This window comes from Acomys russatus, chromosome 16, assembly GCF_903995435.1.
Source record: "Acomys russatus chromosome 16, mAcoRus1.1, whole genome shotgun sequence".
Classification (NCBI taxonomy): Eukaryota; Metazoa; Chordata; class Mammalia; order Rodentia; family Muridae; genus Acomys; species Acomys russatus.
This window is the reverse complement of record NC_067152.1, coordinates 4,719,280-4,861,316: the sequence shown is the minus strand read 5'-3', so window position 1 is coordinate 4,861,316 and position 142,037 is coordinate 4,719,280. Positions and strand designations below refer to the sequence as shown.

Here is a 142,037-nt window from a genome sequence, read left to right as displayed (position 1 = left end):
AGCCAAGAGGGGACATAGGAACAGTCCCAAGGGCCAGGGGGCATCTTTCCATTGTTTACATAGCTTCCCCCCCCCCAAAAGGGAATTCTAGTCTCTTACAGCAGAGAAGCAGGAAGCATCAAAGGGAAACTGCTCTCTGCCTTGAGGGGTAAAGATGGGAGAAGCCAAGGCAGATTCAAAAACACAGACTCCCTGAGTTTATTGCTAGAGTTCTGTGCACCAATCAGTGTTTATGCTATTGTGTGAAAGTGCCATAGGCCCTGGGGTGACCTTCTGGAGTGCTGCAGGCTTGGCATGCCTGTCCCCTGTCCACTCCATGTGTGTGGCAACCCCAGGCATCGTGAGGACGTCCACTGGCCTGAAGGGAGCACCCTTCTAGGGGACCAACGTCCTGAGTTGCAGAGGAGAAAGTTGAGCCTTGGAGTAGTGAGTCACCGGTCAGGGTCACACCAAGGTGACAGCCAGATTAGAAGCAGGACCCGACCTCCTTTTCCATGAAATAAGCAGCCACAGAGACGAAGCAATGAGGCAGACAGATGCACAAGAGGGAAGAAGGGAGACAGGGGTGAGGACTGGAGAGACTCCTGGGACCTTAAGAATGCACACTGCAGCCGGGCACGGTGGCGCAGACCTTTAATCCCAGCACTCGAGAGGCAGAGCTGTGAGTTCGAGGCCAGCCTGGTCTACAAATCCAGTCTAAGACAGCCAAGGCTACACAGAGAAACCCTGTCTCGAAAAACAAATAAAAACAAAACAAAACAAACAAAAAAGAATGCATACTGCTCTTCTGGAGGACCTGAGGTCCATTCCCAGTAACCATGTCAGGTGGTTCACAGCTGCCTGTAGTCCCAGGTCCTGGGGATCTCTGACACCTCTAGCTCTATGGGCCCTTATACTCATGAGTACACACACACACACACACACACACACACACACACACAATTTTAAAAAGAGAGAAAAAAAAAAAAAAAAGAAACGGAAAAGGAAAGGGAGGTGAAATAACACAGAGCACTCACTCCGCAAAGAAGGACCAAGCGGAAGCATAAGACACCACATTGGAGGGGAAACCTGCTACTTCCATTTGGCATTTCCAGGGTGTGGTAAAGGTCACGGCGACTTAGGATCTCTGCGGTCAAGAGCAGGATGGAGGGACAAGCAACAGTGAGTGCCAAGGAAGGACTTGGGAATGGTCTGGAAACCAGCTGGAGAATTGCCAGGGCTCCTAGGTGAAGTCTACATGGCTTTACCTGTGCTCCGAACGTTAGACCAAGCTGCAACTGCTATAGACATGGGCCCCTGACCAAGAAATAAGAGTAGGTGGCCATAAAAAAAAAATCTCTGCATCCATCTAGCCTTTTCTTTCGAAACAGGCAAACTGAGCTCTTGTTGCTGGGAATGAAGGAAAATCCAGGATTCAAGATGATCCAGGCCACTTTGTTGAGACAGGGGATTGACCACGAGTATCTTTCACCAGTGGATTTAAAGCAACGTTTTCCAAACATCCAGTTCACCATGGGAGAAGTGGGGCTTTTGGACAAGACTGGAGGTGTTCTCTACGCGGACAAGGCCCTCAGAGCCCTCCAGGTGAGACTGTGCAGCCCCGGGGCAACGCAACACCTTCTCTGAGCATCCGGGCCTCTAGTCAGGCAGCCCTGGGACCGTGTCGGTATGAAAGTCTTTGCATTGTTCACTTGGGTCCCATTTTGTTGTTGTTGTTTTGTTTTGTTTTGTTTGTCCATTTCTTTTTATCACACCTGCTGGCCTCTTTATTAACCTGGAAGAGAAGACCTAGATTCTGTACTCTTGTCTGGCCTAAGGGAGGGGCTCTTGGTCTCCCGGGGTGAACCATATATACCAACTAATTCATGTTTCCCGGCCCTGCCCTTTCAGCATGTAATCTGTCAGCTGGGAGGCACGGTGTGCGATGGAGAGAAAGTAGTGGAGATAAGACCTGGCTTACCTGTCACAGTAAAAACCACCTCGAAGACCTACCAAGCCAACAGCCTGGTCATCACTGCTGGCCCCTGGACCAGCCGGATTCTCCACCCCCTGGGAATTGAGTTGCCTCTCCAGGTAGGGAAAGCTGGAGGCCTGAGAGTCAGTAGTTAAGCAAAGAAACGGTGGGCTGGAGAGATGGCTCCCACGGTTAAGAGCACTGTCTGCTCTTCCAAAGGACCCAGGTTCAATTCCCAGCAACCATATGGTAGCTCACCAACTGTCTGTAACTCCAGTTTCAAGGGATCTGACACTCTTATAACAATGCACATAAAATAAAATTTAAAAAAGAAAGAGAAAAAAAAAATGGTAGAGCCAGCCAGACTTGACTGTGAGCCTTAATCTGTCACTCTCTAGGGGTCAACATTGGCCAAATCATTAAAGCGTCAGTTTTACCAGTATGGGAAATAAAGGCCATCTCAAAAGGCTACTGGTGAACTGAATTATTGGCTGGTATACACCAGAGCCTCCAGGAGATAGCCAGGCTTAGAGTAGGCACTGCATGAATAAGGAGTGTATCGAGGGGGTTGGAGAGATGGCTCAGTGGTTAAGAGCGCCGCCTGCTTTTCTAAAGGTCCTGAGTTCAATTCCCAGCAACCACATGGTGCCATCTGTAATGTGATATGGCGCCCTCTTCTGGCTTGCAGGAGTACATGCAAGCAGAGCACTGTATACATAATAATAAATAAATAAATCTTAAAAAAAAGAAAGAAAGAAAGAAAGAAATGTATCGATAGTTAAGGTGGGCTGGGTGCTGCTACGAGAGAAAACTAAGGTCTGGGGACCTTTGTGCAACATAATGCATACTATAAGTTCAAGAACTAGGTTAAGCAGGTTGGATGTGAAAGGGCCGCAGGACCCTACTAGAACCCGCTGTCCTTGTCTAGAGATTCCCCTGGCTTCCCCCTTTATCTGCTACCTTCCTCCTGCATCAAGACTCTTAGGATCAATGTGTGTTACTGGCGAGAGAAGCTCCCTGGGAGCTATAGCGCATCACAGGCTTTCCCCTGCATCCTGAGTCTGGATGCGGCCCCCCACCACATCTACGGACTGCCAGCATCCGAGTACCCAGGGCTGATGAAGGTAAGCAAAAGAGGCTAAGAAGACCGCTGTACTGCTAGGGGTCCATGCAGTTCCGTAGGACCCGCCTGGAATCTGCTTCCCTGCTGCCCATGTGTGGCAGAAGTTCTTAAACACAGAGTCGGGTTGCATATGAGCCCTGGACAACTTCAGGTGCCAAAGATAGCATGTGCCAGGATCCGGATTGGGCTGATGGGTGGAGACATCCTGTGTCCAACCGCCCCTCCCCCCCCACCCCCCGCTGATGTGCTCAAGGCCAGCTTTACAAGCCCATGCTCTTCCATGGGGGGGGCGGGGCTAGATCTGCTATCACCATGGTGACAACGTGGACCCAGAGGAGCGGGACTGCCCCACGGCCTTCTCAGAAGTTCAAGACGTTCAGATTCTATGCAACTTTGTCAGAGATCATTTACCAGGCCTGCGGCCGGAGCCAGATATCATGGAACGCTGCATGTACACGGTGAGCAGGCCTATCCAAGCCACAAAACAGGGGAGGAAATAGACCGACCCCATGGGTGGCCGGGCCTGACTTCATGTGACCTCCGACCCCTGTGTGACTTGCAACTAGCCAGCTAATCCCTACGGATTGGTTCACCTCCATAAGAGGGGGCCCTGTTAAAGATTATTCATATTCCTTTTTTATTGGGCGGCGAGGCTTTTTTGCTTGGCAGTCTTTCTCCCTGTATTTCCCAGAAGAGCTCTAAAACGGTTCTTGGCAAGATGCTCCCAGTTGAGCGGGCCTTGGGGACAAAGAGAAGAGACAGATGCCACCGGGCCCGAGGCATCTTGGCTAAAGTTAGCGCGCAAAGATGGCTACCTACTGTGTCCGTGGCACAGCAGAATGACAGCTACTCAGTGAGAATAGTGTGTCTAGAGGGGACTGGGCAAGTGCAGAGCAGACCTCAGCCCTATCCAGTTCTCTCTTGAACTCGTCCCAGGCCTGTCCCTTCCTGCCAGAACCCATAGTTCCTACCTGTCTTCAGAGGACACAGATGCGACTTTCTTTCGTTCTATCTAGAACACTCCGGATGGGCACTTTATTCTTGATTGTCACCCAAAGTATGACAACATTGTTATCGGTGCTGGATTCTCTGGTGAGCAGCATGAGGGTGGGGGAGGTGAGGTGGCCTGTAAGCCACCAGACCAAAGGGGCGTTCCGAGAGTTTACCCTGAAGCCTGGACCCCAGGGTGTGGAGGGAGGGTTGGCCGTCATCAAGGGGGTACTTATGGCAGAGGCAAATTCTGGCTTTGACATGAGACCAAAAGGAGAGGTAGCCCTGTCTGGCTAAGGAGGGGACTTCTGGGCTTGAAGGTGATGTGACATGTTGGTCTCTTCCCAGGACACGGTTTTAAGCTGGCCCCTGTTGTGGGGAAACTCCTCTGTGAGCTGAGCATGAAGTTCCCGCCGTCCTATGACTTGACACCGTTTCGAATAAGCCGGTTCTCCTCAACAAGCAAAGCCCAACTTTGACCCCAGCTGACACTGTCCTGGGGAAGGCTTCTAGGAGAAGGAAGTGGCCTTCCTTGATTTGTTTCTTTTCCTCCTGCTTCTATGGAATCTCCAGTCAACGCCGAATGATTGACCTTCTTTCCCCAATCAGCCTCCCAAGTCCATCTCTTTTCTCATCCCCAGTCACTGTCACGTAACAAGGAGATTTAAGACAGATGTCTCAATGGGGGAGGGGATCCAGATGGCTCAGTAGACTAAAGGCCTCCTTACATTTCTCTTTGCTAGCACATTGGATGAATCTGAGATTGCTTTGACTAAATTCGCCCAAGGGAATGTTAAAAAAAAAAAAAGATGATTTTAGCAGGGTGGTGGTGGCGCACACCTTTAATCCCAGCACTCGGGAGGCAGAGACAGGTGAATCGCTATGAGTTTGAGGCCAGCCTGGTCTACAAAGAGAGTCCAGGACAGCCAAGGCTAACACAGAGAACCCCTGTCTCAGAAAAAACAAAAACAAAAAACAAAAAGATGATCTTTGATAAACCACTAGTGCCTTTTTTTTTTTTTTGCCAAAATGAGCCAGCACCATTACCAACTCTGATGATGAAATCTTACCTCTAATAAATATTTGCCAGAAAAAAAAATCGCTGAAAAAAAAAAAAGCAAACAAAAAACTGCCTTGCATAATGTCTGTGGAGGCCTTTATTTTTCTGTATAACTCTATTTCTTATCAGTTCCAATTATCTAAATTAGTACCACAGAGTCTGTTACCCCCCAGGAATCCACGGAGCCTCCAACCCAGCGATGCACTGTGTCCTTCTCGCCTGCTGCTGTGTCTCATCCTCATCTTCTCTCTGGATCTGTAAAGATGCTTCGCTCCCCACTCTCTCATTAAGGTGTATTGTCAGGTCCTTATGAAGACAGAACTGTTATACCAGAAAGAAAGCGAGAGACACACTCGCTTAGAAACTCCGTTCAATGTTTGAATGTTAAATGTGCCATTTTATTATCATTAGGATTGCTCCCACTTAATGAAACAGCATTAGCACCGAGTCGGCTGGCCTCCTTGCACTAATTGCTTTGGAAGAGAATGGGGCTTGTAACTACCCCTGGGTAGGTGGAGGGGTGAGGGGTGTGAACAGGGACTCAGGCGAGGTTGATGTGCTTAGATCATGCTGCGACCCTTTAATACAGTTCCTCAGCTTGTGGTGACCACCCCCCGCCCCAACCATAAAACTATATTTGTTGCAACTTCACAACTGTAATTTTATTACTGTCAGGAATCCTAATGTCAGACATCTGATATGCAGGATATCTGACATGTGGTGACCCCTGTGAAAGGGTCGTGACCCACAGGTTGAGAACCACTGGCTTAGATCATACCCAAAAGCCAGGGGGTGGATGACCTCCAGATAGGGCCAGATCCATCCTAGAGAAAAGGATCTTACGTGTTCTGGGAGAGAGAGAAGCTGGGACAATGTGGGGTGGATATGACAGGGAACGTAACAATAGGAATGAAATAGTCACACATCTATACACCCACCCACACACAAATACACCACAAAGAAAATTACTTAACCTTAGACCCTTAAAGGCCCAGACTTTTGTGTTTTGATTTCTATAGTGAGTTCCAAAAGCCAGCTGACCCTGTCAGCCCCATGCAAAGTCTGCTTTTGGGGCAATTTCAGTTGGTTCTCTCAGAAAGTCAGTCTCTCCAAAATGATACTAATAATACTGACCGCCTATACAGAGGTGTGTAAGGATGAAATATTGTCACTTACTCATTCAATACATAGATAATGATTTAGTTTCTACCATATGTCAGGCACTGTGTAAATGTATCGGTGTGCTGGTTAGTTTTAACTGTCAACTAGAAACAACCTAGAATCATCTGGAAAGAGAATTTTAATGTGGAATTCCCTAGACTGGCCTGTGGGTGTGTCTGTGAGGGATTGTCTTGATTGCTAACTGACATGGGAAGACCCAGCCCCCTGTGGGCACTATCATTCCCTAAGCAGGGACCCCACACTCTGTAAGAGAAAGGAAAGCTAGCTGAGTATTAGGCAGGCACCCTGAAATCCTACAATAACAGGCTCTAACCTGGAATTGTATATGCCAATAAACTCCTTTCTTCCCTAAGTTGCTTTTTTTTTCTAGGATATTTGTCACAGCAATAGAAAAGAAACTAAGACAATCAGTAAACACACAGATGGAAATCTCTGGTCTAAAACAGCAGAGTGGGCCTGTCTTGGTTAATTAGGGTTTCTAATGATGTGTTAGCCCACGACTGTAAACAACCTGGGGAGGAAAGGGTTTATTTCAGCTTACAACTATTAAGTCACACTCTTGCTGAAGGAAGTCAGGGCAAGAACTCAAATAAGGAAAGAACCAGGAGTTCCGCGCTGACCTGGAGGTTGCGGAGAAGAGCTGCTTACTGGTTTGCTTAGCTTCCTTTCTTATAGCATCCAAAACCACCAGCCCTGGGGTGGCACTACTCACAGTGCGCTGGGCCCTCCCACATCAATCACTAATTAAGAAATTGCCCTGCAGGCTTCCCTACAGCCTGATCTTATGGAGGCTTTTATTTTCCCCCCAGTTGAGAGTTCTTCTTCCCAAATGAGTATAGCTTGTGTCAAGTTGACATAAAACTAGCCAGCACAATGGCCTCAAAAAAAAAAAAATTTTTTTTTTAAAAATTAAAAAAGTAGAAAAGTAGCCTATAATTCAGCAGTTCCACTTCTGAGTATATCTCCAAAAGATTAGAAACTAGGGTCTCCAAAAGATATTTATGTACCTGTGTTCATCGCATCATTATGAACAATGGCCAATAAGCAGAAATAGCCCAGATGTCCATTTACATGTCATGGGATGGTATTCAGCATTGAAAGGAAGTGAATCCCTATGTACACCGTGTCATGGCTGAAATGAGGCCATGTTAAGTAAAACAGGCAAAGAGACCGAAGGACCACGTGTGTGCATTTCCACTCATGGGAGTCCAGCGGTGAGATTCACAGAGGGACAGAGAGAAGGTGGCTTGCCAGCAGCCAAGAGGAGGAGGTAGAAAGGGTGCTTCGTTTACCAGAGCCTCAGTTTTGGAGGATAAAGAACGTTCTGGAAGTTGGATGCGCAGCAGTGTGAGTGTGTTTCATGCTAGTGAGCTAACTATGCACTTACAACAACCAAGATGATAATGTTTTGGGGTTTTTTTTTTTTTTTTTTTTTTGGTTTTTCGAGACAGGGTTTCTCTGTGTAGCCTTGGCTGTCCTGGACCCGCTTTGTAGACCAGGCTGGCCTTGAACTCACAGTGATCCACCTGCCTCTGCCTCCCGAGTGCTGGGATTATAGGCGTGCGCCACCATGCCTGGCTGACAAAGTTTTATATATACGAAGCTGGTGGCAGTGAGGAGACGTAAGGAGTGCACACATGTGAACTATAACACATGAGGAGGTGGCTAGTGCTTTGGAGGACATCAGGCTAAGGACAGGAGACGCTGGGAGAAGCTGAACCTTCCTATGAGTGGTCAGAGGCAATCTTTTTGTTTGTTTGTTTGTTTTTTGAGATAAGGTTTCTGTGTAGCCCTGGCTGTCCTGGACTCGCTTTGTAGACCAGGCTGGCCTCAAACTCACAGTGATCTGCCTGCCTCTGCCTCCCAAGTGCTGGGATTAAAGGCGTGTGCCACCACTACCTGGCCTGGTCAGAGGCAATCTTACTGAGGGGCAGGTCACCAAGGGAGAGCCATGCACTGGATGACTGTGAAAGGACAGTATGAAGGGCTGAGGGGGTGTGGTTCATTTGGTAGATGTCTGCCTGGCATGCTCAAAGCCCCTGGTTCAGAACTCCAGTACCCCATAGACCAAGTATGGTGCACACCTGTAATCTCAGCACTTAGAAGATGGAGGCAGGAGGACCACAAGTTCAAGGTCATGCTCCAACACATAAGGATGAACTTGAGGCCAGCTTGGTCCTGTTCAAAAAAGAAAAGGAATGAGCCACAAAGCAAGGGACTCTGTTATACTGTGGGGCGGGGCGGGGGTGGGGGTATCAGATAGAGCAGATGCTGAGAAGAGCCTGCACCCCACATGCACGTGAGCTCAGCAACTCTCATGCTGACGAAGCTGGCAAGAGCCGTCTGAGGAACATCCCTCTGCTCCGTGGCCCACCGCCTGCCTGCTGTTTCCTCTGCCTCTCCGATGCGCCATCCTCCTCCTCCCCCAGCCAGCTGCAGTTCCCCTTCCAAAATATCCAGCTTTATTCAGCTTGTCAGGGACAGCCAAAAGGGGAGACCAATGGCTTGCAGAGGCTGAGAGAGGACAAGTGGGGGAGGCTACCAAAGTTTGCCTGAGCAAGGTTTAGGCCTCTAAAAGACAGTCCCCATGTAAGCTACAACTGAGAGCTGTGGAGCAGTAGGAGTGGGGCCAAGCTGGTGTGAGGGACAAGGCTAGCACAAAACCGGCTGGGTGGGGGGAGGGGAACAGGGGTCAGGTAAGGAAAGACTGGCAACCCACAGACCCAAGAGGAAAACAGGGCCTTCTGGGGCTCAGCACCCACAAAGCCAGAGGCCAAGGCCCAGTATGTACCGGTGAGTTGTGGTTGGTGTGGTTGAGTGGGACCAGAGTAGAAGTGACCCAGGGAGAAGTCTGGGTGCACAGGGAAGCAAAAGTCCCTGCAGAAGGGGTTGGAGGACCACTCGAAGGACTCTGTAAAAGTGAAGGATTTGACCGGCACAGCATTGTCTCATTACCCTGCTTTTGCCTGGGCATGGCCAGGCGTCCCCTCGTGGGAAGTCCCTACATATCTTCAAGATGGAAGAAAATCAAAAGCAATTGGGGGGAGGCAGTAAGAGCCCTCAGGAGGGGCAGCTAGGGCCTGCACTGGCTGCGAGGGAGAGATAAGCGCCATGAAGAGAAAGAGGCCAGAGTGGTTGCCAACCAGACGAAGGAAGGAAAACAGAGGCAGGCTAAAAATAGTCTGGGGCTGTGGAGGGAGAAGAGCCAGGCCTGAAAAGGAGGGGGAGACGAGAGGATCGATGCTGCTCCCCACTCTGACCCAATTCTTCATCTCAGCAGCCTCACCAAATTGACAAATGAGGTCTTGGTGGGGAAAGGGGTGCAGAGGGAGGAGAGGCCTGGGTGATGTGAAGGCATGGTGGGGAAAAGTGAGGGTCTGCAAGTGTGGTCAGGCCTGCCTTGAGAGCTTAAGGGATGCGACTCCAAGCTAGGAGAGGCTTGCAGGTCTGGAAAGCCAACACAAGGCAACCAGATGGCCTGGCCTGGAGATGCTAGGCGTGCCCACATTTCCCACCTCAGGGGGAGCAATGGGCAGGATCTGCTTAACTCTGTGTTGGACACTCTATGCAGGAAAAGGGATTTTAGATCAGACTTCAGGATATCGGTCCCATTAGGTAGAAATGTGAGATATTTACGACAGGGACACAAGCCCTTCTCCTTGGGCTGGGAGAGGCTCACCTGAAGGCCAGGACCTGTGGCAATCCCTCTGGAAGACTGCTGGCCAGGGAGGGGGATTCTGGGAAGCTTAGTAAGTTGAACTATTGGAAATGGGCTGCTAGGTGTAGGAGGTGGGGGGCAGGGGGAGGGATGTACAAGGTGGGTTGGGTCTGTGAGCTGGGGCGGGGGTGAGGCGAGGGAGGGACAAGGGGCAGGATTCCATCTTGCAGGACTCTCAGTGGCATTTGCATAACTTTGAATAATGAATAAGCCCAGCTCTGGGGTTCCTAACTCAGCGCTGCTCATCTGCATCTTTATTAAGCTTTTATAAATGATTCCGCTCCCTACCCCTTCCCTCAGCCCTGCCCAGCCTGCCCCAAGCATCAGGGTAGCTGATTGCTCATTATTTTAGGCTAGATTTGTTTCACCAACATCCAGTGAGGCATGGAGTGGGGCGGGGGGGTGGGGGGGGGGGAGTACACAGGAGGGAGGAACGGATCCAACAAGCAAGAGGAGTGGAGTAGGACGGGGTGTGCAGAGGCAACCACCAGAGGCAGGTTCAAGGCCAGCTCTGAGCAGAAACAGAGGCAGCCACGGACGGACGAGAGCACCTTTCTTTACATCTTAAGACAGAGCCATCCCGTATACGCCCTGTAAACATGCTGGGTTCAAGTCCTGCTCAGATCACTCCCTCTTCTTACATCTGCTGCCAAGCCCTCAGCTCCAGCTCTGCACGCCGCCGCCGCCGCCGCCGCCGCCGCCGCCGCCGCCGCAGCCACCACCACCACTGGAACAGCCAAATGACTGTAGCCCCAGGGAAGTTCTCACTTCTTCCCGAGGCAGGAATTTTTGCTATTTGCACAGAAAAGGGGGGAAAAAAAGAAATCTGTTATCCTTGAAAGGCAAGAACAGGCACTGGGCATATTAGGGAGAGAGAGCGTGGGGAGCAGGAGTGCAAGGCGTGTGAATCTGGAGGGGAAGGACTGCTCTCTCTGTCCAGCACATCTCAAGTTCATGCCTGCAGCCCAGCCAGCTGCCTGCTCCGCTGCCAAGGAGATGTATTTACCAGCCTAGGTGAAAGGATCTTGCAGAAACCTCCAAGTGTTCAATAAGTAGAGTATTTCTCAAACTGGCTACACATGAAACTCACTTGGAGAGCTTTTTTTTTTTTTTTTGAGACAGGGTTTCTCTGTGTAGCCTTGACTGTACTGGACTCACTTTGTAGACCAGGCTGGCTTTGAACTCACAGTGATCTACCTGCCTCTGTCTCCCAGGCGCTGGGATTAAAGGCGTACGCCACTGCCGCCAGCTGGAGAGCTTTTAAAAATATGATGCTGGGATCACACCCAAGGCCAGCAGACTCCCCTAGAGAGAAGGCTGTGAACTGTCTTTTTATTTTTTATTTTTAAAGTCATTTAATCTGGTTTGGATCTTTTGTTTTGTTTTGTTTTGTTTTTTCGAGACAGGGTCTCTCTGTGTAGCCTTGGCTGTCCTGGACTCACTTTGTAGACCAGCCTGGCCTCGAACTCACAGCGATCCGCCTGCCTCTGCCTCCCGAGTGCTGCGATTAAAGGTGTGCACCACCGTGCCTGGCTTTGGATCTTGTTTTGAACAATGCAACCTTTTTATTTTTCAATACTGGGGATTAGCTTTAGGGTCCTATACACGCTAGTCAAATGATACCCAATTGAGCCATACTCCCACTTCTGTTTTTATGAAGTGTGCATGCATATGGACATGGGTGAATGTGGGTGCAAGCTTGCCATGTGTGGAGACCAGGAGGCCTTGGCTATCTGTCCTTCCCTTTCCCTTGTTCTTCATGGTATAGGACTCCAGGCTAGCTGGCCAGAGAGCCTTGAGGGATGTCTCTATTTTGTCAGAGCTTTCACATGGGCTCTGGGGTTCTGAACTCAGGTCCTCAAGCTCACAAAGCAAGAGATTTTTTAAGTTTGAGACACAGCCTAAGTTACCTAGGCTGACCTTGGATTTAGGATTTTCCTGCCTCAGCTTCCTGAGTACTTGGGGCTACAGGCCTGTACATCTGTTTTATATAAAACACGTATGTTAACATATGTAAAAATAAAAACTATGGAATAGCATCAGGGAGATTTAATCACTGACTGAATATTTGATAGTAAAAAACTATTGACCAGTTTTTGAAAGTGATAAAAGTATTGTGATTATGCGTTTATAAAAAAAGAACCATTTTCGGGGCTGGAAAGACAGCTCAGTGGTTAAGAACATCGCCTGTTCTTCCAGAGGTCCTGAGTTCAATTCCCAGCAACCACATGGTGGCTCACAACTATCTATAATGTAATCTGATACCCTCTTCTGCAGATAAAGTACTAATATGCAATAAATAAAATAAAGAAATCCTAAAAAAAATAAAAAAGGACCATTTTCTTTTCTTTTGGTGGGGGCGGGATCAATACGAAAGTGTTTCCTGAGCTGGGCATGGTGGCGCACACCTTTAATCCCAGCACTCAGGAGGCAGAGGTAGGTGGATCGCTGTGAGTTCGAGGCCAGCCAGGTCTACAAAGCGAGTCCAGGACAGCCAAGGCTACACAGAGAAACCCTGTCTCAAAAGACCAAAAAACAAAAAAGTGTTTTCTGATCACTGTCCAGATGTGCCGTTAGCTGGCAGGGGAAGTGGGCGGGGCCCAGCTCACTGCTGATCTCCGCTGAGGCTGGAAGGGTAAAACAAGTTCACTTTATTACTCTTTACATTTTGTTCACAAACAGAAATGTTGGCAGCAGAGCCTAAACTGAGGGCAGCAGGGACCCAGGACACCTCTGAAGACAGAACCAGCTTCTAGAAGGGTTTTGCCTGATCCTACATAGCAGGGGAGGGCCCTATCTTCTGACGTCTGAGGCCTCGGGCTACAGGGGCACAAAAACTTGAGCGTTTAGAGATGTAACCAGGCTGCAGGGTGCCCATCAGGCCTCTTCTTGTGCCCACCAGCCTTTACAGCCGTGGGTCTCAACCTTCCCAACGCTGTTGGCCCTTTAACACGGCTCCTCATGTTGTGGTGACCCCCAAACCATTAAAAGTTTGTTGCTACCTCATAACTGCAACTTTGCCACTATTGTGAATTGTAATGTAAAGATCTGACAAGCAGGATATCTGGTATGTGACCCCTGTGAAGTGATCATTCGACCTCCAAAGAGGGCACGACCCCCGGGCTTGAGAACCACTGCTCTAGGGCCTCAGAACCCTTGTGCTCTGTGTGCCAGAAAGCCACTGCCTAAGGCATTGCCCTCCTTCAACTAGCCCTCCAGGAAGCCTGACCCCCAACTGACAGGCAGAAACTCTTCCCTGGGCTCATCTGCCTCAGCCAGGCAGGGCATGTGAGTCCAGTGGACTTCATCAAGTTGGTAAGGGGAAGCTGAAGGCAAGAGGAGGGAGTTTTGGGAACCAGGCACCCACCAGCAGCCTGGGAAGACAGTCTGTGGCTGTTGCTGTGTGTCGACAGTCACTTCCTGGCTGAGTCCTATTTGCAAAACTGGACTCCTTTAATGCAACAAACCTCAGAATTTTAGATCTCTCCCATGCCAGTTTGGATTAAATCTCCTCAGCTTTACCAGGCCACCCATGCACCTACTATCCGCACTTTCTCCAAGGTGCCCTGAGGGACATAATTTCTCACCCAGATGGGGTGAGTCTCACCCTGACACAGAACCCAGCTCTGCCTCTCTGGCTCCATTTCCATCTCAATCATCTTCTCTGCTCCATTACTTTCCCTGATGGCCTCTAGGGGCTGGGGAGGGCTGTGAAGGGCTGTGAAGGGCGGGGGAGGGTCGGGGAGGGCGGGGGGAGGGCTGGGGAGGGCCGGGGAGAACTGGAGAGGGCGGGGGAGGGTCGGGGAGAGCTGGGAGGGTCCGCCTGAGAGAGTGTTGGAATCCGTGCCTGCGCAGCGCCCGCTGCCGTGAGTTATTTCAGCATCGATGTTTGTCTCAGACTGATTATTCTAGTTCCAGAACAGGTGGAGCAGCCTGCGGTGGCTTATTCGTCAGCCAAGGCCATCTGTTCCCAACAAGCTGAGATTTGTAGCTGATTTCTACTGGGGAGCCAGGGGTGGGGGTGGGGAGGGACGTGGAAATTGCACTGAGGCCCTTAGGGACCCGCTGTCCTTCCCAGACCTTCTGGTACGCCTGGAGTCCCCGCGGCTTCTATGCCCAAACCTTCCCATTTCTTAGGAGAAATTGTGGTCACTTGATTCAAGGACGACGGCTTTTCCCCTTTCCTTGAGAGGATAAACCTTCCCAGGTGGAAACAGACATTAGATAAACAAATCTTTTAGCCAGTACAAAGTCAGGCCAGTGAGCAATGTCATTTAGAGACAGGTAAAAAATTATATATAAAGCCGGGCGTGGTGGCGCACGCCTTTAATCCCAGCACTTGGGAGGCAGAGGCAGGCGGATTACTGTGAGTTCGAGGCCAGCCTGGTCTACCAAGCGAGTCCAGGACAGCCAAGGCTAACACAGAGAGACCCTGTCTCGAAAAAAAAAAAATTATATATACACACACATATATGTATATATATATATGACCTTCTCGATTTCACCTCCAGCCTCTTTATCAATAAGAATGTCCTTACTCAAACTCATCACCCGCAGGGCTCCAGACTGGTGGGAGAGTGAGGTTTGGATTCTTTGCCCCACCTTTCCACCCTCCAATCTGTTTCTTTTCCAGTTTCTAGTCTCAAGCCCTGCCAGCAGATGCCTTGAAGAGTGGCATTCCCTGAGCAAGGAGCTGTCTAAGCAGCTTTGCCATGTGGTTTACCCAACCCCCCATGGACCCCATACACGGCCCTGACATCTATACAGGGGGTGCTAAAAAGGAATCTGTCTGGCCCACGCGTATACTGACTTTCAAAAATCACATTCAAATTTCATGCTAACAGTATAGATTACCTTATTTGCAATCACACACACACACACACACAGAGAGAGAGAGAGAGAGAGAGAGAGAGAAGGAGAGAGCAAGAAAGGTGTGCGTGTTTGGCTATGCATCAGAATGGCCCTAGTACCTGGGATTATAGGTGCTCACCCCCTTCCAGCTCCCTCATACAGGCATTGCTGGGAACAGAACCCAAGGCCTCACACATGTGCTTTATCACTCAGAGCTATGTCCCTGCCTTCCCTTTTATTTCCTGGCCTGCGTTCTCATGTACACTTTGTTTGTTTCACAGTATGGCTCTAACTGGCCACAAACTCAATATATAGACTAGGCTAGCCTTGAACTCACGAAGATGCGTCTGCCTCTGTCTCCTGAGTGTTGGGATTAAAGGCATTCACTGCCGTGCCTAGTTGTCATGTGTACTTGTCAAGAACCCAGTAACAGCTATAAAAACCATCACTCCCCCCCCCTCCTCCCACCTTCCCTCCTCCTCCCACGATACCTCTCTCCCTCCCCTCCTCCTCTCACCTTCCCTCCTTCTCCCACGATGCCTCTCTCCACCCCTCTCCCCCTCCCACCATCCCCCTTTCCTTCCTTCATTCTGGGGATAGGACTCAGGGTATTGCACAGGTTAGAGAAATGTACCACTAAGTTACGTCCTCAGCCCCACTGTTATTTCAGCAGGTCCTGGTGAGACACACACTTCCTGTCACGAATACCTGCTTGGTGGCCCAGGGCAGGTGCACCAGGAAGAGATGCCCATGAGAGCCAGAGTCCATGGAGGCGCACCATAATACCTGTCCTTCTGGCACAAAGCCTTCCATGGAGTGCCACCCACCAGGGTTACTGTGACTTGCTCTCCACGATACAGTAGTCCCCAGGGGCCAGATTCTGCCCTCCAGCAAGGGTGCCGACCTGCAACTGCTGCCAGAGCCCAAGGTTAGACTGAGACGCTGGACCTGTTTTCATCATGTGTGATTTTTTATGTCTGGTTGCTGCGTCATCCACCTGTCTTCAAACCACCAGCTGCCAAAAGCTGGTGGTTACATCTTACAGAGAGCAGCATCTTTTTTCTTTTTTAGCTCCCTTTTTAAAAAGTTTTTTTTTTTTTTTTTTTTTTTTTTTGGTTTTTCGAGACAGGGTTTCTCTGTGTAGCCTTGGCTGTCCTGGACTCACTTTGTAGACCAGGCTGGCCTCGAACTCACAGTGATCTGCCTACCTCTGCCTCCTGAGTGCTGGGATTAAAGGCGTGCGCCACCACGCCCGGCTTTAAAAATTTTTTAAAAAAAAGATTTATCTATTTTATTTATTGCATATGAGTGCTTTATCTGAAGAAGAGGGTGTTAGATCACATTATAGATGGTTGTGAGCCACCAGGTGGTTGCTGGGATTGAACTCAGAACCTCTGGAAGAGCAGGTGGCGCTCTTAACCACTGAGCCATCTCTGCAGCCCTGAACTCCCTTTTTTATTTTATTCCCCTCTTTGAAATCCCCTAAGCGCCTTCTCTTCCCCAAATGCAGCTGCTTCTTTTCCTAATCTAGTCAGATTGTAAATGTGGAACAAAACATATAAAAATTTATTAAAATGTGGAAACTCTTTGACTCTCAAGTCACCTCAAATATAATTTGCCTGAATGGTGTCAAAACTTAATATCCTTTAAAAAAAATTTTTTTTGATAAAACTGTCATAGCTGACTTTTGATATCAAAAGCAAATTCTATCTGCACATATAAGTATTCTGCTGGGAGATTTGTGTCACTGACTTCCATCACACAGCACACAGTGTCTCTGGAATCTCCCTTACGGATATGACCCATCCTAGGAGCCTACACTGCAGAAAACTCAATTTCTCTGAAAATTCCTTCTAAACAGATCTAGCATCCTTGTTAGCTCCAAAATGGCTATTGCTTTGGATCTCTCTCTTCCCAGATCAAATCGCAAGAATGGTCTGGATTGTTCTGTCGTGCCGTCTCAAAATTAGATGAAGTGCATATCGCTTAAAATATGCATTCTGAGCCGTGTGGCACTGTTATTCATATTGTTGGCGCAGAGGGAGTGCAGTGCAAATGTGATAATGTATGGGGGTGGGCGGAGGTTCTGAAAATTGTAAAGAGCAACACAAACGTGAGGTAGGCATCTTATCCTTAAATTGCCAAAAGTGTTTTCTTCCTCAGACCAGGCCTGGTGAATACCAAACACATAGCAGCTTGAGAAGGCTACGATGCTGGTTCTTCGCTTTCCTGCCTCTATCCTTCTCTGACAAGCCTGGGATAGTTCCAGATACCCGGCCCACTGCTAGAACCAAGCAGAGGACGTTGCTTGAAAAACTGACATCACCTCTCTGAACCTCAGCTGTCTCTCAGGGGACAATAACACAACAGAATTGTGAGAGAATATGGTTGGCTAAAGCATAATAAGGGCTGGGGACCCAGCAACCTCAGTGTACAGGAGCAGCAGTTGCTATCTCCTCACCAAGCAGGCCATAGCTTGGGAGCACTCGCCCTAGTCTGCACTGCCTCGGCTCCCCTTAAGACGTCCAAGAAGCCTTAAAAGGGTGGGAAACTGCTTCCTTGGACCTTCTGGTGCTGAGCTCGTTAAAAGGGCAGGGGTGAGCCTGACAGTGTGACACAACAATCCGGACTTTGGATTGTTCTTGGAATTTGATCTGGGAAGAGACAGAACTAAAGCACTCGGGAGGCAGAGGCAGGAAGAGCTCTGTGAGTTTGAGGCCAGCCTGGTCTACACAGTGAGTTCCAAGACAGCCAGAGTTGCACAGTGAGACCCTGTCCAATAAGGAAGGAAGGAAGGAAGGAAGGAAGGAAGGCAGGAAATTCCATACATATTGCCCTGTCAACTGCTTAAGACAGAGCTAATACTGCCCCTTTTTAAAATGTGGCTTATTTAAAAAAAAAAAAGGCTGGAGAGATGGCTCAGAGGCTAGGAGCATTGATTGCTCCTCCAGAGCTCCTGAGTTCAATTCCCAGCAACCACATGGTGGCTCACAACCATCTATAATGTGATCTGATGCCCTCTTCTGGCCTGCAGTTGTAAATGCAGGCAGAGCACTGTATACATAATAAATAAATCTTTTTAAAAAAAAGTGTGAAAAAAAAAAGTGTGGCTTATGCTCAGTGGTGGCCATAGTAGTGGGGCAGCACACAGGCCTTTAATTCCTGCACTCAGAGGCAGAAGCAGATGATCACTGAGAGTTCAAAGTTTCAGGACAGCCTACACAGAGAAACCCTGTCTGGGGTCAGGGGGCGGGTGTGTGTGTGTGGGGGGGAGCTGAGGTGTGGCTTCTGGGGGCAATATGAACAGAATCTCCAGATTTTGGGGGGGCGGGGGAGGCAGAGCCAGAGGCGACTGGGCTCTAAAACCAGGGATGTGGGTTTGCAAAAAAGATCTGAATACGTGGTAGTAATGTCCAGGTTTCCCAGTGAGAGACAGGGCGCCTGCCTGGACTGACAGAGCTGGGAAGGGAGGGGAACCAGGAAATGAAAGAGGATGCTGGAAGCCAGAGGCCACTGCCTGGAAGGCACACTCAGCCAGACCACAAGCTTCCCCAGCATGCAGGCCTCCCAGGTCCATGGGTGCCCCCCAAGGGTGCTCTGCTTGCAGCAATGAGCTCTGAACTCAGGAACCAAAGGTCCTTGCCAGCAACACCACCTCACCAAAGGGCACCAAAGGCCAGAAGAGTCAGCCACTTTCCCAGGTTGCAGTGTCAGTTGCCTGTTTGATTTTGCTCTGTTCCTCCCACTGTGACTGGACTCCAACCAGGCTGCAGGGTTAAGAGGCAGCTAGCTATTCCAGAGGCAGAATGCCGTACATTACCAGGCACGCACCTTGGCTGGAGGGTTTGGAGCAGCTTAGGGGAAGAGGGAAGCAGTTGCAGCTAGCATAGTCTGGTCTGACACGTGTTGCTATATAAGAGACGATGAAGTGCTCCAAGTTCCCAAGAACCAGGCTCTTATGAAAGGAGAGCAGAAGGGATTAAGGGTAGATTTAAGATGGCCTTTTCTCCCAGGGATGATAATGTGGCCCTTATTCAGTGGCCAAGGCAGGCTGTGAACTCATCCCGTCCCTCCCACTCCTGAGGCCTTTGAGAATCCATCTTCCATTCCCACACAGCCTGCCTGGAGCGCAGGAAGCAAATGAGGTGGCTGACTTTAAAAAGTCCCCTTCGTCACCATTCAGGTAGGTGCTTCTTTTCCTGGATGGGCCTCCTGGGCTCTTTGCTGAAAGTGAGGACTGCAGTCATTCAGGCTCTGGGGGACCCCGCCCTCCCCGGGGGTGGGGAGCGGGGGGGGGGGTGGGTGCGGCGGGAGAGAACGGCAGTCATGGCATCTCTTGCAACACGCTCCCTGCCAAATTGATTCAAATTGGCTTGGATATGAACATATGATTAAAGGAGCAGCGCGATTCATTTATCAGGAGAGATTAAAGAACGGCATCTGTGCAGCCTAGCTGGGGGACAATTAAGGAGCAAATCGCTAAGTGTCTGTGCCACCAGGCACGGGGGTGGGGGATGGGGAAGGACAATTGGGATGATCTGCCGAGAGGACTCAAGGACAGAGGGAACAGTTTGGGGGGGGCGGCGGGTGTCACTGCCTGCTGCTGTGGTGTCTGGGCACTGTGGGGAGTCCCCTAAGGCTTTGGCCCCTTGCCTCTTATTCAGGAACCAAAGGAGGTCCCGGGACTGGAAATTAGCAGGAGGGTTGAAGGGGACGCAGGGTGGCTGAGATGGGCACAGGGCATGGGCCCAGCTGCTTTGTTTTGTGGAATCACAAGCACCTTAGTGATAGGAGGTACTCCAAGGTGTACCCCAAACGAAAACAGGCTTTGGTGGCCTATGGGCCCAAGGGGTGGGAACCAAGGAGCCCACAACCCTAGAGAGGTCTTTGTAGAACCTTGGAGAAGCATTGGTCATGGGTGTGGGGGGTGGGGTGGGCTGTGACCTCTGGCTTTCCCACACAGTATGTGTCATGAGCACTGTTTATCCCTGCCTAGCTCAGAACCTTTGTGTAAATTCTTTCTTCCCCGTGTATGTCCTAGCAATAACTACCCACGGAATAATTCTCCTTGAAGCCCTAGCTCCAAATACTGTTTTGAGGCCCCTTTACGGTCTCCCTCCCTTCAGAGGCATTCCCTGTAGTCCTGTTCACACCCCCCAGGACAGGCTCTGTGATTTACTCCTCTCGGGTAGGAAGCTGATACTTACCAGCAGGTGAGGCACATACTCTGCGTGTCAAATTCCTCAGTGGGATAACCCCGGTCTGAAAGAATTGTGTTCTCAGCACAGGCCACAGCAGCAGGAAAGGCAACGCCTCAAGCTGTCTCAACTGCTGAGCAGATTAAGTAAACAGCACAAGTTCTCTGACTTGAGAGAAGACTTCTCACCCAGAACTGGGTGTGACAGCCTACACCTGTAATCCCAGGGTTCGGCAGGCTAAGGAAGGAGAAGTGTGAACTGGAGATCAGCCTGGGCTACACAGTGAGACTCCAGAAACAGTTTCAACAACAAATGTAACTTTACTTTTATCGCCTTTTCTTCTTGCTGGAGGGCAGGTACCTTTGTTCTAGAAGGATCCATTTCATAGTTCTCCCCAGCATGTTTTGGTGGTGACTTTTCCTTCTCTTGATTACCAGAGCCTGCCCCAGCTACCTCCCCAGACCACTCAGCTCCTGCAGAAAATATATCTGGTCATGAATAACATTCAGAGGAGGAGGAGGGAGAGGAAGGAGAGGAGGAGGAGGGAGAGGAAGGAGAGGAGGAGGGAGAGGAAGGAGAGGAGGAGGGAGAGGAAAGAGAAGAGGAGGAGGGAGAGGAAGGAGGAGGAGGGAGAGGAAGGAGGAGGAGGGAGAGGAAGGAGGAGGAGGGAGAGGAAGGAGAGGGAGAGGAAGGAGGAGGAGGGAGAGGAGGAGGAGGACTGGACAGGTCTTTGTTTCCTCCCACATCTGCATGAGCTGCCCTATAACTTTTGAGAGGCCACAGAGCCAAAGTGGAGCTCAGGCGCGCAGGCAGAGGCTGAGCAGGCACCGAAGGCAGTATCCCTGGCTTACTCAAGTTTCCTGTGGTCAAAGAGGGCTGACAAACAGAAAATGCTGCCAGAATTCGATCAAAAAAATCAACTTTGGAGCGACTGGAGTTTTGAGAAGGGGTGGGGAGAGAGAGCGTGAAGGAGCTGCAAACTCCATTAGCCTCATTATAAACGTGGGGCTCTGCCTTTCTTAACCAGTCTGCTCCACCACCTCAAGGGACCTGCCAAGGTTCTGTGAGTGGCATTGGTCTGGCTTGAGAGTAGGCCACCACAGACCAGAGCGGCTCCTCTATATCCCCATCAGACCCCCCCGCCTGCCCTGCCCCTGCCCTGGGACCACGCGGGGTCTCCCCTGGGCCTGCAAGGAGAAGCAGGGAAACATCGTGGCCAGGAGGGAGGGGGCTTTATTTCCTTACATCAGTCAGGTCCACAGGGAGAGCACAGGCCGATGAGTACAAACCAATTGCAGAAGGGAGGGGGATGGCAAACAGGCCCAGCACCAGGTGTTGCCCTTGGGCCCCCACGTCTGGTGGAGTGGTCGGGGTGACCTTTCTGGTAGGCAAGTGGCTGGGATGTCCAGACCACTCGCTGCTGTGTCTATGGTAAGTGTGTGGAACAGGGTTACAGACAGGAGGAAGATGACAAAGGGCCAGGACTCTGGTCTGATAAACCGATCAAATTGTCTCCCTTCTGTTGTGCCTACCGCAAGGCCTCGGTGCCAGACCTCAGCTGCTGGCCACACTGTGGGCAGGAAGGCGGAGGCGCTGGAAGCCATGGCAGGTGCAGATGGATCGGATCAGCTCTTAAATAAATGCTCATTGCACTTAATACTCCAACGAGGCTTGCCTGGTCCAAGCCAGGAGCACCCTGCTGTCACCCTCCCCACCCTGCCTCTTAAGAACCAGCGGCCCAGCTCTGCTCACCAGAGTGGCAGGCTGCGCGAGGAAGGACCTCTGGAGGAGTGAAGATGCAGAGGAGATTCCCAAGGCATCCTACAGGGCCCAGCTGCGAGAGCAGCCCCGCCCACTCTCTAGGATGCAGCTGCATGGAGGTTTGGGTATTTAAATTAAACAGTAAAAAGACAGCAGGCACTGAGAAGAGAAAGCCCTCACCCAGCGAAGGGGAGGTATTGCTGCTCCCTACTGACTCTTTCCCACAGGCCCAGCAACTTGGAGTGGTCCAGCAGGTAACCTATCCACCATCCCTGAGCAGGAGGCTGAGATGGAGGTTCTGCGACAGGCTCCATGAAGTGCCAGGCCAACCTGACACATGGTCCATGGTGGCCCAGGGTAGGAGCCAAGAGCATGGCATTTCGGAGGCAAGAGTGTGGAAGTTCCTTCTGCAGAGACTCCTCTCCCCCGCCCCCCGCGCCCACCTCTTCCACGTGGAGCTATCAGACACCCACAGCCTGGAAAGGCCCCCTGACAGAGAGCCGAGGCGTTTTCCATGCAGATCGGCAGTCAAACGGGGTTGCTGGGGTGCTGGGGTGGTGGTACCCCTCTGTTTCCTGGGAGAGGCTGTGAGGTGGGAGGGCTGTGAGCCGCTCCCCCGGGCTACGCATTGGTCTCTGTCATCTTGGCCTCTGTGTCGCTGTCACTCAAATATTTGTGGGAGAATCGGGCTCTACAGGTGCTGCCCACAGGCTCGTGCTCATCGTCTGAGGGGTCGGGGGCGAGGGACTTCCAGTGGCTGGTCGGGCTGCAGGGAGAGAGGAACAAGGTCAAGGCCAGATAATGCTTCTATTCTGGGCCGAACAAGGCTCCGTTCAAGACCCAAATGTTGCTGGGTCAAAAGGAGCCAACACTTTGCACTTGGAAAGCCTTTGAGACTGTCACGACACAGAGGCTGGTGGCAGCAGGGACCAGGCTTCCGTGAGCCTAAGAACCAGCTGCACGTTCCTGGCTCTTTCCTCTGAGATGCCCGGACCAGGTGAGTCTCCAGCTCCCTTCCCTCCGATGCAGGCAGTCCACAGACCACACAGATAAAGATTTGAGGCAGCTGAGTACTTGACGACAACTTGTCTGAGCAGGAAGTTCTCAGGCAGGTTAGCCCTGACAGGATCCCAGATCTGAACTATTATTTCCCCTAGTGAGGCTTTCCCTGGGCCTGGAAGCCTTCTGTCCTTGGCCATGGCATCCTCTGCTGGAAAGGGAACGGAGACTTAGGACAGAGACTGGCAAGACTTGTTTGAGGTGAGGCCAATGGGAAATGCCCTTAACTCCTTGGAGTCTTCATGAGGGCCCTGGCTCTGGAAGGCAGTGCCTCCAAAGATAGGAAGAAACAACATCCCCTGGAGGGAGGAGGAGTGTGACACCCAACAGAGCAGACAGGATTCACACTCTTTCTCAGAGCTCCTGAGCATCCTCTTGTCCCTACTGCCTCCACCACACGCACTGTAGTCTGACATCACACTAAAGAAGATACAGCCCAATGGGGCTTCCCCTCCTACTGGTACCCTGGCCTCAGCTGCATGCCCGAAGCACCTGCGCTCGCTCTCAGAGCCCTGCCTTCAGGTCCTTGAAACATTCTATGTGGACAAAGACGGTTTCTGCAATTGCTAGGCCTACTGTATTCTGAGCTGGAAACCCGAGGATGGCGCTTTATTTACTGGTCCTTTTAAAGTAAGGGCAGGAAGCAAATAGCATTTTAGGTTCTCTTAGAAGGAGCAGAGGAGGCGCAGAGGGAAAGGTACTATCACAGAGTCCTCCCTTTAGGAGGCACTGCCCTGAGCCCCCGAGGACCAGCGGTTTTCAACCTGTGAGCGGCAACCCTTTGAGGGTCACGTGTCAGAGATCCTGGCTAATTACGACTCACGACAGCAGCAAAAGTACAGTTATGGAGTAGCAACAAAAGTAATTGTATGGAGGTGGGTCACCACACCATGAGGAACTGGATTAAAGGGTGGAAGCATCAGGAAGGTCGAGAGCCACTGTCTTGGACTGATTGTTCTTATTCTTCCCAGAAATGTATGATGGAAAAGCTGCCTGGAAGGGAAGAAGCCCCTCGGCCAAGGCCATAGCCTAAACCTAAACCTGAATGTGAGCCTCAGCCTTGGGGCACTCTGCTGCTAGATTAGACAAGAGGACAACAAGACCAAACCTGGCGTCTCGTGCTGGCTGGGGGAGGGACTCGGGTATGCAAAGACAGGTCCCCGTGCCCCTGGTGGAAAGAAAGAGCCTGGGAAAATATATGTCCAATTATGCAAAATGGCTCAGCAACGGGGCAGTCTGGTTAATAGTTATCGTATTTCTCATGAATGAATTACCATTTTTAAGGGAGTCAGAATAGCACGAAACACACTTAATACAAACTAGACTCAACATAAATGAGTCTTACTGTGATGGCTCAGGAGCACTTTAAGGCCTTGCAGCATTTCCAGGACAGAATTATCAAGCTCAATGATAACTGTGCAACACAGAAAAAATGGGGGTGGGGGGAGGGTGGGAGGGTAGAGTGTCCACTGTAGCCTTGAGGGTTGTTTGAATCCTGAATTAGTGAGAGCTGGTTGTTTTCTTTTTCAACACGGAATTTCCGTGTTACGCCCTGCGCTAAAGGTTTGCTTTACAGTTAAGGAAAGACAGTAGGGCTATTCTGTGAGTAGAGGCCGTGAGCAGAGGCCAGGGCTGGGGTCCAGAGGCACAGCCCTGTGTGGTCTGCCGTTTCCATGCTTCATCGCTTCTCACAGCCCCCATCATTCCCACTGCCCAGACACCCAGGTAAACCAGGTCAGGTTGCTCTAAAGACACCACAAAGAGGCGGAAGGCAACCGAGGATGGGGTAAACTCTGTCCCTTGCTCCTCCATGCACTGAGGAGGCACAAGATCCCTTGCTCTCTTCCTCGAACTCTCTCTGGCCAGGCCTCCGTATGTGCCTTTATCGCTACCACCAAAAGTAGGGCCACCAGCAGGCAGCTCCGTCCCCAGAGCAAGAGCCAGGGCTGGCAGTGGGAACGTTTTAACTAAATTGTTTAAAAAGCATTCCTTCCTCACGAGCCAGTGTCTCCTGCCCAGTGCTGTCACAAACAATTTGGTACACAAGCTAATCCTGCTGGGAAAGCCCAGGGTGATGCCGCATTCTATGTTTTGGAATTCTTCCCTTGGTCCTTATCCTTAGGTGGGGGTTCTGTCCCCCCCCCCCCGACTTCTGCCTTTGCACAGTATATCTAGTTCAAAGGCAGTGGGTGCCAGTGAAGTCCTCCCTACCCCCCCCCCCCACTTTGCTTCATGTTAGCTGGCTAAACTCTACTTGGAGACTCCCCTACCAACAACTGACTCCGGTCCTCATAGTGGCGCAGTACAGGGTTTCCGGACCAGTGGTCTCTTTCTGTAGACAAAAGCAACTGAGCTACAGGTGAGAGGAGGCTGCAGAAACAGGCTTTCTCTCGTTATTCACTGTGCATGTGACTGTGAGCTAGAGGGATTCAGGTACGAAATCTGTTAGTCACCAGTCACTGCTGGAGTGGCCCAGCAAGGCACAGGCACTTGCTTCCTTCTGGGAAGAGGGACAGAAAGGCCTGGCCTTCTTCGTTTCTACATAACCCCCCTACACCGCCCCCCGGCCTCCACCCACCAACTGACTCCTCGTCCCGGGGTGCAGGGCCCTCTCAGCAAGGCTGCCAAAAGGAGGCTGAAATTGTAGGCCAAATATTTTGACTCTTATCTTTTCCCCAGATGGAGCTAACAAAGACCACAGACACTCCCTGCCCTCCCTTAAGTACCCAGAAGCCATCTGCCGCATGGGAAACAGAGCGTTGCTGAGACCAACAAGTAGTCTAGCCCAGGCCAGAGCCGCCATAAGCCTGGTCTGGATTCTAGCTCCATTTCCTTACTCCCACTTCTCCATCACTTCCCCTCCTCCCCTCCCCTGTGTCCAAATAGACAATGGCAACTTCTTCTTGCTCTACTCCTTCAAGGGATCCCGAACAGACCCCATTCACCAGACGCCCCCACGGCACAAGCATGCTACAGGTGTGTTAGTTCATGCGTCTGGGAAACAAATGTGGTGTGCCCCCCAGGTGGCTGCAGCACGGGGTTGTGCCTCCTGCTTGGACAGCATGGAGCACGTCCTGTGAGGGCGCCACTGGGCTGAAGCATGCTTCACACCAGCTCACAACAGGGGTGATTCAAAATGTCACCACCCACCGGGGAAGCTGGCGACAATGGGGTGCCAACGATTCAGGCTCTGCTTCTCTGTTGAAAGTGTGGGCACGAGGGCCTGACTGTTGCTACATCTCGTCCCCACAGGGAGAAGAGCTGGGGGAGGCAAGAGAGCGGGGTGGGGGTGGGTGGGGGTGTGCTGTCACTCAGCAGCTGCTAATTTCTATTCATTAGAACTCTTTAAAGATGAGCAGAGCTGAGGCGACGCCCACGTGTGGGCTGAGTGCGGGTGGGAGGGCTGGGGGGGGGGGCGTCAGGCATCTCCGGGGTCTACTGTAGGGTGTGGTGCAGCGTGGGCTGCAGCTTAAGATCCATGCTAGGGAGGGCGGTAGCAGAGGCGAGAGCAAAGCGCCTCCTCCGAGCTTACAGCCAAGGTAGCACATTGGCTAGTATACCCTTTTCTGGGTCCACCCTGTTGGGCGAGAGCCCTAAAAATGGGTGCTGGTGACCCCTACATGTCACCCTCATGCTCTGCGTGCAGTCATACGTAGAAGCAGGTCAGGCTAAAGGCATTAAACAGCTCCCATTGGCTCCTGGCAACCTGACTTCCCAAGTTTGTGTGACCTTGGCAGGTAACTTAGCCTCTCTGAGCCCTAACTTTTTTGTAAAACAGCTGAACAGACGTTTGTTACTGAAGTTACGGTAAAGATTAGTTCCAAAACCACGGCATAGGGAGGCTCGGGGCGAGGTCGGGGTTATAGTCCGACCATCATCAGGCAAATTCAGCGGACTGGGCTCAGGGCTCAGGTAGAGTCGTAGCCAGGAGGCTCTCTGAGGCCCACGAGGATGTAGTGGGAGCCCGAGGTGGTGGTTGGAGGGGCAAGGGAGGAGATTAGTTCACAAAGGGTGGGACACGCCATGCTGCCTCCACGCCAGGCCAGGCGGCACCTACTGCGCTAGTCACTCTCTGGCCGGTACAGGTAGCGCATCATCAGGCTGTCGACTTCTTTTTTTCGCTGCTTCTCTTCCTTCTTCGACCGCCTCCGTGGAGCTTGCCCCGTTTCCTCAACATCTGCGGTTGGGCCCCTCTTCACACTGGAGCGGCTGTGGCCCGAGACTGTGGAAGCACTGGATGAGGATGAGGAGGAGGACTCGGATTCGGTCTCTGTTTTCTTTCTTCTCGATTTGGATTTCTTCTTGCTCTTCCGAGAGCGCCCTTTCCTCCGCCGCTTGCGCTCTGTGGAACCTTCTGAGCTGGAGCTGGAGCTGGCACTGGAGCTGGGGCTGGGGCTGCTCCGTTTGCTCCTATGCTTGCTCCGGCTTTTGCGGCCACTACGCGAGACGTCCATGGCAGAGGCAGAGCGCCGGATGCTGGTGCTCCTTTCTGGGTACTCCAGTTGTGCATTCCGGGCACTCTGGATGCTCTTTCGGTCATCCTCCTCAGAGTCAGGCTCCAGGCTGCTCCGCTGGAAAGGCTCAGGTTTGTAGCTCAAGACCTCGTTAATGGCAGCCTCCAGATCCGGATCCAGGTAGGAGTGGCGGCTGACAGGTCTGATGCTGGAACCCTCTGCGACAGAGGCTGAGGCTGAGGAAGAGCCCCGCGGCTGGGGTGGCACAGACAGACTCCGGGCCAGCGACGGATGGCTGAACTGTGAGTGTGCCTCAGTGAGGGCCACACTGTCTCCATCATCCCACTCATCCAGGCAGCTCTGGCCGAGGGACAGCCGGGAGTCGGGGCTCTCCCGACCCAGGCCTGAGGCCCTGTTCCAGGAAGGGCTCATAGTCCTTGACAGGCTGTCGAGCCTGGATGTGCTGCGGCGGGAGCTGGGTGAGCCTGACAGTGAGAAGCTCAGCGAGGAGCGAGCCCTATCCTCCCCAGAGCCACGTGTGGCCGAGGATGCTCGGCTGACTGGGGCAGAGACGGTCGAGGCTCTGTCAAAGTCTGAGCCCCAGCGCTTCTCCAGACCCCGGCCAGTACGGCTCCCAGCCCCTGAGAAGATGGAGCTACAGTCATCTGCCTCCTCACACCTCCTGCCCTGGGCCTGGTCAGCTTCCTCCCTGGGGCCCACACGGGCCTTCCTGGTGGGTCTCTCAGGGGAGGTGGCAAGCTCACTCAGGGTGGTGAGGAGCGTGTCCTGGTCCCCAGTGCCCCCGATGGAGTCCTTCAGGGTGAGCCTCTTGCGGTAGCTGAGAGAGCTGAGTGCAGAGGTGGGTCTCTCCTCTGGCCCCTTGCCCTCCTTAGGGAGGCCGTTGAGAGCCATCCTGAGTGGAATGGGAGGCCCAGGAGGAGATACCCAGAGTTAATTAATGACAAGAGAGAGAGAGAGAGACAGAGAGAGAGAAAGAGAGACAGAGAGAGAGAGAGAGAAACAGAGAGAGACAGAGAGAGAGACACAGAGAGAGAGAGAGAGAGACAGAGAGAAGAGAAGAAGGGAGAGAGAGCGGCATTGACAAAAATAAAGACACAGGGGGAGGGAGGGAGGAGGAGAAAACGGCACAGCCCTGGCAAGGCGGTGGCAAGAGCATCCGACGAAATGAAGCAAAATAATTTGCGTCAGTGAAAATAGCTTCATGGAGAATGTCATGTAAATTAGACTATTGTTCTATTTCATCACTTTTCCCCCTCTAAAACGTTTAGTTCAATTTATTTCATTGTCAACTACCTGGAGCCTTGTGCCACACTGTGGTGAACGGCAGTGGGGCGGGGAAGGCAGCATTATCTGCAACAGCAAAATGTTGTTTGGCCGAATAAATTAAAGCAATTACAGGGGGCCCGCTGGGTACTCGTGGTGAGGGGCTGGGCTTGGGGGAGGGGCCTGGGGGGCAGCTGGAAAAGAAGAAGAGAGCTTTACTTTTTCTATCTAGCCTGCCTACTGTCTCTGGGGAGGCCAGGAAAGCAAGAAGGACCTCTGTGTGGGAGGGGGCGCAAGGCCATGGGTCAGGGAGGGATGCGAAGTGGGATTGGCTAGCAAGTCGGGGAGCAGGTCCCCCAAGATTAGCAGGTAAGCCTGGAGGGGTGGGTGATGAGAAGGTACAGAGGAAGGAGAGAGCAAGAAGAAGAGGACAGAAGGCAGCCACCCTGAGAACTGTGCTTGGGTGCGGCGGTGGCTCTATAGTGCGCAGGGATCCAGACCTGACCAGGACAGCCCTCTGCAGGCCTCTGGGACCCAGAGCCCCTAGGGCCCCACCCAAAGGTACCAACAGTTAGATGAAGATAAACCCAAACGGGAGGCATTACCTGGCTGAGTAGCTGGCCAGAGAAGTGTACGTGCGGCCTGAGGGGTGCACCTTTGGCACCAAGTCCACCATGACGGGTGGCGGAGATAGCCTTTCCTCCCCCCTGGAGGCCAAGTGCTCACCTGGAACTCTTCAAGCTGCCGTCATCAGAAGCTGCCTTAGAAGGTCCCTTGTTCTTTGACAACCAGGACTTGACCCCGTCGACCCGGTCCTCCAGCTCGGAGTCCACATCCGAGTCCCCCTCACTGTTAGGGCGAGGAGAGCAAAAAGGTAGGCAAAGGCCAGGCAGGTGAGGATCACTAGCTGGCCAGGATGGAGAGCAAGAAGGGAGCAGGGTGCATCTTGGGTAAGGATGGAGTGCGGGCGGCATGCGCATGAGTGAGTCAGGGAGAACAAGAACGGAGAGGTTAGAGGGAGCACATCACCCCACAAGGTGCCCATCCCTTCGCTTGGTAGGCCACACTGTGTGACGTGACGGCTGCAGAGATGATCCTCAGGGGCATGGGGGCACCACCTGGTCCATCCCAGGTACGAGCAGCAAGCTACTCAGCTGGCCCGGCAGAGGAGACTAAGAGGCGGGCCATCCACTCAGCGATCCTAGCCTTATGGCTCTTGGTTAAAAAGAAGTCCTTAGGGGCCGACGGCCGCGACAGCCTGAGTTCAATCCCTGGAAGCTATAAAATGCTCTCTAACTTCCACGCGTGTGCTATATAGCATGCCCTTATCCATCCATATACATATGTTCACACACACACAAATACATGTGTGTGCGTGTGTGTGTGTGTGTGTGTGTGTGTGTGTGTGTGTGTGTGTGTGTGAGCCTCAGACCATGGCTACAGATACCACTGTTTTCTATCTTCACTGTAAGAGCCAGGCTGCTAGACAAAAGGCAAAAGACGGGATCCATCACATGACCTTGGGCTAACTTGAACCTGGAAGGTTCTTTAGCTGCTAACAAGCAACACAAACCTAAGTTATCGATATACCAGCCATATCCTAGACCAGCCCTATGGTATCCCTGGCTCTCAGAGACAGAAAGCAGGGAGCAGGGCAGGAGAACAACATGAGACGGTGACACATCAGCCTTTCCTGAAGGCCTGGAGATGCCATCTAGATCCAAACAACCACAGAAAGCCCAGAGGGTCCCGAAAGTCTCCGAGAACGGTTCTAACTCTCCAGGTGTCCCCACTCCTCCCTCAGGCAGCCTCCAGCCCCTGCTCTCCGTTGCTACTGCGGACAGGCTGGCCCTGGGACCTGTAAGAAAGCCCCCAAAGAGCCGGGCGGTGGTGGCACAGACCTTTAATCCCAGCACTCGGGAGGCAGAGGCAGGTGGATCGCTGTGAATTCAAGGTCAGCCTGGTCTACAAAGCGAGTCCAGGACAGCCAAAGCTACACAGAGAAACCTTGTCTCTAAAAACCAAAAAAACAAAGTGGAGAGAGAGAGAGAGAGAGAGAGAGAGAGAGAGAGAGAGAGAGAGAGAGAGAGAGAGAGAGAGAAGAAAAGAAAAGAAAGAAAGCCCCAAAGAGTCTAATTCTGAGGATAGAGTCATGGTGACCCCCTCATGTGGGGGCATGGAGATGTTTTTTAAGTGCAAACGCTTTACAAATTCTGCAAAATGTCTGCTCCCTAAATTCCCCTGCTATGATAGGCTGAGATTTCCCCTTGATATAAATTCCCTTTCATCTGTGTCAACAGGAGCCGCCCTGGTCCTGAATTATGCTCTTGAATAAATAGCCACACAGGCACACACATGTTATAACCCAGGCATGTGCGCGCGCCGGCACACATACACATCAGAGGAAAGCACAGTTCTGGGGACCATGAGAAAGCCAGGCACACGGGAAAGGGGAACAAAGAGGCATATTTTATGGGCTTCCATCAAACACGGAATTATAACATGAGACAAGGCCTGCCAATGCCCCGGGTAAACAGGAGTTTAGCAGGCAGCCCCCAAACCACTAATGCAAGCTCTGTGCCCGTCCGAGCTTGGCAGATTTACTGTGGTGCATGGGTCCCATGGAACGCCAATACCACCTGATTTATACACCCGTGGAAAAAACCTCCCTCTGTAGCTTCAGAGCCTATAATTTATCACCGCCGTTCATAACCATATTGATTGCCTTTAGAAAGGAGGTGCTGTGTGCATCGCAAAATCTATGTCTACATGTTAAAAGTGTTTCTGTATAAATCTCCCTTAATACTGCACTGTTTACTGCTTTCATTAAGGTTATGGCAATAACAACTGTATCTCTAAGTAAATCGAAACATTATTTTTCTGCCCGCCTTAGCATGCTCGCTCGATAACCTGGAGATGCTGAGGAAGGAGAGCCGTCCTGCCATCAGTGGGACCTGCTTAGGTTCTCATGCACCTGCCTTGAGTGCACGCTGGGGTTTGTGTGTGTGTGTGTGTGTGTGTGTGTGTGTGTGTGTGCGCGCGCGCGCGCGCGCAGTCTGTATACCCAACTACGGCTTAGAGTATGATCTTCAATGCACATTTTATCAGCCCTCAGAGTTCCTTCTGTCCAAGGATGGCAGGATAGAACACACTAGGGACAGATTGAGGCCCCAAATACGAATTTTCTTCCTTAACACTCAGAGAAGCCCAGTGGGCCGAGATGCTGGCGTGCCTGCCCTCACCTTCCTTTTAGTTGCAAGCATCCAGACAGTGTGCAAGTTCTCTTCCTTAAATAATCAAGCCCGTAAACAAACTCCAGGGGCAGGCAGGCTCAGGGGGCAGTTGAAATTTTAAATGGTCGGAATTAAACCTCGTGTCAAATGCAATTTATGTCCAGGCTCATGTGCTATTAGTTAACTGGGAGCCGAATCACGGGGGAACAAACAAACGGAGACAGAACGGCAGGGGATATTAATTGTGTGTGACAACCAGGCTCCAACGGCCCTCTATCACTGTTACACACTATTACATTTATCATTAGCTCTCCCGGAGTCCTTTGCACGGCCGCCAGCCCATCCTGGACAGGGGAGGAGGCCTGCCAGGGAGGAAATTCAGTGCTATGCTGAAAAAACAACTTCCAAAAGCAACCCTTTCGAACTTGACAGAGGATCAGCAAATCCGCCAGAAGGCCTGCCCTTCCGCACCGCCCTTCTGCACCGCGTTCCAGCTCCCCCACCAGAAAGCGGGGACAGAGAAGGGCGTATGTCCTAGGCCTCCCACCACCTGACAGACATACCAACACAGATGTGTTCTCCCCACCACTACCACCACCACCAAGACCACCAACGCTGCCTCAGGTGCCCCTCAGGGAGCAAGGTAAACACAATAGATGCCACTCACCCTTCAGCCCTCATCTGCCTAAGGAAGGCAACAGATCCAACCCTTTCAGGCAGTCTGGGTTCCGAGAGCCCAGGCATGCAGGAAGATGCAGCCTGAACACTCCATGTCCCCACCCCATCCCCCGACCCCTGAGATGCGCCCGGGTGGCCATGTTTGGTTCCCAGAGAGGGGAGGCTGGAGCTTAGCCTGACAATGAAGCCTCACATCCTGGCTTCCGGGGCTATGAGGGTCAGTCTGGCCTTCTAGGAACACACTCCGGCCCAGCCTAAGGACAATCAGCGGTGTTAGCGTTAAAGACCCAGCTAGAGAGAGTGTGAGGAGGCTGTGTCTGCATGCAGCATGCAGCAGGGGCCCCTGCAGGAAACCCTGTGTTAGGGATGGTTAGACACCCACGGAGAGAGGCAAAGAGCAGATAGCTCTGGTCCTCACAGTTTATTCTTTCTTTTCTGATACTTTGTCACCATATCCTGCAAACTGGAAACAGAAAGAAAATGGTGGGCCAAGGGGCCAGGAGGAGCAGATGGAGAAGTCAGTGGACAAACTGAGTAGGACCCGCCTCCATGGCTCTTTCTTCAGTAAGTGACATCATGGCTGGCTGAGATCGGGTAGAAGTGAGTAATAGAACCCTCAGAACCAGGCCTGACTCGCTGCAGCACTCACTGGCAAAGGAGCAAGCTTCCTGGGCTGCCCTGCCCTGCTCTGCCTATAGGAAAGGTCCTGACCCTGAGACAGGAAGTGTGTGTGTGTGGGGGGGTGCGCTCTGGGATGTACCTAAGTGCTGGCCCCACCCCCACATCCCTGGGCCACTGGATTTGCCACTTTCTCCTCCTCACCCCAGGACTACAAATCTCTCTCACGTCCTCCAAAAACCATTCCCTGGGTGGGTTTTATGTGAGAAGATCTCTAACACGGTTACAAGGCACCATGGGTCTTAAATCTCCACTCCCTCTAGAGCAGGGCAGGCTCCGCCGGAAACGCAGCTAAACACGGGAATAACTCATGGCGAGCAGGCAACACCAGAGCCAGGGCTTTGGGAAGCCCAGGGAGGCGAGACCATGCCACCCGCCTCACCCCCACACTGTCAGCCTCTCCCTCCAGGGTCTAGCTAGCACAGGGAGGGTGACTCGGTAGTGTGGCTGTGGTCACCTGGGCGTGAAATGGCACAGACTCTGCTGCGGCTCACCTGTTGATAAGGTCTTCGTTCCCGTCGCTCTCCATCTCGTCCTCAATGGCGGCTTGCAAGTCCCCAATGCGCTTGAACGCCAACTTTAGGTCAGCCTGCAGGCTCTGGTTCGCGGCTTCCAGGCTCTCAAGGTCCATCTCCTAGGAGGAGGGGTCTAGTGTACAGGAGGGCCACAGCGCCCCCTAGCATCTCTGAGGGGGCCCGCAGCAAGTCACTCCCCGCCAGGCAGGAGCTACCCTGGTGCTATTCTAGGTTGAGGGGGCTCTCTGCCTCACCTGATGGAAACTTCTGGGGCCATCCTTGACTCTCTTGCCTGTCCCCCACCAAAGCCCAGGGTGAGGCGAGTGTATACTTAGCAGGACTTGGCGGAGGGTACTGGAATGCCCCACACAGCGCGGGGTGGGGTGGGCCTCGGAGGGCCTCCAGTTTGGGACCTATGAGGAGCAGGACATTACCAGCTCATGTTTCTTGCGGCTGGCCTCGGCTTCCTTCCTGGCGAGCTCGCTCATCTCCTCCTTGGTGTCACGGAGCTGCCGCTGGAGCCTCTTGTTCTGTTCCTTCTCCCGGGTCTCCGCTGCAGTGCGCTGGTCCCGTTCCTCAGTCAGCTTCTCCAGGTTCTCCTTGAGCCGGGTAGCCAGGCTCTGAGTGAGCAGGGTGAAAGAAGACAGACCGGCGGGTGGGTTATCAGGCAGACAGGCCGACAGGCAGGGTTTGGACTAGGAAATCTGGCCAAGCTCTCGCCCTGCTACTCAGTCATGGCTAAGAGATGTGAGTGGTTCGGTCACTTTTTTTTTTTTTTTCTGGTTTTTGAGACAGGGTTTCTCTGTGTATCCTTGGCCATCCTGGACTCACTTTGTAGGTGCACATGTGTGTAGGCCAGAAGTCAACCTGCATTATTCCTTAGGCAGCATCTATCTTGTCCTTTGAGATAATGGTCTCTCATTGAGACCTTAGAGCTCACCCATCAGGCTGTCTGTCTGTCTGTCCAGCAAACCCCCGATGATCATCCTGTCTTTGCTCCCCAGGGCTGGGATTATAAGCAAGTGCAGCTACACTTGGCTTTTTTTTTCTTTTCTTTGGTTTTTCGAGACAGGGTTTCTCTGTGTAGCCTTGGCTGTCCTAGACTCACTTTGTAGACCAGGCTGGCCTCGAACTCACAGCGTCTGCCTCCTGAGTGCTGGGATTAAAGGTGTGCGCTAGCACGCCCGGCTACACTTGGCTTTTTACATACATGGTGAGCAGACTTGGTTCCTCATCTATGTATGCAAAGCACCTTGCCAACCAATCTGTCTCCCTAGCCCCTTGCTGTCTGTCAAAGGCGGGAGAGGACACCTGTATCGAGGGGCCTTTGGAGGAGGCAGTCCGGAAGAGGAAGGGCTATGGTTACCATTGTTACTGCAGAGACCTGGGCAGAGGCTGGCCTGTCATGTAAGTGTCCCCATGGCCATCAGGGGTTTTTCAGAGATGCTGAAGTGTTCAGGGGTAGCTGGCTCCACTGAGAGGACTTGATTAAAAGACTCAGGCAGAGCTATCTCTTTCGCCCCCCCCCCCCCCAATCTGTCTCCTTCAGAAACAGGGACATGTTTTCCCTGCCAGCAGTAGGATGCTAAGCAGGAAGTGATTTGGAGCAGAGGCAGAGTGTGGAGGGAGGACGGAGTCAGTGTCCAATGTGGTTCTACCACTGACTGCCACCAGTCTGTGTCTGTAAAGTGACAGGCCCAGGCTACAGGGTCACTCGAGGTCATTTGTATTTAACTCTGATGAGTCCAAACCACAACATTGCCTTTCTAAGTAGAAGGGACTCTGAGGATAGCCTGAGAGATAAGTAAGGTGACAAGTGCCGGGCGCAGAGCTAAGCTGCTCTTCTGACCCCTAACAGCAGCATAAACCCTTTCCTGTATGTGACGTGGGGACTGAAATGTGACCAACTGCCTTGGAGTCCTGAGGGCAGAGAATAAGCCTCTAAGCCCCCTCTAGCTCTCTCTGGTTTTCCATGTTGGAAGTTCTGCCCATATTTCTTTCCTGTGTCCAGGCTGGTACTGGCCTTGGCTGCTCTCTCCTACAGCCTGCTCTGCTCTGCTGACAGAGGGACTGGTGGGGGGAGGGAGAGGGGCAACAGAGAAGCTCCCCATTCACCACCATGAACATGTTCCCAAGCCTGCCTGGAAAGATGTCCATAAGCTCGGAAGGAGAAGAGCTTCAAGACAGGACTACCGGTGACCACTCAGAGACGCCGTTGTAACGCCTCTCTCTGTCACACAAGGAGGACCGGGGCATGCAGGCTACAGGAGACCGGAAGAGCAAGGGGCTGGGGTGGAGTATGAAGAAGCCATTGTGGAGACGGAGGGATCAAGGCATGATGAAAAGAGGCCAACCGAAAGGGGAAGTTCAAAGAAAGAATGAGCCGGGTGGTGGTGGCACACGCCTGTAATCCCAGCGCTGGGAGGCAGAGTCAGGCGGATCTCTTGTGAGTTCGAGGCCAGCCTGGTCTACAAAGGGAGTTCAGGACAGCCAAGGCTGGTACACAGAGAGACCCTGGAGAGGGGTGGGGGCTGGTTAAGGAGAGAAATGAAGACATTGGAAGAGAGTAAGGGAGATGGTAGGACGGTAATAGAGAGAAAAGAAAGGAGAAAAGCAGAGCTGGGAAGGGTGGCAAGAAGTGAGGGAAGAGATGTAAAAAGGAAGAGGAGAAGAGGAGCGAGCCATGAGACAAGAACAGACTTCAGCCCTTGGAGCAGTGGTGCCATCCGCTGCATATTTATGAGCCTACCAGAGAGTGAGTGAGGGGGACAGGAGGGGGAGCGCGTGGCAGAGGAAAATATGAAGACGAAGAGCTAAGCTGCTCTGGTCCCTTGGCAGAAAGCAGGAACGAATACAGAATGTAAAACAGGCAGGCTCGGTGGCAGCAGCAGCAGCAGCCGGGGCCCAGAGAGCAGGCCAGGCAGGTGGGAGGGGAGCTCCCACCCTGTCAGCTGGCCTAGCAGCTTGGCAGAGGACTCTGAGGAGTGTCCCTGGCTTGCACAGCCCCTCGGAGCATGCGTGGCTCCAGCAGAGGGACGGCGCACGAAGCTGAGCCCACCTCCAGACGCTTCGCTTGGGTCTTTTCGAACTCCAGGCGTGTCTCCAGCTCCCTGATCTTTGCTTCCTGCCTGCTGACGAGGGACTTGTCCACCATGGACTGTTCCAGGAACTCCACCTGGCTCTGCAGGGCTTGTAGCTGGGGGGAGGGGGGCGGGGGGAGGGAGGAAGAAAAGAAAGAATTGAGCCCAGAATGAGTCCAGAAAGGGAGGGCAGGGGCAAGTCTGGGGTAGGCCACATCACCATGGTGACTAGAAGGCTGAGGCAGGGAGAGATACAGAGAGGAGGGTGAGAGGAGCTCCCTGCCACACGCAGCAGAGGCACCCCCACCTGCCCCTGCACTTGGCGCTGATGTTGCCCTTCTGAAAGGACCGAGAGGGAACGAAAGCGTAAAAGCAAAGCAGCTGAAGTCAAAGCATCTACCACGGTGATGTGGCTCCAAGCCTAGCTCCTCCTGCCAGTCCACCCTGCCCTGTGGCTTCCTGTGGTAGAGAGACACACTCCCCCCACACCATACTAGGAGACCAAGGCTCCACCCCTGGCTCCCACTCCCGGGGCGAGGAACCCAGGGTACCCACCTTCTCCTGTAGCTCTTGCTTCTCCTTGTTGGATTCTTCTAACTGAGCCTGGAGGTCGTTCATCTGTGCCATGTCCCGGGAGGCCTGGGAGAGGAGGGGGAGAATGTGGAAAAGGCTTCCCCAAAACACAAATTCAGCCCCTTCCTATTGCGAGCCAGGGCATTTAGACCTCTGTCTTTCCAAAGACGTGTCTGCAGTCAGGTGTGGCGGAGCATGCCTTTAATCCCAGCACTCAGAGACAGAGACAGGCAGATCTCTGTGAGTTCGAGGCCAACCTGGTCTACATTGTAAGTCCCAGGTGGCCAGAGCTACATATTTGTTTTGTTTTGTTTTTTGTTGGTTTTTTTCAAGACAGGGTTTCTCTGTGTAAGAGCCCTGGCTGACCTGGAACTCTCTTTGTAGACCAGGCTGGCCTTAAGCTCACAGAGATCAAAGGCCTGCACCGCCACGCCCAGCTTATTTTATTTTATTGTTTTAAATGTCTAGCCGGGGATCTCTGAGGCGGCCCAGGGGCCGGTTGCTATGACATCATTCCTGGCAGGGTACCTGGGCCACGGCTGCCTTATGCTTCTTCATCAGCTCATTCATGTCCTCCTGATCCTCTTCTAGCCGGTTCTGAATCTCGTTTTTCTCACGTTGAAGTCGGCTCAGCTGCTCCTCCAGCTGGACAGAGGCAGGGGTAGATCAGAGGGCATCAGGCCTGTATCTGCAGGCCCGGGGGTGACAAGTCCAAACCTGTCCCACCCATGCCACCTCTCTCAGTGAGAGAAGGAGGTGATGGCATGTTGGAGTGGGTTCCAGAACCAGCAAAGTTGGCTGATGGGTTCTGGGCAGGGAGATGAGGGACAGCTGTTTGTGTGGGACACGCAGACCCTGGGCTTCTAGGTGCTAAATGACAGCTGCTTTCCCGCAGCTCTTTCAAGGCTAACGAGAAGGTAAAATTGTGACCATAACAAATGACCCATCATCTTGGTACATCAACCTGACTGCCATGCACTCTGCCCGCATCAGGCCTTGGGGAAAGGACATCCCCTGGCTTGGATTTTGTTCACCCTGGGGATGGTCCACTCTTGGGTCATCCAGCTCTCCCAGCCTGGCGGGGGGGGGGGGGGGTGGGGGGCGGGGAGAGACAAGCACCAGCAGCTTCAGGAAATGAATGAATCTATTAGCCTGTAATTCCAAACCAAAATGACTGCGTTGGCTCCTTCTCTGCCCAATCCATCTTCTTACTGGGCTGTGGGGAGCTGGGGAAGCCTCCGCCAAGAAATTTATTAACTCAGATTTAAATAAAATGGTAATTTTATAACAGCCTTTTTTAACACAATTAAGGCATTTGAATTACTCACCTGGAAACTGCTGAGGAGCACAAATGTCACAAGATAAATCAAGCCTGGGAGATTGGCATCTCTCAACAGCAGGGTGACTGACTAGGGGCCACGAAGCCAACAGCTTCCTCTCCTACTGACTCCCGGCCTGATGAGGTACCGGTGGCCACATCCCAGGAGTGACTACTTAGCGATGGATGGGCCGTGGGAGAGGTGGGGAATTAAAGGGGAGGCATTAAATAAAAGCCCTAATTAGCTGCCGCTTGGGCTTGTCAGTGGGCTGGGCAGTGGGAGGGAGAGGGAGCCTAGCCTAGCCATCCTGTCCTCTTCTGCTAATCTTGAGGCACCTGCTTACATCCCTCAGCCACATTAGCTGCCTTTATTTATGATTCCAGGGCCTGCGGCCAAGCTCCCAGAGGCAGGTGGTTAACAGGGAGATGTGTACCCTGGCTGGCTCCCTTCTTCTGCCAGCCCTCCCCCCTCTCAAGACTCTGCTCCGAGTGGGGGCGCAAAGCGGAGGAGGACGGGCGGGGGAGGGGAGCTGGAGGGGGAGTGTTCTATCTTGCAGAAGTCTCTGGCATGAGAGGAGCTGTGCAGGGTCGGGGGTGGGGGTGGGGGTGGAGAGGGTGAAGACAGCTCCCGACACCGCCCCACTCTCCCCTTCCCCCCCCCCCCCCCCCCCCCCCGGTGCCCAGCCCTGCCCCAGACACTCTGCCCCTCACCGCTGCCTTGGCTTTGGCAATATCGTCAATCTGCAGGTGCAGGTCCTCCATCTCCACCTCCATTGCTTTCCGTGCTTTTACAGCAGCTGCACAGGTGAACTCCGACTCTTCCAGCTGGACACAGAGCCACCCCGGCCCAGGGGAGAAACATCAGCCACACCCTGGGGCACAAGGGCTGTACAGGGCACTGGCTCACAGCGGTGGGGTGGTGGTGGTGGTGGTGGTGGTGGTGGTGGTGGAAGGGGTTCAGGCACTCTCTCCCCACCCTCCTCTGCCTCCTCCTCCCCCTCCTCCTTGCTCCTTCCTCTTTCTTCTTGAATGGCAGTCTGAGAGCCACAGCTGTGCTGTGGTGCACACATTGCTCTGTCCTCCAGCAGGCATGAGGCCCCAGTCATACCACCCGAGGGCCTGGCAGCCAAGCTGTAGAGCAGACACAGGCCCGCCCTGGGGAATCTAGCTGCTCAGAGTGGCTTGTCCTCATATTCCGGCCACCTTCCTTTCTAAGAACTTAAGAGCCGGCAAGAGGAGTGAGCGAGTAGTACAGAGCCGAGCAGATGAGCTTCCTGGGCACCCCTGGGACAGCGGATGCAACCGAGCAAGGCACCTGGTTCTTTAGCTGGGCAATCTCCCTCTTGCTGGGGGCGTTGTTCTTTAAGTGGTCCAGCATGATCTGGGCATCCGCCAGCAGCGCTTTGGTGCGCTTCAGGTCTTTCCTCAGCCGCTTCTCTGATTCGAAGTCCCGCTGGTTCACCTAGAGGGGACACCATCCAGGAAGACGCTGAGCTCCACCGTGAGATGGAGTGAGCAAGGATGCTCTGCCGGGCGGGGGGGGGGGGGGGGGGGGGGGGGCTATCGGATCATGCGGGCTAATGAGAAAGTCCTGGATGATGGACGGTGCCCCTCGTCGACCCCTGCGATGTGGTACCCGCTGCAGTGCACCACCCCATCCCTAGCTCAGTGGACCGAGGTAGCCGTAGGGGGTCCCCACGCACCTGGTCACTGAGCGTGGAGAGCTTGCTCTCTAGCTCCCGCTTTTCCCGCAGCGCCTTCTGCTTGTCTTCGTACTCTTCCTCAAGTTGCACTTCCATCTGTTTCAACTGCAGAGTGATGGGGACAGAGGCCCATTGCCCTTTTTGTGCAGGGCCAGGAGAGGCCCCTTCGCATGCTGTGCCTCATCCCAGAACCACGGGGCACGGCTGAGTGCTGGATAGGGTCAGCTGGCCACAAGCATCTACTAGAGCCACAGTAGACGCCATACAGAGTCGGGAGTGTGGCGACCTGTCCGGCTAGGCTGGCTGGCGGTGGAGCACGTGAGCGGCTGCTCCTTGACATGGCAGCTGAGGAGCCACTGTTCTTCAGGGACCCAAGCTTTTCCACAGACTGAAAGGCTAAGCCTGAGTCTAGACTCAAGCAAGACCCGAGTCCCAAGAGAGGAATTACTGGTCCAGAATTAGCAGCAGAATACAGGGGGCTAAGGTGGGGGGGGGACAAAGCCCCTCACTTTAAAGCGGCGATAAAGGGCAGGTCTATATACCGGCCTAGGAAGAGCCCAGATGCCGTACCTTCTTCTGGCATGACTGCCGGGCCTCTTCCACCTCCTCATCACGACTCTCCATCTCCTTGGAATGGGTCTGTCTCATCCTCTCCATCTCCATCTCCAGGCGCAGCTTGGCCTGTGGGTTGGGAGTCAGTCAGGACTAGGTTCCTTTCCCTACAAGGCCCTGCCCGAAGTGCACACACACCACCATCCCCGTTCTCTTTGCCCGCTCAACGTCACCAGGGAAGCTGCAGTGTGCCACCTAACTACTAAATGCCTGGCTCAGGCTCGGGAAGAGGCTGGGAGGTGGAGATGATCTTGAAGCTGCCCCTTCCTGAGCAGTCCGCCCCCCCTGCCCCGCCCCCCAACAGACTTGGCTGTTTAGTCACATGCTGGGTTGGCTCCTGGTCCTCTGGCTGCATTATCTCCTTTATTCTTTCCTTACTAGCTCCAACCCAGATCTGTGAAAAAGTTCTATGGTAGCTTCACTGTCTTTAAATGTGCTCACACAACAGTTTTTGAGGAGGTGAATGTGTGATTGAGAGAATGCATGCATGCATGAATGAATGAACGAATGTGGCCCCTGCCCTTCCCTGGCCTGTGCTAATGATGGGGACACCAAATGTGGCCCCTGCCCTTCCCTGGCCTGTGCTAATGGTGAGGGCAACAAATGTAGCCCATGCCCTTCCCTGGCCAGTGCTAATGGTGAGGGCACCAAATGTGGCCCCTGCCCTTCCCTGGCCAGTGCTAATGGTGAGGGCACCAAATGTGGCCCCTGCCCTTCCCTGGCCTGTGCTAATGATGAGGGCACCAAATGTGGCCCCTGCCCTTCCCTGGCCTGTGCTAATGATGAGGGCACCAAATGTGGCCCTTGCCCTTCCCTGGCCTGTGCTAATGATGAGGGCACCAAATGTGGCCCCTGCCCTTCCCTGGCCTGTGTTAATGGTGATGACAACAAATGTGGCCCCTGCCCTTCCCTGGCCAGTGCTAATGGTGATGGCACCAAATGTGGCCCATGCCCTTCCCTGGCCTGTGCTAATGGTGAGGGCACCAAATGTGGCCCCTGCCCTTCCCTGGTTTGTGCTATTGGTGAGGGCACCAAATGTGGCGCCTCATCCCTCCCTTGGTCGGCCCCCCTGGTACCTGCTCCAGCATCTGGATACTCCCCGCCTGCTCATCCAGCTCCTCTTCCTGATCTTTGACCTTGGCCTCCAAGTCCCGGAGCTGCTTCTTGACCTTGGCCAGAGAAGCCTCATCCTTGGACTCTTGGGAAGAGATGTCCTGAAGCTCAGCCTCCAAGGAAACGACCTTCTGGGTAAACCCTGCAATGTCCGTGTCTTTTTCCTAGAGCAAAAAGGAAGGTGAGGTTGGCACAGGCTGTCCCCGGGCCTTGGGGGAGATGGAGAAGGAAGTGTGTGGGGTGGGGTGGGGTCAGTCCTGGTACCTCCAGCTGCTGTTTCAAGCTGAAAGCCTCAGCCAGGAGCATGTCCTTCTCCCGCTGAAGTTTCTCCCTTTGCAGCTTCTCTCTCTGGGTCTCCTCGTGTGCCTGGGAAAGTTCGCTGTCAAACCTGTGCGGGAACATGGTGGCCTCGTCAGAAGGATAAAGTCTAGGTCCCGGGCACCCAGCAACTGGCAGAAAGTGGTACCATAGATAGAGACGAGACCCCAACAGGGCTGGGGTGGGTGACGGCAGCAACTCATGCGGTTATAGCCTGGGTACCTGCTGACGTGGACTTACAGACCACTGAGGCCCTGTGGAGCACTCAGTGCTTCACCAAGTGGGCCTAAGAGGGTTCCACGCACTGCTTATGGGAAAGAGGTAGGCCAAGCCTTGCCTCCGGAGACAAATCTCACTATTCTCCAACAGATCAAGGAATAAGGTGCCAGGGTGAGAGCAGAGCGGCAACAGACTGAGCAGAAATGATGTTTGGTTTGTACAACTCACTCTGTATCCGACTCAGCCACTGCAGGTACAGCTGCTGGCTTCTACCCTGCCTCTGCCATCTGCCTCTGGCTGGTGACACCCACCTCTGTGGTGACCAGAGTCACCCCCAAGGCACCCCAAGCTGAGCTGGACAGCATTCCGGCCAGACCCAGCTGGCAATGTGCTCTAAGAGGTACTCCAGGGCTGGAGAGATGGCTCAGAGGTTAAGAGCACTGGCTGCTCTTCCAGAGGTCCTAAGTTCAATTCCCAGCAACCACATGGTGGCTCACAACCATCTATAATGAGATCTGACGCCCTCTTCTGGCCTGCAGGTACGCATGAAGACAAAGCATTCATAATATAGAAAATCAATCAATCAATCAGTCTTCTCCCCCCCCCCCAAGACAAGATTTCTCTGTGCAGCCTTGGCTGTCCTGGACTCACTTTGTAGACCAGGCTGGCCTCTAGCTCACATCGATCCGCCTGCCTCTGCCTCCCGAGTGCTGGGATTAAAGGCGTGCACCACCACTTGGTCTGGAGCCACCTCCTTTACTCCTTTCCTCTCCTTCCTTCTGTTTCTCACCCAGTGACTCTAAATCAGGTGCAAATTGCTGAAATCCCTCTTACACTTTCCCTGCGTAGTGAATCAGGGCCCTGTGGAAACTCCACAGCCCACCCCGCCTCCACCCCACAGCAGAAAAAAGGTAAGAACTGCGGGCAGCCATAACCTAATAAGTTGCACGGCGGGGAGTGCAGCGAGGTGGTAACTAGGCCAAGATGGCACTGTTATTGGGGTGCTCATGAAGGAGGGGTTTCTGCGAGGTGTCAAAGGTCAGAGTGGAGTTAAAGAATGTAGGAAGTGGACTGCCTGGCTGTCCTGGGAGGGGCAGAGAAACCCTCCGAGCCCCTTGCTCTTCCCGGAGTAACAGAAAGCAGTCAGCAAGGAAGGAGACAGGGAGCTGGGGACACATGAGGTAATCCATCACTTGAAGGAGTCGGGGGTGGGGGGCTCTGTTCTGCCCCTCTCACTCCCAGGGTCGTGGGGTGAGGTTACCCTTCACAAAGGTAATTGGTACCTTTATAGGAGCTGGCAGAGGGGGAACAGGCGCTGTTCCTGCTCCCTTGGGGCACCCCACTGTTCCCAGGGTGTGTGGGCTTCCTCACGCTGCTAATAAAGGCATCCCATTCCGTCCCCAGCCAGGGAAATTAATTTAGATTGGATTTTCTCCTATGAGGGCTGCCCCCCCCCTTTGTGTCATTACCATAATGAGATGGAAGTGGCACGGTAGTTTAATGACATTAGTCAGGAGACTATGTTTGTGGAGTAGAGGCAAGTGAGAGCAACTCAGGCAGAGCGGGGCTGTGGGGCACAAGGGGCAGGGACGGGGACCCGTGGTTCTGGACTTGTCCTTTGGGACAGGTGACATGTTCACTATGAGTGGGAACCTGCCATGACCTCGTGGGAGGTCAGAAGTGAGCCAGTTCCACGTGCCGGCACCAGCGGCCACGCAGGGGAGGCTTTTGGGCGAGTGCAGGTCCTGTGGCTTGAAGGGCCCCCTAGAGGCCAGGGCAGGGCCACCCACCTCTTCTGCTTCTTCTCCAGCTCATGGTTTCGGACCTGCTGGCCCTCCAGGTGCAGCTTGGTGTCTTGCAGCTCACCTGTGAGCCGTTGGCACTTCTTCTTGAGCTGCTGTAGCGCCCGCTGACTCTCGTCACTATCTGCTTGCAGGTCCCCAAGCTAGAGGCGGAGAAAGGGTGCGTGGTTGGCTGCCACCAAGAGACCGGGGGTGCAGAGTGGGGGTTGGGGGTGGAGGACGAGATCAGGGACGTGCTCAGAGGCTACGATGGGATACCCTAACGGTAGTTGCTAGTCGTCTCTTCAGGACTGGCTAACTAATACACCACTTCCCCTGTTCCTCCCAGGGTCTGCCTGCCTCTGGCTTGTTTGCCAGTAGACGTGGCACTGAGCCTCAGCCCTCCAGGCACAGGCCTCCGTCCCCTGGCCAGCCTCACCCGCCTCTCCAGCTGCCTTCTGCTCTGCTGCTCCGCCTCCATCTTGTCTTCCAACTCCTGCTGGAGCCGCTTCTTGGTGAAGTCCACCTCCCGAACGGCTCGTTCGTACTTCAGCCGCCACTCGCCCCCTGCGGGGGAAGGGGCAGACAGATCCTGACTTGTTGAGGGTCTTCAGAAAGGGGTAGGGGACAGGAGGAGAGGGACAGGAAGGAGGAGTAAGTGGAGCCAGCCAGAGGGACTTTGGAGCATTTCTGGAGCGACGGCTAGAGGGAACCTGTGCTAGCTTCTCCCTGGAGGCCGCCGGGACCACGGCTTTGCCATTACCCTGACGGTTCAACCCACTTATGTGTCCCAGGCTGTTGTCCTTGAGTTTATTATGTAGTTGATGGTCACTTGGGATTACCAGGAGGGACTGCCATGCCTGCTTTTAGCAACTCTACTTTCTCATCTATTTGTTATACTTTAGCATTAAAACGGCTCACAGAGGGAGGAGAAGCCTGGGCAGGGTGTGCGTTTACCAGGGGATGGGCATCAGGGCTTGCGATTCAGACACCCCTCCGCCTACCTCCTCCACTTCGGACCCACCTGCATCATCGTCGTCCACGTCCCCGTTGATCTCGGCCGCCCGAATGAGCCGGGCCTCCATCACCTCCAACTCCATCACTTCCATTTGCTTCTTCAGTGCATCGTACTGGGCCTGAAGGAAAGAGCCTGTGAGCCTTGCAAGTCCTCCCTGTGAGTGTCCTAAACCACACAGGCCACACGCTTAACCCCCCGGCAGACAGAGATGTCGAGCTGGTAGAGGAGGTGCCGCGTGACCTCGGGGAAGCAGGGTGTGGTGGTCGCTAGCCTGCGGCCTTCACCCTGGCCCTGCTCTCACCTGGAGCTCTTTCATGTCCTTCTCAGCTCGGAGCCTCTCGGCCGTCTCTGCGTCCAGCAGCTGGGAGGCGGACTCTCCTGTGTTACGCTCATCAGTCAGCTCCGATGTCAGCTCTGAGATCTGGGGTTGGGGGAGAGAGAGGGGGATGTCACCAGTTGAAGTGACTGCCTCACCCAGCTCAGGACTCCTCCGGCTCGGTGAGCCAGGGCACTCTGGGCCAGTCTGCCTGGTGACTGGAGTCGCTCACCCTGGTCTCCAGCCGGTCGCTGTTGAGGCGGAGCTCATTCCGTTCTTTCTCCACCTTCTCAAGCCTGCTGCGTAGCTGCACGATCTCCTCCTGCAGGAAGCAAGGTGGCTAAGTGGGGCGCTGCAAGGGGCGAAGACCCCAGGCCCATCTCCTGAGGACACAACGGGGATACACACCCCCAACAGGAGGGCCTCCCAGAACCCCTGGACCTACACGCTTCTCCATAAGCCGGGGGTGCCTGCAGTTTTATCCCAAGAGGCTACTCAAGGCCCAGACAACACCCCAGAGGGACATCTGCTGGATGGGCATAATCCAACGACACCAGCTCTTCCAAGAGCACCGTAGCCCAGGACAAACTAGCAAGACCCTCGTACACAGGCCGCCCCTCCCGGGACCCGGCTGGCCCTGGGGGCCCACGCACGTCTTTGTTGCGGATCTGCTCTTCTGACAGCTGAACTTGGATGAGGGGCCGCACGGTGGTGAAGAGCTTCCACCAGGGCCAATCCTTCACCCCTTTGTTCTTCTTGATGTTCTTCTGCACACAGCGGATGGCCAGGTCCTGGATCTGCAGTTGGGTTTGCCACATGAAGTACTTTCCATTCCCCGGGTCAAGCCGCTTCCCACCACCCCCACCAGCACCAACCCCCTGGGTCTGCTCCCCAGCACCCCGCCGTGACCCAGAACCAGACCACATTCTCCCACCCCCTCGGAGACGGGCGGGCCCAGGAGCGGAGCACGGGGCGCTCGCATCCCACCATCATTAGGAATAATTTCATCTGCTTTATTTGCTGCCTGATTATTTCCAGCACCCTGGCCTAGCTGTGCTATAAAAGCTAATCTTGCTGAAACACAAGAGGCGGCAGTGCTGGCTGTTTTATGGACTTGCTAATAAGAAAAGGAGTCGCTGACACAGCTCCTTAATCTTCATAAAGCATCCCATGAACCCAAGCCCACCTTTGCCTGGGCCCTGCTCCCCCCCAACCCCCACTCCCGCAACACAGCCCCCCTTGCCAGGACACATGGCCACGCTGCTGGGCACTCAAGCATGGTTCCCACTCTGGTCCAGGCAAGGTGCTCCCGCCTCCTTCTCAGATGGTAACTGCCTGGCCGCCCTGGCACATAACCTGTATGCCCTCCCACGGGTCCTCTGCTGTGCCACCTAGGCTGGGGCGTCCCTAGGGCAGCACCTTTCTCTTCTTGAAGTGCTGGCGGGCGAGGTAGCCCCTGCAAGCCGCCTGGAACAGGGTCAGGTGCCTGCTGGTTTGCTCGTCTCGCTGTTCTTCCAGCCGTGCCAACGTGCCTGCCCGGAAGAAAACCTGTAGGGGGAAGCAGCCTGGTAAAAGCCAGAGAATAGGCTGGGGCAGCAAAGAGAGAGGAGATGAGGTGCCAGAGGGAAAGGCAGCTGGCGCAGGGAGCCAGCAGGCTAGGGAGTGTGGACCTGAAAATCTACTTGCCTAAGAGGGGGCCTTTAGCAGAGCTGCAGGGGACCGGCCAGTCCCAGGTGGAAGGCTTTGGGTCTGGAGGAGTAAAAGTGGGGAAGTCTAGCTTCAAAGAGGAATGACAGCAGCTCCAGGCAGAGAGGAAGAGGAAGTCCTCTCTGGCCAAACAAGGAGGGAGGGCTCTACCTGTGCTGCTGTCACTGTGGCTCGCTGCTGGGCCCAAGCACAGTGCTATCCACTGGGGTCAGGTGAAAAGTACAATGGTGTGTCTGGGTGTGAGAAGACGACCTAGGATCTGCATGTGGGGGTGGGGGTGGGGCTTCTGCCCTCCCACCCTCCTACTCAGCTTCCTTTCAGCCATCTCTTCTTTCATGTCAGTGCCCCACCTCTCCCCCCAGGTTTCACACTCTCACGAAGAAGCTGGTGAGGTGGGCGGGGAATTGGCCCCAGCAAGGGACCTGTCTTACAGGTTTGGGGGCTGGAAGACAGATGTGTAGGGAACCTGCTGGGCACCCTGCACCCAGCTGTTTCTCTCGCTCTTTGCTGCCCTCATAAGAGAAGTGGAGCAGGGTGATGAAGACTCTGGCGTCCTTGAGAAAGGTCAAGAGGCACTAGGCCCATAGCCACTCTCACCTGGTGGGGTCCGTGAGGTGGCTGAGCTGCTAAGCCTGACAATCTGAGTTTGGTCCCTAAGACCCACATGGTAGAAGGCCAGAACTGACTACCTCAAGTTATCTTGAGCACCCATGTGTACTGTGGCCTGCACACATCCATAAACAAGTCAATAAATGAACATAAATTATCTCCAAACAGGAAGACAGGCTATAGAGATGGCTCAGCAGTTAAGAGAGCTACCTGCTCTTTAGGAGGTCCTGAATTCAGTTCTGAGCACCCACATCAGGTGGCTCACAGCTATTTTAACTCCAGTTCCACAGGATTTGATGCCCTCTTCTGGCCTCTGTGAACACCTCCAAACACATGGCATACACGTACATGCCTATACGCACATGTAAGCAATACATTTAAAAAAAAGAAAGAAAGAAAGAAAGAAAAGGAAACTCCCTTTTGTGGACAGGTGGAAATCAAGGAGGACACAGGTAGTATAAAGCCCTTAGAGGGCTAGGATCCCCTTCAGGGAAACTGGGAAGAGAGCCTAACCCTGAGGAGAAGGGTGCATCCGGTGGCCTCACAGAAGCTTCACCCTCTAAGACTAAGCTTTGGAAAACAGCAGGCGACAGTCCTTGTGACATTGCCCCAAATCCTACCAGCTGGCAAAGTGAAATTTCCCATGCATCTTAAATCTGAGATTACTGGAAATTCATGCCTCACTTTCCAGTAATCTATAGAGAGCCACTAAGGGGAGGGATCAAGCAAGTCCTCTTGGTTAGCACCCAGGGAAGCAGGAGAGTGCAAGGACAGAGAGATGGGATGCCTCCTTGGAAACACCCTGAGGTGCTGCATCTGGGGTCTGAAGGCTACGAATGCAAGCCTCAAACCTCCCCCCCTGGCTCCCCCCATCTTCCCTGAGGCAGGGTTTCTCTGTGTAGCCTTAGCCATGCTGGACTCCCTCTGTAGACCAGGCTGGCCTCGAACTCACAGAGATCTGCCTGCTTCTGCCTCCCAAGTGCTGGGATTAAAGGTGTGTGCCAACCTTTTGAACAAAGGAGTCAAGGGTCCTTTGGAGGGGATCTAAGGGGATGGCTCACCCTGTTAAATGCCTGTTACAGAAGCAAAGGGTCCTGAGTTCAGGCCCCCAGTACCCACATAAAAGCCAGGTGTCCTTAACTCTGGTCCTGGGAACTGGGCAGGGGACAGAGAGAGGAGGATCTGGAGCTGGCTGGCTCTCCTGTCTAGCCAGTAAGTGAGTTCCCAGCTCAGTAAGAGAACCTGCTCAGAAAGTTAAGGTGGAGGGGGCTGATGAGGTGGCTCAGTGAGGCAAGTCCTTTGCCACCAAACCTGAGGACCTGAGTCTGGGCCACAGTACCCACGTGGCAGAAAGGAGAATGAACTTCTGCAAGTTGTCTTCTAACACAGGGTGCCACCCCACACCCCACCAACTCTCTCTTTAAATAACTAAATGTGCCGGGCGGTGGTGGCGCATGCTTTTAATCCTAGCACTAGGGAGGCAGAGGCAGGGGCATGGCTGTGAGTTCGAGGCCAGCCTGGTCTACATAGTTAGTCCAGGACAGCCAAGATAACATAGAGAAACCTTGTCTCAAAAAAGCAATAAATAAATAAATGTAACAAAATAATAAATAAGGAAGACACCAGATTCAATCCCTAGCCTCTATTTAACAGCACCCACTACAAGCACGCATGCATGAACATATTTATACACGCACAGAAAAAAAAAAAATTAGGATCCTTCTGAGTTTTAGGTGAAAGCCTATGGTTGTCTCCTTTTTCAAGTGCCCACTAATGCAGATTTAACAGCACCGGGAGGCTCTCAGTCTTGGCCCAGTGAGCTCCGTGCACTGGAGCACTGTGATGAACACCCAGCCCTTGCTCTCCAGCCAGCGCTAAGTGCAGTCTGCGAAGCTGAAGTTTCGTGTCTCAAAGCAAACACCCAACCTTGCCCCTTTCCCCGTGAGGACCCAGTAGGCCCCTGTGGCTCACCTGCTTCGCTTGGCACCTGGAGAGACTCAGGACAGCTGAGAGTCTAAGATGGAGCCAGAGGAAGAGCAACCTGTACAGGCCTGCCTCTGCTGCCTGACATGTGCCTGGGAAACTGGAACTGGCTTGGAGGAGTGCCACTCCCAGCACCAGGCAGCAGCAGTCCAGCCTGCTAGAGGGGTAGGAGGGCACAGGAAAGCCTGGGTGTGAACTAACCTGAGAGGCGCTGAGTAACTAAAGGAATGGTGTGTGTGTGTGTGTGTGTGTGTGTGTGTGTGTGTGTGTGTGTGTTGGAGGGGGACCAGAGAGAAAGAAAGGGAGCCAAATGTCATAGACAAAGGAGAGACCACAGCAGGAAAATGATACCAAAGGGGTTGGGACAAACATAGAATAAGGAGGGGAAGGGAAAACAGGGCCAGAAAGCAATAAACAGAGGGCAGAAGGGACTTTGAAGACTCAGTGGAAAAGAGAAAGCCAAGGATCACAGACTGAGATGAAAAGACACAGTGAGAGAGGGGCAGGAGAAATGGAGACCTTGACTCAACCTGCAGACTAGAGGTCATGGGCAAGAGCATCCTTTTCCTCTCTGCTGACAGAAGAGCAGCATTATCAACGACTCTGGGCCCTGTCCTTCCTCCGTGCCAGTCCCCACAGCACATTCAAGAATGCTACTTATCCAAGCTTTCTAGCCAGGGGAGCGGTGAGCAGGGCTCCCTGCCTGTAGAACGACTGTTCAGATGACCCTCTGGTGTGCACCCAAGCCAGGCATGCCTGGTGTTTTCACTACACATTCCATTCAGATGAGGAATTTGGCCTGTGGGCAGGTAGAGGTGGCCCAGGTTACCATGTTCTTGCTTGCTCTTATGGGCCCTGGTGGCATTCTGGAGCAGGCTTTCCAAGCCTCCTCTCTCCAAGTCTAGCCCCCTTCCTCCAAGACCAGCCCTTAGCTCTTCTGTTTCCCACTCCCCGACATGGGCCTCAGAGCTAGGCTCCAACCCACTCCCCTACTGCCATCACAGAGGTTTCACAGTGCTGAGCCAGCCAGCCATCTTGACAAGAAAGCAAAGTCTGTTGAAACTGGAACATCTACACCCTGGCTTCTGGCTGAAGAAGAAGTGACTCCTGAGTGACAAGTGGGGGGCTGGAGGATGAGAGTGAGAAGGGACACGGGTGGGGTAACACAGATGGAGGGAGGGTTTCAAAGTCGAGGGCCAGCCATCTGACTAGGTCCACCAGGGAGAAAACACCTGGCTGCCCACCTGTGAGAGAACACCTGGCTGCCCACCTGTGAGAGAACACCTGACTGTCCACCTGCGAGAGAACACCTGGCTGCCCACCTGCGAGAGAACACCTGGCTGCCCACCTGTGAGAGAACACCTGGCTGCCCACCTGAGGGCAACTTACCCGACTCAGGCCCATGCAGCAGCTGCTCTTTTCCAGGTCCAGGGACTCCAGAAGCTCCTCCACAGCCTGCGGAGAGAAAGGCCGTCGTCAAGGCCACACAGGCTCCCCACATCTGCATTCACTTGGGCCTCCCTTAGTCCCTCCTAGAAAGCCCCTCGGGTAGGGTCCCGTGGTGCCAGCCACTATGTCCACTCTGGGGACCAGCGGTGACTAGAAGAGGAACACATTGTGTTGCTGGGGGTGGGGTGGGGGGGCAAGAGAAGTGGAGACAAGAAAAGTGAAGTTAAAAAACATAAACAAACAAAAAACCAAAACATGGAAGTCAGTCAGAAGTCGGTGTGTAGGACTCCGGAAGAGGTTTGGCCTGAGACTCTACCTACCAGTTAGAAAGGGGCATTTTGGGATTGCCACCAAATTGAGCAAGGCCTGAGATCACAAGATGAGAGAGTGCGTGTTGCAACAGTGAGGGGGTGGGGACTAAAGTGGGTGGTAAAGAGAGGTGGGTAACAATCCGGGTGTGGGGAGCCCTGTGTGCCTGGGAACTGTGCGTGGTTCTCCCGGGAAGGGACAGAGGCAGGTCACTCACAGGGCAGGGAGTATGTGAAGAAGAACAGGTTTGGGAGGTAAGAGAGTGAGGTCTGAACGTGCTCAGTCTAGGGTAAGAGAGATCCAGGAGGTGGTGAGAGACAAGTGCACGTCTGCCTGAGGCATTGATCCGGGGGTCATCAATACATATTGTGACAATGGAAGTGATGGCTGTGAATGAAGGTGACCAGGAAGAAGCAGCAGAATAAAAATCGGGGCCACGGATAGAGCACTGCGGGGTGAGATCCTTACTACAGCGGTGAGTGGAGGCAGAAACTTCCAGAGGGAGCGAGAAAAGCAGGGACAGGGGAAACTAGGCATGGTGGCAAAGAAAGCCAGCAGGGAACATTTCGAAACAACAGAGCTGCTAGTAAAGTCACTTCAAGAACTCAAGGAACAAGCTCAAGGGACAGCCAGGCAGGTGGTGCACTTTCAATCCCAGCACTCCCAGAGGCAGGCAGATCGCTGTGAGTTCCAGGCCACCCTGGTCTACATAGTGTGTTCCAGGAAACTAAGGACTACAGAGTGAGACCCTGTCTCAAAGTAAGTAAGTAAGTAAGTAAATAAATAAATAAATAAATAGAAATGTGACTGAGGAGGTGATGGCTCAGTGGTTAAGAGCACCGCTTGCTCTCCCAGAGAACCGGGGCTCCAATCCCAGCATCAACATGGTGGCTCACAATCGTCTGTAACTCCAGCTCCAGGGGATCTGATGCCCTCTCCTGGTCTCTCAAGAAACAGAGAATAGAAAAATGCCCAGTGGCTTCGGCAACATGGAGGTAACGGGGAGGCCTGGCCCAGAATGCCAGGGCAGAGAGCTGGCAGGATAAAAATGGCGGCGGTGGCGCTCAGGAGGGAAGTATGGACGGGTCCCAGGCTGCAGAGTTGAGACAACGGGGCAGCTTGAGAGCTGGACAAAGAGCCTCTTTCAGGGGAAGGCGTACATCTATGGACCATTCTAACAGGGAAAGAGCTAGGAGAGGCTGAAGACCAAGAGAGAAATGGCTGTCTCTGACAGGGTAGAGGGAGATTTGAGGAGAAAGGCGGTGAATGGAACAGCAAGAAGGAGCTTGCTGATATACCGTACAAGGAAGGACACACAGGAGTCTTACTAGGCCAAGGACCACCTAGAGTTGAAGATCACAAACCTATAGGAATTTATTATTATTATTATTATTATTATTATTATTATTTGTTGTTGTTGTTGTTGTTGTTGTTATTAATTTTTTGGTTTTTCAAGACAGGGTTTCTCTGTGTAGCCCTGGCTATGCTGGACTCACTTGGCAGACCAGGCTGACCTCGAACTCACAGAGATCCTCCTGCCTCTGCCTCCCAGAGTGCTGGGATTACAGGTGCGAGTGCATGCGCGCACCACCACGCCTGGCAGCACCTATAGGAATTTAAGTCTACAGAATTGTGTAGCTTCTTTGCATAGCCCTTGGGAGTCTCATATGAAGACTGCAGCCACCCAAGGGCTGGCCTCAGAGTAGGGGTAAGACAGAGCTATAGAAGTCGCAGGAGAATCAAGAGGGATGAAAGCTAAGCATTTCTGGGCCACAGTGTCAAGGCTGAGCAGAAAGTCAAGTCATTTTTTGTTCGGTTGGTTTGGGTTAGGTTGGTTTATTTTTGTTTTTTAGTTTTTTCTCTGTTTCTCTATGTAGCCTTGGCTGTCCTGGAAGTCACTTTGAAGGCCAGGTTGGCGTCAAACTCAAGAGATCCATCCACCTGCCTCTGCCTCTCCCAACTGCTGGGATTAAAGGCGTGCACCACTGCTGCCCGGCTAGTAAAACTTTAACAATAGTGACGGAACAGAGAATGGGTTGGGTCTAGGCTTGAAAGGTCTCGCTGAGTCTAACAGCAGATACCCTGAGCAGGAAGACCTACAAGTAGGATGCTGTGGTCAAAGAATCTCACATAGAAATGGCTGTCTAGGAAGGACAGCATTTCCAGGGAGACAGGAACAGTCCGAGGAAAGCTAGGATTGAAGTCAGGACCAATGAGAGGGGGTAGGTGGAATGCCGACTGGCCTAAGACTACAGAAGCCTTTGAGGCTTCTGTTAGTGGGCAAGGCGTGGAACGTGCAGGGACAGAAGAGGCAACACTGTGGGCTTTCCTTCCCCAGCCTACAGAGTACGCTCCCTTCAGGGAGGCCTCCTGAGGTGCTTTCACAGTCCTGTTGGAAGCCAGTGCACAGGGAGGGAGCCTTTTGGTTGCCTGAGGAGTTATCTCTAGGGGGCAAGGTGACAGTGTAACGTGATAAAGGCACCTCTTCTGCAGCCATTAGTTCATCATCCTTGATTGCAGGAGTCTCACAGACTTACACGCTCCTGGCACGAAAGCAGACTTGCCACCTCAGCCTCCTCCCAGGAAGGATGCTCGCCCAGCCCTAGAAAGCTTCCTACTTCAGGAACCAGACCCTGCCATGAAAGCTGAGGCCAAGGGACCCAGGTGCCACCAGCAGGATACCAAAAGCACTAATCCTAGTTATCTGCTTGTGAGGCCATGGTGTGTTTACTCAGTATGACTGTCTGGCTTCCTAAAACACAGACACCCGAATCTTTGGCCTTCTGTAACAGTGGATCCTCTCCAGTTCCTGTAGTCCCTGCTCTGAGCCATCTTCACTCTTCCACAATGTTGTGTCTCTGTCTTAGCCATGGTTGGCTGGAACTCTGTAACCTTGAGCAAGAGGCACGTTGAGCTAGGCAGAGGGCTCTGAGTGAGTGAGGAGGACAGCGAAGATTCTGGCAAACCTACCCGCTTCTCATCCACCACTATGTAGTTGCGCCCGTGTTTCTTGGTCAGGTGGGGAGCCAGGACATCAAAGCGACGGCGGAACTCGGAAAACACCATGTGGTCTGGGTAACCTGGAGAGAGAACCAGAGCCAGGCCCATCGATACTTAGCTTGGTGGGGTGTGGTGGGAGGGGTGAAGGGGTGCAGAGGGTGGGGCTTGGGGACAGGGAAGACCTAGAAAGGACAGACCTTCAGAGCTCTTCTATAACAGAACAGGAAGGCTTAGCTCGGGATAGAGCATGGAATGTGGCCACAAGTTCCATTCTCAGCACCCAGTATGTGTGTGTGTGTTGTGTGTGTCTGTCTGTGTGTGTCTATGTGTGTGTGTCTGTGTGTGTGTGGGGGGGGGTGGTCAAGGTCACACAGCTATAAGGAGCTGCATCTGGATTCCCAAGCCAGCACCCACATTTTTCTTCAACTACAATCTGATGTCCTATTGTTTTTCCCGTATCAAGTCTTCAAGGCTCCAGTCTCTGTACTATCATAGAGTCCTGTACTTGGAAGGGTAGAGAGTCTCTGGGAGGTCACCCAGACCTCCCAGCCATGCCCAAATCAGCTGGCCCTGATCTTCATTTGGAGAAGGGGCTGCTCCCTCCTCGATTGTGAGCTGAAGCTGCACTCCAGGCCTGTCTTCCCTTTTAAACAGGGGCCCTGGACTCTACTCTATATGGCGGTCAGAGCATAGCTTTGCTCACTTGGTGACTACTCAGTGAAATGGGACTTCCGGTCTCCTGCCTCCTGGAGCAGGGTTGCAGCCTTCCTGCCCCACCTTGACCTTGAGTTTAAGGTAAATGGGGGGGGGGGGAAGCCTTGAAATTCTCTCTCCCTAAAGTGTCTGTGCTTGAAGTCTTCAAGGAAAGGGTTGAGATGACTTCTGGCTGGGAACAAGGTCAGAGCAGTAGCCAGCAGGAGGTGACCCCCAAATGTACTGATCTCACCAGGGCCCCTAGTGGAAGGCCAAAAGGTCCCCTCCTCCAGACTACAGAGTTTCAAGGCAGAAACGGAGCCCAAGTGGATCTGCTTCTGTTTTCGACCAAGGAAACTGAGGCCTGGAATTGGAGCCACTGGGTTGTCCAAGGTCACAAAGGCTGCGGACTGCCGGACTGCCGGCTGGAGGCAGAGGTGGACTTCACACCTGGGCCGCTGACAGCCAGCTGGGGGCTTGCTCTGGCCAGCCAGCTCTGGGAAACCCTCCAACTGGGAGATGAGGCTAATGCATGTGTCTGGTAATTGAAACAGGAGGTGGGGGGGGGGGCCGAGGGGCCGAGACAAAGTGAGCTATTGATTGTATCTGAATTGCAATTAAATTGATGGGCCAGGATAGCAGGTCTGGACGCCTGGCATCTTAATTAATCATCAGCGCTATCGATGGTGGCTGGGGGCTGGGGGGGAGGGGGAGGCTGCCGCCACTGGCCTCATCGATCCGCTTGTTTGAGTAAAGCACATTGATTTTGGTTCAGAGCGGTAACAATCTGGTTTTGAAATAATAAACACCAACTCCATATCAAGACGTGGGGACAGATCGATGATTTATTTAGGACAGGGTAGGGAGCCTGCTTCCTGGCTTTTGCTGCTGAAGAAAAGTGAGGGTGCCCATGGGGACGCCTCAAGGGACCTGTCTGCCGGTGGATGGGACCCAGCCTGCATGTCTAGGTGGGGGAGGGGGGAGGGGAAAAAAAAGAGCAGAAACCTGGCAGTTCCTAACTTCTCTGCCTGAGGGGCTGGAGGAGGCAGCCTGCCTGGCTGGAATCCACTCTTGCCACTGGGTGACCCTGGGCGCGTTGCTTAGCCTCTCTCTCAGAGCCTTGCCTCCTTACTTGGGGACACTAGTTACCACTTTATAATGCCTGCTGCAAATTAACATGGTGGCTCACGCCTTTAATCCCAGCACTTGGGAGGCAGAGGCAGGTGGATCGCTGTGAGTTCGAGGCCAGCCTGGTCTACAAAGTGAGTCCAGAACAGCCAGGGCTGCATAGAGAAACCCTGTCTCGAAAAACCAAAAAAAAAAAAAAAATGTGTGAACAAGCTGAGAATAGCACCTGGCGAGCCATAAATACTGCATAGACGGCAACTGCTACTACTGTCATCCTTGTCTGCTCCTGGAGCTGGGTCCATTAAAAGGATCTACCTGACCTTTCTTGGGAATTTTAAGTACTTCCAAGAGATTTAGCACCTGTTTTCCCCTTGGGCAGATGGTGCGAAAGGGCACTGAGTCTTCTATCTGTTGCTACGGGGCAGAGCTGACCTGCCCACGCCAGTGACGACGGGCAAGGGGAGCCATGGGATGGCGTGTGCGCGGCGCATGCGCACACATAGGACTTGAATGCCGAAAGGGAGAGGGGGAAAAGAGCAGTCCCAAGGTAGACAAGAATAAAGCAACAGATTGGGCTGGGAATAGTAAGAAGAAAGAGCCTTCAGAAGGAAGGAGGGACCTCAAGCCAGTCCCTAGACAGGACAGCAGCAGGGCAGGATGGGACCAGCTCCGGGAAAGAGCACCAGGTTTGGATGAGAGGGAAGATGCCTCACCTTGGCGGTACATGCGCATTGCATCAAGCAGGCGGGATCCCCGAAGCTGGGCACGGAGCAGGGACACATCCAGTTGGAGCAGCCCAGCCTCACAGGGGTCCCCCGGGGGCAGGTCCAGCTCACTGCTGCTGCTAACTCGGCGGGAAGAGGCAGATCGGGGCTCCCCGGGCCAGCCCTCAGCCACAGGCAGGAAACAGTGCACAAAATGCATCTTGGACCTCTTGATGGTGTCAACGAGGGCATCCTGACAAAGGGAAAGGGACCACCCTTAGTGCTCTGACCCTAGGAAACTAGCATCTCACTCACAGGAGAGCAACTGGTCCCACCTACTAGGACATTGCTAAGCCTGCACATCGCTGCCCTCCTCAGGCCTGGCTGGCCAGTCATACCAACAGCACTAAAAAAGGCAACTACCAGCCGGGTGGTAGTGGCGCACGCCTTTAATCCCAGCACTTGGGAGGCAGAGGCAGGCAGATCGCTGTGAGTTCGAGGCCAGCCTGGTCAGTCAAGGCTACACAGAGAAACCCTGCCTCGAAAAAAAAAAAAAAAAAAAAAAAAAAAAAAAAAGGCAACTACCATCCCTACCAGCCGTGGTGAAAGCAGGTGGATCTGAGTGAGCACCGAGGCTATGAGTGCCCACCTGCCAGAAAGAACAAACCTGGGACCTTGCTGGACACTCACCACTTGTAGCTTAATCTGTATGCACAGCGACTTCTTCTTGACAGCGGCCATGCCCGTGGTAAAGGTTTTCCTCATGCTAGTCGCCCGGCGCAAGGCCAGCTGGGAGCCACCTTCCAGGCCTGCAATGGATCCTGAGAGCACCGTGGCACTGCCTGCGCGGCCCAGAAACAGGTTGCTGATGATCTTCCTGCAGGAGGAGGCAAGACCAGAAAAGGAATTACAACCACAGGGCAACAGAGGCTGTGCTCCCATTTACCCCAGTTCCTTAGGTACCCTCCGCCCCAACACACAGGCAATATGGCTGTGGACAGAAACTCGGGCCATCTTTGCTGGGGCGGTATGCCCCATAGCCTACAGCAAAACTGGAAGAGAAAACCCAAGACAGACCGAGACCATGCAGGCAAGGATTGGGCAGTGGGGGCAGTCCTCTCCTCTTCCTCACCAGTGAGGGCAGAAAGAGTAGACCGTTCACTCTATAATTAATCTATGCATTTCATCTCTTATTTATTATCTCACTTCCACAAGGCAAGGGTGTGTGCTGTCTTCACTGCTAACTTCCCAGCCTCTATAAATCCCTCTCTTCAGAGGGAGTAACTAAAAATCTATGACATAAATGAATGGAGGACAAGGCTTATGTGATTTCTAGGTTTTAACTACTTTTTTTTTTTTTTTTTTTTTGAGACAAGGTTTCTCTGTGTAGCCCTGGCCGTCCAGGCTGGCCACAAACTCACAGAGATCTGCTTGCCTCTGCCTCCTGAGTGCTGGGATTAAAGGCGTGCGCCATCACTGCTCAGTGGTTTCTAGGTTTGAAAATAATTGTTTATTTATTTATTTATTTATTTTTTAGTTTTTAAATTTTTGTTGAGGGGGTCTGAAAAGGCCGCTCAGCAGCTCAGAGTGCTGACTGCTCTTGCGGAGGACTCAAGGTCAGTCCCCAGCACCTATCTCAGGTGGCTCACAGCCACCTGGTAACTCCAGCTCCAGGGTGTCTGATGCCCTCTTCTGGCCTCCAAAGGTACCTGCACTCACGTGCCCATCCCCTCACCTCACAATACACATAATTTAAAAAAATAAAATCTCGCCGGGCGTGGCGGCGCACGCCTTTAATCCCAGCACTCGGGAGGCAGAGGCAGGCGGATCGCTGTGAGTTCGAGGCCAGGCCTGGTCTACAAAGTGAGTCCAGGATGGCCAAGGCTGCACAGAGAAACCCTGTCTCAAAAAACAAAACAAAACAACAACAAAAAAAAAATCTTTTAAAAACATAGCCAAGGGTAACCTTGAACTTCTGACTCCCTTGCTACTAGTTTCTGAGTGCTGAGGTTGTAGGTGTGTGCCACCAAGTCTGCTGACTGTGTTGTTTCTGCTTTCTCTGAAGAGTGTGAGGGTGCCATTCAGACCGAGACCCTCTAACCGTACGTCTCTTGTCTCTATTTCTGCAGGCCATTCCTATGTCCAACAAGCCCACGTGGCCTTGACTGCTGTCTCTCAGGGACTGGGGGCTTATCTGCCTTGCTGGTGATGGGACTCTGGCACATACCAGAGGAAGGGAACCCAGAAAACAGTTGTGGGGACAGGGTATAAGATGGCCTTACTTCTGGGAATCCTGCAGGAGCCGGGGTGCATTCTGGGTGGCTGGGTTCTGCTTGGTGTAGTTCAGCCAGCCGGCCACATTGTACTCCACCCAGTTGGTACCGTGGCTGTGGCCCAGGAGAAAATGCCTTGGTTTGCTACTTCGTAGAACTGGACTCTGGCCTGAGGGTACGTGAAGCAAAGTTCAGAATTTCAGGGCACAGCTAGAGAGTGCCACCTGGCTTCTCCAAAGCAGAAGGGCTGTCCTCCAGGCACCACGCACCTTTTTTGTCACCTTCCTGGGGCCCATAATAGGAGAAAAGACGGTCGAGGAGGGCATCCTCAGTGGCACCTGGCACCAGTGCCTCCTCTTCCAGGAGCCACAGTAGTCCCCTTGCCTCATCAGCATGAGCCAGTGAGCGAACCTGCGGACCAGGGCAAAGATCCAGCTTAGCCGCGTGGAGCTGTGCAAAAGGAGCAGCCCCCTCCCAGCCAAGCACTGTTAACAGCTATAATCAGATTTGCTTGAATTTGAAGAGTATGCCTCTGACTGCTCACTGCTGACACCTCGTGGAAGACATGGGCATAGACAGGGGATGGACGGGAAAGAGCTGAGAAAGAATGCTAAGAACCCACCACAAAGGATTGCTGGGGCTTTGGGTCCAAAGACTGATGTGCGCCCATACTCAGAGCTTCTCCTCAATCCTCATCTCCCCAGAGAGCACTGGAGCAAGGCCAGCCCCATACTGCCCTCACTCCCCGGCAGACTCGGTGGGACGACTGATGTCTGTAAGTCTGTACGCGGCCAAAGCTCAAGGGAGGCCTTTCGCCGCTTATTTATTTTGAATTGGGGTCTAACTGTGTGGAGCAGTGTGGCCTCAAACCCACAGAGGCCGATCTGACTCTACCTCCAGAGCGTTGGGATTAAAGGCGTGTGTCACCCAAGCTTAAAAGAAGGCTCTTAATGAACGATGGCTGTGGGGTTAACATTGGCCCTCACAGGAAGAACCCAGAGAGCGCCCAGACCACTGCTGGCCAAACCCCTGAGGGGGGTGACTCTGTATGGAGGGAGTGGCTAACAGAAGCAGAGTGGGGGACAGCAGGATGTGTCCCCATCGTAAGGGAATGACTGACTGCCACTTATCCTGGAAAACCAGGCAACTAGTGAGTGTTGGCAAATATTCATTCTCATCCTCCCTGCCCCCCCCCAACCTCCCCTCACCCTCCCGCCCCTCACTCCCTCCCACCCTCCCTCCCCCTCCCCCCTCACCCCTCACCTCCCGCCCCTCACCCCCCCCCCCTCCCCGCCCCCCCCCCCCCCTCCCCTCCCTCCCTGCCCCCTCACCTCCCCTCCCCGCCCCCCTCCCCTCACCCTCCCCGCCCACCCACCCTCCCCTCTCCCTCTCATGTGTGTATACACGTGTGTACACATGCATGTGGAGGGCAGAGGCTCATGTCGGGTATCTTGCTCAGCATGTCACCACCTTATGCACTGAACTTGTATAACGTGTATAAGGTGGAGACAGATGGCTTGAATTTGCCTAGTCTGTCTAGCCAGCTCCCCTGTCTCGGCCTCCTGAGAGAGTCCTCATCCTCCTCATCCTCACCCTTACTCAGCAAGAGCTTTACCCAGCGAGCTACCCCCTGGCCTCTACGCCTCTGGCTTCTTCAAGAGAGGGCAGAATTCTGCTTCTCAATATCCCATGGAGACCAAATAAACTAGGCTGTGGCTACATCTGGCCTGGAGGTGCCTTTGCTGTGTCTCTGCATCTCCCTTGTCTTCCATAGGCAGGAAGAACTACCCACACTCCATTCTTGCTTGGCTTTTAGAGCCTGGCAGACAAGAAAAATAAGAAAAGTGCTGTTTCCCCTCTCTTTGATCTGCTGCCTATGTCTTTTCCCCAGAGAAGGGAGTCGGTATGACTCCCATCAGGCTGAGGACCAAGTGGGTGGTGACAGTAGCTGGAGATTGAAGGTAGGAAGGAGTGACATGGTAGGTGGCACTGGAGACCTGCTCCCCAGAGCCATCAAACAGAAACCTAAGAGAGAGAAGTACTGGCTTGCAGCCTAACGCATGTCTGCCCCCTGCTGCTCAGGAGATGCCAGGACAACTTCCTCCCACCTGAAGCTGGCAAAGGCTCTCCAGGGAGGCCACCACGGGAGGTCAGGTGTCAGGAGCCGAAACACCGGCTTCCCTGCAGAGCCTCCAGTACTGTAAGCCTTTGTTGCCCAAGCCTGTGCGAGCCCAGCAGGGCCCACAGCAGGGAAACAGGGAGAGCAGGCGCAGATCAAGAACTCCGCTGACCAGCAAAACCATCACTCTCCAAAAACCCTGTACAGCCTGCAAATCCCCAAGCTGAAGACGATCACCAAGCGCCAAGGACTCATTAGGGCAGCCAGTGCCACAGGCAACCAGATGTCCAAGAATCTGGTATAAAAGGTGACAGCTTGTCCCCAAGGTTGTGGGGTGAGGACTCATATCCTGTCGTTTCCCCCTAGGGGCATTTTAAAATTTGACACTGTTTTCCCTGTTTCAGGGTGCTGCTGCCTCCTCACCCAGGCCCTGGTAGACTGCATCTGTCTTCCCCTTGCAACAGGAGGAGGAAATGATTGTGTTCTCTGGATTTGGGTTCTCAGGCCCCCTCCCACACTCCCCCAACACTCCTACTCCACTCCTACCCCTACCCCCACAGCAGCAGACATCGGGGCTTGGGGCAGGTACACTGAGGGCTCAGTCAGACTCAGGACAGGGTCAGAGCCTCATGTAGCAAGAGAGGAGAGTAATTTCCTTGTTTGGCTGGGGCTCTGGATTATGGTTGCCAATGGCACTAGGCAGGAGAGTGTGCCACCTTCCCAGCCAGACTGAGTGCTGAAGGGGAGAGCGCGCCCAGTAGTTGTGTAGTGCATGCTATGAGGGCGTGACCCATCCTCAGCCCACAGTGGCAGCCCCAGCAGCAGCTCGGTTGGGAGGGCTCTATCTACCAGATGCGGAGGAGTGGGAAAGAGTCGAGGCTAGCCCAGGCTTCCCTGATATTCCATACCAGGGGCTGGTGGGAAGCCTGGTCCACAGCGGCCACGGAGTCATCTGTGGCTGGCTCCAAGTCATCAAATGCCAGTTCGATGTTCTCCTAGGAAAGAAGGTGCAACAGTAATGCCCACGGGGCTACGAAGGGTGCGCACCCACGGGAGTGGGCTAGGAAGGGGTGCACCCATGGGAGTGGGCTACAAAGGGCCTCTGGAGTCAGCAAACCCAAAGCCTCGTCTCTATGCAGGAGTCCCCTAAACTAGCTAAAAGGACAAACTGCTCATTACCTCCCAAGGTAATACTCAGTATTTCCTGACAGCTAAAATTCTCCTAATCTCTCTTTATACTAAAGCGCAGTCACACTCCGCTGCTATCCACATCCGTTGATTAGACGACACAGAATAAGCCAGCCTTCTCTCCATTTCACACAATCATCCTTAAAAATCATGAAGACAAAGTCACATCCCTCCCTCTGGGGTCCTCTCTCATCCAAGACAAATATCCTCATGTGCAGGAGGAAGAATCCCAGGACTCACATCCTAGAGACCTCTTTAAGGGAAGGGCTCAATAGCCAGCCACCATCTTAGATTCTAAAAGACCTGGGACAGGGATCTGGGAGAAAAGGCACCCAGGTCCACCTTGAGGCGGGTGCTGCACAGTGGCAATTCAAAGACTGGAAAGGGGGTGGGGCCTGGGAACGCATAAAGTGGCACCAAGGAGACCTCCCTGGGGCGCTGAATATGCCTTCAGCTTCCTGGAGTACAGACTGTCCACAAAGAAAAGACACAGCATCTAAGGACCAGGACAAAAAAAAATCTCGCTCCAAAAGAGAGAGGGAAGAAATGAGGGGGTGCGGAGAGAGCGGGCAGAGGCCCTGTCCGAAGGAGAGGTGGAGTAGGGCTCAGGTGGTGACTGCCCGCCCGCCCGGCAGCGAGAGGTGGAGTAGGGCTCAGGTGGTGACTGCCCGCCCGCCCGCCCGCCCGCCCGGCAGCGAGAGGTGGAGTAGGGCTCAGGTGGTGACTGCCCGCCCGCCCGCCCGGCAGCGAGAGGTGGAGTAGGGCTCAGGTGGTGACTGCCCGCCCGCCCGCCCGGCAGCGAGAGGTGGAGTAGGGCTCAGGTGGTGACTGCCCGCCCGCCCGGCAGCGAGAGGTGGAGTAGGGCTCAGGTGCCCGCCCGCCCGCCCGGCAGCTACCTACCTCCTTGTATCTCTCCAACTCCTGCAGGAAGGCGCGCTCGTGGAACAGCCTCTGCAGCCTGTCCTGGGCGTAGTTGTGGCACAGCTCCTCAAAGGAGGCTCCCCGGGCTGACCCGCCCCACTCAGGGTTCTGGGACCCTGGCGTATCCACAATCATCACGGAGCAGAGCGAGTGCTGGCTAGACTTGAGAGCCCTTAGCCGGGAAGAGCCTGGGGTCAGAGCTGGGCCGGGGCCCCACCACACAGTGGGCCCCACTTCTCTGCCCCACCCCTCGACTCCCGCATGTGGCCTACCCCTTTCCCTGCCCATGTACTTCTCAGGGTTCTCACCTGGCTTACAGGGACAGTGAGTCCTCTGCTGGTAGAGGACAGCCCTGACTACCACCACATAAGTAAGCATCAACCACACTGCTACTAAAGCAGAAAGTTCCGGGGGGTTGGGGGGGGGGGGGCTCTGGGTTATACTCGGCACTTACCTGTTCACCAGGGAGATGAGGAGAGTAAAGAGCTCGCTGTAGAGGCCAGATGCCATGCCCTCTAAGCACTCCAGAGCACTCAGTTTGGTGCCTGGGGGATGAGAGGAGCAGATGACCATGCTTGCTTCGCTTGCTTCGTTCGTGGGACCACCCCATCTGCCCAGGAATGCCTTCCACCCACAGTCAGCATGGAGTCCCCGGGCTGCCCTACCGGAAGCATCTGTTAACTCTGGTCATCCCCCGCCCCCTCCAGGATGGCAACAAGTCCCAGACAAGGCCTTCCAATCCCACGCCTCAGCCAAGGGGCCCCAGGGAACTGTACCCTCTCCCAGGCCGCTCTCCTCGGGGCCCTGACGGAAGGAGGTGGACCGCTGCAGGGTGCCACCTTTTAGCTGGTGCTTGAAGATAGCTGAGGAGAGTTCTTCCAAGCTGCAGCCCAGCAGGTATGCGGCCTTCTGGGCCCACTCGTGGCGGGCAAACTGCTTACGTCCAGCTGTGGGGTAGGGGAGAAAAAAAAAGACCCAGCACTTTTGGTTCTCCTGAGGACAACTGAAGACCGCTGTGACTTTTGGTGCACCCTCACCCCATAGAATGGGGGAGTTGGCATCTTCCGGAGGCCAAAGACAGCCCTCCTAACACCACTTGAGCATGGCATGGGAACAGAATAGCCAGCAGCTGCCAGCTCTTCCAGAGTCCCTTAAAGGTGGAAAGAGGCCTGTACTAAAAGAAACACTAATTCCACAGGCTACCACTAGAGGGCACACAATCAGTTGCAAAATCCCTTGTGTCCAGGGGCGTCCAGCTTGAGTTGGGTGAGGACAGGGTCAGAGGATGAGGAGGCCCAGGCAGCAGGAGGACTGGGGCCCTATGTGTCTGCAGGGGTTTTAGCAAGAGACAGCAACTGCACCCGTCCTTTCTCTGGATACATTAAGATAGCCCCACCCCCAGCCCTACCCAAAGGGAGACCATGGACACCTTAATGGCTCAACTGTGGCGAGGCAACAGAGCCGCAGGAGAAAGGGAACAGCCCACACAGACATATGCGCCTGAGCCAACATGTATCTAATCACAGCAATTAGGGAAAGCTAACAAGAAACAAGGTTTTTACCTTCAGCGGCTTCTGTAAGGCAAAGGACCAGCATGCAGCATGCAAAGAAAAACAGCGTGTTAGCAAACAGTCATCAGCTGAGCCCGCCAGGCTCTCCGTGAGGGACTGTGGGAGGTAGGGGGTTTATGAAGATGAGCAGGCAAGACAGCATGATCGTATCTGGCTCTGAGATACAGAAGTGCACAGTCTCAAAGGAATGTGTTTGTGGATGTCAGTAACTGACAGAAAGAGAGACCCACAGACGTCCTATTATACATACGGGTGCTTATGTATACTACATACACGCATGTGTGGGCACATGCGTGTGTGCACATGCACACACACACTACACATTACACACTATTTACTACACATGCACCACACACCACACACACCATACACACACACACCCCACACATACACACACACACCCCACACAGCACACACACCACCCCCCACACCACACACATCACACACACACACACACACACACACACACACACACACACACACACACACCTGTGAAATACTAGAAACTCTGAGGAGAGAATGCAGCTCCTCAACACTCCAGAGCATCCCATCTGCAGTCACAACTGAGAAGGGTCGGAGGAAACCTGGGCCTGATTCCTCGGAGTGCAAGACCTTTTCTCAGGACACAACCGCACGCCCTCACACCCTCCTCCCCAACAGTCTGAAGGTCACCTCTTCAACCCAGATACCCACTTGTTTCCTGCATGCACCCACAACCACCACCGACGGCTTCCCAACTCCTGCTAAGCAGCCCTCACGTCCTCACATCTCCAAGAAGACAGCGCAAAAGCCAGGAGTGCTGTCTGGAGCCAGCACCCCCTTTTCGCAAGGCAGGAAGGAAAGGGATGAAGAGCTGCTACAATCGTGGCCCTTCAGGGCCATACTCAAGAAAGAGAACAGGTTGCACCCCAGCCCTCACAAGCATGGATCCCGAGTGCGGAAGCCCAGTCCACCCATCACCAGGTGCCTGCTGCCCCCTAGTGGCCTCCACTCTGACATGCAGGAGAAAGAGCAGCAACTACCAGACCAGTGGGTGGGAAGATGAGGAGGAAACTGGTCTCAGGAAGCCCCAGGTTCCGGGTGCAAAATGGGAAGGAAAAAAACCTGATATTTTATGGGGGCCTCTAAGAAGTCCCACAGCCATCAAGCTCCTCTTCCACCCTCAGCTCAGGGCTTCTCCTGAGACCAGTTCTCCATGTCAGGAGTATGAGCCCAGAGCCCAGAAGCCCAGGGAAGCACCAAGACAGTCAAGCAGGTCCCTACACCCCAAGGTCAGTTACCGGCTTGTTCCTCAAGGGCCTCTATCAGGAAGGGAATAAGAAGAAGAGTCACTCGCCGCCCCGCCACCCCACGGGAGTACCCCTTCCATCCCTCAACCCCACACCCGGGCCACCCACTCACTCCTCACTGTCCTCTCTGCCTTGACAGCTAAGGCCAAGCCTCAGGCAATCGGAGCCAGAGATGTTTCTCTAGCCTGCCCTGATGCGAGACAGGGCACAAGTCCAAGTACGTGTGTGTGTGTATGTGTGCGCGCGCGCATGTGTGTGTGTGTGAGTGTGTGTGTGTGTGTGTGTGTGACTGAGGGCGGGGGCAGGGAGCGGGGGCAGGGGGTGGAGGTTGTCAGTAACAACCTTCTGAGTATGGAGGACAAGAACAAACCACACAAATGGGGAGAGACCTCCAAGGCATTCTGGGTAATGGGACAGGCTGCCCATCCATTACCTTTGGTAGCTCCAGCAGCCCCCAGGTGGTAGATGGAAGCCAGGATGAGCCAGCAGGCCTTCTGTTCCTCGGGGGAGATGGCCAACACCTTCATGGCTGTCTGTAGTTTGCTGAACTGCTGAGCAGCTTTCTGCTTCTCCTCAGGCTGGAGGGCAGACAGAGATGCCGGCTCTGATCCTCAGCCGGCTTCCCTTCCAGCATTCCCCATCCCACTGCACCTCCTAGGGGTGCAGCGCCAGGCTAGCCCCAGGCCGACCAACTCAGTCCTCACGGGACGGCTCTCACCTTGGCCAGGGGCACGATGCCAAACACGTTGTTCTCTGCCAAGTGGTTCAGGTGGAGCTCTGTCCTAGGAGGACAAATGCGGCACCGGCGTGAGGTTCGGTCTCTCTCAGGAGTGACTGTGCAGTCCATTTGCCCGTCACGACCCCCTCTCCCCCGCCCACGGCCAGAACCCGGCCACAGAGGAGCCAGGAGCCTGTCTGAAGGGCACATCTGCTGCAGGGAACGGAGCCGCCTGCTTGGCCTGGAGCAGGGAGCCAGTCTGAAGGCATTAGATGCAAGAACATGGTAGAGGCATCTGACGTGCCGCGGCGGAGGGCTAGCTGGACGGTGCTGGAGAAAGCTCGCCTTCCAGACCAGCTCAGCTTTCAGCAGCTGTGCGACTGCATGCGCGTCATCTACCACCTGCGTCCAGGTGCGCTTCTTTCCCGGACCCAGAGACCACTGAACACCGAGGGGCTAGGTGTGTCCCCTTCATACCGCATGACCCCAAGATTTAGAACCAAGTGATTCCTAAATGGCAAGACCTGAGTCTCTACCATCTCACCAACCCCAGGGCCCAGATGGAGCCAGTGTGCAGCGGGTAATGGACACAGGCATAGTAGGCCAGAAGGTGGCAAGGACCAAAACCCTAGCCACTGGCTGGGATGGAGACCAGAGCCCCATCAGCACGGCCCCCATCCCATCTCACCTGAGGGTACCATCCCCACAGGCCAGCAGGTAGTAGAAGACGTTGAAAGTGGCCTCGCCGGCTGGGCGCCGGGCCACACGCAGCTTCTCCAAAAGCATCGTCTGTGGTGCAGCAGGAAGAAGGGTCACACTCCTCCCACCCCTGACATACAAGCCCAGAGGCCCCTGGGGTATCCTATTCCCAACTGCTCAACCACCTACCACCTCACTCCAAGATCAGAAAAGTAGCAGCCAAAGCCAGGAAAAAGAAAAAATGTCCCGGCTCCTGGAATTAAGGGAGGGGTAGGCAACTACCATGCCTGGCTCCCAGGAAACACGCCCCCCTGCCTTCCCCCCCCCAGAGTGATGGATGCTTCTGGCAGAAAACTTCATTTAGGGCATGGCAAGATGGCTTAGCAGACAAAAATGCTTGCCACTGAGCCTAACAAGTTGGACTTGATCTCCAGGACCCAGATGATGGAAGAAAATAACTGATCCCAATAATAAAAAAAAAAAAAGAAAGAAAGAAAGAAAAGAAAATAACTGATCCCCACACATGTGTCATGGTGTGCCGGTGTATGTGCATACTCACAGACACACACACACACAAATGAATAAATGTAATTTAAAAAAAAAAAGAAAGAAATTCTACTGAGCGTGGGAGAAGATCAGTGTGCCTGGGCCTAACTTTATTGCCACGTGTTATAGCACTAACCTGGGAGGAAGTCCTAAGTCCCTGACGTCTCAGAAAGTGGGCAGCATGGGGTGGGGTTCCTGGCAGCAGGATGGGGAAGGGGAGGGGTGATGGGCAGTGGCCTGGAGGGCAGAGTGGGGCCAGCACAGGCCAGACCAGCCTATGATGTCATGGCCTCCATTGCATCAGGGCAGAATCCCAGGTTAATGGGACACCAGAGAGGATGACTCCCAGGGCATGAAACCAGGCCTTCAGCTTTGCTCCCTGGGCCCAGGCAATGCCCGTTACCTGAATGGAGGCCGAGGCCACCTGGCCAGCTTGGTCAAAGTCCAGGGAGAGGATCTGAGAGAAGCGGGTGGCACTGCTGTTCATGATGGTCGGGCTGTTTCCAAAGGCTTCCAGGAGGGTGGACAGGGCCTGCCACTTCTCCACTGCAGAGCACAGGCCCAGGGAACATCAGGAAAACCAGGGACAGCTTACCCCACAAGCCCCTGGCTCCAGGATGTCCCAGACAACAGCCATCCAGAGACTGGGGTTGGGGAGTTCAAGGAGTGGGGGTGGGGGAAGAGGCAGCATCTAGGGGAGCCATTCTCCTTCCCCCGTACCCCACCCAACCCCATGCCTGTTTCCCCTGCTGCCCTGACTCACCAGAAAACACCTTGCTCCCACTGGTACCAGCGATAGTAGCCAGATACTGCACCAAATGCTGAAAGCTGGTGGTCTTGCCGCTGCCGCTGCTGCCCAAAAGGACAATGGACTGGTCCTGGCGGCTCATCAACATTGCCCTATATGCAGTTTGGGCCACGGCGTAGATGTGGGGTGCCATGTCCTCCCTCCGACACCCCTTGAACATGTGTAACACCTTGAGTGGCAGAGGCACAGAGGGGAGAAGGAGGCCCTTAGAACTAAAGCCACTTAGTCCTAACCTCTAGGGCTTGCTTATCTCTGTAACGTCACTCTGCAGATGGCCAGGTATCTTGGGGGAGGGGCAAGGCCAGGCACGGAAATGCAGATGCCCGCCGCCGACTCTATTAGAGACTGCAGGATGGCCTTCTGTCCCCACCCTCTGACTCCTCTTCCCAAGGTCAACGGTGAGAGTCACCAGGAAGCCAGTGGACACCAAAGAGAAAGAGCAGAGGGGCAGAAAAAGTCAGGTGGGGCGGGCAGGCGGGTGGGTCCAGAGGGAGACACACCTTCTCTGAATACACAGCAGGGGCCCCTCGGGGGCTGAGGACCAGCAGGCTGGGGCCGGCATAGGTGTGTAGCAGGCTAGCCCCATAGCGCTGGCGTAGTGTGTGCAGGGCGCTGGACTCGTTGAGATACACCAGGGAGGCCAGGTCTTCCAGGCGGTCACAGGAGGGAGCATTCGCCTGGGGAGACAATGAAGACGTAGCAGCTCCCACCTCCATCCCGCAGGGACAGGCCTGCCCTGCCCGCGTCCTCCCTCACCAGCAGCCCCCTGCCAACCTTCTCCACGTCCTCTTCGTCCACGTCCAGGATGGCTCCATCGTGGTCTAGTTTGACACGCACCTTCCCCTCAGGTAGGCTGAGCTCCTCCGACTTGAGCTGGCTAGCTGCAGAGCAGGGATGGGTTGGACTTGGTTCTGGGAAGTTCTACTGCTCTCCTTGGACTTTCTTGGTCCTGGCTTCCTCCCCGGGTGGCTCATCAGCCACTCTTTGCTCACTGCCGGGCCTCAGCCAGGAGTAGAGGCATCCCCCCCTTTGTCAGCCCTGAGTCAAGCCCCAGTGTCTATACTCCAAAGACTCACCTAAGGAGAACCCATCCTTATGGACCAGCCACACCTTCTCGGTCTCATACCAGGCCTCCTCAGCAGCAATCTGCTCTTCCGTCCTGGCCTGTGGAGGGAAGGGAGGAATAAACGGGCATTGCTTTAAAAGACAAGGAGACAGGGACAACAGGAGTGGGGAGAAAAAAAAAACCCAAAAACAAAAACAGGGGAGGAAGGGGCTACAAGTCGAGGCGCTGGGTGCGTGGAAACTTAGGTGGGAGACATGGGACACGGGAGTGAGAGGGGTCGGGAAAGGAGGGTAGGAAGCCAGGAGTTCTGAGGACAAAGACAATGACATCAGGGATTATACCAACTTTGAGGGTCCAGGGACACAGGGAGCTTTGTTGCCAACAGAGAACCAGCTGCAGGAAAGCAAGACACCAGGCTCCAGCTGCGCTAGCGCATCCAGCCTGGGAGCCTGTGAGAGCTGCACCCTGACTCACCGGAGCCCTGAACTCCATGTCTGGGACAAGGCCTCCTCCCCTAAGCTGGAAAGAGCCATTTCCTGCACCCTAGGGGTCTGCATTATGGAGTAATAAGAGGTCCTAGGCTCTAGCCTAAAGATGTTCCGTGTGGGCGAGGGGATAGTGCCCTGCTCTTCCAAGTCACAGTCGATAGGGGCCCCTACTTGGAAGACAGTAGCTGCACAAACCTAGTGGGCATGTTAACATCACATGAGGGCACAGGGCGGCATGGGCGAGGCAACAGCACTGATATAGAAAGCACAGAAGTGGACATGAAAAGACTGGGAAGCCCCCCAAGCCCCCCCCCCGCCCGCCAGGGCAGAGGTCACCAATCAAAATAGGCATTCATAGGCACTCTAATAATAACACTTGAATTAGGAAACCGTAGCACCAGAGGCACTGGGACATGGCTACCATAGTTTTCCGGCTCCTTAGCGGCATGTGGGCAAAATGTCATCAATATCACAGCCCCCTGAGGGAGGCTGGCCACCACAGAAGCAGACGAAACCTCAGGCTGGCACTGGCTCCAACACTCTCCCCAGCTGATAACACCCCAGATTCTTACCCTAGGTGTGTCCCTTTCTCATGAAACCCTAAAGTGAGGCGGAGACACCACCCTGTGACACTGAGCCCTTAGTGAGGGACAGAAAATGGCAAGAAGAGGTAAGTAGAAATACTGGATAGTCCGCGCCACATGTCTTAGCTTTGAGAAGGAGGGAGGTCACTAGGCTGATCGGAGCAAAGCTGCTAGTGCTTTGATTTGTCTAAGTGATAAAATTTTAACATACTGGGGTTTTATCTTTTAGTATTTGAAGGGAATGTTGGTGCATGCCTTTAATCCCAGCATTCAGGAGGCAGAGGCAGGAGGATCACTGTGAGTTTCGAGGCCAACCTGGTCTATATAGTGAGGTTTAGAACAGCCAGGACTACACAGACTCTGTCTCAAAAGATAAGTCACCAGCGGTTTGTGTGTTTTTTTTTAAAGTTATTTATTTGTATTTTGTGTGCATTGGTGTTCTGCCTGCATGTATGTCTGTGTGAGGGTGTCGGATCCCCAGGAACTGGAGTTACAGAGAGTTATGAGCTGCCATGTGGGTGCTGGAAACTGAACCTGGGTCCTTTAGAAGAGCAGCCAGTGCTCTTAACAGCTGAGCCATCTCTCCAGAACATGTTTTGTGTTTTTCAAATCACATGCAGCAAGTGAAACTTTTGTCCTGGGTGAGCATGTCTTATGGTCATGTTTGAGTGACATCACAGTGTCATGGCCTATGTGAGAACAAGTGTCTCACACTGGCCAGGAGGTGGAGACAGAGGCCATCTTATCTTTAGGCTGGGGCTAAGGTGAGGAAGGAAGGTCTTTTTGGTTCTTTCCTACCCAGAATGATCAGGATAGCAATTCCTGGGCTCCCGTGGCTGAGAGGCAAAGCTGGGCCACGGTGCTCCCCGAGGGCCACAGGTGCTCCCCGGGGCCACAGGTACTCCCTGGGGGCTACGGTGCTCCCCGGGGGCCACAGGTACACCATCTCAGCTCCCCTGGCTCCCCTAACACAAAGTGGGAACCTGGAGGGAAAGAGGCCTTACACTCCAGCAGGAGGCCCGAGCACAGACGCCAACCCAGGTGCAAGGTGGGGATGCTGGGTTGTCACCGGAGAAAGCAGAGGGCTCCTGAGTGGGGCAGGAGCACCCTACCTGGCTGTGGGCAGGGAGAGACGGCCTCGGGGTCCAGCTACCAGCAGCAAGCAAAGAGAAAGAGAGAGAAAGGTGAAGACAGGTAGAGACTACTGCAGGTGCCCTCTAGAGCTCCCCAAGACCAGTGAGCCAGCACTTGCCCAGGACTGGGGTAGGCAAAGTGAGGAGAGGCTCTTGTTATCATCAGCCCTAGGGAAGGAAAGCTCTTGCGGGCCATTCCTTGTGGCACACAAACGTCTGTGGTCACTCTGTCTTCAGCCTGTCTCTCCTGATTAGACTCCCTCCTCCGTGGCCCTGGAGGGTCAGGCCACCTCACAACACCCAAGAATGGGGCCCCCCTAGGATCCTCCAGGGCACCAGCCTCCCTATGGCTACTAGACACCAAAATAATGCTGTCCTGCCTCTCTAAACAGATGCCCTGGGATGCCACTCTCCATGCCAAGGGCTACATTTCAGAGCTAGTACAAGGGAACTGACAGGCTAAGTCTAAGGCACCTTCCTCAACCCCCACTGCACCACATGGCAAGCAGAGGCGTCATTTCACCCAGTTCCAACCATCGGGCTACCTGTCACCTGCCCAACCCCTGAGTCAGCCTTGACCCCTACATTACAGTCTGGCTACTTAAAGCCCTCCAAAGCCTTTCTGGCGAAAATGAGAGCCAGGCAAGCCTTGGGCACTGCTCATTAGAAATGAGAAAGGAGCCGGGCAGTGGTGGCGCACGCCTTTAATCCCAGCACTTGCGATTCAGAGGCAGGAGGATCTCTGTGAGTTCGAGGCTAGCTTGGTCTACAAAGAGAGTTCTAAAACAGCTAGAACGGTTACACAGAGAAACCCTGTCTCGGGGAGCCCGGGGGGGGTGTAGGTTAATATCCACATGGGTCTAGACACCAGACATCAAAATCCTGCCTTGTCATACACCAGGCCCTAACACTAATGAGTGTCCTCAAAGTAGGAGACCAGGGCTAGAGAAGGGGACTAGATCTCAGCCATGAAGGGCCCCCTCCATGGACCAGGTACTAGTCTGTCTGGACTGTCAGTGAGGGCTCATGGACAGCCATAGGGTTCCCTTCCAACACACACACACTGGCATGCACCCACACACACAGTCCAGCCACCAGTCTTGGGAAGAAGAGGGCCAGGGATTGGGAACCCCACACACGAGAGGTGGCATTACAGAAGCTGTGAAGATCCTCTCAAGTCGCTGGTGTGCATCCTCTGGGGGACTCAGCTGGACCTCAGGGTCAGCTCCTGCCTAAAGGTTAAACCACTATTAGTTCTGGCCCAGGGGTCAGCCAGAGTACCACACGCCAAGCTCTCAGCCCAGGAAGCTACTGGGATCCAGTGCAGAAGTGGAGCAGGGTCAGGGAGGCAAGCCAAGCGCCAATCTGAGGTTTGAAACTATATGACACAAGAAAGGAACAGGTAGGTGCCTGTGAGGCCTGGGGCCACTTCTCACTGCTCTAACAGTCATAAATTCTAAATGACCGTTACCCACACATGTCCCAATCAACTCTGTCCCAGGATGAACAAGGGATAAAAACCAGGTCAAGACACATCTCAGCCCCCAACTCCGCCTGAGTGCAAACAGAGAGTACAGAGAGCCGGAGGGAGAAGGCAAGGGCCCAGGATAGGCGTGGGACACTCGCTGTCTCCTACAGTTCCCCCAAGAAACAGAAGTTCAGCTCGTACCCTGACCATTGGGCCAGGAAGCCCCTGCCAATTCTTCCCGAGGTGAGGAAGGGTGGCAGCTGGCTTTCCTCTACATCCTGCAATACCCAGGAAGAGTGGCTACCAAGAGGAAGTACCCAGTAAGTGCCTCAAGGCCCCTCAGGCTGGGCCCTGGCAGCCACCTCACTCCTCTCTAGCTACAGGAAACCTGAGGTAGCTCAGGAAAGCCGTGTGGGAGTTAATGCCGACCCCCCAGCACATATCTATGAGACCTCAGGAGGACTCACAGGTCGAGGAGCTTGAAAAGGACGGATTCTAATTCAAGACCAGCTAGGGAGCCATCGCCTGTGAGGATGGGGACTCACTATACCCACCTGCCACGCCAGGGAACAGGACTTCCCAGGTGTCCTGTGGCCAGACTGGATGTTCAGGCCAGGCCTGAGGAAAGCAGTGATGGCACTGAGAAATGTCATCAGCATGGCTGTCAGTCCTTACCATTGTGGGGACCTGGTGCCAGGGAACAGGCTTGGCACATAACCTGCACCAGATCTAATCAGCGTATTGCCTCTTGTTTGTAACTCAAAAATCCAAAGACTCCCCCAAACAAAGGAGTTCTCTTAATTATTTTGGCGGCAAAATCTGCTGGTCTTTTATCTTCCTGCAGGGAGCATATTCATGAGTCTGCTTTGGACATAGTCACACACGTTTGCTGCAGGCGGCTGCTTGCACGTATGCCATAAAGCACCCCAAAACAAAACAAAAAAACAAAAAGAGTCAGGCATGGTGGCACATGCCTTTAATTCCAGCACTTGGAAGGCAGATGCAGGAGGATCACTGTGAGTTCAAGGTCAGCCTGGTCTACAAAGTGAGTCCAGGACAGTCAAGGCTACACAGAGAAACACTGTCTTGAAAAACCAAAAAATAAACAAACAAAACCCCCAAAACAACAACAAGAAAAAAAGCACTAAAAAAAAAAAAAAAAATTAATTCCCAGTACTTAAGACTTCACAGAAGAGACTAATAAGGACCAAAATTAAAAACGCCACTTGCCAGACAGGCCCTTAGTGATGGACCTTACTGAAGTGTCACAGGGGTGTGGGTGTGGGTGTGGATGTGAGCCTGGGCCACCTGACTTAAGAAAACTGTTTCTACCTTGCAGTCTTCTGCCAAGACTCTGATCTTTAGCTTTAGATATGGTGGGTCAAGCTGGCTCTGTATAGCTAGAGACCAGGTCTTTTTTTTTTTTTTTTTTTTTTTAACATTTAAAAAAAGATTTATTTATTATTTATATAGTATTATGCCTGCATATGTGATGTATGCCCAGAAGAGGGCACCAGATCTCACTACAGATGGTACCATATGGTTGTGGGAATTGAACTCAGGACCTTTGGAAGAACAGCTCTTAACCTCAGAGCCATCTCTCCAGCCTCTATAGACCGGGTCTTGACTTTTATGGAAAGGCCTACAGCATGCTGGTTAGCAGTGCCCATCTCAGCAACCAAACCAGAGCCCAGGCCATCACTCGTTCTGACACAAGGTTAATGAGAGTCATGCAGCCCATGCCACGGGTGGGCACGTGACCCTGGGGCCAGCTTTGATCATGCGAGGCTCTTTCAGGCTTGAGGAAGCCACCGTGAGGGTGCTAAGCCCTCAAGTGAGGGACAGGAGAGGTTAGTGGCACACTTGGGTGGGTACCTCCTGCTGCACACCAGAGGCTGGTGGTGACTTGGCCTGCTGTTCTCCAGAGGAGTTCAATTTGGGGCCAGCCAAGTTTGGTTCAGCCAGTTCTTGTGCCGGGGCTGGGGAGCACTGTTTATTTGAGGTTTCAGGCTTGGCTGGGGATCCTGCTTTCTTTGGGGAGTCCACCATGTTTGGAGAGCCTGGTTTTCCAGAGGGGGCTGGCTCCTGGCTAGGGGCCTTCTCTCCTTTCCCAGGAGGCTGCTTGCTGCGGGATTTGTGGTCCTTGCCCCGGCCCCGAGACATCAGGCTGCGTAGGCCCACAGAGAGCTCATCTTTGGTTGCCTCTTTCTTTGCTTCAGGCTTTGATGGAGCCGGAGGTGGAGGAGGTGGCGGTGGTGGTGGTGGGGACTTGGGACCAGAGGCTGTCTTTTCTCCCTTCTTGCCTCGAGCCGGGTGCTCAGGGGACTTGGCTCCTCGGCCTGGAGGCTCCTTGGCATTCCCAGGCTCCTCACCAGGCAGCACCTTGCTCACCACCTTCCTCACTGCATTCGCCACCCGCTTCCGGGACAGACCTTGAGTCTCCTCATTTGGGCCTTCGGCTGAGGCAGCGCCTAGGCCATTCATAGTGAGCGTGGGTTCGGGGCTCTTGGCTCTCTGGGAAGTCTCTGAGGGTACCGGGCTGGTGGCAGGCTGAGGGCTCCTAGGTGGACCACTGCTGTCCTTAGAGCTGCCCTCTAGCTATAGTCACATAAATACAGGTAGACATGAGTAGCAACCCCACGTACCTACCCAAGTCATGCATGCATACAGGATGTAAGGGGGTGTGGCCTCAGGCCCCAAGACAGATCTTCCATTCACCCACCAAACAACACATAGATCCAAAAGCTCCCTTCTCCGCTCCTCTCCACCTTCTAGAGTCTAGATATCCAGACAGAACAAGTGCATCAAAAAGCTTGGCTTCTCTTTCTTACAAATCACCCCGCTGCCCACCCCTAGAAGGTGTAAAGGGAAAGTAAAGACACCAACACAAAGGGCCCCAAATCCCACGTCCCACGAGCACCCTAAAATCACTGTCATTATGTCAGGGTTGCAGCCAAGACACAATCCACCCACACCCATTCCCTCATGGCTGGGAGAGCTGGGTGGTGACAGGGGTCAAGCAGGCCTATCTCCTCCCCAGGGACTTCCTGCCCGTGTCATTCCTACTTCTTCGTTATTCCGTTCTCTAGGCAATCAGACCCACAGCCTGACCATGCCAAGAAAAGAAATCGACAAGGTACTCCTCCTGAGTCAAGCTTCTCCCCCAAGCCAGCTCCTCTGGTCTGCAGCCACTGTCTCCCCTTCACCTACACTCTCAAGAGCTGCAGAGACCCAGGGCTGACATTGTTTCTCTCCTGCAAACGGGCTTAGAGACTCCTACCTCCCAGAGGGCGAGCGTGGAATAATAGGAGGAAGGGGTGGCAACTCAGGACCACAAAGGGTTAATTAAGCACTCCAGTAGCCACATCTAGACCCCCTGGAAAGCAGGGTCCAGGCTCAGCTGGGTGGATGTCAGCCTCTGGGCACTCAGGAGTTGCCTGGTATGTGTCAGCACTTTCCATCTAGGGTACCCACTTCTTCACTGACGCTCTGCTAGGAACCACATGAGGGCCACGTTGGCTAATGGCAGGGCAGAGTTTCCTGCAAATCTAGCCACACTGCCTTGGGAGACAAGGTCAGTTTGGGAGCTGACCAGACAATGACTTTGCTAACTCGCTGAGCTGGATAGCTCAGTCCTCTATCCCCCCAGAGCAACTGTGCTTCTAGATCTCACTGTTTCAAAGGTCTGGCTGCCATGCCTGTTTACAGGCTCGCAGATGACAGACCTGCCACATGCACAGGACACCGCCCTCTGCTCTACAGGGGTTCTGTAGCAGGGGTGAAGAGGGAGGGCTGGACAGTGGTTCTCCTTCAGCTTCTCAGGCCAAGAGTGTATTCAGTGGCATGCCAGGGCACGGTGGCACTGGCCATAGCCCCAACTGCCACATCTTTCTGCCTTCTGGTTCCTGGCTTCCCTCCCATCCCCCACGGGTGAAGATGAGCACACGGTAGTAGTTGCTAACGCATGCATAGTGTTTTGCTTGCTAGACAATCTCCTAAGCACTTTACATGTTATAAGAGGGGGCGGGGGTGGGGTGGGGAACGTGGGCTACTCTGAGGCTCCTTCCTCACATATCTCAAACACATCCCTTTGAAGTCACAGGTTAGCCTTGGCCTTCCAGGATCGTTTGCAGTTCCAAGGAAGCCATATGCCTGGCTAATCAATTATCCAAGGAAGTGGGAAGCTAGGACAGCTGCCATTTGGGGTAAGGAAGCATGGTTTTGTACTCTAGTTTACCCAACCTGGCCCAACCTGGCAAACTGCATCGTCTCTTGGACACATCTCCGGAACCGCGGCTCACCCTGTAAGAGCCCAGCTTTATTCAGGGTCTCTGTCCCAAGGAGATAGGGGCTGGGGACATTGGGCAGCTGTGGGCAGCCTCCACATTGTGCACAAGGCAGCTGAGGGGTGGGGTGGGGTGGGGTGGGGTGGGGTGGGGTAGAAGCAGCAGCAGCAGCTGCCATGAGTCCCTCTGTGCCCTTGTCTTGGGCCACCCAGTGCAGGCTGAAGAACCCAACAGCTGAGCTCTCACTTGGTCGGCTCTCCCTGACCTGAGTGTTTCCCCACCCAAGCACTGCAAGCCCCAAAGGGTTCAAGAAACCAAAGCTGAAGGCAGTCAACTAAAGGGGGTTGTGGGGACCCCAAAGCACCTTGGTTCCCCCCCCCTCCCCAGTCCCCAGTTTCTACACCTAAAGTGGTGCCACACACACTGCACTTTCCACCCCATTACTGACATCCCCTCTAACTATACTGGCAACACTGAAAGGGACAGGCCAACCCACACCCATACCCATGCACACACACACACACACACACACACACACACACACACACACACACACATCTCAGGGAAGCACTTACAGCCCCTTCCTCTTTGCCCGGAGGGCCAGGTTTTGGCACACTTTTGTCCTCCTCTTTAACCTGAGGGAGCAGACAGAGAAGTCACTGGCAGGTCAAAGCTGGGAGAAAAGATCAAGGGGCCCTTCTCTCCCTGAGAAGCTGAGTGGTGCTGGAGCGGGGGTCTGAGCATGACACCTCTTTTCCTGCGGTCGAAACTGCCCAGAGACAGTGTTTTAAGAACCAAGAGTCTCTATGAAAGTAAAGATCCAAGGACGCTGGGGGGTGGGGGGTGGGGCGGGAGCCAGCCCACTGGGACTGTCAGAAGTCCGCAACATCATGATCTCAGGGTTACAAAACTGACAGCCATGCAGATGGGGGGAGGGACCCCCAAAGTAAGGTGAGATATGGAGGAGAGAGATGCCTGTGACTGGGGTGGGGGTTTGTGTTCCAGCTGGAGCCAGGAGCCTGAGTCAGACAGGAGGTCCAGAGCCAGAGGAGGCAGCAGCCGCTGTAGCTATCTGGGAAAGGGCTGGGGCTGTAGATGCTTTGAGGGCTCTTCTGGCTCAGACACTGACTGGAAATGGGCTTCAGGAAAGGCTCCTCTACCACCCTCAGCATCTCTCCCTCTGTGCAGTCCCAGGAAATTCAGTGTCCCTTCCTTGCCCAGGCAACTAGCTCTATCCCTAAGCCCCCAGCACCCTCAGCGGGCTTTTCTTTCCCTGCATAGTGGGAAGACAGGAGCCCAGGAAGAAGCCTTGATTTCTGATGGAAGATATTCTTAGCAACATGCAAAAATCAATTATCCAATAGGGAAGTGGGGCTGTTCATTTTCAACCAGGGTCCATGATCAATGCTGAGCTCCCATTAGCAGTGCCTGGACACTGTCCAGCGTGATGGGCACATTGGAGCTACATCTTGTCTCCGAAGCATATTCGGTGGGCCCAGGGGTCACTTAGTTCTCACGGACATGGACAAGGTGAAGGGAACGATGACAAATACAGCGGAAAACCTTCCTATTTCAGAAACTGGGGTCTGGCTTGGCCCAGTGGCGCACAGCTGTAATCCCAGCACTCAGGGAGGCAGAGGCAGGTAGATTTCTGTATGTTCAAGGCCAGCCTGGTCTACAAAGTGAGTCTAGAACAGCCAAGGCTACACAGAGAAACCCTGACTCAAAACAAAACAAAAAAACCAACAACAATAACAAAAAACTATAAAAGCAAAAACAGAAACTGGGGTCTGTGCAGAGAATGGGGGGCGGTGGGTAGAGAGGATACATGCAGGGTGGCCAGGTCGGTGCCTGTGTCCTCCTCACCAAGGGCCATCACCCCTCCCCACAGAGATCACACCACGCATAAGCCCCTAGGCACACAGGTTAGTGGAAAGCAAGTATTCCCAAACCACAGACACTCTCATTAGTGCACACGGCGCTGTTAGCTTGCTTCAGATATGGCCTAGATTCTAAGTTCACTCTGAGTCCCGCACCAGCTCCAAACCTCTCCTTTTTTCAGTAGCTTGTGTTTGGGGTCCCAAATGGCTGTCCAAGGAGAGGCATTGGGAACTCTGGTTGCCGGGGGGGGGGGGGGGGGTGGAGGGGGGCGGGCCGCCCCGGGACACTGGGCTCTGGTATGAGCTCAGGTCTGGATTTAGCCTCAGGCTGACTCACGCCCTGCCCCCCCCCAAAGGTTCTGGTTGCTGTAGGTCATTGTCCAGCCAGAGACTGTGCTTATGCACAAAGGCATGCCCAAGTCTGCCACAGCCTAAATTACTCTCTGGAACCCAGATGCCAACTGGCCTGACATCCCCCAGTCGCAGCTCTTTTCTTCTTCTACCCACCTCATTGCCCAGACTCAGAGAATCAGGGCTGAGCCTTCCCCCAGAAGCCCAGGGTCCCAGGGGTGAGTCTGAGTTACAGGCTGTGGGGGGGAGGGGGGATGTGGGGGGGCTGGGGGTGGTGGTGCTCAGGGATTAACTTGGAGGGGCACCATGGGCACAAAAGGCGGCTCATCTTACCAGAGGTGGGGCTCAGGGAGGAGAGTGACTCAGCACAGAAGCCCATCAAGACAGAAAAGTGCTCCCCAGCCACTGGCCACTCTCCCTGCACCCCCCCAAATGCACGCACATGCCCCAATCCGTCACTAGCTTCACATGCCAAGCACATAAGAGAAGCGAGGTTTTGAAATCCAACTTCCCTTTTGCTCCCAGAAGGCAAATCGCGATGAAAAGGCCATAGTGCTTGAAGGCAGCCCACACCCAGAGTCACAGAAATAGAGGCAGAGCCTCTCAGGGGCTCCGAGTCTTCCTAAAAGCCAGGACCCGCTGGGACAAACGCTGTGGGTAACAAGAGCAAAGTGGGACAGAAGGGAGAGGAGGAGAGGTCACAAAACCCAGGTCACAGTGGGGTGAGTAATGTCCTGTTGGAAACAAACAAAGGCAAGATGGGTATAGGACAGAGATCCCAAGCTAACCCAGGAAGCTATGTCCTCAAGTAAGCTACTTTACCCCTCTGGGCCTGTCTGGAGAATTAGGGGCTGGACTGGTCCGGATAATGAATAAAGGCACCATTAAACCCAGTACTGTAGAGTCAGGGACACTAGGCAAGCTGCCTCAGGACCCCAGCACCTCTGCCTTCCACCTGCAGGCAGGAACAGGAGGTCTGTGGAATAGCAAAGCTTTCCTATCTGCCTGCCCTAGGCACCGGCATCCGCCCTTTCCCAGGAGCGGCTTCGCCAGAGCACCACTGGATTCTACAGAACTGAAGTGTTGCGCTGTTCCTATAACTGACTGTGATAAATAAATAAATGGTTAGAAATTAGTGTTGGTGGCTGGGCAGTGGTGGCGCATGCCTTTAATCCCAGCACTCAGGAGGCAAAGGCAGGCAGATTGCTGTGAGTTTGAGGCCAGCCTGGTCTAGTCAAGACTACACAGAGAAACCCTGTCTCAAAAAAAAAAAAAAAAAAAAAGAAAGAAAAAAAGAAAAAGAAATTAGTGTTGGAACCAGGCATGATGATGCACGCCTTTAATCCCAGCACTCAGAAGGCAGAGGCAGATGGATCACTGTGAGTTCGAGGCCAGCCTGGTCTATAAAGCAAGTCCAGGACAGCCAAGGCTACACAGAAAAACCCTGTCTCATAGAGAGAGAGAGAGAGAGAGAGAGAGAGAGAGAGAGAGAGGGAAATTAATTTGAAATGCTGGGGAGGGCACCTCGGGTGTCCCACATACTAGGCATGCTCCACCTAAGAGCTATACCCTAGCCCTGTTTATAATCAGCGCTCCATTGACTTCTGTCTTACTAACCAGTTAATATGCTACAGGCTTTAAATTTGTCTAATTAATTCATTTGCCCTTTGAACTTGTGTCTGAGTTTTCCTGTTGTCTAAGGCAGCCCCATGTGACCCAGAGGGACACTGACCACTTAGACATCCGGTTTACCCTCTGCACCAGCTGCTCTGGGAGCATCACTGGCATGTGATACTCCCCCCATGTCAGTGATGCTCCCCCAGAGGAACTTGCCTTGTGCCTCAGGAGAGAACTGTCTGAGTCTCTCCTCTCTCTTCCTTAGAGCTGCCTGGGACCAGGAGCAGGCCCTATCTACACAATGTGGAACAGAGAAGGAACTCTGGCCCCAGGGCTGATGGCCTCTGTAACAGTGACTCCGACGTAAAATCACTTTTCTCCTAGAACTAGAGTCTTGCTGTAGAGTAAGGATTCCCAGTGAGAAGGACCCTTCTCCCTGACAGACACATTTCTGCTCCAGCAATTTCAGCCATTTCCAACATTAATTACCGAGTATGGAATGCCCGGACTGAGATCTATCCTATACAGGGTATTTAACATAAATATCCTTATTTATTTATTTATTTATTCATTCATTCTTTCTTTCATCCATCCATTCATTGTTTCATTCATTCATTTGTGTGTGGGTGTACTCCCCCATGCAGAAAGGTGTGGAGGCCAGAGGTTAACATCAGGATGTCTTTCTCAACCACGTCTCCACCTTGTATCTTTTAATTTTATTAATTAATTCATTTATTTATTTATTTACTTAGATTTTTTGAGATAGGGTTTTGCTTGAACTCACTCTGTAGACCAGGCTGGCCTCGAATTCACAGAGATCGACCTGCCTCTGCCTCCCGAGCGCTGGGATTATAAAGGCGTGCGCCACCACACACGGCCTTAACCCGGATTTCTAGGAATCATTATCTCCATTTCACTAATGAGGAAAAGGAATCTTGAAAGCGATTATGTCACTAAGATAATATATGGATTAGGTGTATTGGTTTTCTTGGGGCCAGGGGCGGGGGGCGGCATGGTGGGAGTTGCTTTGTTTTGAGACAGGATCTCGCATTTCCAAAACCTGCCTCAGCTCACTGTCAGCCAAGGAGGATGACCTTGAACTCTGGATCTTCCTCCCTCCACCTCTTATGTGGAACTTGGATTTAAACTAAAGTTGGTCCAACTCTAAGGTCTATCCTGCCACCTTCTCTTCCTCAGGGTCAAGTTCCAGGAGATCCAATTCACACCAAGGCACGAGCTGACAGTGCAGCCTGCACTAGTGTCCAGTTTTTCCAAACTGAGTTTCTTAGCTTGTAAAAGGGAGACTTGGGTATAACCCCATCACCTTCTGAAAGCCCTGGCCATGTCTCTCCCTGTGTCGCTTCTGACCTCTGCCCTTGGAAGAAAGGCAAGGAAAACAACACTCCCCTGAGTCACTTCATACCCCACCCTCCTCATAGCAACCCACTTTACAGAGAAGGAAAAGAGAGAGAGTTGCTGTGAGAGGCTCCCAGCTAGTAAGTGGCAGAGCTGGCACTCACAGCCAGGAGAGGTCTTGGTAACTATGCCATTCCCTGGCTGGGATTTCCTCCTGGCCAGGACTCTCTCTTACCCATCATATAAGTGTTTGTCACATGACAATGCTGGAAACGGGAGGGGAAAGGCAGGGTTCTTGGCCCAAAGCTCAGTCCCGTCTGTCTCTTTCCCCCAAATACTCTACAGACAGTAAGGTTGGTCCATCCTGACTCTCAGAGACGGGACACAAACCAGAGAGGTGAAATCTCCAAACCTAGCAACAATAAATAGATAGCAAACTCGGAGCCGTGGGACCAGGATGAGGGAGGCAGGGAGGGATGTGCTGAGAATGCATCCTCTCTGGCCTAGCCAGCCCAGCTGCAGGAGTGTATGCCCAATGAGCTGACATCAAGGAACAAGGAGTAAAAGACAAGCCAGAAGTTCATGCAAGTGTGGTTTGTTGTTTTTTTTTTTTTTTTCATAGATGCATGCTACACAACAGCCAAACTGCAAACAACCCAAGGGACTAGATTCAGAGATGGTTAGGTAAACAATGGCTCCAGCCCAACACATGGCTATGCTGCCGTTTAAACTGACAAAGATGTGGACAATGAAACCATATGGAAAATCCCCCACAAAATGACATCAACCCAAGAGAAGCAGAACATAAATCGCATGCAAATGGTGATCATAATAACTTTGTAAATGGTGTGAATTAGACACAATAGACATACTTGCTGTTTATTTTGCTATGCAGTTGTTACTTACTGCTTGGTTTTATTGTAAAGATAACTAAATAGTCAATAAAAAAAAAAAACAAAAAGAAAGAAAAGGAGATAATAGCTACAAGCATTTGTTTTCAGAGGAGAAATCTGCTGAAAGACTGTCTACCCTCAGCCCCAAAGGCGCCTGTCACCCAGGAAGACAAGGCTGAGTTTTACCCTTGTAGGTGCCAGCACCCACCACCCTCCCTTTGCCACCACAATCTACTCTGTTAAGAAAAGGGGAGCTCAGGCTGCCATGATGGCTCAGAGGTTAAGAGCAGTGGCTGCTCTACCAGAGAACTTGGGCTCAATTCCCAGCACCCACATGGCAGCTCACAGCTGTTTGTAACTCCTGTTCCAGGGAATCTGGCACTCACACAGATGTACATGTAGGCAAAACACCAATGCACATAAAAATAAATGAATCTAGCCAGGCGGTGGTGGCGCACACCTTTAATCCCAGCACTCGGGAGGCAGAGGCAGGTGGATCGCTGTGAGTTCGAGGCCAGCCTGGTCTACAAAGTGAGTCTAGGACAGCCAGGGCTATACCGAGAAACCCTGTCTCGAAAAACCAAAAATAAATAAATAAATGAGTCTTTCAAAGAAAGAAAGAGGGAGGAAATGGGAAGGGAGGGATGGAGGAAGGAAGGAAGAAGAAAATCATAACCACTGGGCAGGAATGCACACCCTGAAAAACGTGTCTAAGCCAGACATCCAAGTCCCAAGAGCAGCAAGTACCTCCAAGAGAGACTGTGTCTAGAGGGACTCAAACCGCGATCAGTGGCCAAGGTAAGTTTCCAGCCTGTCGCCCTGTGCCAGCCTTGGCAATGTTCTTCCGTATGTTCTTCCGTCTCATCCTGAGGACAAGGAAGCCTAGAATCCTCTCCTCTCTCTTCATCCTCATTCCAGGGCACAAAAGGGGCATCTCAGGAGAGTCTCCCCTTGACAATCTCAACCTAGCAGCCATTTATCTGAGGAATAGGGAGAGGGGCGGGGAAAGAAATGAAAGGGCGGGGGGAGCGGCTGGAGAGATGGCTCAGAGGTTAAGAACCCTGACTGCTCTTCCAGAGGTCCTGAGTTCAATTCCCAGCAACCACATGGTGGCTCACAACCATCTATAATGTGATCTGATGCCCTCTTCTGGCGTGCAGGTGTACATGCAGGCAGAGCACTGTATACATAATAAATAAATCTTTAAAAAATATATATACAGAAAGAAATGAAAGGGAAGAAATAGCAATAGCTTCTTTTTGGAGGTTCTGGGAATCAAACCCAGGGCCTCACCATGCTACGCAAGCAGGCTGCCACCGAACAACACATCCAGCCTCAACGTCTTTACTGAGCATCTTCCTGGTGCTGTGCACTGTGCTCAGCCCCTAACAGGCGCTGTCCCACCTGATGCCCACAATGTCCCTTTGAGGCAGACACCAGCGTGAGCCTTGCTTTACAAGTGAACAAGAAAGGAGATCACGTGACTTTCCCACGACCTCATGACAAGCGACAGATCTAGAACCCACGCTCAGATCTGTCCTTTTCCAAGCCTCCCTTCTCCTATACCATGGCCCTTCCACATCAGCGGCTGGAGCAACAGCTCGGGTAGACAGCAGTAGTTTCCCATCAGTGACCTGCCTCCCAGCTCATGACCCGAGCACACTCTTCAAAGTGCTGCTTGGAAGGAAGGGAGTTCTGCAGGGAAGGACCTGGAGGCCACACTGCCAGCCAGAGGAAGAAGAGCTGGCCCTCCCCCCACTGCAGGGCGGAACAGAAAGCAGCAGAGAACCCTGGGCCACTGCCCACCAGCCTGGAGGAAGCAGGTGCACTGCGATGGCTTCCTGCTGCCGCTGCAGTTGTAGAAGGGCCAAGGTTTCCTCCGACAGACAGACAGACAGACAGGCCTACTGGAGGCCTCCCCTCCCCGAGGACACTCAAGGCTCCTCCGCAGGGCACTCTGCCATCTGCTAGCATCATTTCCTGTGGCCCTGAATCTGTGACAGATAAGGTGCTGGTGGCCTGGGTATGCAGGGTGGAGTGGGGAGTAGGCTAGAGCCTGAAGCACCCAGCTCACAGAGGGAAGAGCTCTCTCCAGCACCACCCTGCTCTGCCCACACACACCTCCACAATGGTGCCAGCTTGGCAGCTGGAACAGGGCAGTTCCTTTGGGCACAGAGAGGTACAAACGCTATGGGCACATCTCAGGCTTCTGATACACCTCCGCGCCAGGCCAGCCCACACTCTGCCAACTGCTGACTCAATTGAAAACCTTACCCTTAGTGGCTGGGGGAGCAGAGGAGAGGACAAGATGGCCTGGGAGGCAGCTGTGTTTCTCCTCACTTGCTTTTTTAAGGAACTTACTTCTCTGGTATAATCTCTGCTAAAAGAAAGTCACGGGCTGGCAGGATGGCTCAGTCGGTAAGGATGCTTGTTGCCAAGCCCGAGGACCCGAGTTTGGTCCTCAGAGCTCCCACAAGTTCTGGGAGAAAAAGAACTAACTCCCACAAGTTGTCCTCTGACCTCCACACACATGCTAAGACATGCGTGTGTAAGCACACACGTGTACACACACACACACACACACACACAGAATGAATAAAGACACAAAGTTTTCTTCTTTAAATTAAAATAAAAAGAGGCTCACAGGCAGGGCATCCCTGAGACGAGTGTCCCGGTAAGTATCCTGGGCGTGGGAATAGAAGAGGACAGTAAGAAGATTCCAGCCAACCTCAAAGCCCTGTTTTCCTGTCTAGTCCAGAGTAAGAAGGCAGAGCAGGGCTACGATACCAGCCCGAAGCAGGACCAAAATCTCCAAAGAGATGTCTGGGTTCCTGGGCTTTGGAGAAAGTAAAAAGCCTCCACAGCCATCATCACTGTGGGAAAGGCGTGCCTCGCCTGTGGGGCAGAGGAGGTGGCCCCAGGAAACTGAGGTTTAGAAGATGACTCCCCGTCAAAGCTCCCCAAATCATGAGTCAGGCCCAATATGTGCCTTGTCTCTTAGGGGTTTTGAGGCAGCTGGGGCTGTGTACTGACCTTTCAACCAAGTAACTGAGAGAGGAGCCCCAAGGCAGCCCCACCCCCTTCCTCTCCACCTACTGCTGCCACATCTGGGGAAATAACAAGACTCCTTCCTTCTCGAAATGAGGAAACATCACGGGGAGCCTGGGACATTTCCTTTCCGGGGCTGGGGGGTCAGAAGGGCACTCACCCGCATGGCCTGGCGTGGAGCACCCGAAGCACGGAGTCTCCTCTCTGCTGCTCCCGTTAGCAGCTCAAAATAGCACAAGCTGCAGCCCCGCCCCTGGTCCCCTCCCGCTCCCAGGCCCCTCCCGCTGCAGCTGCCCAACCCTGCCTGAGCGGTGGAGACAGCAGAGGCTAGAGCGCTGGCTGTCCGTACCACGTATGCCCACAGCCAGAGAGCAACGGCTCTGGGTGGAGGCTCTTCAGATAAGGGCATGGGTTGGGGACAGACAGTGTCCTGGGGTTAGGGACTGGAGACGGGAAGGGTGGCACTTTCCTTCTGACAGGCACTCAGGCTCCTGGACAGCTGAGCTGATACGGGCCCCTAAAAATAGCAAAGGAATTTGAGACCTGCAGCCCCCCGGCCCGACAGGCCAAGCTTGAGACTACCACATGCACGCTCACACACACACACACACACACACACACACACACACACACACACACAGCAGCGTGCATGAACTTAATCACAGCGCCGTGTACGTGAGAGCACTTCAGTCACACGCCTAACTATGCCATCTAAGTACGAAGAACTAACACTGCATCCAATATGACATTTGGGGTTTGGGGTCCAGGCTCTAGGCCCAGGCAGCAGTCCTGTAAAGTCCAGCAAGGGCAGAGACCCCCCCCCCACAAGATAAGGCTGAGGCCTCCCACTACCACCTTATTAGAATAGACATGCAGGGAGCCAGTTGCTCTCCCCTTAAGCTACATTGCCCTCTCCCACACACCAGCCAGCTGCTGCATAGGCAGAGGAAAGTGGGGTGGGTGGGGAGGCGTGGGCAGGCCTTAGCCCTGCGAATAGAGGAAACTGGGGGTGTCTGGCCAATGAACGAGTGTCAGTGAACAGCTTGGGTTCCTCGGGAGAAATCGGGGCCTGGCTCTAGTCAACACTACCAGATACCCAAGTCACAAGTATATAGATCCCGGGGAGGCCGAGACGGGTGCTGCGAGAAAGATGGCAATGAGGAAAAAGACAGGACCCGCCAAGGGTCTGTAGAGAAAAGGAAATAGTCATTGCTTCCTCCTTCCTCTCCAGGGAGGGAGGGAGGGAGGGATTGGAAAAACCCAAGCTTGTTACCCATGGCCTGTTTCTAAGCACCACTGGCCTCTAGGTTTTACACTCTCAAGCAACAAAATGATAAAAACTGCCCAAAAGGACCAAACCCAGTTCTTCTTTCTTTCTCTCTCTCTCTTTTTTTTTTTTTTTTTTTTTTTTTTTGTTTGTTTTGTTTTGGTTTGGTTTGGTTTGGTTTTGGTTTTGGTTTTTAGAGTCTTTTCCAGACAAGGTTTCTCTGTGTAGCCTTGGCTGTCCTAGACTCACTTTGTAGACCAGGCTGGCCTCGAACTCATAACCATCTACCTGTCTCTGCCTCCCAAGTGCTGGGATTAAAGGTGTGCGCCACCACTTCCTGGCTTTTCTTTCTTTTTTCTCTCTTCTCTTTCTTTCTTTTTCTTTTTCTTTGTTTGCCTGGGTTTTTGTTTGTTTGTTTGTTTTGGTTTTTTTGAGACAGGGTTTCTCTATGTAGCTTGGCTATCCTGGAACTCACTCTGTAGACCAGGCTGACCCTGAATGTACAGAGATCCACCTGCCTCTGCTTCCTGAATGCTGGGATTAAAAGCGCGTGCCACCACTGCCCAGCCTCTCCTACCTTTCTATATGACACTGTGCAAGCCACCTAGTCTTACCATTCCACACACAAACACAGACTCTCAGGAAACACACTTCTCTGCTTTCCAGGGAAGTGGTACACCTTCCTAGGGAGGTCCCCTGGCAGAGTCAAAGATTCTCTTGGCACAGGGGCTTGCTGACACCCTGAAAGACTAGATCTCACCGTTTCCCTCTCAGTTTCTGACTTAATTGGTCTGGGAAGGAGCCCTGGGCACTGGCATTTCTAAAACATCCTAGATGATTCTTTGGGTGTTTTTTTTGTTTTGTTGTTTTGTTGTTGTTGTTGTTTTGCTTTGTTCTTAATGTGTATGAGTGTTTTGTTTACATTTGTGTATGTGCACCACATATGTGTCTGGTACCCAAAGCAGTCAGATCTCCCAGGACAGGAGTTGCAGATGGTTGTAAGCCACCACATGGGCTCTGGGAACCAAACCTAGGTCCTGTGCAAGAAAAAACAAAAAACAAAACAGAAAAACCAAAGACTCTTAAGTGCAGAGCCCTCTCTCAGCTCCAGTCCTGCTTTATGTGAGACAGTTTCATTTTATGTCCCAGGAGGACCTCGAACTCCTTATGTAGTCCAGGTCACTTCAAACCCTTAGTTAATCCTCCTGCCTCAGCCTCCCGAGCGCTGGGATTAAATGTATACACCATTATGCTTAGTGTGTTGTTTGTTTTTGAGAGAATCTGGCTAAGCAGCCTAGGCTGGCTTTGAACTTGAGATCCTCCTGTCTTGGGCTCCTGAAGCTGGGATTACAAGTGTGTGCCCCCAAGCCAGGCTCCTGGTGATTCTGGCTTAAGACGAGGCCAAGAACTAAGGCAGGCATAACGCCTAGCACTAATGTGCCCAACTGTTGGAGGGATGATGGATGATGGGTGGACGGACAGATGGATGATAGATGGATAGATGATGGACAGATGGATGGATGATGGATGGATGGTGGATGGATGGATGGTTGGATGTGGATAAATGATGGATGGATAGATGGATGAATGGTGGATAGATGGGGTGGATAGATGATGGATGGATGGTAGATGGATGGATGGTAGATGGATGGATGGATGGATGGATGGGGGTGGATAGATGATGGATGGATGGGGGTGGATAGATGATGGATGGATGGGCTGTGTAGTCCTGGGCAGGTGACTTTAATTTCCCTCATCTCTACACTGAAGATTATGCTTCTACTATTTCCCAGTCAATATGAGGCAAGTATGGCATAGATAGAAAAGAGTGAGTTCTCAACGTTTGGTCCCCAGACCTAAAGCCTCACACTCCAGCCTCCCGAGTACAGAGTGCTAGGGCCCAGCCTTTGTGCCTTCAGCTGGGCTTCTAGTAATTCTGAGGCACACTGAAGTCTTAGAACCACTGCTTGAAAGGACTTATTCACAGTGTGCTGCAGTTAAAGATAAAACCTTCAGACCCACTCTTCCTGGTTCACTCTTGGCTCTTTCACATAGTAACTATATACAGTAAACACTACTCTATTGTGCAATTTTCTTCATCTGTAAAGTGGGGAAATAACAGTGCCTATGGAGTAAGAGTTAGCGGAGGCTGAAAGACTGTGCACATACAACGCTCTAAAAACACTGTCCAGTGCTGGGCTGTGGGCTCCGGGATAGAGTATTTATTTACCGTGTTTGGGTTTCTGAGTTCTATCCCCAGCACTTGGGGGAGGGCACCAATAAACAATGTGTAAATATTAGCTGAGAAGATGTCTCAATGGGTAACAACACTTGCTGCGTAAGCACAAGGATGTGAGTTCAAAGCCCTGGAATGCACATGAAGGAGACAACAGTAGGAGCTCGAGAAATGGCTCCAAACTTAAAAGCACAAGAGGCAGGAGGATCTCTGTGAGTTCGAGGCCAGCGTGGTCTACAGAGAGAGAGAGTTCCAGGATAGCTAGAGCTGTTACACAGAGAAACCCTTTCTTGAAAAACAAACAAAACAAAACAAAGCTGGGCGTGGTGGCACATGCCTTTAATCCCAGCACTCGGGAGGCAGACACAGGCGGATCGCTGTGAGTTTGAGGCCAACCTGATCTACAAAGTGAGTTCAGGATAGCCAAGGCTACACAGAGAAACCCTGTCTTGAAAAACAAAAACCAAAAACAAAAACAAAACAAAACAAAAAACCACACACAAAAACAAAAGCACACTCCATCCCTCTCTTCTAGAGGACCAGAGTTTGGGTCACAGCACGTATGTCATCACAAATGTCTGTAACTCCTGCTCCCGTGAGTCTAGCGCCCTCTTCTGGCCTCTGTGGGTACTTTCAAGCACGTGATATATACTCACACAGACACACCCACACACACTTGGGCATGCTTGGGCATACTTGCATACACACACACATGCATGAACACATATGTGTGTGTATGTGTGCTCAAGCATGCCTGGTGTGGTCATTTGTATGCCTGTAACTCCAGGACCTCTGCCTATACATAAGTGCACATGTCGCCACATACATAAATGGATACACATAAATACTTAATTTTCTACTAAAGAGTGATTGAAGACACCAGGCAGGGTGGTGCATGCCTTTAATCCCAGCACATAGGAATGAAAGATAGGTGGATCTCTGTGAGTTTGAGACCAGCCTGATCTACATAGTGAGTTCTGGGACAGCCAGGGCTGTATAATAGAGACACTATGACTCAAAATACAAAAAGATTGAAGAAGACACCCCGTGTCCATCTCTGGCCTCCATATATATGCAAAAAAAAAAAAAAAAAAAAGTAAGTACTGCTATCTTAAAAGTGGGGGGAGGGAGCTGGAGAGTTGGCTCAGGGGTTAAGAGGATCCCAGGTTTGGTTCCTACATGATAGTTTACAACCATCTGTAATTCCAGTTGCAGAGGATCCAACATGCTCTTCTGACCTCACAGGCATCAGCCATGTATGTATGTGTGTATATATATACATATATATACATAAAATATTCATACATATAAAATAAAAATAGAAGCCAGGAGGTGGTGGCACACACCTTTAATCCCAGCAGTTGGAAGACAAAGGCAGATGGTTCTCTGAGTTCAAGGCCAGCCTGGTCTATAGGAGTGAGTTCCAGGACAGCCAGGGTTTCACAGAGAAACTCTGTCTTGAAAAACTAATCAATCGTTTAATTAATAAAAAGAATAAATAAGGGGCTGGAGAGATGGCTCAGAGGTTAAGAGCACTGGCTGCTCTTCCAAAGGTCCTGAGTTCAATTCCCAGCAACCACAAGGTGGCTCACAACCATCTATAATGAGATCTGGTGTCCTTTTCTGGTACAAAACACTGTAAACATAATAAATAAATAAATATCTTTTTAAAAGAAAAAATAACAAATAAGTTAGGTGTGGTGGCGCACGCCTTTAATCCCAGCATTCTGAAGACAGAAGTGGAGAGAGATGGAGCTCTGTGAGTTCAAGGGCAGCCTAGTCTACCTAGAGAGTTCCAGGAGCTGTCAAAAATAATCATAGTAAATAAATCTAAAAGAATTTAATTTAAGTGAGGATGGAGAGATGGCTTAGTCAGTAAAGCGCCTGTTGTGTTAGCATGAAAACTTGAGCTGGACCCCAGCACCCATAGAAAACCTCGGGCTCAGGAGAGATGGCTTGGTGGTTAACAGTAGCTGCTCTTCCAGCAGACCTGGGTCTGATGCCCAGCAATCACATGGTAGCTCACAACCGTCTGTCACGCTAGTTCCAGGGAATCCAACCCCTCTTCTGGCCTCCATGGATTCTACATACACACGGTCCATGGATAACTGTGCAGCAAAATACTAATCCCATCAGCCAGGCAGTGGGAGCGCACACTTCCGACCCCAACGCTGAGAGGATAGAGATGGGAGGATCCCGAAAACTTGCAGGCCAGCAAGTCTAGCTGAGTTGGTGGGACCCAGGTTCAGTGAGAAGCACTGTCTCTATAAAGAATAAAGTAGAGAGCAATTATGACATCCAACATTGACCTCTGGTCTACACACACACACACACACACACACACACACACACACACCTTGTAAATGGCCATGAGGTTTCTAAATAGAAATTCTGAGCGGGGCAGTGTTGGCACACAGCTTTAATCCCAGCCTTCAGGAGACAAAGGCAGGCGGTTCTCTGTGAGTTTGAGATCTATAAAATGCGTCCAGGACAGCCAAGGCTACACAGAGAAACCCTGTCTCAAAAAAAATTAAATTAAAAAAGAAGAAGAGGTAGAGAAGAAAGAAAGAAAAAGAAAGAAAGAAAGAAAGAAACTTACTTAACACTTGTCTAACACCTGCAAGGCCCTGCATTGAATGCACTGGGGGAAATGCTGTCTAATGTACTAGTTTTTCAGTAAACTTTAACTATCCTCATACACCAAGATTACTGGGAAGCTAAAAGGGTGTGTGGTGGGGAGATGACTCTGGTTAAGAGCGCTGGCTGTCTATAACTCCAATTCCAGAAGACCTGACACCCTCTTTCTTTATAATATCCAATCCATGTCCAAAGCTTCCTGCACCCAAGGCACACTGTCCCCACTGTGACAGCACTGGGCCTTTCCGCTGGACTACAACAGCTTGTTTTCTGCCCCACTGACACCACTCAGAGGGCATCAGTCCGTCAGGGGCTGTCGCCAAGCTCAAGCCTTGGGCTAGGTGGATGACGAAGGCCAGGCACCCTTTGTCGCCACGTGTTTTTTTAATCTTTTTCTCGGAATAATGTCAAACTGTCCGCTGTCACTCGCCTGACTGTCCGCTGTCCACTGTCACTCGCCTGATTGTACGCCTGCGGCCAGTAGCCTCACTCCCTTCCAATAAATTTTCCTGTAAGAGCTAGAGAAACATATAGCCAGGCCTGGGAGAGGAAGGCCTGGGCTTTCCAACAAAGCCTCAGCATCTTCCACTGTGATTGCCTGCCAGCCTCAGCAGTGCCCTGGAAGGTGATGTCTGGGCGACCGAGTTGCCACTTCGCCTGCAGCTCTGAGTGACTGGCAGCTATGTCCTCACACAGATCTCTTTTCTACCAGAATGGCTAATTCTGGCCAGTTCTCTGAGCTGTTTGGTTCCACGGGGAAGTCACCACAAAGCAGCTGCACGTCCCCTAGAGAAAAGGGCTGGCTCTTTGGCCAGAGAGGAATACCTGAGGCCCCAGAGCCCACTGGGATTCACCCCATATGACAGCCAGTCTTAGCTGGGCATGGTGGCACACGCTTTTAATCTCAGCACTCGGGAGACAGAGGCAGGTGGGTCTCTGAGTTTGAGGCCAGCCTGGTCTACAAAGGGAGTCCAAGACAACCAAGGCTACACAGAGAAACCCTGTCTCAAAAAACAAAACAAGGGGCTGGAGAGATGGCTCAGTGGATGAGAGCACTGACTGCCCTTCCAGAGGTCATGAGTTCAATTCCCAGCAACTCCATGGTGGCTCACAACCATCTATAATGAGAACTGGTACCCTCTCCTGGCCTGCAGGTGTACATGCAGGCAGAGTACTGTATACATAATAATAAATAAATAAATCTTTAAAACAAAACAAAACAACAATGGCAGCCAGTCTTCCTGTGCAGGTGCTGTCCCAGACCGAGGACATCTCTGTAGCCTCCATGCAGCCCTCCACAGCCAGTAAGACCAGGCCCAGGCCCATCCACTTGCCTCCAAACACTCATAGTCGGGAACCTGCCCTTTCCACTTGCCCTCGGCCTTTACTCTTCTCCTCATCTCTCTCCCTGTCTGTGGTGGGCCTGACTCCCTTTCAATCTGTCATGCTACCTCATGCAAATGTCCCTACATTCCCTGCCCACCTGGCCACCAACCCCTCCACCTTGCCGAGCCCTCCCAATTCCTAGAGACCCACCTATAGCTCTGCTTTCTTTAGGATACCTCTCTGGGGTATAAGGGGGGGAACGGTCCATCCAGAAGTGCAGTGCAGAGAGGGATGGAGCATCGACACAGCCCTGGGGCTGAATCCTGACTCAGCCTCTTTCTTGCCATCTGATCTAAGACAGAATAATTCCACCTTTTTCCCCCCCTTCGCAGTAGTAAAATATGATTCTTGCCTTGTGTGGTCGTTGTGAGACTATTAGATAGTACGTATAAGCTTATGTTCGACAAATTAAATTGTAGGTGGTAACTACATGGTTAACGTCACCAAATTATCATTTAGAACCACAGCTCTCACCTACACTCTGCACCTACACTCTTGGTGTGGTAACTCTCTTACACATGGAGGGTCACACGTTGCGTTAAACTAGATTCTAAAGTCACCGTGTAATACAAATGTAGGATACAGTCAAAAGCTCCTGAGGCTGGAGAGGCAGTTCATTGGGGAAGAACACAGGCTACTGCTCTTCCAGAGGACATGGGTTCGATTCCCATGGGTTCAGTAGCCACGTGGTGGCTCACAGCTACCTCTAACTCCAGTCCCAGAGGATTCTATATCCTCTTCTGGCCTCTGCCAGGCAACAGGCACACACACGGTGCACAGACACACATGTAGGCAAAACACCCACCCACACAAAAATAAGTAAATAAACCTCCTAAAATCTCTAAAAACTGCTCAGCCAGTAGAGTGCATATGGTTCACGCTTTCAGTTATCTGAGGTTAATCACAGTTTGAAAATACCAGAAATAAACAGTTGTTATAGGCTTTAAATTGCACTTAGTGAGGCAGGCAGTGGTGGCGCACGCCTTTAGTCCCAGCACTCTGGAGGCAGAGGCAGGTGGATCGCTGTGAGTTCGAGGCCAGCCTGGTCTACAAAGCGAGTCCAGGACAGCCAAGGCTACACAGAGAAACGCTGTCTTGAAAAAACAAAACAAGGCTGGAAAGATGGCTCAGTGGTTAAGAGCACTGACTGCTCTTCCGGAGGTCCTGAGTTCAATTCCCAGAAACCACATGGTGGCTCACAACCATGTATAATGTGATCTGATGCATACTGTATACATAATAAATAAATCTTTAAAAAAAAAAAAAAAAGAAAAAACAAAACAAAACAAAAAATTGCACATAGCTCAGAGTAGCATGGGGAAATTTCCCATCATCCCACTCCATCCCAACCAAGACATGAATCCATGCCACAGACACTATCTATCCGGGAGCCACTGAGTAAGCCATCCTGTCACAGGATCCTGGGCTGTGTTCACGCAACAATAATGACCTCAGAGGGGTGGCAAGGTAGCTCAGTGGTGGGGTACTTGCCAAGCGTGCTGAACGTCCTAGATTCAGTTGCTAGAACTGTTAAGTAAATAAACCCTGGCCCTAAAGGGGGAGTGATGAAGGCAGAAACTCAGACACGCCAGAGCAAAGCTACGGAGTGCTTTTTTGTAGGTGAGAACCCAGCAAGACTTTTTTGGAGAGAGTTGACATTTATGAAACCTTTAATTACAGCATATTGCTATTAATGCTGCTATTTTGTTGCTTGCTGTTAATCTCTTACTGTGCTTAATTTATAAATTAAACTTTATCACAGGTATGCATATAGGAAATAAGCATTCTTTCTTAGAACTCAGTATTAGCCAAGCTTTTGGACATTTACTATGGATGATGGAACACATGCCCCCCTGTGGTTGAGGGGTGAACCACTGTACCATTCTGTACAATAAGTCTCCATGGAAGCACAATGCACAGTGTGTACAACGTATAATAGAAATACCCAAAATGCTATTTTTTATTAATTCAGGCCAATATAATTTCTTGCACAAACATATAGTTGGACTCGCTGAACTTTATTGGGTGAACGCCATGACTACAGAGGCCAAATTAACGTTCTGAATGGTTACCCATTGATGGCATATGTTTAAGCCGCCTCTCCCATAAGGAACACTTTCTGTCTCTGCTTCTCTCTCTCTCTCTCTCTCTCTCTCTCTCTCTCTCTTTTATTTTTTATTTTTTATTTTATTTTTTTCCCATCTGTAGAGACTGGTCCTCCACACCTAATCCAGAGTTGACTCCACCTTGCAGCAAGCTACTGTTTAGTCGTTTTACATGCCAGGCTACTTCCTGTGGCTTGGCGGTGTTTGCAGGGACCAGCAGAACCCCTGATAAATCAGCATAAGACACACACAAACTTACTGCTTTCCCTGACTCTGCTCTGGTCCATGCCTTTTCGTTGTCTGGCCCTGGAGTTAAACACTGGGTAGCACTCAGAACCTAAGTTGACAATTATGTTGCAGACTACAGCCAGATAAAACAGGACCTCGGTGCTGGTGACAGCTTGGTGAAACCAAGAAAAATACAACTGTCCAGTGTCCATCCCTCTGTAAGTAACCCCTAATAAAGTCGGTTTTACTCGTCAACATGAATCAGAAGGGCTGTCACTCAGTGGTAGAGTGCTTGCCCAGTACGGCTCTCTCCCACTCCATACCCCCCCCCCCCCATAACAAACTTGAATGAGTCACTCTTGCGGTTGCTGGTGCTGGGGCGTATTCAATTTTGTATCTTCCTAAAGGACTTGCTCAAAAACATCCTACTCTCCCGCACTAAGCACACAGTATGTATTCCACAAACCACGGGATTTACCCAACTCATCTTGAAGGTGCAATACTAAGTGGGTAACAAGGATTTCCACATGGGACCAAAACTGTAATACTCTGCACTGCCAGGATGTTACAGTGACAGGGTGAGAGGTCCTCGGCCCTGCAGATGGCTAAACAGAGCTGTGGGAAGTCCGGTGGGAAGCTGTGAGACGCAGAGGAAGCTGGCCACGCAGCTGGCAGTGCAGTGTAATACCTCACAGCGAACACTGTGGGGAAATACAACGTCTGGTTCCTTTCCACCTGTGGAGAACTAGCTGCCCTTTGAATAGGTGGGGCGGAATGTTTCTTCTTGTAACTCCGTCGCTCATCTCTATAATTGCTTAGAGACGAGGGATACCCAAGGATGGGTGAACAGCACAAAGCAGTGACTTAGTTTCTGACACCCGCTCAAAGAATGACCAGCCGAGGAAAGGACAAATGCACCCCAATAGTCATAACTGAGGTGAGAATGTACTCCCGAAGAAGGTCACCAACAGAGTTCTGGGGAATCAGGCACACAGGGTACAAATAGCTTGGAGCCAGGCCATTAAACAAAAGGTTTTTTTTTGTTGGGTTTTGTTTGTTTTTGTTTGTTTTGGGGCCTCCAACTCAAAGTGATCTCACTCAAGCGCACAAGTGCTGGTATTACAGATTGTTAGTTCATCAGAAAAGATGTGAGGTGGAAAATATTAACACTGAGGTGTTCTCTCTCTCTCTCTCTCTCTCTCTCTCTCTCTCTCTCTCTCTCTCTCTCTCTCTCTCTCTCTCTCTCCAGACAGGGTTTCTCTGTGTAGCCTTGGCTGTCCTGGACTCATTTTGTACACCAGGCTGGCCCCGAACTCACAGCGATCCGCCTGCCTCTGCCTCCCGAGTGCTGGGATTAAAGGCGTGCGCCACCAAGCCTGGCTTGAGGTTCTCTTTAAGACCTTAGCAAAAGCATGTTTCCCAAGCCCATTTGCCCCTAGTTACTCCTGTAAATCCAAACTCCTACAAATATATACATGTATGTATATATATGCATACATGCACACACATAGAAACAAACAAATAATAAATAATCTGTGTTCATTCTATCAGGCTGAGATGACCCATTGGATAAAGGCACCAAGTTGGACAACCTGAGTTTGATCCCAGAATTTACATGATGGAAAGAAGTGAGACCATGAGATTTCTAACCTACATTCATATGTGCTGCAGCATATTCATGCTTACACACACACAAAAACATTTAAAAAGCAAATGTGAAAGAATCTATAAATCAGGCTTGGTGGTGCACAAATGCATGCCTGTAATCCCAGCACTTGGGAGGCAAAGACGGGTGGATCTCTGTGAGTTTGAGGCCAGCCTCATCTACAGAGTGAGTCCCAGGACAGCTAAGGCTATGCTGAAAAACTCTGTCTCAAAACACAAAGGAAGAGGAGGAGGAGGAAGAAAAGGGGGGAGGGGAAGGGGAGAGGAGTCATCATCTACAGGGCCGAGAGATGACTTAGCACTTAGAAGCAATGCTGCTCTTTCAGAGGACCCAAGTTCAATTTCCATAACCTACATGACAACTCACAACTATCTGTAACTCCAGTTCCAGGGGGAGCTAATGCCCTCACACAGACATAAATACAGGTAAAACACCAGTGCACCTAAAATGAATAAATAAATAAATAAATCAGGCTGGAGAGATGACTCACTGGTTAAACAGCACTGGCTGCTCTTCCAGAAGGCTTGGGTTCAATTCCCAGCACTCACATGGCAGCTCACAGCTGTCTGTAACTTCAGTTCCAGGGAGTCCAACACCCTCACACAGACATACATACATACAGGCAAAACACCAATACACATATTTTTTTTTAATCATTGAAAATATAATTAATTTTTAAAAATCTATAAACACTGTTTTCATGAGTACCAATTACACAATGCTTTTGTTACTAATTTACAGTATCTAATAACAAAAAACAAATGGGTAAGAAGGCACCAGCCACCAATGGTAACAGGTGCACCCCACCAGAGGACTTCTGAGGTCCTACACCAGCTTTAAAGACAGTATTTACAGAAAACGCCAGAGCAGGGGTGCCTCGGTATTTTAATGGCACTAAGTGATCCACGGATCCCGAAAGGGAAGCAGCCAAACTCCTTAAAGAAGCAGAAAGATGGCCCCGTAGAGGCTAAGGACAGGCAAAAGACAACCTGGACTGTCCGAAAGCCCAATCACTGGGAGCCCTTGATGGCCAAATCGGCCTTAGACCTGACTATCTCTGCACTTCCTGTTCCGCCCAGCCGCCAGCGCAAGGGTGGAGCCAAGCTCGGCGCATGCGTTTGGAGCCTCTGCGCCCTGCAGTGCCACCGGAGCCCGGCAGAGGGCAGCCTTCCCCCTCTCGTGGATCTGTTGGCGCCTCCACGCCTGCAGGATTTCACCTCTGCTAAGGCTTCAGGGGGCGCTGCAGCAGCAAGAAGGCCTCTCGCTTTACCCAAAAGAGGGTGCAAAAATTAGCTGGGCGCCTACATTTTTTTTTTTTCATTACTGACTTATCCTCAGTACCTGAAATAGTTCCAAGACGTAGAAGACGTTTAATAAGTGTTTCCTGATGAAATAAAATGAAAGAAAGAATGAATGAATGAACACCTGAATTTGTAGTTGGAAGACTCAAGTCACACCTTGATTCTTATAGTGGAAAGAAGTCTGAGACAAGAAATCAGTAGAGTTAGTGGGCACGAGGCAGGCAACTACAGATCGCGGTCCGGGGGACTCAGGGATCAGCCAGTCCCGCCCTCTCCACTCCATCACTCCACCTTCATGCGTCCAAAGCTCGGCTCAGAGAGAGCCTTGCACCACCACACCATTGTGCCTGCTCTGCCAAGAACGGGTGTCTGCCTCCAAAACTAAACAGTCAGGTCCTGGCTGCTTAGAGAGGCCACTGGTGGCTTCAGGGGTCCTGTTTCTCTCTAGGAACTCTGGCTACTGGGGATTTCCTCAGCACCCGGGGATTTCCAAACAGCCTGTCCCTTCCCAAGTTCCCACAAAGCCCAAAGCCCAGGACCAGTCTCAATGACAGTTTCCCCAGGCTCCGCCTCACATCTCAGGGAGACTTGGGTCTCTGCGTCTACTAAATACACCACACTGTCTACATTCACGTCCCATGCTGTCTGCCTGACGCTCGAGGATGAACACAATGCGGCATTGTGCTCTTTTCATATAAATGACCGCTTTTCTCTGTTTCCACAGAAGGATAAAGGAGAACGGGCTTAAAGCTTCGGCTACACTGATTTAATAAAGCCTGAGGAAGCTCTTCCAGGCGGTGGGAGCCGGCATCCTGTAGGACTCATTCTCAAAGTCAGAGAGTCTCCTTCAGGCGCCCTCAGGTCCCGTCCCGCCCCCCCCATCCCGCCCCCAGCCTCCCCCTCCCTCCTCCCCCCACCCACCCCAACACACACACAACACAAGAGGGAACACAGAGCCAGTGTTTGAAGATCTGTGCTCACTTCTGGAGGCCCTTACAGGGCCTGTTTCTAGAACCCTTTGAAGTAACAACAAAGCCAAGCCAGGTCCCCACAGAAGCAGGAAGGGAAAGCTTCTGCTTTGCCTACCTGGCCTCCACCACCAAACACCACCACCACCCCACCCCACCCCGCCCCCACGTGCACAGCCGCCAAACCCACTGGGCGTGTGAGCACCTGCGTGTTACCAAGCCCGGCAGAAGCCACGCTTCGCAAGATGGGGAAGTGCTGCCCCAGTTGTGGTGGCACATTTCCAGGGACCTGTTGTCCCCAGGGCACCGGGATCCCAGAGTTGGTGAAGTGGAGAAATTGCCAAAGAGAACAAACCTTCCTTCCTGAGAGGAAGGGGAAATGCCACCAGGCCCAGCCTCGTGGCTGGGGGGATGGGGGTGGGGGGAGTCCTCTGCAGAAGGAGATAAGACTTCAAGAATTGCCTTCCTGCCCGCACCCCACATCTCTAGGAGCTCTCTGGCTCTCTGTTCAATGCAGTAGCCACTGGCCATGGTGTCCATTTAATTTTAAATTAAATAAAAACATCAGAGGTATTTCGCATTAAATTAACATCAAATTTAAAATTCTGTTTCTCTGTTGTGCCAGCTGCATTCCAAGTGTTCAGCGGCCACGTGACCACAGTACATTTCTGTTTCCCGGTGGTTTCTGTTGGACAGTTCCGGCTCAGGAATTTCCCCCTCCAAGTTGCTAAAGGCCATTCTTATCCAAGACTCCTTCAGAAAGTGTCCTGACTTGCCTCTGTTCTCTCTTCCCCGCTGCCCACAGTCTGCTTACACCCTGTTCCTGTCCCTGGGCCTCAAAAAGAAATGGGGGAGAGGGAGCCGTCGCAATTAGAATCTAGCCAATGAGCAGAAGCCGGACAGCACAGGGCTGAAAGGAGGCTGAATGGAAGCCTGCCTCTACCCCAAGGCGCCCTGGCTCAGGAGAAAGCCCCTCAGTCCAGCACAATCTGCCCTTGTTTCCACAGTCTCTGGGCCAGGCGCGGGTAAGACGGCTGGAATGTTGTGGCCAGAGGGTTTCCCCCACCAAAGCACTGGCTGCAGGAGAGGTGGTTGGTGGTGCCCCAGAAAGAGCCCTAAACGAAAACTTCAAGGTTTCGTTTCGAGGGCAAATAAAGTCCCAGGCCAGGGCTTCTGGCACGGGGCAGTGAAGGCCAAATTGGACACCTCCCTCTAGACAGCCACATGAAGCCAATGGGGTAGAGGAGAACAGACTCTGGACGCCTGCTAAAGTGCCTCAGATAAGCTCTACTAGGCCTGGGTGATCAAAACATGAGGCCACAGAGCAGATCTGGCTGCTAGCACATTCTACCACAGGGACTGAGCCTGAGGCTACATTAGTTAGAAAATCCACACGAGAGAGTCTGCGCACACTCCTAAGGGTGACAAGGATAAAGGCACAGAACAGCAGGCTAGGGCTGCCTCTCTGCTCTGGGCCTCTAGTCTTGCTTAGCCCTAGTGGAGCTGGGCCGCCAGGAGCAAGACGGGCATGAAGACAGATAACAACAGAGTAGGTTTGCCAACTGGAAAACAAGTAGGAAAAGGCCCGGTGCTCCGAAGGCATTGGCACCAGACAGGGTTTGACTGGGGAAAGCAAGGAAAACTCAGCACACGTTTGAAAGACTGGCGTGAAACTGTAAAGAACAGGTTGGACCTGAGGGCGAGCCATGCACGCTGAGGTTACAGAGTAGCCCTGAGGAAGCTCAGACTGCTTTCCTATCTGCACTGCAGAGACACTTTGGGCAAAGGCACTAGCCTCGGGGCATGTGTAAAGGCCGCACAGCTGAGTCATTAGCAGGACCCGGTGCCTGCGCCTGCAGCACTCCTGCGGGCAGATGGCCTCTGCTACAGACACCAAGCGCTTCCTGGGGTTCAGAGGCGGATTGATGACAGGGATGACCATCTTTGAGCCCAGATAGAAGTCCTGTTAGCCATGGTTCCGCCTGCTAGAGTTTCAGTTAGCCAGTCGACTGCAGTCCAAAAAACTGAACAGCAATTTTTTAGAAACAAATAATCCATCAGGTTGCTTATTGTTTTTGTTTGTTTGTTTGTTTTTGTTGTGTTTTTTTTTTCCAAGACAGAGTCTCTCTGTGTAGCCTTAGCTGTCCTGGACTCACTTTGTAGACCAGGCTGGTCTTGAACTCACTGCAATCCGCCAGCCTCTGCCTCTCAAGTGCTGGGATTAAAGGTGTGCGCCACCACGCCCTCCCCTTGCTTATTGTTTTTGTTTGGTTGTTTGGTTTGGTTTGGTTAGACAAGGTCTCACATAGCCCAGGCTGGCATCAGACTCACTACATAGTCCAGGGTGACCTTGAGTTCCTCCTGCTTCCATTTCCTAAGTGCCGGGACTGCAGGTGTTCATCAATGCACGTGGAAATGTATATTTTTTTATTACGATGTTCTCTCAGGACGATTTTTATCTGTTACTGTTAATCTCTTACTGTACCTCACTTATAAATTAAACTTTACCATATATATACATGTATAGGAAACAGTATCCACCGTGGGTCTGGCACCTCTGAGAACAAAGGGAAGCACATTAAAAGGTTTTCAGGTACTATTCAAAGTGATTATAAGCTGGCGGGGGGGGGGGGGGCACACCTTTAATCCCAGCACTCAGGAGATGGAGGCAGTCCCATCTCTTACTCTGAGGCCAGCCTGGGCTACAGATCGAGTTCCGGGACAGCTTTGCAGAGAAACCCTGTCTCAGGGGGGGAAAGTGATCATAAATGTTTTGCACCCATCAGTCCTCTGAAACACTTAGAAGAAAACACCACCATCGCTCTTATTTTATAGTAGAGGAAAATAAGGCTCAAAGAAATGAAAGAATTTCTCCAACATCCTTCAGCCAGAGGCCAGATTTGGACCAGGTAATCTAGCTGGGGCCACCAATCACCCAACACACAACCATACGACAGTCCTGATTTCTCTTGTCTCAGATGAACTGGAGGCAGCTCCTACTGGCAAAACTGCCCTTCCACCCAGCCCTTGTGCCTCACATCACCTCCCACAACAGCTGCAGATTGGGGACTGGGAGGGACAACAAAGACAGCGCCCTTACAGTTTAGGTTGCCCTCTCCCATGCTTACTATTTTTAATAAGTCAAGTACCTTCAGATTTATTTACTTTTATTTTCGTCTGTCTATGAGTGTTTTGTCTACATGTATGTATGTGGACTACATGCACACCTGGTGCCCTTGGAGGTCAGTAGAGGGTGTTGGACTCCCTGGAATTGGAGTTATAGACGTTGTGAGCCATCACATAGGTACCGGGAACTGAACACTGATCCTCTGCAAGAGTGCATTTTTGCTTATTTGTTTGTTTGTTTGTTTTGAGACAGGGTCTCCTTGTGTAACAGAGGCCTGGCTGTTCTAGACTCGCGTTGTAGACCAGGCTGGTCTTGAACTCACAGAGTCTGCCTGCCTCTGCCTCCCGAGCGCGGAGATTAAAGGTGTGCACCACTACCATGCCAGGCCCCAAGAACAAGTGTTCTTACCACTGAGTAACCTCTCCTCTCCAGTCCGTCTTTTGGCTGGTTTTGTCTCTTTGTTGAAGCAGGGTCTTATGCAGCCAGCTGGCCTCAGACTTGCTGTGTGGCTGATGCCAAACTTGAACCCTTGGTCCCTTTGCCTCCAACTCCCAACTGATATACAACAGATCACAGACGCACCCCATACCCAGCAAGGTCCCTCTTCCAATGGCGAAGAAAAGACACCTCAGAGAAGACACCTGTACAACAACAGTCAGAGAAAACACAAACGGGCCAGGGAACAATCAGCCTTTCCTTCACAGAGCCCCAGGCCTGTGCTGTGAAACTGCTTCCTGTGGACAGAGAAGGGAAGAGCTGGAGGCTAATAGCACAGATGCTTTGGAAGGGGCTGGTTGTGGGGGGGGAGGGCGCGGGGGTGGAGAACAACCCATCCTGGACTCTGTGAGGGGAGCATAGGCAGCACCAAGGCCATGCTCACACTCAGGGTCCTGCCACAAAGTCCAGTGGAGCAAGAACCAGTCATAGTGCCTAAGTGAACACAGAGGGGCCCCCATGTGCCTATGCACTGTGCTCTGCTCCCACCAGGGAGGGAAAGGGCATCTCAGGTTTGGGGGGGGGGTCATGCTGGCACTCCTCACTTTCTCCAGTCCCCACTATCTACAGAAGAAACTCATGTCAACCAGAAATCCTGAGGCCACAGGACATGGGGCTCCACCAGGCCCAGCTGAATGCTATAGGGAACAGGGCTGTTTGCTGTCACTGGATTCCAGGAAGGCAGACCACAGCAGTGCTCCACACACACCCTGCCTTAAAGGCCAGTGCCCAGTTTCTCTCTTGATATTTATTCCTCCTCATTCTCTGCATGTGTGTGTATGTGCAGTATGCATGTGTGTGTGTGTTGGGGAACGGTGTATCCATGTTCATGTATGTGTGGTGAGGCGTATGCATGTTTGTGCCTGTATGTGTGTAAGCCAAAATCTCATGTCAGGCATGCATCTTTCTCTATCATTTTCCTTCCTTTTCTTTCTTTCTTTCTTCTTTTTCTTTCTTTCTTTCTTTTTTTGTTTTTTGGTTTTTTTTTTGTTTTTGTTTTTGTTTTGGTTTTGGTTTGGTTTGGTTTTTTTGGAGACAGGGTTTCTCTGTGTAGCCTTGGCTGTCCTGAACTCTCTTTGTAGACCAGGCTGGCCTCGAACTCATGGGGATCCGCCTGCCTCTGCCTCCCGAGTGCTGGGATTATAGGTGTGTGCCACAGTGCCCAGCTTTCTTTTTCTTTTTTTTCTTTTAAGAATTATCTTGTTTTAATTTTATGTGTATTCATGTTTGTCCTGAATGCATGTATATATACACATGTGTGTCTGGTACCCATGGAGGACAGAGAATGGCATTGGGCCTCCTGGAATTGGGGTTACATTGGTTGCGAGCCTGCGTGAGATGCTATAAACCAAGAGCAGTGACCTCTTAACTGCTGAGCCATCTCTCCTGTCCAGCTCCTCTTTTCATTAAGGCAGCGTTTATCGCTGAACTTGGTGCTCAATCAGGACCTAATCTAGCTGGCCAGTGCTAAGCCTGAGGAGTCTGTGCCTCCCAGCGCTAGAATTACAGGCATACGGCACACATACACTTAGCTTTTGATGTGCATACGCTGATCCAAACTCAAGTCATCTGTCCGTTTATCTACTGAGCCATCTTTCCAGTCCCTACTTGTCTTCTTTTCAATCTTGATATATATCCAAATGAGTAGGACTTGATCCCACCCTGTGCCTGGTCCTTCAGGCAACCCAGGCACCTGTTCAGGAGGATACAAGGCTATGCCAGGCTCAGCACAAGCTGAGTCCCCCCAGTGCCCGGAGTGTCGGGCACACAGGCTGTTACAGCCTGGGCAGCTCAGGGGCGGGTGAGGTGGAAGACACCAGCCCAGCCATCAGCGGGCTGCACTCAAGCCAGTTTGTTAAAGGAAGGAGGGAGGCAGTAGGCAGAGCCCATCAGCAAGAACTCACACGGGAGACAACATCAAACCCTTGCCCCTTGCCATGCATCTAGAAGGTTCTAGATAAATCTCCAAATAGTGTCCCTTCAGTGTGATGGGTCTGGGCATGAAACCGGGTGTTACAAAGAGTCATGACGTTCTCAAGCTGCCTGACAGTGCTGTCACCACTTGGCCTCTAGCCCATGCCACCCAGGGCTGAGCTCTCGCTTTCTACAGGAGCCTATAGTTCTAGTGAAAGCACAGGCTCCTTCACTCATCACAGGACTGGGACTGCTAGTCTCCTCCCCCCTTCACTGTCCCCCCCCCACAAGACAAGCCCACAGTGTGACATGAGCAGGTGCTCCCTGATGCCCTACCCAGACTGCACAATGGCTGGAGGGTTGGGGTGGGGGTGGAGGGGTGTTCCCTGTGGCCTGGAGCCATCTCTCCCTCTCACCTCACATTTAGCCCTGTCCTTCTCCAGAGCCAAGGATGGCCTCCAAGTGCCCTGGGTGAGACCTCCCTCCCTGCGTACACCCTGTTTGTGCCACAGGGCCTGGCAAGTAAGTGTAGTTAGGGAGGAAGGAGGAAGTGAGTCAGCTCCTTACAGAAATGGGAATGGGAGGGCGAAGAAATGAGATCAGGGGACAAAGGACACAAGAGCTGCAAAGGTCACCAACAAAGGAACCTGGCCCTGGAAATGGTGAGAAGGCAGACGCCACCGCTGACAAAGTCAGGAGAGTCACCTCCTGCTGTGACAGGATGGTCCCAGTGGACCAGAGAACCTGGTGCTGGTAGGCAGGCCCCACCTGAGGATGGAATCCGAGGCTACTCCCCTTCCTGTTTCGTGTCAGGGCTAGACGCAGCAAGGCCTTGTGGGAAAGGGCCAGCCTCCTGTCTCCTCAGGCTTCCCCTTCCCACTACTGAGTCCTTTCAGTCCCTGAAGCCGTGGCTCCTCGGGACCTGACCAAGAGAGGGAGAGATGTTTACATCTGCCTGTGGGGGCTGAAAGCCTACCAGCCTGAGATCCAAGGACACAGCCGTTCCCACTGGCCTCTCTGGTGGCCTCTCTACCCATGTGGGAGCAGGGCCCCAGGCTCCAGCTGGGATTTGTTGCTGAGGCTGGAAGAGGTCCTTAGCGCGGACCTTCCCAGCCTGCAGACATTCCAGCACGGAGGCAGCCTAGGGGGAAACAGCAGGAAGGAAGAGGAAGCCGGGAGCCCAGGCCACATTCCAACCCCTCAGAGACCTGCAGACAGCAAGATAGGCACATTCCACTAGGGTCCCCTGACCGGACACTGCAGGCTCTCTTGTCACCCTGGGTCTCCAGCGCAGGCACAGGAGCAGGGAAGGCCTGGGCCTCTCCCTAGCCAGGATGCTGCTCCCAGATTTACGCAGAGCCTCATTCTCCTGCACTCCTGTGAGAGATGCCCAGCCCCAACTACACAAGAGCTAGTCAGTGAGTCCAGGCCAGAGAAGCAACATTCTGCAGACAGGTCACGGAAGCCTGGCAAAGAGGAATGTTCTAACAACCTTGGCTACACAAAGAATACCAAACAAGGAAGCCAGTTTCTGGCTAAAGAACCTCTTATCATCATCTGCAAACGCCTGCATGGGTCCCCACCACTCACTCTCCCAACGCTGACTTCCACCTGCTGCACGAGAGAAGCAACCAGATAACTAACCAAGTCCCAACGGATGCTGCTACGAGGAAGGGTGCGTGCTCCAAGGGTTGCAATGGAGGCCATAGAGAAGGATGGGTGCTGCTGAGGTGGACCCAGTCATGGTCTGAGAGGATCAGGGACCTGGGGAAGTGGCATTTAGACTTCGGGAAGTGTGCATGTGTGCATGTGGTACTCAGGGGAAGGTACTGTGGTCAAGAGGAGTACCCAGAATTCCATGTTAGGAGCCCATGAGAACCCAAGGGCTGGACACCCACCTCCTGGGCCCTCCACTGTCATTACTCCTTCAGCTCCTTCCATCACTGTCAGAGGGGACGCTCCAGGGACTCTGAGAAGAGTGTGAGAGGACAGGCCACAAAGGTGAGGAGGGCAATGTGCATGCCCCCTAGATCTAGGATCTGACAGGAAAGCTGTGGGAGGGGCAGCAGGGTGTATGTGTCCCTCCTCCCCTAACCTGCCAAGGCAGCCGCCCCAGCCTTCTAGAAGCTCCCTCATCTACACCACTTTTGCTACATCTGCAAGCGACCTGTTGCCATCTGCTGTTCGCTTCCTCCAGCTGACTCTGCAGGACACACTGAGATCACCAGTCACATCCCTCTGGAGGACAACACAGTCACCTCTAGCTTCCCCTGCCTTCCTGGCAGAGAGACAAGGAACGAAGAGGGTTCTAGGCTTGGGGCCTCGTGGGGGGGGGGGACACAGGTCTGCTGTGGGTTCTAAGTGAGGGTTACAGCCTCACCTATAATTTCCCATGCTGCTCCTCAAGGCTTCTCTGTTCAGGGGAATCTTAGGTAGGTCCCAGCAATCACCCCCCGAGAGGACATCAGCTCCCACACCCACAGTGGTCTGGGCAGCATAGAGAAGCCAGAGTCTACGCAGAGTGGAGGGACGCTGAGTGAGCCAGGGCAGAAAGGCCATGCCCTGATGCTGAAAGACATATGGCAGGAGATAAAGAGACTCTCTGGTGTGGTGGCCCAGGTCTAAGGAAATCATCTCCCAACCGAACTATGGCCAACTGAAAAATAAGCTGTGCTGACAACGTCCTCTGTATTGAACAGATCCTAGGCTGTTGCCAACCACCAGCCAGGAGCTGGAATTGGCTGTGCCCCTGAGACTGCACAGCAGGGGGCAGGGAAACCATGAAAAACACGGGACTCCTTCACAGTGCCTGTCTGACACAGTAAGTGCCCACAGACTTGCCTGATGCCTAGGGCACTTCCGCACCACACCATGGACAATGGAGGCGCCAGACATCTTGTCCTGGCAGCAGGGGTGCCCCTACCTCAACCGGGTCATAGATCCCCATTGCTCCCCCCACAGGCTGACTTCCGCTCCAGGCTTCAGGGGGAGAATCTAGCTGCTTGGGGCCTGGGGTGGCAGGAACCCCGCTGGCAGGCAGAGTACATGCTTGTGGTTTCTGGGAAGTGCTGTAGAGATTTGCAGCATTTTTAAAATACTTGTGTTCCCGGCCTCCACACACACACACACCCTCCACCCCACTCCCCAGCCACCCCCAGTCAGGGTGCTTGCCTATCTGGTATTTTCCAGAACCATTTCCATGTAAATAAGAGATTAGAAGGAAGCAGAGGGCATAGGGCAGTGTCCTGGGTGGCTTAGGGCAAGCCACTTTTAAGGCCCTGCCCCCATGCCAAGCTGCGCCTATAAAAACAGCCATTGACCAGAGTATGTACCCACACCCTGTTCAATGTGGCCTAGGCATTGTGCCCACCACCCACGGGCTGCGTGGCTGGAGCACTCCAGGCCTGCTGTTCATCGTAAGGAAAGAGGACAGAGAAAGGAGACCTGGCAGAACAGAATTAGCTTTGCTCACTGCTCATGGTCCCTAGCAATCCAGGACAGTGAACCCCCAAGCTCCCCAGGACCTTACACCCACCACTTCTTGCACTTTTGACACCTGCCCACTGGGCCTTCATCACCACTGGGCTCTGGTGTGGCAACACTCTGATGTCAGAGGTGCCTGAAGCTTTGGCAATAAAACGAAATTAAAATTTCCTGTTTAAAACAAACAAAGAAACAAGCAAGCAAACAAATAAAATCCCTCAAAATTCCTCTAAGGATCATTTGGGGGGAAATTAAGAACAGAAGCGCTACTGAACTGCAAACCCAAGCAGCACCTAGCAGCCCCGCCCCCACCCCGGCCCCATCCCGACCGACCCCCACCCCCACCACTCAGCAGCCCGCCAGCCGCACATTTCCAAGCTGTCCTTGGTACTCCCGCAGGCCCCATTCCTGATGGCACCTCGTTGACAAGGTTAATGTGGCTCCTACCGTTCCTACCCAGGAGTCTTGAAACTCCCCAACAGCCAAAGGGACACTGGTGCCCTCTCCCCCGACGCACTAGTCTCCACTACAAAACCTGGATGGGGATGTGGGCTACCCAGCATGCCTTCTCATCCTTTGGCTGACCTATCTGCTTTTGTTTGTTGGTTGGTTTATTTCAGTGCTGGGATAACGTCCAGGACGTCCCCACACGCTAAGCAATGCTCGGCTGGAGCCCCAACCCCTGGGCTACCTTAAATAGAAGGGTTAGCCTGGGAATCCCCACAGATAGGAAACCTACAAGGAGACAGCACTGGAGAGCAGTAGAAAGCTGCATCCTTGGACGGTTCCATCCCTGGGCAGCAGGAAGACACTAACTTCCCAGAGTCTCACGCGGGTCAGCAGCACGCCTGCTACATAAGCATGCCTGTGTCCTATAAAGACCCCCGGATGACAGCACCCTGGCTAACCTGCTCGCCCCCTGCTCTGTCTTCCCCAGAGACACCTAGAGGAAAGCTGCTGGGCGTCGCTGCTTATCCAATCTAACCCAAATCTCTGGGAGGAGCGAACAGATACATTTTTGTAGAATCAAGGGTCACTTCCACTAAGGTGGCCTCTGTTGACTGCCACTTTTCCTAGGGTCAGACCTGGCCACTTCCTCCTTCCCACATTTCTGCGCATGTGCTCAGCCTTATGCCAAAGCAGCTATGGTGCTCGGCTGCACATCCGTGCCTAGGTCTGTGCTTCCTCAAGGAAGTCATATTTTACTTAGTCAACCCCTCATGCCCAGCACTGTGCCTGGCCCTTGAGCAGACTTCACTGTCTGTCGGGGGAGGGGGGCAGAGGAGGGATGAGTGACTGGAAACTGGCAAGACCCAAGCCTGGGTCTTCAAACAGATGCCTGTTTGGTGGATAGTTGCAGCAAAAGGCAGGTAGTATAAATAAATAAATAAATAAATAAATAAATAAATAAATAAATAAATAAATAAATAACAAAAAAGACAGGTAGCGGTGGCGGGAAAGCTAGGTGCTCTGACAATCCCGCCAAGTCATTTTTGTCACTCAGGCCTCAAGTGTCTCTTAGCACTCTGGTTCACCTCTCCCTGCCTTCCATGGCACCCATCTTGTAGCTAGGGACCAGGTGGAAAGGGTTTGCAAATTCTGCTTACACCTTGTGAGACGGAGTCCCAAAGGCTGTCTCTCCCACTGGGGCCTTCAAAACGGGCCACAAAGAACGGAGGCCTCGGCCCCCATCTGTGTGTGGGAGAGAACAGATGGCTAGTCAACTCCCTCAGAGTTCCCTGGAGACAGGCAGCGTGTGGACACAGTTGATGGATGACCTGATGGAACTACTGTCGGCAGGGGCACCCCCGCCCCACCCCGCCCAGACGCTTGAGGATGCGGGGAGACTCTTGGCTTGGAAGCCTGGGTTGGAACCAATGCCAGACGATGAGCAGAAGTCGCAGTAGGAAGAAGAGGGTTTAAGCTGAGAGCCCCAAGAGAGCTGGTGAGCCTCCCCACTCAGCTCCTGGGGTCTGTCTCAAGAAGCTGGAAACGGTGGGCTCACTCCGCCCCCATGCTTGTCTGTGAGCCCTCACAGCTAACCCAAGTGGAAGAAGGTAGAAAAATTCTGTCAGCCCCGAGTGTTCTATAGCGAGCACAGGTTGCTTCAGAAGTCACATAGGGATGGGGTTTCCTGTGGTACACTCTGTCCTGTCAGATCTGTTAGGCTTAAATGTAGGGAAGAAGTCCTCCAGGCACCAGCTGGGTTGGTCCTATGGGGGCTGGCGCAAGCCAGGACTTCAAGGATACCAGCTGTAAGGTGGCGGCCACCGGTATCTCTGAGCTACAAGCATCTGCTTCCCAGGGGATGGCGTAGCAGCATCGAGCTGGGAAGGGAAAGTGGCTGGGAAATGTGAGACACCAGGATAGTCCCTGAGCTATAAGGAGTAAACGTAGTGGCATCTGGGATGCCAGGCTCAGGGCCCCAGAGGCCTGGCTGTGGTTCGGCAGCGAGCTAGCAACAATACCTCAGGGGATTCATGCTTGAAGAAGAAAATTCCATCTGTTAAAAGCAGCATTAGCGGAGGAGGAAAAGACAAGTGTGGCGGGTATATTGTGACCTTGGCTCTGAGGTAAAACGGTTTCCCTTTCATGGCTCCCTTTAAATCAAGGTTCCTTGAGTTCAGCCCAGCTAGCTGGCCAACACAGAAGGGCTGCACAATGCGCATCTCTTTTTTTTCTTTGTTAAATGTGTAGCCCAGGTTGGCCTCGAACTCTTGGTCCTCCTGCCTCTGCCTCCTTCAGCAAATCCTACAGGCGTGTGCCACCACAACCGGGTCTTTAATTAATTAATTAATTAATTAATTAGTTTATTTATTTATTGAGACAGAGACTTTCTACGTAGCCCTGGCTGTCCTGGAGCTCACCATATAGACCAGGCTGCCCTCAAACTCACAGAGATCCCCCTGCCTCTGCTTCCTTACAGGCATTCCCTGCTGCACCTGGCTCTTTTCTGAGTTAGTTAAATAGATTTTTTTTTTATATGAACATTTTACCAGCATGTACGTGTATGCACTTTACTATTCCTGGTGCCCCAAGAAGGCAGAAGGAGGCTTCTGGTCCCCTGGAACTGGGGTTACGTTTGGTTGGAAGGCACTGGGAACTGAACCTAGGTGTTCAGCAAGAATAACAAGTGCATTCAACTGCTCAGCCTCTCTAGCCCGCCTCCTCTTTTTCTTCTTGTTTCTTCTTCTTTAGTATAATTATTAGTGTGTGTGTGTGTGTGTGTCTGAAGTACAGGCACATGGAGGTCAGAGGACAAGTTTTAGAAGTTGGGTCTCGTTATTCTCTGGGGTCCAGGAACTAAACTCAAGACTGTTGGCCTTGCACGGTAAGTGCGTTGCCCGCCGTGCCCTATCTCTGGCCCTCAATGTGTATCTCTCAAATGAATAAGTGCAGGTCCCTCTCTGGATTCCACATAGGCCACCACCCCTCACCTCCACCCCCTCACCACCGCCCCCCGCCCCCCACCACCACCACTAAACCTCCCTTCTGCAAAGCTGTCCAAACCCAACCAGTTCCAGTATAAAGGAAGACCTGGAACATCAGTCCAGTGTGTCTGCCTAAGTCCGGCCTGCCTCCCCCAGCCTCCTCCACATCCATGTAGTGGTCCTGCAAGACTGAGTGTCACCCAGAGCTTCCTACTCCCCCTCACTGGGAGCGGGGCTCCGCCTGCTTCCTCCACACTTCCTCCCCTTTCTGACTTTGGCACATCTGGCTCATCACTTAGTGCTGAAAGGTCCCAGGCAGGTCACGCGCTGCCGAGGCCACGGGGCATAGGTCTGGACCGTCCTAAGACACACAGCTGGACAAGAATAACGGCTGAAGGCTCTAACTTGCCCGTCATCACACGCCATGTCCACACAGGATGTTCAAAATTATTTTCGCTGTCCTTGCACCAAATGATCACTGAGGCTTTGAGGACTGCATGCTCCAAGGAGATCTCTGCTCTCAAGCCTCCCACTGGGGTTTTCCCTGGAGATCACAACTGGTGGGCCTCAGGGACAGTCAGGCTGCAAACTGTCTCTGTACTGTAGATAAATCTCAACTATGACTAAGTTCCTTACGGCCTTACTCCTGCTATCTAACATACTGTTCAACGCCTCCTTCACTCAGGGCGAGAGGAACCTGCAGCAGAAGTCATCTCCCTCGGAACGGCAGCCACGGAGCCATACACCCCAGGTAGCCATGATTTTAAGTGGTTGGTCATATTGTTTTCACTTCTGAGGTCTAAACAGCACGGGATTCCCATACCGTGATGCTCGCATACTCTCGGATCAGGGACTGGCACCTGTCAACCAACATCTCCTATTTAGGGCTCAGGAGATACGGTACCCAGGTCCCTACGCTGTCTCTGTATGATGAGGCTGAACGCTTCCTCACCAACCACACACAGGCATCTCACTGGGGGTGCCCGGAGAGCAGCTGAAGCTCAGGCCAAAGCTGATCTTAATCCAATACCCTTGAAAAATCACAAGGCTGGGGCTGGAGAGATGGCTCATCGGATAAGGACACTGCCTGCTCTTCTGGAGGTCCTGAATTCCAATTTCCAGCACCCACATGGTGGCTCACACTCATCTGTGCTCTCTTCTGGCATGTAGGTTAGAGCGCTCATACATGAAATAAATAAATAAAATCTTAAAAAAAAAAAAAAAATCACAAGGCTGAATGTAATCCTGTCAATCCAAAAGGACGTTGGATGGAAACATCAGACCAGGAGGCCCAGCTGAATGACTGAGGACTTTCTTCCAGTAAGCTTTTGGGAGATTGCCTTCGGCTTCTTGTCACGGCACAGAAAGAGCAAAGGTGTGACTTAGTACCTGAGCTTCCATTCTGGGGCACCCTCTCCTTGCGTGGCTCCCCCCTAACAGCCCAGCTTTCCATATCCACACTTGGTAAGCTCCGCTCACAGTTCTTGGGTACCCGGGGTGGGGGATGCTCAAATGCCCCTTCCTCCCTGCTCACCCCATACTTAGGGAAGCACTCACATCAGCCGGCTCCCTGCGGTGTCCATCACCAGTTCGCAGCCAGCTCCGGCTCAGCTCGCTGAGCTCTGGGATGGGCTGCACCTTGAGCCGCACACTGTCCCCAGACTGCCGGATCATCTCTACGATTTCATCCCTGGACTTATTTTCCACATTCTGTCCGTTAATCTCCACCAGCCGATCTCCTGGCACCAGCCCCAAGGCCAGGTCCTTGGTGCCTGCGCCTGGCTCGGCAAAGTGAACCACCCGCCGATAAGCCTGCCCCTCAGGGGCCCGGTCCAGCATGGTTGTGCGCCGTAGTGAGAAGCCAAAGTCTCCCGTGGGTCGTCGCTGCAACTCTAGCTCCCGGAGAGCAGGAGGTGGCGGGGGCACCACAGCAGGGAGACGTAGGTCAGCGGGGAATCTTTTAGTCACCAGCTCGGGGACTCGAGACCGTGGTCCTGATCGAGGGATGCCTAGCCCAGGATGCTGCAATAGCTGTCCCTCAAGCGTCCTCACCTCTACCTGAGGTGATGGAGCTGCAGAGTGCTCAGAGGGGGTCGACGTCTCTGAAGCACTCTCATCTCGGCTCCTCTGGGAGAAGGAGAAACGTTTGACAATCATCTGAGAGTTCTGCTTGGCCAGGGAGCCGAACTTGGCTGCCCGCTGCAGCACAGAGCCCCGGAAGCTGCCTTCCTCACCCTTGAGGTCATCACTGGAGCTGGCTGTGCTTAGGTGGCCCGAGTCCAGGATGACGCTGCCCCGATTGCTGTCAGAGTCGATGTCTGTCAGGTGCAGGTCGGAGCCGCTGGCCACCTTGATAGGGATGGGGTTGGAGATTTCCAGGCGAGTCTTGGATTCACGCTTGGAGGACCGGTTCAGGTTGAAGAAGCCGCGGCGCATGCTCATCTCTTCCAGACTCCGCAGTTCTGCGGCTGACATGCGCTCCTTCTTCTCCCTCTTCTCCTTCTTCTCCTTCCGCCCACCATCTTTGTCCTTATCTTTCTTCATGAGGTTAAACATGGTGGATGTGCTGGCTTTAGGGGTTGTGTCCCCAGCGAACTATGAATGCGTAACACGGGGTCTTTGGACCCTACCTTGTAGCTGCAAGTAGAAACAGAGAAAAGCTATTCAGTTTTTTCCCCCAGTTCAGACAGAGACAGCCGGCACTGATGAACCAGTCACTCCCTATGGAGGGCTAACGGCGCTAATGATGTGCCAGGCACTCTGATTTACATAATTTAATCTAACTCTACTTCGTGCTGTAGACCAAAGTGTAGGTGTGCCTGGAGAGACTCAACCTACAGAAAGCACTATGGCAGCCTGGAACCCAAATGAAGAACAGAACGCAAAAGGAAACGGACAAGACTCTGCAAACGTCACCTCCCCACAAGCATGTCCACTGAAGTGACGGGCACCCCACGTGACTGAGCTCCTTCCTATGTCTGGTATCCCCAGAATAGCAGCCTTAGAGCCTGCCTCAAAGACCTTGGAGGCTCCAACTTTTTAAAACAATATTCATTTGTATGAGTGTTTTGCCTGCCTGCCAGTATGAGCACCTAGGGCTACAAAAGACCACAAGGGTGTTGGCTCCCTGGTCCTGGAGTTAGAGACAGTTGTGAATACCCATATGGATGCTGGGAACTGAACCCAGGTCCTCTGCAGGAGTAACAAGTGCTTTTAAGCACTGAGCCATCTTTCCAGCATTTATGTGAAGTCACACATTCAAGCCGGGCGGTGGTGGCACGGGCCTTTAATCCCAGCACTTGGGAGGCAGAAGATGGGGGAATCTCTGTGAGTTCGAGGCCAGCTTGGACTACTGAGTGTGTTCCAGGACAGCCAAGGTTACACAGAGAAACCCTGTCTTATAGCAAACAAACAACCAAACAAAGAAACAAACAAGCAGCCTTCCTAGGCAGCCCTCACAGCATTCCTGCAAAGTATATGTCTTCATGTCTGCTTCACAAATGAGAAAAACGTCCCTTGGGAAGTTGGCTATTTCAGGTGCTACTCATGAAATAAGTGGCAGTGCTAACTGTGTCCCTTCTGATGCTCTGGGTGCCCAGGGTAAGGCAGGGAAGGAAGGAAGGGGAAGTCCCAGACGTACACAGGACAGACAGTATAAGGTGGGGGTGGGGTGAGGTTGGCTAGATAAACAGGATCCTGAAAAACTCACATCCTTTTCCCGAGACCAACAACTAAATATAGAATAAGGAAGAAAGTTGGGGCAGCCCGAGAGGAAAGCGCAGCTCCAGGATGTGAGCACCTGTGGTCCCAGCCTGCCCCCCCCCCCCCCCCCGCACTCTCATGTCCCCGATTGGGGGAAGGAGTAAGAAAACCCTGGTGGGGGCAGAGCTCAGAGAGCCTTTCTTACTCTAACCAGCAGGGAACACAAAATAGAAGTAGGCCATACCATCTAATTAGAAATTAACTGTAATTTTTCTCTCTCATGCATGCCTCCCCTCTGAATTCTAGAAAGAAGATCTATGAGCTCACCGCCTGCAGCAATGGCCTGTTGCCAGGCCCTGGACAGGCATTTCCTCTCTCCACCCCTCCCCCAAGGGGAGGCAAAGCCCACCAGTATCCCTATTCCACTGAGAGGGGATCCCACCAAACAAGGTTCAGTGCCCAGGGCCTCTGCCGGGCATGGCGCACGCCTTTAATCCCAGCACTCGGGAGGCAGAAGCAGGCGGATCTCTATGAGTTCAAGGCCAGCCTGGTCTACAGAGCAAGTCCAGGACAGCCAGGACTACAGAAGAAAGCCTGTCTTGAAAAACCAAAACAAAACAAAAAAACAATAACAACAACAACAGCAAAAACTCATTCCCATAACATTCCTTTGTTTTTAAAGAAACCATAAATTCTCACTACGATATCCAAACTGTTGTCATCTCTAAATATGTAGATTACATATGTAGATAAATAAGATCCTGGTATGGCCCTACAAATGTTCCCCCTTTCCCCTCTATTCTGCTTTCTCTCCTACCTAGAGTTGGGGGTTGAAAAGGTGGAACAACGTCGGGCGTGGTGGCGCACGCCTTTAATCCCAGCACTCGGGAGGCAGAGGCAGGCGGATCGCTGTGAGTTCGAGGCCAGCCTGGTCTACAAAGTGAGTCCAGGATGGCCAAGGGTACACAGAGAAACCCTGTCTCGAAAAAAAAAAAAAAAAAAAAAAGAAAGAAAGAAAGAAAGAAAAGGTGGAATATATTATATAATCTACATGAAAACACTGAGATAGTTTACATTTAATATTCCATATTTTGTTTTGACATATACATACATATGTGTATATACCTGTGTTGTTGTTGTTTTCTGATATGGTCTCATTATGTGGTTCTAGCTGGGCCTGAGACTCAGTATTGAAGACTTGGTTGGCCTTGAACTCATGAAGAATCTTCTTGCCTCCTGTGAACTGCTGGGACTATAGGTAAGCACAACCACATCTGGCCCATCCATATTACAATTTCCAAAAATCCAGTGCAAGGCTGAGTATGATCCCAGCCCTCAGGAGGCAGAGGCAGGAAGATCTTCGTGAACTGAGGCCAGCCTGGTCTACATAGAAAGCTCAGGACAGCCAGGGCGACAGAGAGAAACCTTGTCTCAAAACAGAGAAGTGAATAAGATCCCAGTATGTAGTTTACACTTAGAGCACAACTCACTTCCGAGAGACTGTATTTAAGATGTTCAGTCTCCAGGGCCTCTGGAGTGGCCAGTGCAACTCTGAAGAACTCTAGTGATAAAGTGTGTCCTAGGTACTTTTTTTTTTTTTTTTTTTTTTTGGCAACTTGACACAAGCTAGAGTTATCTGGGAATAGGAGAAAAAGTTGAGAAAATGCCCCCATCAGACAAAGGTGTAGGGCACTTTCTTGATTAATGTTTGATATGTGGGGTAGGCAAGCCCACTGTGGGCACTGCTACTCCTACACAGGAGGTCCCAGGGGGAATAACCAGGCTGAGTGAAGTAAGTGGGGAAAGCCAATAAACAGCACTCCTCCACGGCCTCTATCTCAGTTCCTGCCTCCAGGTTCCTGCCTTGAATTCCTGGCCTGACTTCCCTTCACGATGAACTGCGAAAACCCTTTCTTGGGGCAGGAGAGATGGCTCAGTGGTTAAGAGCTCTGTCTGCTCTTCCAGAGGACCCAGGTTCAATTCCCAGCACCGACATGGCAGCTCACAACTGTCAATAGCTCTATCCAGTTCCAGAGGATCCAACACCCTCACACAGACATACATGCAGGCAAAATACCAATGCACATAAAATAAAATAAAGAATTGTTGTTGTTGTGTTTAAATAAAGAATTAAAAAATAAATAAAAGAAAATCCTTTCTTTCCCAAATTGCTTTTAGTTGTGGGGTTTATCACATAAAGAGAAGGCAAACCAAGATAGAATGTATTCACAGGGGGTAAGAAATCTGGTTATGGGGCTGGATAGCCCAGCTGTTCAGAGCACTGGCTACTCTTTCCAGGGGACCTGGGTTCAATTCCCAGCACCCATACGGCAGTTCACACCTGTCTGTAACTCCAGGTTTAAGGCTTCTGACACCCTCACACAGACATGCATGCAGGCAAAACACAAATGAACATAAAATTTAAATAACTAAATAAAATGTAAAAGACAGAAACCTAGTTAGGTCACTAGCTCCCTATAGCCATTGTAGCAAGAACCTGTTTCCCCCCTCTGATCTCAGCTCCTCTGTGTGTACACTGGTGCACATTTGTATGGCTGTACATGTGCATATGGAAACCAGAGGTCAACCTCAGGCAGGGTCTTTCATTAGCCTGAAGCTCACAGAGTAGGCATGCTGGCAGGGCCACTGAACCCCAGGGATCCACCTGTCTCTGCCTCCCCAGCTCTGGCATTACAGCCTGTACCACACCACACCTCGCTTGCTTGCCCTTTGTTTTTGTTTTGTTTTTCTTTGAGACGGGATTTCTCTGTGTAGCCTTGGCTGTCCTAGAACTCACTCTGTAGACCAGGCTATCCTAGAACTCACTCTGTAGGCCAGGCTGGCCTGGAACTCACTCTGTAGACCAGGCTGAGTCCCTGGGAACAAACTCAGGCTCTTATGCTTACAAGACAAGCACTTGGCCAACTAAGCTATGTCTCCAGCTCCGCTGGGCCTCAGTTTCTCCTCGGTAAAACTAAAAATTTTGCTTCTAAACGTTCCAACGAACAGTGTCTGGAAGCTGGAAGGCCAATCAGGAGCAGTCTTGGGCAGCTGCCTCTGGACTCAGCGGAGAGGGAGTGCTGGACAGCTGGCTCCACCATCTAAGGGGACTATCCCCTCCCTAACCCTGCTGGAAACAAGACAGTGATCCACCCTGTGCCAGGCTGTGGGATCTTTGCCTGGTCACTACCCACACCAAGATAAAGGACTTTATTTAAACGATGGCTCCAGTGATACCTGGAGAAGAAAGTGAGAACAAATGGAAAAGTCTTGGAGACTTAAGAGGAGACAGACAAGGGGAGCTCAGCTACTGCTCAACCCCAGAAAACCCGACTGTCTCCCATGCTGTCCTTACCCAATCCTGGCTTGGCTGGAGGTTAGCCAGCTGAGCACTATCAATGGAAATCAGTCCCAAGGTTCTAGAATCATCGCTGAGCTGCAAGAGTCCCTTTGAAGTAATGTTGTGCAGATCCCTCTCGGCACAAGGGCGTCCCTCACTGCCGCTGGAAGCAAGGGCCAGGTAGCACCACAGGGGACAGCTCTGACTGAAACTGTTAAGAATCTTGTATCTAGGCCTGGATTTGCCCCAGATCTCCAGGGGACCTTGAGCCTGTCTCTTTGTTCAAGGTTGAACTAAGTGATCTAGACTTCTGCCAGCTCTAAAATTCCAACGGCCCTGCTCTCTTGTGGACACAGGTTAGCTATTAACATCCTGTCAAAGACAGTCCTCTGGTGGCAAGCTTGTGGCCTTCAGGGGCTGTGAGTCACTCGCCACCCCTGCTCTGTGACTATTATGTGCACAGCTCACAAGGCAGCCTTTCCCCACGTGTCTACCACCACCTGGCTGCCTGCAACCCTCCCTCTCCAGAACCAAATCGTCCAGACAGCCGAAGCTGCCTCTGCCCCCTGTACTCCCCCACTCAACCTCGTTCACATCACTACAAAGCCCTGTTCCCATCCTCAAGTCCTTGGACCTGCCAGCCGCTCCTGCCCTCCCGTCCTCAGCTCTGCAACCGTCACCTCCCGATCCTCCCTCTGTAGTGCAGTTCTCCTGTACTGCCCCTTCCTCTCCTGCCCTCTCCTCTCCTCTCAGTAACTTTAGCCTTGTAATCATTCTGACTTCTTTCTCCCGACCAGGAAGCTTTTCCTAATTTTGACTGGAGGAAAAGTAAGTATGTACGTAAGTTACCTGGACTCTCCTGTCTCCAAGGACAATCTAGCAGCGTAGCTGCATTATCGTTTTTTAGGACAGAAGACTCTAGAAGGCGGGAACCACTCAAATGTGCATCCACAAAACAAGCCACAACTCATATAACAGGAATGGGCCTCAAAAACATTTGAAACAAGAGGGAAAGGAGCCACTGAGGAAAGCATGCACATTTATATGATTCTTTGTTGTTGTTGTTGTTTTGTTTTGTTTTGTTTTTTGTTTTTTTTTCTTTTTCCTTTTTCAGGACAGGGTCTCCTATAACCCAGGCTGGACTTGAACTCACTATGTAGCTGAGGATGACCTTGAAGGTCTGATTCCCGTGACTGCTGGGGTTGCAGGCACTCACCTCTATACCTAGACTCTACTTATTGCAGGCAAAACTAATCTATGGTAAGCAAAGCCAGATCAACAGTTATTCCTGAGGACCAGAGGGCAGGAATATGTGAGAAAGGGCATGAGAGGACCTTCTAGAGCGATGGCCAAACCTCATATGTTCACAGAGGTCTGAGCCAACAAGTTCGTATGGTTGTCAGTTGTTACCAGATAGTGTCAGATAGTGTCCTGTAACAATAGTGCATTTGTTTGAGATTAAAAAGTTATTAAAAAGAAGAAGAAGAAAAAGAAGAAGGAGGAGGAGGAGGATAAAAAGGAGGAAGAAGCAAACTAGAAAACTACTGGGCACAGTGGTGCACGCTATTGAGCCCAGCACTCGGGGAGGCAGAGGCAGGCGGATCTCTGTGAGTTCGAGGCCAGCCTGGTCTACAAAGTGAGTCCAGGACAGCCAAGGCTACACAGAGAAACCCTGTCTCAAAAACCAAAACCAAAACAAAACAGAGTGGTACCCAAGGGCTACCAAAGCAGCTAAAGGTACTTTCCATCTGAAATTCAAGCCTGGTGACTTGAATTTTCCCCACTGAGGGTAGAAGGAAAGAATTAACCCCACAAAGTTGTCCTTCAACTTCCAAGTGTGTCACAGCATGCACTTCCCCTTAAATACAGACACACACATGAACATGCGTATGCGCGTGCACACACACATTAATATTGTTATAATTAATGATATCTAACAGGACAAGCTACCCTCAAACTCAATAGGTAGCCAAATAGTGACCTTGCTTCCATCACACAACACTAACGATAAGAGGGCACGAGCCAGCACAATGGGACTAAACGCAGCCTAGATCTTTGTTGTGTTTCTGTGTTGGTTTGTTGTTGCTGTTGTTGTTGTTTGGTTTTTCAAGACACGTTTCTCTGTGTAGCTCTGGCTGTCCTGTAACTCACTCTGTAGACTAGGCTGACCTCAAACTCACAGACCTGCCTGCCTCTGCCCCCTGACCGCTGGGATTAAAGGTGTGCACCACCACCACTTGGCTTTAGACTTTTGTATACGGACAGTAAAGCCCAAAGGTGTAAAGGTGAGTCAGCCAATGAACAGGTGGCTGGCTGGATCTGGATCTACCCGCTTGTGTCCACAGGCCTCCATAGCTACTGCTGAGACTATAGATGGGAAACACACAGATGGAGGAACGCAAATAGCTAGCAAACAAGAACAGCAAGTCTGGGCTGGAGAGATGGCTCAGAGGTTAAGAGCACTGTCTGCTCTTTCAAAGGTCCTGAGTTCAATTCCCAGCAACCACATGGAGGCTCACAACCATCCATAATGAGATCTGGTGCCCTCTGCAGGTAGAACAATGTATACATAATAAATAAATCTTCAAAAACAAACAAACAACAACAACAACAAAAAACCCAGCAAGTCAGCTTCCATAACAGTCACAGACATGTGACAGGAGCACGTAGTATTTTTCACCTAGCAGTTTACGTCACTTAAGGCATGGAAAACACAGACTCTCATACATACTGATTAAAGTACAACCAGATATGATTTCCTTGAAAACTTTTAAAATTACATTTATTTATTCTGGGAGTTGGAGCAGATGTGCACAGGTGGAGGCCAAAGGACAACTTGTAGGACTCGGTTCTCTCGTCTCACGGTGTGAGCTCAAAAGATCAAACTCAGGCCATCAGGTCATCAGTCTTTGACAAAAGTCATCTCACTGGCCCCATAATTTCTTTCTTTCTGAGTAGGCCAGGCTACTTTTATTATAGAAACAGGAACTGTTTCATGAGCTGGTATTTTTCTCCTTGCACAGGAACCATGCTAATCTCTGGACCATTCAGTTTCAGTGTAGATACTGTGAGCGTAAGCCTTGGCATAATTTTTTTAGTAGGGCAGTGGGTAGTGTCTGTAAAATTACTTACATGTTATTTTTGACCGTTCCATTCTTTTTTAGATTAAAAAAAATTGTATGTGCATGTGTGTGCTTTCTTGAGTAACACCATGTGTGTGCAGGTACATGAAAAAGCCAGAGAAGGGTGCCCAATCCCTTGGTTATGAGCCACACAGAACTGAACTTGGGTTCTCTGGAGCAAGAGCCATCTCTCCTGCCCCTGCCTGGTCAATTCTTGCGGGTCATCTAGAGATATATAGCATAACTAATCTTTTATAAAAGCAAATCTATAAACATAAATGTGTATCACTAGGGGAATTGATAAATTACAAAATAACTAGGAAGCTGTTAAGAAGGCAGAAGTAGAGGCTGTCGATATGTGTAACTCAGCACTGGAGTGCTCGCCCAGCATGCACAAGGCCCTAGGTTCAATTCCCAAGACTGGAGTCAGGGGAGGGCATTACATTTGTGTACTGTCTGGAAAATTTTTATTATGCTATTACTTTTTTATTTTAAAGCAAGTTGTAAGCCAGGTGTGGTAGGTAGCACACGCCTTTAATCCCAGCACTCAGGAGGCAGAGGCAGGCAGATCACTGTGAGTTCGAGACCAGCCTGGTCTACAAAGTGAGTCTAGGACAGCCAAGGCTACACAGAGAGACCCTGTCTCGAAAAACAAAAACAAAAAGCAAGTTGTGAGATAATATATGCTAATTTTTTCATGCGTACAAGTGTTTTGCATTTATGTAGATGTAGACACTTGCCTATCGAGGCATTGGGTCCCCTAGAGCTGAAGTTTAGATAGTTATGAACCATCATGTGGGTGCTAAGAACTGAACTCAGGTCCTCTGGAAGAGCAGTCAGTGCTCTTAACACCGAGCTATCTCCCAAGCCCATGTTTCTAAAAAATTTTAATGCATGTATGTGTATCTGAATGCACGCATGTATATTACATGTTTTATTTGCATGTTCATGGGGTGGGTGTATGCTTTGAGGAGGCAATACAAATTTTTAGAACAGTCAAAAACAGATTTGTGATTTATATATATGCTTTAAATTTTAAATAATTTATTTATTTTTATTTTACATGCATTGGTGTTTTGTCTGCATGTATGTCTGTGTGAGAGTGTCAGATCTTGGAAATTACACACAGTTGTAAGATGCCATGTGGGTGCTGGGAATTGTACATGGGTCCTCTGGAAAAGCAATCAGTGTGTTTAACCACTGAGACATCTCTCCAGCGCCTGTGCTTTTAATTTTTATTACATTTTATTCTTTTATCTGTGTGTATGAGCATACTTCCCACAGCACCACTGTGGATATAAGAGGACAGCTTCAGGGCCGGGTGTGGTGGCGCACGCCTTTAATCCCAGCACTCGGGAGGCAGAGGCAGACGGATCGCTGTGAGTTCAAGGCCAGCCTGGTCTACAAAGTGAGTCCAGGTGGCCAAGGCTACACAGAGAAACCCTGTCTCGAAAAACCAAAAAAAAGAGGACAGCTTCTGGGAATCAGTTCTTTCTACTCTGTAGATCCCGGGATTTGAACTTGGGTCATCAGGCTTGGAAGTAAGTACCTTTACCAGCTGAGCCATTTTTCTAACTCATGTTATAATTTTTTTACAATGTGAGTACTCAGCTGATAGGGTGGTGGGGGGGGGGGGTGTGTGTGGGTGTGCCCTCTTGTGGGCCAGGGAATTGAGTGGGACTGTATGCAACTTTTCTTCTATTTTTCTGCATTCTTTATTTTGTATATAACATAGAAGTATACATGTTAAATCATATTTTAATGTAACTCTCTAAATATCCATATAACAAGCCTATAAAAGTTCTGCAGAGCTACCCATACGGCTCATTGGTAAAGGGTTTGGCTGGCATCTGTGATTGCCAGCACCGCACCAAAAACAAAACAAAAGTCTAACTCTAGAGTCAGAGGTAGGGAGGGTAGCAGTGTCAAAAAAAAAAAAAAAAAAAAAAAAAAAGTCTTGACAAGGTAGTGGGCAATCCACTGGTATCAAAGCTGTAAACAGTATTTGCCACGGACGGTATAAGGCTTGCCTTCTTGTCTTTAAAAACTTTGAGTGACTTCTGCAGCTTTAAGACAGACTTAAATGGGCCATCCCGCCACGGGGAAAGCAAAAGAACCCAAGAGAAGGAAAACTACTATAGCTTTAGTGTCGCTGATTTGAGGGGGGGTGGGGGTGGGTAAGGAGGGTGTCTAACTAGGCTGCCATGGATGGATCCTTACTTCAGTCACCCAGCCCTCACCCCCCACCTCACACTCATAAATAAGTACAAAGGAAATGCCTTCCCGAGGGGGCCCCCGGCCCCTCTCCCTTGGCCTCTGACCTCGGGAGCCGCGGTTCCCTCTAGCCTGTGGCCCCTCTCCAGGGCTGCATGCTAAGACGCAGCACCACGCAGGGTCGCGCATGCTGACCTGGCCTGCGCCCCGCCGCCGCCGAGCCTGCCGCGCCCGCCTGGTTCTGCTGAGCTCCGCAGCGCCCGGCCCGCGTGACTCACTGCCAGGTCACACGGAGCTTATCTGGGCTCCAGGTGTGTACGCGTCTCACATGACATCAGCCGGCCCGCCCAGAGCAGCCCAGCAACCCTGCGGCCCTCTCCCAGCAGCATCTGCAGCCCACCGCGGGCAGAAAGCTGCAGGCCTGGCCGCCCCCCGGGGGACCTGTGAGGGAGAATGCCCTAGGCCCAGCTCTGCCTCTCCAAGTGTCACCTCAGCGTCCAGCGCCTCCTGCCTGCAGCCCAACCCTGCCACTGCCCGGTAGGCCACCCAACCCTCCTGTGTGACCTTGAGCAAGTGGCATCTCCTCACCAGCCTCTGGTCTTCCAACTGTAAAATCTTCAAGGGCTTGGTGGCACAGGCGTGGCCCCAAACATCTGCCTGAGGGAAATTCTGCTCTACTACTCCAAAATTCAGGTTCGAATCCCTCTCTGCCTCCCACTTGCTGTGTGACCTTGAACCAACGCTAACATATATTTATATTTATGTATTTGTAACACACACACACATATATGTATATATATATTCATTCCAACACGAACACACACACATATATATATATTATTCCTACTCAGAGATTAGAAAGTCCCTGGCACTGAGAAACCCACCCTTGAGCACTGTTAAGTCATCCACTGAAAACCCCTGTTCCTCTAAACACAGAGAGAAGGGAGGCAAAGCAAGTGGAAAAACTAGAAAGTCGCCACCCACTCCAACCACTCTGGCTCCCAACTCTACTGCTCTGTACCCTCTAATTCTGGCTACCCCAGAACACAGTTTAAAAATTAAAAAAAAAAAAAAAATACCTCGGTAGAGCTGGGGTGGAGAGAGAAAATGATAACTGGGGTAGGACGGTGTGCACAGATCTTAAAACTTTAAAACCTCATTCAGCAGGTCCCGGGTCCTGTGCCAACCTGTCAATCACCACACACACACACACACACACACACACACACACACACACACATACACACAGAGGATCCCCTGCCGTTCCGCTTTTTCCCTCCATAGGAGGACTCACTCACATAGATGCTCTGCGTCTAGCCTGTGGTGCCCACTCCAGGGGCTAGGGACAGATCTGTGGTTTGAAGGAGCGAGATCAGCCCTGCTGCTGCCCTGAACTCCTTTGACACAGTAAGTCTGCATGGAGGCTTCCGGAGTCCTGACTCCCTGCTCCACCCCAGCAGGGTGGATTCCCTAGTCACAGAAGCCCCATTCTGCCCCACCCAGCTCACCTTTAGACACCTACTTCTGGGGAACCCTAGACTTAGCCGGCCCGATTTTTGCAGACACATGCCCCCTTCAGTGAGCAGCCTCCAGCAAAGCCTTTGAAGGGGGTGTAGGCAGTAAGGCCAGACCGCCCCGGAGTTAGGAAGGGCAGCATCTATGTGATGAGGGCAAGAAGCCCTCAGACACACAACCTGGGACCTGAGCCAGGCCAAAAGAGAGCAAACAAAAAAACACACAGAGATGCCATATCTTGCCCTCAGCTATCCAAAGTCCAAGCTCTCATTGGAAGTGTCTGTCGCCTGTGACTCTTCCCCCTCCTCCCCCTGCCTACAGCCCTTCCTCAGCTCCCAGAGCCTGCAACACAACAGCTCACCCCAAAGCCATTGTTTTCCTGGAACTGAGGCCCCACTCCAAGTATCCTCAATTCCAAATAGCCAAGCACACCTCCACCCAAAGCTATATATAACCAACCAAGTCTTGTCCAACAACCAGGAAGATGCTTCCTGGAAAACCTCAAAAGGACAGAGGGGAAGCTGAGGAGGTGGCAGGCCTTCGACAAAGAACCAACGAAGCCTGTCAGGAAGCGGGAGACCTCAGGAGAGCAACTTTCAACATCCCCAAATAGAAAGTAGCCCCAGAAGCAGAAAGGGTGGGAGGACAGTTTAGCCGGGCCTATCGCCATGGCAACAGGACACCAACCCGCTCAAGAAAAAGGCTCCAGATTTGGAGAGCATGAGCCAAGGCAGCCTGACTCACCATGCTGCTAGGGTGGCCCTGCGTGTAGCCCTGGGGTGAACGTATCTTTCTTTCCGATATGCCCCCAGTGCATTCACTCGACTACCCCACAGGAACACTTAGAGGGCCTCCTCAGCCACAGATGCGTCAGGGACACAGAGAGGCAAAGTCAACCTATGCAAACAAGCCCAGGGCATTACTGAGATAAAGGGGGAAGGAGCCTAATTCTGCCCTCTGGAGGACTACCTGAGGAAAACTCTAGACAGGAGAGCCCCCTTCAGGAAATACCTCCCTGCCTTCCCCCACACACTACGAGGCTGACAAATACCTGCCTTGTTGGCTAAAAGACCAGGCGAAATGAGTACAAAAACAAGTTGGCTGTCTTCCCTTCCCACCTCCAGCCACCTCCAGCTCTTTCTGGCAGCAGCCTTTCCGGCTAATCAGTGAGACACATGTGCCTTGCCACAGGGCGACACCCCCACAACAAAGCCCCAACCTGTGGTGTGTTCCTGCAGGCCTTATCTCTTCCAGGAGAGCGACCCATTGCTTGGGTCATGCTGGGTACCAACCTGCGTGCCTCTAGCACAGGGAGGGGCGGGGGCACCTGACCCTGCCATCTCCCCTTCCATTGGCGAAACAACTGGCAAGGCAGGTTCGCAGGGCGGGGCGTCGGTGCACTCTCCCAGAGGCCTGGGGCAGACTGCCCTACCTTCCCACACACAGACACACAGACACACACACACACACACACACACACACAGAGACACACAGACAGACAGACACACACACACACACAGACACACACACATACACACACACACACACCCCACCCCTGCAGGGAAAGGTGAAGTGGGCAACCAGTTACTCCGAGCAGCCTACGCTGCCAATCCCCCAAGCCTGACAATCACCAACCCCGCATCATCTGTCCCAAGAGGAGGGGGCCGGGGAAGCGGGGTCTCTATTGTTTTGCCAGCTGTCTAGCTAGAGAGGAGCCCGCTGTCGGCCTGGCAGTGAAAGGGTGAAGGCCGCTGCCAGGGATAAAGGACTCTCGGCGGAGGTGCTTGCTTTCCTCGCTGTCTTCCTCGGTGCCTCCTCACCCGCTCGTTTCATCTGGGGGTCTCGGGCCTAGTCCAGAGATGCCCCCCGACCCAGTCCCGAGGCTGCAAGCCCTCATCCAGCAGCTCTGGGCCACCTGGGTCCTTTAAATCTTCAGTCCCCCCCAAGCCGAAGGCCACCCTATCCAGCCTCCGGCGCCCAGCCTTGCAGCACGGGCCCCGCGCTTTCCCTGCCCGCCGCTCCGGATCGGCCCCTACCCGGGCTGTCCAGCCCCGCGGCGCCGCCAGGGACCAGAGCCCGGAGTCCGGGCCGCCGCTTCCAGGGGACAGGGGAGGAGCAGGAGCCGGCGGGGCCCGCCGGCCGGCCCGAGCCCACAGCGCCGCCCTCCCCGGCCTGGCTCACCACCGCCGGGCCGCCCGGTACTCACCGGCCGCCGGAGCCCGCCCGGCAGGCAGCAGGAGTGGAGACGCGGCATCCAGCGGCCCCGGCCGGGTCCCGGCTGGAGCGCAGCACGGCGCAGCGCAGCGCCGCCCCCCCGCGCCCGCGCGAGCCGAGCGAGCCGGATGGTGCCCCCTGCTGGCCGGTGGCGGGATAGACGCCCGCCGGCCCGATGCCCGGGCGCGCAGCCAGACCCCGGGCCAAGCGGGAGCCCGGCGCTGCCCAGACGCTCGCTGTCCGCGATGGACTCCGAAGCCCCGGCGGCCCTGAGTCCGAGAGGCCTTTTGCCTGGAGACTTTGTCCGCTCCAACCACTGGAGGCTGCAGGGCATGTCTGAAAGGTGCTGAGCTGCACTGCACAGGGAAGACACCAGAGGGACGCGCTGAATGTTTGGAATCCGGCCCAAGACAGGCACTTGGATAGTCATGGGCTTGGTCAGGATTAGAGCTGTTCAGAGATGTAATTGAGTTTTGGTTGGCTGCCGCTTCCCGGAGTGGCTCTGAAGAGGTACACACAAGTCACTACTGGATGGTGCCAACTGGCTAAATCCCGGGTGGGCGGCATTTCCAGAGCTACACCCCAAGGTGGGAACAGGCTCACAATGGCTCAGTTAGAGAGGTTGCCCCCCACCCCAGGCTCTGAGAAGTCTCTTTAGCACCCACAAGGTCCAAGTCCAGACCCCAGCATTGTGAGGGAAGAGGAGCAAGTTCAAAACACCAGCTGGTGATGGGAGTTCAGAAAGACACAACCGTTTTGAAAGACGGCTAATTTAATGTAATTTGTTTTTTGAGATGGGTTTTCTCAGTGTAGCCTTGGCTGTTCTGGAACTTGCTCTGTAGACAAGGTTTTCCTCGAACTCAAAGATCCACCTGCCTCTGCCTCTGCCTCTGCCGCCAGAGTGCTGAGATGAAAGGTATACACCCCCATGCCGGTCTCTGAAAGACAGTTTCTCGCAAAATGTAAACTCTTTTTGATATTTAGACAAATGAATTGAAATTATGTCTATACAAAAACCTGCATATGACTTTCTAACAGCTTCATTCATAATCTCCTGACATCTTCGGTAGATGTCTTCAGTACGAAATATTCAATGCCGAAGACAAATGATCAACCAAACCTTTGAAAGGTGCGGAGGAACCTTATTGCATATTACGAGGCGAAATAAGCCGATCGGAAAAGGCTATTTGCTATGTGATTCCAATGATTTGTTGTTCTGGAAAAGGCAGAGCTAGCAAGGTTCCTATGGTAGTGATGACAGATTAGTGATGTCAGGGGCTAAGGGTGGAGAGGGAAGGGCAAAGCGCAGTGATTTGTTTTGTTTTGTTTTGTTTTGGGGGTGGTAAAACTGTTCTGTATGACACTACATTGGTGGACATGTGTCTTATAGCCGGGCGTAGTGGCACCCACCTGTAATCCCAGCACTCAGGAGGCAGAGGCAGGCGGATCACTGTGAGTTCGAGGCCAGCCTGGTCTACAAAGTGAGTCCAGAGCAGCCAAGGCTACACACAAGAGACCCTGTCTCAAAACAAAAACAAAACAAACAAAAGATGTGTCTTGATACATTTCTGGAAATCCATAGATTGTATATCACCCATAATTAACCTCAGCTGGTGTGCTGGATAGTTAGTTTTATGTCAACTTGACAGGGCTAGCGTCATCTGAGAGGAGGGAGCCTCAATTGAGAAAACGCCTCCATAAGACCAGGCTACAGGCTCCTCTGTGGCCTCTGCATCAGCCCAGGTTCCTGCCCTGTTTGACTTCCTGTCCTGACTTCCTTTGATGATGAACAGTCATGTGGAAGCGTGAGCCAAATAAACCCTTCCCTCTCCGAGTTGCTTTTGGTCATGGTGTTTGGTTTTGGTTTTGGTTTTTCGAGACAGGGTTTCTCTGTGTAGCCTTGGCTGTCCTAGACTCACTATGTAGACCAGGCTGGCCTCAAACTCACAGCGATCCACCTGCGGTCATGGTGTTTTTATCACAGCAATTGTAACCCTAACTAGGACAGCTAGGTATGGTGCCATGTGCCCGTAGTCCTAACACTGGCTGGGTAAAAGTAAAAGGCATATCCCAAGCCAACCTGGGTAAGTAAGACTCTGTCCCTAAACATAACAGAAATTGTATGCTCTAGATTCTGGGTGATTGTGGTGTGCCCGTGTGTAGTGTGTAGTCACTGTTGTGACAAGTGTGTAGCTCTGATGTACGGTGCTGACAGTACAGGATGATGGACGGCAAGAGTGCATAAAACAACGTGTTTTCCACTCAGTTTTGTTCTAAATTACAAACTGTGAGGGTTGTTTGTCTGGCCTAGAACTCTCTCTGCAGACCAGGCTGGGCTTGAACGCACAGCAATCCCCTTGCCTCTGCTTCCTGAGTGCTGGGATTAAAGGCGTGGGCCACCACCTTGTCTTGGCTACAGATGAAAGTAAAAGTAAAATACCTCTCCCTCAACTCCAAAGAAAAATACCAGAGGGCCGGGCGTGGTGGCGCATGCCTTTAATCCCAGCACTCGGGAGGCAGAGGCAGGCGGATCGCTGTGAGTTCGAGGCCAGCCTGGTCTACAAAGTGAGTCCAGGACAGCCAAGGCTACACAGAGAAACCCTGTCTCCAAAAACCAAAAAAAAAAAAAAAAAAAAAAAAGAAAGAAAGAAAAATACCAGAGGAATGTTCCCATAAAATAACCAAGTGCCATTGATTTGGTTTGGTTTGGTTTTGTATTTGTTTTGTTTTTCAAGACAGGGTTTCTCTGTGTAATAGCTTGGGTTGTCTTGGAACTCTCTTTGTAGACCAGGCTGGCTTCGAACTCACAAGGATCCACCTGCCTCTGCCTCCCGAATGCTGGGATTAAAGGCGTGTACCATCATGCCCAGCTTGATGGGGGCACCATTGATTTTGAGATATAGTCTTATGTTGCCCAGGCTGGTCTTGAACTTCTGATCTCTCTGTTTCTGCCTCTGAAATGCTGGATTACTCACATGGGTCATCATGCCTGGGTTTGAGGATTTTTGTTTTTTTTTTTTTTTTTTCTTTTTTTTTTTAAAAAGATTTATTTATGGTATTTATCATGTATACCTGCAGGCCAGAAGAGGGCACCAGATCTCATTATAGATGCTTATTAGCCACCATGTGGTTGCTGGGAATTGAACTCAGGACCTCTTGTAAAGCAGACAATGCTCTTAACCATTGAGCCATCTCTCCAGCCCAGTTTTATAAAAGACTGGGTTGAGATCAAATCTAGACTTTCATGCATGCTATACAAGCACACTAAGAGCTGGCCTGGTCTTTCTTTCTTTCTTTTTTTTTTTTTTTTTTTTTTTTTTTTTTTTTTTTTTGTTGTTGTTGTTGTTGTTGTTGTTCTTTTGGTTTTTTGTTTGTTTGTTTTGTTTTGTTTTTGTGACAGGGTCCTGCTATGTAGCTCTGCCCTCTGCCTCTATAGTACTGAGATTACAGACATGACCCACTGTACCCATCTCATTTTGAAAAAGAAAATCTATGGGGGCTAGAGAGGTGACTCAGAGGCTAAAAGCACTGGCTGCTCTTCCAGAGGACCTGGGTTCAATTCCCAGCAACCATATGGCAGCTCACAACTGTCGGTAACTCCTGTTACAGAGAATCTGGCACCTTTACACAGTTCTACACACAGACAAAACGCCAATGTACATAAAATAATAATAAATACATATTTTAATGAGTTTTGAAATATTTATTTATTATATAATACAGTGTTCTGCCTGTATGTACACCTGCACACCAGAAGAGGGCACCAGATCTCGTTATAGATAGTTGTGAGCCACCATGTGGTTGCTGGGAATTGAACTCGAGACCTTTGGAAGAACAGCCAGTGCTCTTAACCTCTAAGCCACCTCTCCAGCCCAATAAATAAATCTTAAAAAAAAAAAAAAAAAAGACTCCCAACACCTGGGGTGGCAGAGGCAGGTGGATCTCTGTGAGTTTGAGGCCAGCCTAGTCTGCAAAGTTAGTACAGGAGAGCCAAGGCTGTACAGAGGAACTCTGTCTCGAAAAAGAAAAAGAGAGAGAGAGAGAGAGATGTCTCATATAATCTTCACAATTACCCCACATTGGGGAGTTATTGTTATTTTCCATTTACAGGTTAGAAACCAGGTTTCTGGAAAGCCAAGCCACCCACCCAAGGCCATGTGTTTAACAGATAACAGGTCTAGGTGCTTAATCAAAACTGCAAGGACGAATTGCATGCAGGGAGTTTTCAGTGACTAGTGCCTGGGCTGTGGGCCCACCCAGAGAGGATGCTTGACTAACTATCAGCTGCCAGCAGGCTCCTTCCCATCCCCAAGCTTCAATTTCCTCATCTATAAAATGGGGGTGATAATAATGCTTAGCTCAGTTCTGAAGGCTTGGAGAAGATTAAATGAATAAATTCAATTAAAACAATTAGCCCAGGACTTGAAATGTGGTGTGTGGTTAGCAAACGCCAGCTATTATTTATCTCCCTGCACCTCTATTTCCTCACCTGCAAAATGGGAGGTGCTAATGACAGGTACATCCTAGAGTTAGTGTGAGCAAAGGAGACGGCTGAGCATGACCGACTATCATGCTTTGTCCCGCCAGAAAGAACTAAGGCGGGCTCTGTAGCCCTCCATACTTGGGAGGCTGAAGGAGCCCCCCTGAAGGCCAAGAGTTTGAGACCAGCCTGGGAAAATGATGAGACTGGATTTAAACCAAGCATCAACAATAAGCTTTTGCCAACCAGGAGATTCAACTTTTTTTTTTTTTTTTTTTTTAGCGTTAGTTTACGTGCATGGGTGTTTTGCCTGTGTGTATGTCTGTGCACCGTGTGCTTGTAGTACCCACAGAGGCCAGAAGAGGGTGTCAGATCTCCTGAGACAGGAGTTACAGACGGTTGTGAGCTGCCAGATGGGGGCTGGGAACCCATCCAAAGTCCTCTGAAAGAGCTACAGGGGCTCTTAATAGCTGAGCCAACTCTCCAGGACCTCAAATGTTTGTGTTTGCTTTAAGAACACAGGAGACGTGACTCTGGGTATGGTAAGGCACACCTGTAAGACACACAACAGCCCTTGTGAGGCAGAAACAGAAAGATCATTGCAAGTTCAAAGCCAGTCTGAGAAGACGCTGCCTCAGCTAACACACACACACACACACACACACACACACACACAAATCAATTAAATAGATGGGTGTCCAGTTTTATCTACATATGGAGTTCCAGGCCAAACACGGGTTACATATTGAGACACTGACTCAAAAATAAATAAATAAATAAATAAATAAAACACAAAAAAAGGTTTTGTTTAGGGAAATTCAGACAACGACAAAAGTAATTGATAAACTCAAGCCCGTCTCAACTTCAGTAGCTACCGATGCATGCGCGCTCTCAGCTGCGTTCCCGCCTCTGCCTGCTCAGTATAAATTTGAAGCAAACGCCAGGAATCACATCTTTTCAGCTGAAAATGTTCTGACGTTCCTCTAACATAAGGGCTATTGTGTGTTTTGAGTTTTTTTACTTTGTCTTTAGTCACATGGATGTGAATGTGTGTCTGTGTGAGGGTGTGGCGTGTGTGAGAGGGTATCTAGAAAGGTCAAAAGGTGATGTCAGATCCTGAAGTTATGGACAGCTGTGAGCTGCCCGGTACGGGTGTGGGAACCCAACTCAGATCCTCTGGGAGAGCAAAAACCACTCCTGACTGCTGCTGCCATCTCTCTAGCTCCCCTCATGATAATGATTATTTATAGCCAGGCAGTGGTGGCGCACACCTTTGATCCCAGCACTCGGGAGGCAGAGGCAGGCAGATCTCTGTGAGTTTGAGGCCAGCCTGGTCTACAGAGTGAGTCCAGGACAGCCAAGGCTACACAGAGAGACCCTGTCTCAAAAAACAAAAACAAAAACAAAAAGAGAAGAGAGAGAGAGAGAGAGAGAGAGAGAGAGAGAGAGAGAGAGAGAGAGAGAGAGAGGGCCACATATTACTGTTAACTGATGGGCTTCTAAGAACATTGCCTGGTCTTCCAAAGGTCCTGAGTTCAATTCCCAGCAACCACATGGTGGCTCACAACCATCTATAGTGCGATCTGGTGCCCTCTTCTGGCCTGCTGGTGTATGTGTAGGTAGAACGCCGTATAATAAATCTTTTTAAAATTTTTGTCTTATGTGTATAAGTGTTTTGCTCCCGTGTATGTCTGTGTAAGTGTGTGTCTGTGTACATGTGTGTTTGTGAAGGTCAGAAGAGAGCTTGGGATAACCTAGAACTAGAGTAAAGGATGTTTGTGAGCCACCATGTGAGTGCTGGGTGTCAAACCTGGGTCCTGTGGAAGAGCAGCCTCAGAGGGGGAAAAAGGGGCAGGAAGTGGGGAGGTCAGGCACTTCCCAGAAATAGAGGAGACCTGGCTCCCAAGGGCCTCATACAGGCTAGTCAGGCATTTCCGTGGCACTCTGTCCAGCCTCGCCTGCCTGTTAAAGAGTGTGTACACGGGCACTTGAATTTGTTTATTTAATCTATGCACTCTGTTTAATCCTGTGTCTGCCTCTCCAACACTGAAGTTATAAGCACATGCCACTGTGCCCAGCTTTTCCCTGGGTGCTGTGTTAGATCCCTCCCCTTTGTGCAGCAAGCACCTTACTGCCTGGGCCATCTCCTGAGCGCCACTATCCCTGTTGAGGTAGCGCCCTCCGGAGGAAGAAGTGGGAGTTCCTGTATACATTCCACATTCTCCACTTTTTTTTTTAATTTTTTTTTTATTTTTAGTTTTAGTTTTTGTTTTGTTTTCTGACACAGGGTTTCTCTGTGTAGCCTTGCTTGGCTGTCCTGGACTCATTTTGTAGATCAGGCAGGCTTTGAACTCACAGAGATCCGCCTGCCTCTGCCTCCCGAGTGCTGGAATTAAAGGCATGTGACACCACGCTCGGTCACATTCCCCACTTTTTGTTGTTGTTGTTGTTTGTTTAAAATAATTTTTTTAAACTTTTATTGAATGTCTATGATTTACACGTCATGTACCAAAATTCCTCTTTTTCCCCTAGCAAAATAAAACAAACAAAATATCTTGTCACAGAAGCCGTAGTGTATCATTCCGTACAGTTTTTTGTCCACATCTGTTTACTTTCTTTTTTTTAAAAATTTTTTTATTAAATGTATTTATTTACTATGTATACAGTATTCTGACTACATGTGCCTGCATACCAGAAGAGGGCACCAGATCTCATTATAGATGGTTGTGAGCCACTATGTGGTTGCTGGGAATTGAACTCAGGACCTCTGGAAGAGCAGGCAGTGCTCTTAACCTTTGAGCCACTTCTCCAGCCACCCATATAAGTTTACTTTCAAGTGTTCATTGCTGTGAGTCATGGGTCTGATTTGAAGCCTACACTATCATTACTGGATACTCACTGGGACTGCTGTCAGATATCCCATTGTTTGCCCTGTGTCAAGGAGATTCTTAATCTTTGAATCTGCAGGTCCAGCCCCTTCATGTGTTCCAGCAGGTCATACATGGGGTAGGTGTTGGGGTAAGATCAACTCAGAGCTCTGGATCAGGGCCTGCTCCCTTGTCCTCAGGGCAGGGCCCAATCTTCTGCTCCTGTGTCATCATGGGAGGGCCTGCTCTCCTGCTCCCGTGTCCTAGGGGTAGGGTCAGCTCTCCTGCTCCTTTGTCCTCAGGGCAGGGCCAGCTCTCTTGCTCCCTTGTCCTCAGGACAGGGACGGATCTCCTGCTCCCTTTTCCCCAGGGCAGGGCGGGCTCATCCGCTCCCAAACATTCCCCACTTTCAAAGATAAATAAGGTGCCAGAATTTCCCACAGGGTGGCTGTCCTGGATAGTTTTATGCCAACTTGACACAAGCTAGAGTTATCTGAAAGTAGGAAACTTCAGTTGATAAATAGCCTTTATAACATCCAAATGGAAGGCAATCTATTAATTGGTGGTTGATGGGGGTGAGCAGTCAGCCCATTGTGGGTGGTGTCATCCCTGGGCTGATGGTCCTGGGTTCTATAAGGAAGCAGTGTGAGCAAGCCATGAGGAGCAAGCCAGTAAGCAGCATTCCTCCCCTGGCCTCTTCATCAGCTTCTGCCTCTAGGTTTCCACCCTGTTCGTTCCTCTCCTGGCTTCCTTCAATGATGGCCCTACAATGTGAAAGTGTAAGCCAAATTATCCTTTGCCTCTCCAGTTTCATTTTTGGTCATGGCATTTCATAACAGCGATAGAGACCCTAACTAAGACAATGATGATTCCTGACTAGAAGCTGGGTCCCCCCTGCTACCCTGGGCTGGGAGCCTGGGGAACAACACCCTTAGGGCCTGACTTGTCCAGGCATAGACCAGAATAAGAACAGCTGAAGCCTACCCAGTCCCTCTTCAGAGTGCAGCAGCAGAGAGTAGACAGACAGCCCTCAGCCATGGCTTCAGATGGCACAGGCTGCAAGGAATGCTGACAGAAAAGAACTAGCCTGGCAGTACAGCCCTGCATTAGTCAGGGTTCTCCAGAGGAACAGATATGATAGATAGAAAGAACACACACAGACACACACACACACACACACACAAATATACACGGTTTATTATACTGGCTTACAGGCAATGGTTCAACTAGCCCACTGTCTGACAACGGAAGGGTCCAAAACTCCAGGAGCTGCTCAGTCCATCATGCTGGATGTCTCAGCTGGTCCTCAGTATATGCCAGAATCCTAAAGAAGACAACTCTAACGCCTGTAAAGGAATGGACTTGCCAGTGAGATCAAGAGCAAGCAGGAAAGCAAGCAAGCTTCCTTCTTCTGTGTCTTTTATATAATATAGGCTGCCAGTAGAAGGCATCTCCCAGTTTCCCTCAAAAGATACGGACAAAAAGTGGGATTAAAGGTGGTGGTGCAAACCTTTAATCCCAGAACTCGGGTGGCAGAGGCAGGCGGATCTCTGTGAGTTCGGGGCCAGCCTGGTCTACAGAGCAAGTCCAGGACAGCCAAGGCTACACAGAAAAACCCAGTCTTGAAAAATTAAAAAGAAGAGCTGGTCATGGTGGTGCACACCTTTAATCCCAGCACTCAGGAGACTGAGGCAGGCGGATCGCTGTGAGTTTGAGGCCAGCCTGGTCTACAAAGTGAGTCCAGGACAGCCAAGGCTACATACACAGAGAGACTCTGTCTCGAAAACAAAACAACAAAACAAACAAACAAAAAACTCCAACTCTCATCATACTGTCTGTTCTTCTTTAAATACATATGTATGTGTGTGTGTGTGTGTGTGTGTGTGTGTGTGTGTGTGTGTGTATAATTTATTTTTATTTTATGTTCATTGTTGTTTTGCCTGCATGGATGTCTGTGTGGGGTTGCCAGAAGCCCTGGGACTGGAGTTACAGACAGTTGCGAGCTGCCATATGGGTGCTGGGACCTGAACCCTGGTCCTTTGGAAGAGCAGCCAGTGCTCTTAACAGCTGAGCCCTCTCTCCAGCCCCCACTGTCCATTTTTTTTTTCTTTTTAAAATTTTTATTTTTTAATGTACATTGGTGCTTTTGCCTGCATGTATCAGTATGAGGGTGTCAGATCTTGGAGTTACAGACGGTTGTGAGCTGCCATGTGGGTGCTGGGAATTGAACCCGGGTCCTCTGGAAGAGCAGATAGTGCTCTTAACTGCTGAGCCATCTCTCCAACCCCCCACTCACCTACCGTCTATTCTTGACATCTTTTTCAGCATCCAATCCATAAACCCTGATTTAACCTGCACCAAATCCCTCTGAAAGACTAGGGGAATTAATTCCTCAGGCTGCCAAAGGTGATGGCATGGAACTGTGTTCCTGTCCCATCACTGTAGCTTCTAACCCTGTGAGTTTCTGGAAAAATTAATAAGTTGTAGATGAGGGAGGATGGTGATACCCCACAATCACAATGATGGCCCTCCCTCAACCCCCCAGATACACACATTGAGGAGCAGCAGCAGCAGCAGCAACCCCTTTCAGGAAACAGCTGCTCCGTTGTGACCCACATGCCACTCCCTTCCTGCAGAAAACATCCACACATCTTCTAAGATGTCCCAGTCTGCCTGGTCCTGGTGAGTACAATCTGCTACAAGGCTGCATGTTCCAGGTCACCTTCCTCTTTGGGGAAGGAGATGCAGCCTGTCTACAGAGTGATGGGAGCTATATTAAAATGGTAACTTAGGGTGACCATTAGATGTGTGTGTGTGTGTGTGTGCGTGCGCGCGCGCGCGCGCGTGTGTGTGTGTGTTTTGAGACAGGGTCTCTCTGTGTAGCCTTGGCTGTCCTGGACTCGCTTTGTAGACCAGGCTGGCCTTGAACTCACAGCGATCTGCCTGCCTCTGCCTCCCGAGTGCTGGGATTAAAGGCGTGTGCCACCACGTCCGGCCCCAACCATTAGATATGGAAAAGAAGCAGAAGACAAGAATTATGGGTAGGAATCCTGAAGGGGAGATAACCCTGTTTCTGTTTTGATCCCAAGTGTGGCATGGAAAAGAGGGCAGGGTGTTTACCACTTAGATGTGAGATGTTTTTTCACATAGAAGTCGAACTACTTTGTGGGGGACCTTGGTGAAAAACACCCTTGAACAGACTGAGGGGATATATATATATATATATATATATATATATATATATATATATATATATATATGCCCAAAACAGGAGAAGAGGCTTTTGGTGGGGACTTGGTTTTTTTGGCTGTTCATCCCTGCACTTCAAGAAGCTCCTAGAGAGAACTGCTCCAGGGAAGGTTTCAAGGCTTTGGACTCCAGCTGAGGCTTGAGGTTCCAGCTGCTGCTCCAGGTTCCAGCAGCAACTTTGGTGGAATTGCTGGTCTGCTAAAATCCTGCTGACTACACCAGGGACTGATATCTTTAAGGTTTGTAGTGCTTTTTAATATCCTTTTCTGATTGTTTGGGTTAGTCAGGTTGTTAGGGAGGTAGACTCGTTTAATAAGTTCATAATAAAATACAATTGATAAAAAAAAATTGAGCCTACAGAATCCTGTTTGGACAATGGTACCATTCCCCAATGCAGGAAGACATACATTCGAGGAGTGACAATAGTATCTGTTATTATTGAAGCATTTACTCTGTCCTCGGCTCTTTTCTCTGTTCCTTATATGTATTCCATCAAGAAACCAACGCAAAGCCAGGCGTGGTGGCGCACGCCTGTAATCCCAGCACTCGGGAGGCAGAGGCAGGTAGATCTCTGTGAGTTCGAGGCCAGCCTGGTCTACAAAGCGAGTCCAGGACAGCCAAGGCCACACAGAGAAACCCTGTCTCAAAAAAAGAAACAAACAAACAAACAAAAAACCAAAACCAAAACAAAACAACAAAAAAGAAGCCAACACAAACCGATGAGACCAAAGTGCTCTGATGAAGAAATGAGAACTTAGGAAGGTAAAGTAATTTGCCCGTGGCCACGTGGCCCTAGGCAGCTATAGTAGTTACTTTGCTGTGACAAAACACCTGATGAAAACAACACAAGGAAGGAAGGGTGTGTGTTGGCACACAGTCTACGGATGCGTCCGGCACGGTGGCAGGAATGTGAGATCACATTGCAGCTGCAGTCAGGAAGCAGACACGAATGCTGGTGCTCACTTCACCATCTCCTTTGGTTTGGTTTGGTTTGGTTTGGGGCGTTGTTTGTTTTGTTTCTTTGAAACTCATCTCTACAAATAATCCTGGCTTTTCTGGAACTTGCTGTGTAGACCAGATAGACCTCAGACTCACAGAAATCCACCTGCCTCTGTGTGTGCCACCAGACGTGGCACCACTGCCTCCTTTTTTATTCAACCCAGGAACCCAGCCCAAGGGATGATGGGAAGGGATGGTACCACCCACATCCACTTCCCAGCATGCACTTGGTGGCTCACAACTGGAACTATAGTTCCAGGGGATCTGATGGCATCTTCTGACCTCTGTTGGCACCAGGCATACATGTGCACAGATATACATGCAGGCAAAACAATCATGCACATAAAAAAAAAAAAAAAAAACAAGTCTTTAAAAATACCCAAAGTTTAATTAAGCCTAACACTATTCCATAGTATAA

At 51.9% G+C, this 142,037-nt stretch overlaps 2 protein-coding genes across 2 annotated transcripts in view; one reads left to right on the top strand and one right to left on the bottom strand.

Moving 5' to 3' along the window:
- Pipox (pipecolic acid and sarcosine oxidase) overlaps nucleotides 1–4,612 on the top strand; it is a 13,452-nt gene extending 8,840 nt beyond the window's left edge. The window contains exons 3-8 of the mRNA XM_051158026.1: nucleotides 1,371–1,584; nucleotides 1,891–2,073; nucleotides 2,932–3,078; nucleotides 3,377–3,535; nucleotides 4,094–4,169; nucleotides 4,416–4,612. Of these exons, the coding sequence (XP_051013983.1) occupies nucleotides 1,371–1,584; nucleotides 1,891–2,073; nucleotides 2,932–3,078; nucleotides 3,377–3,535; nucleotides 4,094–4,169; nucleotides 4,416–4,546 (910 nt within the window). The 3' untranslated portion in view covers nucleotides 4,547–4,612. The remainder of the gene's footprint in view (nucleotides 1–1,370; nucleotides 1,585–1,890; nucleotides 2,074–2,931; nucleotides 3,079–3,376; nucleotides 3,536–4,093; nucleotides 4,170–4,415) is intronic.
- Nucleotides 4,613–22,408: 17,796 nt separating this feature from the next.
- Myo18a (myosin XVIIIA) lies at nucleotides 22,409–130,119 on the bottom strand. Its single transcript, XM_051158025.1, is given in 42 exon segments — nucleotides 22,409–22,603; nucleotides 29,361–29,483; nucleotides 33,718–33,857; nucleotides 34,173–34,358; nucleotides 36,797–36,934; nucleotides 37,374–37,457; nucleotides 37,920–38,036; nucleotides 39,421–39,534; nucleotides 40,025–40,171; nucleotides 40,413–40,517; nucleotides 40,983–41,093; nucleotides 42,101–42,301; nucleotides 42,402–42,525; nucleotides 44,465–44,619; nucleotides 44,895–45,022; nucleotides 45,480–45,591; nucleotides 45,775–45,894; nucleotides 46,022–46,111; nucleotides 46,443–46,586; nucleotides 47,209–47,337; nucleotides 51,478–51,543; nucleotides 54,817–54,926; nucleotides 57,381–57,624; nucleotides 58,062–58,248; nucleotides 59,654–59,813; nucleotides 59,914–60,055; nucleotides 62,672–62,758; nucleotides 63,852–64,044; nucleotides 64,327–64,417; nucleotides 64,649–64,819; nucleotides 67,166–67,310; nucleotides 67,451–67,514; nucleotides 68,139–68,239; nucleotides 69,099–69,241; nucleotides 69,459–69,672; nucleotides 70,004–70,180; nucleotides 70,278–70,384; nucleotides 70,580–70,667; nucleotides 72,646–72,768; nucleotides 72,770–72,790; nucleotides 115,475–116,554; nucleotides 130,017–130,119. Coding segments are annotated over 41 exon segments (6,246 nt in total). The 5' UTR covers nucleotides 116,474–116,554; nucleotides 130,017–130,119; the 3' UTR covers nucleotides 22,409–22,458.
- Between the last annotated feature and the right edge of the window lie 11,918 nt (nucleotides 130,120–142,037).